The sequence below is a fragment of the Lissotriton vulgaris genome, chromosome 11, assembly GCF_964263255.1.
Source record: "Lissotriton vulgaris chromosome 11, aLisVul1.2, whole genome shotgun sequence".
NCBI classification, from domain to species: domain Eukaryota; kingdom Metazoa; phylum Chordata; class Amphibia; order Caudata; family Salamandridae; genus Lissotriton; species Lissotriton vulgaris.
The window spans coordinates 48,817,031-48,961,209 of NC_141699.1; positions in this window are offsets into that span (position 1 = coordinate 48,817,031).

Consider the following 144,179-nt stretch of genomic DNA (forward strand, 5'->3'; position numbering starts at 1 on the left):
CCTCATAGAAGTCCCTGAAGACTTCTAGGATGTCTTTGTTCGAGGTCTGGGATATGCCGTGTTTGTCTTTGATGGCTCCTATCGTGTGGTGTTTCTGCTTCCCTCTCAGGTAGGATGCTAGGTTTTTGCCCGCTTTGTTTGCGGTACATAGATTAATAGATTTATATTTATTGATCCAAATGCCTGCCCTCTCGCTCAGTATTCTGTTCAGTTCGTACTTTAATTTAGTCAGGTTTGTGAGTGTGTTCTTGTCCTCTATTCTGGCTATGTGGCTGTTCTCAAGTTTTTTAATTTCTTTCTCTAGGTCTGCAATTTTCTTATTCCTGTCTTTGTTCATCCTGCCCTTGACTGTCATGACTGTACCCCGGATGGTGGCCTTCAGGGCGTCCCATAGGACTTCCCTGTTTGTGTTTGGTTTGTCGTTCATTAGTAGGTATTCTTTTATCGCCTCCTCTATCTTGGCTTTCGCTGGGGCGTGTTGGAGCAGACTGTCATTGAATAGCCATCTGCGGGTTGGCTTGTCGTTGTGCTTGCCCGATAGTGTTAGGCTTATGTGTGAGTGGTCCGATACTGTTCTGGGTCCTATTTCTGTGTGGTCTATGAGGTGGGTATGTGTTTCTGACATTAGGATGTAATCTATTCGGCTATATTAGTTGTGTGGGTTGGAGTAGAATGTGTACTCCCTGGCATCTGGGTTACTCATGCGCCATGGGTCTCTTAGTCTTAGTTTGGAGCAGAGATTCTTAAGGATGTGGGGATTGCTTGTTGATTGGCTTGGTCTATATGGATGCTTATCAATTGCTGGGTCAAGGACTTGGTTCATATCTCCTGCGACGATCAGCAGATCTCCTAGCGGTAGTGAATACAGTTGTGCACCCACCCCCTCCCAGAAAGGTCTGTCATCACTGTTGGGTCCATATATGTTAGCTACATGGAATGTCTCCCCCGCTCTTCTGAGTGTCGTTATAAGCATTCTCCCTTGCGTGTCTGCTTGAGAGTCTACAACTTCTATTTTGGAGTTTTTGCTTACAATTGTTACTACCCCATTCTTCTTATTCTGTGCGGGTGAGCCCTGCACCTCACCTATCCAATTGGCCCCTATGCGGCTGATGTCTTCTGCTTGTAATCTCATTTCTTGGAGCACATATATGTCGCTCTTAAGTTTCCTAAGGTGTTCGAGCACTTTCCTCCTTTTCACCGGGCTATTCAGACCCTTGACGTTTAGGGACACTATTTTAATGTCAGACGCTATGCTACTCTGGTTGCTGTTTGTCATTTAAACTGCTCTGTTTTCCGCATTTGCAGTGGCCTTCCTCTGCGTCTTTTTGGTCTCTGAGTTGTGTGTGGGACCAACCCCCTTCTCCTGCGTGTACTGCTCCCCCATGTGAGTGTATAGAGAAAGATAAAGTATAGAGAAGATAGATGATAGATAGATGATAGTAAGTAGGCCCATGTATGTGCTCCCCGCTCCCCCTCTGTTCCTTCACTTCCTCTCCCCCACCCGTCCCTCCCGCCTCCCCCCTCCCTTACTTGCTGAGTGGGTGTGCGACGACAAAGTTCATTCGCTCCGCGTCTTTCCCTGAGGTAGAGTTAGTTTTCTTCCTTGGTGTAGCTTGATTTGGGGAGAAAATGAGACCAAGGACAGAGCAAGGCACCGTACTCTGCCACCGCTTGATTGTCTCGTTCCGATTGTGCCTTTGTTGACCTTGGGTTCATTGTTCTCGCTGCCGACTGCTAGCTGCTAGTCCTGGATCTGCAGTCGGGTTCTTCATTCTAGTTATAGTTCCTTTTATTTCCCGTCTTGGGTTTAATGAGGTAGATATGTTTTCTTGTGCATTTGGTGGTTTTGTTCCTTTTCTTTTTTTTTTTTCCTTGGCGTATATAGTGTTCCCTTATTCGGAGTGTGCGTTCTCATCCGGTGAGGCACTTCTTTTCGCCGCTCCTGGGCTTCTGTTATCCTCCATCTCTTCCACTGGTGGGCCTTGCAGGTATCTCCTTAGTTCCTCCGGGCATTCAAAAATCATTGTTTTCCACTTATCTGTTACTTTGAATCTGGCAGGGCCGACGAAGCTGAAGGTGGCGCCTCTTCTGCGCAGTCTCTCTCTGAGGGCCAGGAATCCTTTTCTTGACTCTACCGTTGGTTTGGAGTAGTCTTGGGTTAACACAATCTTGCTTCCTTCCCACCTCAGGTTCTGGTTTTTTCTAGCAAAGGCGAAGATGGCGTCTGTTTGGCTTAGTCTAAGCGGGTTGCATATTATTGCCCTCGGCCCCTTGCCTGTAGTTGGCTTCCCTGCCGGTATTCTGTATGCCTTTTGCACCTCGAACCTTCTGTCAAATGTGATGCCGGTGAGTTTGGGGATCATCTCCTCTAGCATTGCTGCGCATGATCCCGCCTTGTCTTCTGTCCCCTCCGGCACTCCCAGGATCCTTACGTTGCCTCTTCTTGCCCTGTCATCCTTCTCCGCTAGCTGTTTTTGCATGGCTTTCGTGACTTTCTGCAGATCAGCTATGGCTTTGTTGTTATCCCTTGTTTCGTCTTCCACTGCGCTTATTCTGCCCTCTGTCACTTCAATTCTTGTATTTGTTTTGTGAAGGTCCGCTCTTATAGCCGCCATCTCAAGCTGCATGTTCTCCACCTTGAGTTTTGTGTCTTTCCCCACTTCGATCCCTTCATTTACTCTCCGTAGGATCGTTTCTAGGGTGACTGTTTCGCCCTTATTGTTTTTCAGGGGGGATCCCTGGTTGTCTATCTTTGGCTTTTTTTGGTCCCCCACTGCCTTCCCTTCGTTGCCTGCCATTGTTCCAATGCCTCTCCTGGCTAGGATGTTGCCTAGCCGCCCTTCTGCTGGGATCGTCTTGGGTAGGGCTATTGCTTTTGACGCTGGCGCTGAAATACCTTGCGGTCTGTATCTGCTGAGTTCTCGGATGTGCCTCATTCTGGTCTTTGCCTTGAGTCCTGCCAGCATGTGCCTTGTGTAGCTCGCGCTTTTTTTTTTTTTTTTCCTATTGTGCCGCTTTGCCCCTTGGTGCGTTGGACCCCGTGCCCCTGATGTTGCCTATGCGTCTTTACATGGCGTGTTGGCCGGGAGCTCCGTGTTCCTCCTAGGTGCTTGCTCTCCTCTGAGTGGGGAGTGGTGCGCGCTGTTCTTTTAGTGACCTCATGAGGGTGCAGGGAGCTTCAGTTGCCCTTATTTCCTTTGCTTGCTGGACTGGGCTTGCTAGCCAGTCTGGTGCTGACTCAGCCCTTATGGCTGTTATGATTTCTGTGGTCCGATTATGGCTGTGCTGTTTGCAACTCGGCTCTTAATTCCGTTCCTGCACCCGTCTGCTGCTGCCTTGCAGCGCTGTGCCCTGTCGCCGCTCCTTCCGGGCTTGGTCACACTCACTCCGTCTGGCGTTGCTGGGCTCGCGCTGTGCTCGCGCTGGGCTCGCGCCTTCACCGCTTGCTCCCGCTTAGGGGTGGGCTCTTTGCTCTCTCCTCCGGTGCCGGATCCCGTGCGCTGCACTGTCCGTGAGGGAACTTCCGGTTGGGCTGTTCTCGCTCTCGCTTGTTCCGGTCCGGTCCCCTGTTTCCGCTTCCGCCTTCAGGTTGGCAAAGACTTCCTGTGATGGCGTCCTCGCTTGCAGCAACTTCCGGTTTGGCGCTCATTGCGATGAAAGCTCACCTCTTTTGCTTGCTTGGCAGGGGTGCCGAGTCGCCGGGTCTCTGGGCAGCCTCTTCTTTTTTGCAATGTGGTTCCTCACTGCATCCACCTCGATCGCCGGCACGGGAACCCTGCAGCTTCACGGATGGCAGGTACCGGGTGGCCGCGTTTCCTCATATGGGGCACCGCTTGTGATTGTTGAGGGAGCGCGATGTAGCGCCCGGTGCTTTTGGTGTCTCTTCTCTGCGTTCACCTCTGTACCTCCGCTTGTTGTTACAGCCTCAGGGCGCCATCTTGCACTACTTGTTGTTGCTGCCTTCTGAGGTGTGGGGGCCGTTTCTTCGTGTTGAGGCTTCTCTACCTTCTCGTTCCGTCCACTTCTTTTCAGCGCTGATCTTCCCCTGCCCGTTTTAGTGCTTTGTGACAGGATCTGGCTAGTTTGGCTGGTAGTTTTCCCTCAGGGATGCGGAGCTGAACGGACCTAGACGACCGTCCACATTGCCGTCCAAGCCACGCCTCTGCGCCACATCACTACTCAAACTATGCTAATTACTAATCGGCATATAACTTCACCCAATATTTGGCTAGAAGGACAACAGTTGGAAAGGGTGACAAGTTACAAATACTTGGGATATTACATCGATGATAAGCTCACCTTAAAGGCCCAGAAAACCTATTTAACTAATAGATCAACAGCACTAACATCTGCACTTAGCACTTTATCGAAAAAGCTAGAAGGTCCCTCTTTAAAACCCTTACTTACGGTGATAGCCAATAAAGCTCTTCCAACGCTAGCCTACAGTAGTGTAGCAATGAATGGCAAGGATTCTGTTCTCCTAAACAGTTTAATTACCAAAATTTACAAACGGGTATTACAATTGCCGAACTCTGCTTCACCAGCGCAAATTCGTCTAGAGTTTGGACTAAAGAATGAAAGCTTGGGACGGCTTTATTCATGCATAAAGGAGTGGTATCGGATTAAAAAGAGAGCAGCAGCTAATAATTTGAACAAATATCTATGGCAGGAATTAGAAACTCAAAAAAATCAGAAGCAAACAAATATCTGACTAGAGCATTGGAGATAACTTGCACCGCTAAAATTTGGGACAAAAACCTGCCATTTTCAGCATTCAAAATAGCACTAAATAAGGCCGCAAAATTTCACTCTTTGATTATCGAATATTTTTTCACACCGTTCACATTCTTTGATCCTGATCAATAGCTACAGATTATTAACCCCAGCGGCTTATTTGGATGCAACATACTCAATCTTTATAAAAAAAAAAGCTGATGGCATTGAGGTTCGGTAAATTTCCAACATTGGCCGACGAGCCTGCCTGGAAACATACAGAATCCGTCTCCTGCCGCCTCTGTGGGTATGAAAAAGAAGATCTTATTCATATAATATGTATCTGTAAACCGTTGACAATGGAGCGAAGGCGCTTTTTAAGGAACATATTCCTAGCAAGGAAACTACGTACTTGTAGGACTGCTGTAATTGGTTGTTTGGACGCAACGTCACCACAATCAAATTGCAAGACTGTAAAGTTCATGAGGACTTTCGAAAAACTTGTGAATGCAATGTAAATACTAAGTTTTTGTTTTATTTCTTTAATATTTTCAATTATTCGTTCAAATATAATTATTAGGTTTTAAATAGAAGACCAAACTCAATGATCAAAATTTTAATTTATGTGAAATGATAATGGAAATGTGTAGTATTTGTTCTTATTCACTGATCACATTTTAATTATGCGTAAGACCGATAAGAACATTTTGTTAAGGTTTTAATTAACTGAACAATAAAATATAAAGCACTCACCAAAGAGGGAATGAAAGAAGTAGCCGAGTGGATGAAGCACAGCCGGCTGAAACTGAACTCAGACAAAACAGAATTCCTCATCTTAGGCACCTCCCCCACCGCCTGGGATGACTCTTGGTGGCCGGAGGCCCTTGGAAAAGCACCCATCCCGACAGACCACGCACGGAACCTGGGCGTCATCCTGGACTCCTCACTCTCGATGACCAGACAAGTCAACGCCGTTTCATCATCATGCATCAACATTCTTCGCATGCTCAAAAAAACATTTCGATGGATGCCCACCGAAACTAGAAAAACGGTCACCCACGCACTGGTCACGAGCCGCCTGGACTACGGAAACACCCTATAAGCCGGTACCACCACAAAACTCCAGAAAAAACTCCAACGCATCCAGAATGCTTCAGCTAGGCTCATACTAGACATCCCGCATAAAGAACACATCTCTGGTCACCTGAAAAACCTCCACTGGCTCCCCGTAAATAAGAGGATTACTTTCCACCTCCTAACCCACGCACACAAAGCACTTTACGAACTTGGACCCAAATGCCTCAACACACGACTTTCCTTCTACACCCCCTCCCGTCAGCTACGATCCTCCAACAAAAGCCCTTGCCACTGTACCTCGCATCAACAAAACCACCATGGGAGGTAGATCCTTCTCCTACCTGGCAGCTAAAACTTGGAACTGACTTCCCACTCACCTTCGCCTTACTCAGAACCACCTAGCATTCAGAAAGCAACTTAAAACTTGGATATTCGACATGTAATTCCCCACCCTTCCTCAAGCGCCTTGAGACCCTATGGGTATGTAGCTATATAAATCTTTTGACTTGACTTGACTTGACTTGTCTGCACCTGTCAGCGACCCGACCCTGACCAGCGCTGGAAACTCTGGTCCTCTGACCTGCCAACGATACAGTTCTGCGGCCCCCACACACTCAACATCGGCAGGAATAACAACTGCAAGCTCTCCTCACCTCATGAAACCCACGGGCCCTTCACTCCCTCATCCTTGTTGAGACCCAGGACCCACCCCCACCCACCAGCAACAGCTTCACCGCAGCCCAAACCCTACAATGCATCCTCCTCAATGTCCACTCCCTCTGGGAGCTCCTTGACTGCACCTCTATTGACGTCACTTTTCTTACCGAAACCTGGACTAACGCCTCCACGCGGACCAGACATTAAAATTGCCATCCCGAAGGATGCAAAATCAACCGTCAGGAACACCCAAACCGCCCCGGAGGCACATCGCCATCACCCAAAAGGGCCAACCTCTGCCTGAGCACCTACATTAAGGGACCCACAGACCTAATAGAATACCTTCACATTAAGAATACAGTTCAACCTGTCCTCCACCCTCTGAGGCACCCTCATTTACAGCCCTCTGGACACCGTGCACCTTTCCATTAGGTATGAGCGGAAAATCCGTTCCGCTCGCAGATTTTGTGGATTTTCGGTAAATCCGCGAACTCCCGCGAATTTACTGAAAATCCGCGAGATCCGCGAGCTGCGGATTTTGGGGGCAAAAGTTCTAGCCTGTTGAACTTTTAACTATTTTAGGATGGTGCCGGCAAGCTGCCAGCGCCATCCTAAAATAGTTACTAAGTTAGCTTCAACAGGAAGCTAACTTAGTAGCTCGAGCACCTGCTTTATTTTATCTATTAGTGCTTTCTGATGAAGGTTATTTAGTAAATATTTTAGTATTCGGCTGGCACCTTGCCGGCGCCATCCTAAAATAGTTAGGATGATGTGTGTTTTGTCGAGGCTGGGTAGGTGTGCGCTCTCCCCATATCTATCGTCGAAAATTCCTATGATGCTTGATGGAGGCCTTTGCATAATTGACTTTCACTAGCTCAATCCCTGTGCAGTTCCTGTGACCACGAGCTTCTCTTATCCATGCCTGTCCTTTTATACACACAAGAGGCATGTGTACTCGCATATTAGCCCCGTCCGTTTGGCCCCTCCCCACACACTAGTGGTGTGTGCACTGTCTTCGCGCCCTTTACCCACTTGATGGACAGCTCACTCGAGGGACCCCGGCGCTCTTTGGTGTGATGGCAAAGTTAATCAGCCCCCCCAAAAATGTGTGTTTTGTCGAGGCTGGGTAGGTGTGCGCTCTCCCCATATCTATCGTTGAAAATTCCTATGATGCTTGATGGAGGCCTTTGCATAATTGACTTTCACTAGCTCAATCCCTGTGCAGTTCCTGTGACCACGAGCTTCTCTGATCCGTGCCTGTCCTTTTATGCACACAAGAGGCATGTGAACTCGCATATAAGCCTCGCCCGTTTGGCCCTGCCTCTCACACTAGCGATGTGCACCGTTTTCCCGCCCGGCCATTCCCCACACAATCCGCAAAATCCGCGAATCCGCAAATTTGTGGATTTTGCGGATCGCGAGTTCGCAAAATTCGAAAAATTCACGAATTGCGAATTCGCAAAATTTGCCCATCCCTACTTTCCATGACTCCATCACTAACATCATCACTCCACATGCCATTATCTCCGCCGACTACACTTTGCTGGGAGACCTTAACTTCCAACTCTACAACTGCCAAGACACCAACTCCACCTTCCTCCTGGAAAATCTTCACATCATCGGACTCAATCAGATGATACGAGGACCTATGCACTAAGCAGGACACACTCTTGACTCAATCTTCAGAGCAGGAAAATTCATCTTCATCAGCCACACTTCTGAACTTCCATGGATGGACCACCACTGCGTCCACTTCACCTTCGAAGCTAACATCTCCTGCAGACGCCCACCCCAGCTGTAACTGAAGAATTGGAACAAGATCTCCAATGACCAGCTTGCCGCCAAGCTCAGCTGCTCCGTTCCCACCACCTCAGACAATGACACCACTACCACTGACTGCACCCTACACAAATGGATCACTGACTGTGCCAACACCATCGCCCCCTCAAGAATTCCTCCAACCAGCTGGTTCTCCACCAAACCCTTGGAATCCAGCCAAACCTGGAGATGCCTCCAACCACCATAAACTCATCAGACACTCAAGAAAGAAAGCTCGCCAGGACAGAATCTTCACCAACGCAAACAACAGCAAAGAACTCTTTGGCATAATTAAAGAGTTTACCCAACCCAACAGTGAGTCCACCTTCATCTCAGCCTCCCAGGAACTCTGCAACAAACTCAGCGCCTTCTTCCATCACAAAATCAAGACCATCTACGACAACTTTGACGACAACAACCTCCATGTGGAGCCCACACCCACCCCTTCAGACACCACACAGCCAACACTGGACGGCTGGACCACCCACAGCATCGAAGACACCTAAAAACCATGAAGAAAACCCACTCCAGGCCTCCCATGGACACCTGCCCCCACTACAACTACAACAGAGCCATAGACCTCAACGCTCCTGAGCTACAAAGAATCATCAACCGCTCCTTAGAGACTGCCTCCTTCCGCGATGACTGGAAACACGCTGAGATCAACCCTCTCCTGAAAAAATTCTCAGCGAACCCCACCAACCTCAAGAACTTCAGACCAATCTTATTACTTCCGAAATCAGCAAAAGTCATTGAAAAAGCTGTCAACAGCCAACTAGCCTCCTTCATCGAAGAGCACAACATCCTCGACTCCTCCCTATCAAGCTTCAGGAACAACCACATCACCAAAACCAACCTCATTGCTGTGACAGGTGACATCAGCACCCTCCACCACAGAGGAGAGACTGTGGCCCTAATCCTCCTGGACGTCTCCGTGGCCTTTGACACATTCTCATCCAGCACCCTAGCCTGCAGACTCTATGAAGCAGGAGTCCGGAACAGAGCCCTCAACTGGGTTCGTTCATTCCTCTCCCACAGAACTCAGTGTGTCAGACTCCCTCCTTCCCTCTTGGAACTCACACTGACTACCTGCAGAGTCCCCCAAGGAACATCCATATGTCCCCTCTGTTCAATGTCTACATGGCCCCACTCGCAACCATCGTCAAATACATGGACTAAACATCATATCCTACACAGACGACACTCAACTCATCCTCTCCCAGACAAATGAACCAAACACCCTGAAGCACAACTTTCAAGAAGGAATGGATGTTGTCGCCGGGTAGATGTTTATGTTTCAAATTTGGAAAGCGCATGGCTGTCCGAAGGCTTACCAGCTCTAAATCTGGCCATTCGGTGCTTACAAGGAGAACAGCAGAGTTTTTAAGTGTTTTCTAAAAGAGGATTCATTTAGTAGGGTTCTGACTTCAAATGGGAGGGCATTACACATCCTTGGTACAAGATGGGCAAATGATCTGCCTCCCCACCTACCTCTTTTGGCTCTGGTTGTCCATAAGAGCTGTTGCTGGTCGGGGTGTACCTGGACATCAATTGTCTAAGTTTTAATGGGCTTTTTTATTGATGGCCCTATAGGCCCTACAGAGGGATTTGAATGTTTTTCTTGCTTCGATAGACAACCAGTATAACTGTTTCCGTGAATTTCTCATACATGAGGAATTTTTAATTTTTTGTGGTAGCATGAAATTAAAAGAGACTGAATTGCCATTTTTTTCAGGTGAACAGGGATCACCTCAATAATTTTTATGAACATTTTAAGAAGCGAGAAGCATATTCCTGACAATTTCCTAGACTGGGAGACAAAACCGATGTACTCATCTTAGGCCCACATCCCAAAGCCTGAAATGACACCTGGTGGGCCCCCACATACGGACCACGCATGCAACCTTGGAATCATCCTGGACTCCTAACTCAAAATCGACCACCAGATCAATGCAGTAGCCTCTTCTTGTTTTCACACCCTTTGTCTCCTATGAAAAACTTTCAACTGGATTCCCCTCAAACACAGAAAAACTGTCACCCACACCCTCATCAGCAACAGACTGGACTACGGCAATGAACACCATGCAGGGATTAACAAGAACCTCACTAGCAAACTCAAGAGCATCCAGAATGCCTCTGCCAGACTAGTCCTGAACCTACTGCACCACTGCAACCTCACCCAACACCTGCGGGCACTTCATTTGCTCCCTGTCAAGAAGGGAATCACTTTCAAGCTTCTGACCCATGCCCACAAAGCCTCCACAACAGCGGTCCCGCCTACATGAAAGACTGCCTCTCATTCCACGCACCCTAAAGACCTCTTGGCTCAGCCCAGCTTTCCCTTACAATGGTGCCATAGATTAAGAAGGCAAGAACAGGTGGCGTGGCCAAGCAAGATGGCTTAGCGGCTGTGATCCACTTCAGCTCTGGACCCTGAGACTGCAACAAATTGTTTCCAATGCACATAGCGGACTGAGCACCGTATGGCTGCATGCGATATTCCCTTGCACTGACCAGGATCACGACGGCATGTCCAGAAAGCAGCCCCATAAGCGGAGATCATCCCAGAAGTGGGACATATCAGGAGTCCGAGTACAATCCCAAAATGGTGCGTAAGTTTGCTACGAGCGGTGTTGCGCACAACTGAATGCCTACCACCAACGGGCACTTTTGGATGGGGATCCCTTAGCACAGCACACCACCCTGACCTGGCGACGCCACCAGCAACCTGCAGTTGCTCGTCACGGACCCTGGTTGGCACCACTAACCTGGAGGCCAGCTCGCACTTTGCGAGGCTGCAGCATGGAGACGAAAGGCCATGAGGAGCCAATTGGAGCATCTGTGAAGCAGGCGCCAGAGGCATCTACGGCACAGAGACAGTGAGCGCCAGCAGGGGGGCCTGCCTGTCTGATCGGTCCTCCATTCTCACTCCTTCCATCCAGCATGCAGCAGGCCTGGTGAAGGTTCATGCACATGAAGCCTGGCTCACCCTAAAATGGCACCCACACAGTGAAAAAAGGACATGCCTTGACACCAGCGGCAGTGGGAGAAATGAAGCAGGTAAGGAACTTTCCTCCCTTTGTTTCTCCTTTTCTATCTCCTTTTGCTGCCTTACATGGGAGAAAAGGCAGCCCATCGCCCCAGTACTGCTGTCCCACTCCCTCATCCGGTGGCTGACCCTAAGATGGCTCCCAGGGTTTAATGACAAGCAACAGGCCTGAATCTATGGATGGGAAACCAACGAGTGCAGGGATGGATTTTCGGCGACGCTGCTTAGAAGGGGTTTTCTTTGCATGTCAGGTGCTGTTCACCGTGCTGCTCCTATTCCGCCAAAGAAGGTGACAAACAAAGTCTCCTGTTACTTTGCCACTGCAGATAGGATCAACCCCCCTTCCAGAAAGACCAGGTGCAGACAATGGCCCTCACCAGGGAATACCTGGTCACTTCCCTCTGAGACTATAAAACATAACTGTGTCATGAACTTAAGCAAGATATGTGCATCTCCATGGACCAACTTAAAGCTGACCTAACGGAGAAGATGGCGGCACGCAGGCATGATGTGGATGCGGTGGGCATCAGGGTAGTGGTGGTGGCCGAACAGACGCAGGAGCTTGCAGCCCGCTCTACTAAATTACATGAAGACCAGCACACTCTCCATTCCCAGCAGCAACAAGTGCTCCTGATGCCGGAGGACTTGGAGAACAGAAACCAGAGGGAGAATGTACTCATCCGGGACCTGGAGGACGGTGCGAAAGGTCCAGGCTTGGAGGTGTTTGTGGTCAGCCTTTTCTTAGGAATCTTGGCGCCCCGGCAACTGAAGCAAAAAATCGACCCAGTCCATCGGGTGGGCACCCTGCAATGGGGGAGCGAAGGCAGACACAAGATGTCCTAGCAAAGATGCACTCCTTCAAAACAAGAGAAGCTATCTTAAGCACCGTAAGAAGAAAGAAGAGACCTCCGTCCAAGGATATAAATGCACGCTCTTCCAGGACTTGGCCCGTCCACTTTGGTATGCAGAAAGTCGTTTCAGCCTGTCACCTCAAAGCTACGCAAAGCCAACACACAGTATGGCTGGACATTTCTTTTTGGTCTGGCCTTTGAGCACAAGAATAAATCGCATCATATAACCGAGCTGAGTGAGGGACTGCACATCCTGGGCCTACCTGTGCCAGAAGACAACATGGGTGCAGGTCCTTCGACCGACTCAGGACAGCTCCAGAGGCAAACTCGGTCCTAGTAAACGGTTACGAAAAGCAGGCCAACACCAAAATGAAACTCTCTGGGTGATGATGAAGACAGTCTCACTGTATTTTACGGTGTGCAGCCGTGGAGTTCCACCGATGCGCTTCCAATAGCTGTGGTCCTGGTACAATGGACTAAACAAGATGCCACTCCAGAACAGTTGGTGTTAGCGGTCAACCGTCTAAGTCAACTCTGCTATTTTCAAATGTTCTCTATGTTCTTACCACATGGCAGTCGACGGTGGGGTCCTTGTCTGAACCGCCTAGAATTCCTTTATTCTTCTTCGTTTAAGGATCGAGCTGAGGGCCCGTTGGCTTCTCTGCATCATTTTCCTGGGGAATGTTGGGGAATTGTTTTTCAGGGGGGGTGGGTTCCTGGTGGTGGTGACGGGGTAGCGGTAGCGAGCAGCACATGGGGTGATCGCCTTTTGAGTCACGATGTTTCTAGGAGGTGGTGTCCTGACATTATGAGAACATCAGCCACAGCACAAGAGGGGGAGGTGAGTGAATGGGGGGTTCATTTTCTCTGATGGTCACAATAGCGTCCTGGAACATTAATGGCCTCAATTTGCCCCAAAAGTGCCCAAAAATGAGGAAACATCTCAACGGAGAAGTATGGAGAAGTGTGGCTCACGGTGTAGAGCAGGCAGACCCGGACGCTGAGGTCAGACCCGGGACCAGGGTTCAATTCCCGACGCGGCAGGGTCTTGAGCTCAAATGTCCACGGACTCGATAATTCTCGCTTCGGTGCCTGCTCTAATCATGGGTTCTCACTCTGCAACTCTGGGCATTAAGCTTGCTTAATCTCCACAACGGCCCCCTGCGGCGGGATGCCTGGCTTTCACCTTGGGGATGCCTTGTAGGGGCTGTCTCTCAGGGAAAAAAGCCAGGACGGGTTCCCAAGGCAAGCGCCGGGAAACCTCCGGGTAGCTGTGCGCTCAATAAATGCAATAATAATAATAATAATAACGACCACCAGTTTGAGGTTGTGGCCTTACAGGAAAAACACCTTAAAAAATCCAAAGAATGCGGCTATGCCACAAGGCTTACCCCCTCATCTACAGGTCTTCAGCTAACTCTAAACACAAAGGGGTGGCCTTGCTTTTTCGTAGCACAGCTAAGTTTCAGCCTGAGGCAATCAAAGCCGATCGGATGGGAGGGTCATCATGGTGAAGGGAAGGCTCTGGGGTACCCTCTGCACGTTCATATCCCTATATTCACTCAACACAGGACATTAGGTGTTCCTGACCACCATGTTAGATCTGATTAGTGGATTTGCTGAGGGCCCAGTGGTTTTACTAGGGAATTTTAACTTGACATGGCGCGAGACGCTGGACTGCTCTCACTCTCATAGGACGACACTCAGCAGCTTTACCAAAGCGGTTAAACAGAAAATGCCCACTCTGGGCCTCTGTGATGCTTGGCGTACACCCCACCCCACCTCTAAAGACTACACATACTTCTACCATGTGCACCTTTCTTATACAAGGATAGACTATATCTTTATTACTCAATCTCTTTTAGGCCCATTACAGGCAGCTCAGATATTACCACTCTCACTATCAGATCACAACTTTAGTTCCATTAGCCTAAAATGGGGGGGCCTAAATCAGGCACATCTAGGTGGTACTTCCTGATCTCGCTCACACGAGACAAGCTGTTGCGGGAGTAATTGAGATCCTCTATCACTGACTACTTTGCTCTTAACAACCCACAGGACACAATCCCCAGAACTCTTGGGATGCTTTCAAAGCAATACTCAGTGTAAATGCATGCAACCTAATGCAGTCCTGAACAAACAGAGGGCGAAAGAACGCACTGCTCTCGAGGAGGAATTAGAGGTAGTGCAGTGGAGAAAGCCCATAAGGAAACACCCACATGCCCGGTGCACTGACAGCTAACAGCGTATCGGGGCAAATTACGCTCCATTTATAATAATAGAGCAGCGTACTCACCGTTGAAGCTACAGCAGACATCCTATGCCTTTGGTGACAAAGTGGGGACCCACTTAGGACGTCAGCTGCAAGAATAGAGGGACGATCCCAAGGCTAATACTTTTGGCAGATTTTATGGGGAGCTCTATTCAGGCACTCCACCCAACATGAACCTACAGCAGCCATACCTTGATTCGGTGGACCTACCCCATCTCTCACCGGCCTGTGCAGAACCTCTGGCTGCACCCATTATGTCAGAGGAGGTCCGGCGGGCCATTACCGAACTTAAACTTCACAAAGCCCCGGGGCCTGATGGCCTAACAGTGCAGTTTTATAATTATTTTGCTTCTGAACTAACCCCTCAACTCACTGACCTGTTCAACTCGATAGCGACAGACTCTAAGGTCCCGCCTTCGAAGGCAGAAACAATCATATCTATTATTCCAAAACCTGGGAAAAATCCTCAGCACGGAGCGTCTTACAGACCCGATGAGAAACTTCATGCAGTGATTTTGGCCACAAGGCTAGAGGACCTGATGCCCACCATGATCAATCTGGCTTCATAAAGGGGGGACAGACGCACAACAACATTCGGTGCACTATACACCTCATTGAGAAGGTGTCCAAATTTAAACTTCCTACAATTCTATTTGGTCTCGATGCCGAAAAAGCCTTTGATAGGGTGGATTGGTCATTCCTTTTCCTCACTATGCAGAAGCATGGCTTTGGAGATAAGTTTCTCCATATGATCAGGGCCAACTATCACCTCCCGCAATCCCGGGTATTAGTTAATGGCTACATGTCACTCAATCTGCTTCATAAAGGGGGGACAGACGCACAACAACATTCGGCGCACTATACACCTCATTGAGAAGGTGTCCAAATTTAAACTTCCTACAATTCTAATTGGTCTCAATGCCGAAAAAGCCTTTGATAGGGTGAATTGGTCATTCCTCTTCCTCACTATTCAGAAGCATGGCTTTGGAGATAAGTTTCTCTATATGATCAGGGCCAACTATCACCTCCCGCAATCCCGGGTATTAGTTAATGGCTACATCTCACTCCCCTTTTTCCTTAGCAGGGGTACGCAGCAGGGCTGTCCACTTTCACCCCTCTTATTCGCCCTTAGTATCGAACCCCTGGCTATTAAATTCCAACTAATGGAGGGCATACATTTTGCGGGCACGAAACATAAAACATCCCTCTTTGCAGATGATATTCTGCTCATGGAACCTACCTCCTCACTTTGGGCGGTACAGGAGGCACTGAGGATCTTCGAACTTGGGGCTGGCTTCAAGGTTAATTTATCAAAATCCTCCATACTAAATCTTATACTCTCTGATGCTGAAGCCACAAGATTGAGGAGTCAGACATCGCTACAATGGGCCAAACACTCTCTTTTATACCCCGGGGTCCACCTCACTCCTAGAATTACAGATCTGTATGAGGCCCACTACCCCCCTCTGGTAACACACCTTCAACAAGATATTAAGTGCTGGCAGCCTTTATACATATCCTGGCTTGGATGGATACACGCTGTCAAGATTACAGTCCTTCCCAAGCTTCTATACTTATTCCAGGTGACAAAACAAATGATGGTAGTGGATTTTTTAAATTCTCGTAAGTTAAAAAGAGATGAGACAGACTATAAGAACAGGCGGGTGTTAACCTTCACCCGCAAGCTTGACAATATTCAAATGACCTCACAGAAAGAAAGTCAAGAATTAAGCGATCAGGCCAGTGGTATTTTGAACATTGAGTCTGACATTTCAAGCATAAGGAGCGACATAACTGAAGAGTCGAGTACAAGTATAACAACAGGGAAAGGCAGACAGGGTAATACTTCTAATTCTTTTTTATGGGAGGTGGAAAGATTTTGGAAAGGGAACAAAGTAGAGTTCAACAAGGGCCAAAACACCACAGTAAGACCCGAAGGTGTTACTACCGCTCAAACAGGAAAAGGAAGGGACGGTTACAACACCAGGTCCAAGACAATGAACAAATAGCTGGTCGGAACATTGAGGATACGTATGCTGTCACTAATGGTGAAGGCTGAATTCTATGCACAAATGAAATTTCGTTTGTAAATTAATCACAACATGTATTATGTTAGGATAAAATAAAGTTACTTTCTAAAGGATTTAATTTGTGTTCAGCGTCTGAACCTAATTTTGACTTCAGGCATGTAGATGTATTTAAATTTGTGCTAAATCTCAAACTAAAGAAGTTTTTGGCTCAAAATCCCAAGGTGACGCCTAATAGGGGTTTAGTTAACAGCAACCCTAGTGACAGAACTATAGAGGACCCGTATAACACACAGACACTACTTTCCATTGAAGAAGATGACCATGATGTTACATCAATACCTCAGATCTTAACAGATCTGGATATTCATACAGATTTAAGTACCAGTAGTAGCTTTATGCCCAAATCCATTTTCCTCCCTGCCTTGGGCAACGACAATGTAATGGAAGCTTTCCAACGTTTAGTTAATATGGATTTGTACGACTGGGAAGACGCTCTTATAAAGAAGAGACCTACAATGAAAGATAACCTAACTAGTGGAGAAAGGCAAACCCTCCAGAAATTGAGTCAGCTATCAGAACTAACTGTGAAGGAGGCAGACAAAGGTGGGAATCTGATCTTGATGGACACGAGAGACTACCTTATGGAAATTGACAGTTGGCGGACGCTGCATTACCCGGAAATCCTACTAGAGTGATTACCTACACAATGGCGACCAAATTGAAAGGATGGAGGGAACAAGGACTGACAGATGATCAGGAATGTAAATATCTTTTTGTCCCAAATCCTGTCTCACCATAAATTTACACACTCCTGAAAATTCATAAACCGGGAGGTTTTCCTCCTGGTAGACCGATTATTTTGGGTATAGGTTCCTCTACCAAGCATAATTCAAAATATATTGATACATTTCTTCAGCCCTTTGTTAAAAATCTACCTTCATTCATATTAGATTCAAAAGATCTGTTGAACCTATTACAGGACTTCACGTGGACTGATGAGTGTAGTTTTGTAACATTAGACATCAGTTCTATGTATAAATCTATCCCGACCCTAGAAGGTCTGGAAGCTGTCAAATACTACCTGTCCAAACGGGATGCTTCACTGTGGGCACAGACAACTATGCTAATAGAGATGATCACCTTGGTCTTAGAACACAATATATTTCTACACAACGGCTCTTGGTTTAAGGAACATCAAGGAGTTGCAATGGGTTCAAAATTTTCTCCGTCATATGCCAACCTGTTTGTGGCATGGCTTGAGAAATTTTATATTTTGTCCAGATGCCCAGATTACTTGATCAATCATGTTATATTTGGGGGTCTTTATGTAGACAACGTTTTGTTAATTTAGACAGGGAACAACTTACAACTTGAAGAATTTTGTACCTTCCTAAATTCAATTGAATGCAATAGCCGCTTCACACATCAGTATAACAAATTTCCTAGACGTTAAATTGTACATTAAAGAGAACTGTATACTGTCTGCCCTATACAGGAAAGTAACTGCATGCAATGCAGTAATTGGGGCAAAACGGACAATTGTGTACAAACGGGGTCAAACTCTGCGCAGCATGTTAAGTCCCAGTTTTTACAACCAGAAGAAAACAGATAGAGGTCAAAACTGGTTGGGTAGGGCACTAGAGGGTTTTCATAAATGTGGCCATTGTTTAGTCTGTCCATATTATTTGGATAAAATGAAGAGTTTCAGATACAATTCTATTACTGAATATAAAATTAAGTCCTTCATGAATTGCAAAAACAGATTCATGGTCTACTGTATAATATGTATCTGTAAAAAAATCTATGTGGGCAGTACAATTATACCAGCAAAAGAGCGAAATCAAGAACATATACGGGCCATCAGAAAAGGCAATGCAAGCTATCCTCTAGCTGTACACTTCAATGATAATCACGATTCGGCAGAATTGCCACTTCTGAATTTTCATGGGATAGAATCCCTGCTGGACAATCCCAGAGGGGTAGATAGGGTGCACTGCCTGCGCAAACTTGAAGCCTCATGGATATGTAAATTGAGAGTAGTGGAATATGGGCTAAATTTTGACAAGGAAATGTTTGTGTTTCTCAAGGATTTAGACTTTAACAATTGACATTGGTCAACTGGAAAGTTTACATGACATGGGCTGTCCTAATAGGATAGTCCATCGGAGTGGGTACTATAATATGTGTATAAGATAGGCTCAACCAAGGTTATGCTTTTGTTCTCACTGCTTTTTTATTTGTAATGTATTATGACTTGTTTCTAAGATTAACATCTCTGGGTGTCCTGCATTAGTGCCAAGTTCCTAGAAAAATATGTACTTTTCACAAACTTATTCTGATTGTATAATCGGCCCTATAGGATATTACTGTGTGAACTGGCCATGTGCTTTGTTAACATATTAATCATACTGTATTGACAGGATTGGTCCTAACTGCAAAGATGAGAAAAGTGATATATATTATAATTTCTATCTGGACCTATGTTGTCCATAGTCATGTTGTAACATTGTCAATATATTGTTTAAACTGCAAACTGATCAACATGTCATGGAAAGAACTATAAAACTTTATTGACTAATTTAGGTAAATCTGGAAAATATCCTATTCACACCCCGATATCATACTTTTCTGTTTTTTCTGAACGCTTCTTTCTCTCGACTAAATGCACAATAGCTACTCGTTGATTACGTGATATTAGAAGGCATGACTATAATGATGACTTGACCATAAACTCTATACACATGCATAGTATGCTGCAGCAATTAGTTAAATCACCCAGCTACAACCTTCACCTTCCTCCTACCGGAAACAACGATGTTCAGGTGCTCACTGATCATTACCTCAAATCAATGACCACTATAGTCAAGGAAGTTGCACTCCTTCATTTAAAGGGAGTCTCCTCCAAAATCTCTAAACCATGGTACGACGGTCTGCTTAACGATGACAGACGATTTATGAGATTAGCTGAACGTAATTGGAGATCTACCCCTTCAGTTTTTCACCTCAATGCACTTAAGAAAAAGAGAAACGCTTACTTCACGAAAATCAAACAATTGAAAGCAGTCTTCTTTAGCCTTCAACTTGACCAAGCAAAAAAACGACCAAAAAAACTCTTTGAACTAGTCAAATCGCAATCCATGGATGAACCACAATGTTTCCTGAACACATCCAACACCCTACCTTCCTGTCCAGAATTCTCTACCTTCTTCAATCTAAAAACAACCAACATCAAGAATGATCTACTCATTGATCTAATCCTATACTCTAGCCCCCTCAGCAAAACCCCCATCAAACTGAAAAACAATGCGTCCTCGTCATCCTTTGACACCTACACAGAAGATTCCATAGGCAAGATCCTGGGCACCCGGAAACCCTCCAATCACTTCTCAGACCCTCTACCTGCTAACCCTGTAAAGGATCTTATCCCATGGCTTCTACCATTCGACCAAAATCATTAACAGCTCTCTCCAACAAGGATGCATTTCCAGACTCCCTCAGAGTGTGACAAGAATCTCCCATACTCAAGAAACCCACAGCTGACCCTACTGACCTTGATAACTATCGCCCTATCACCAACATCCGTACCTTCGTCAAACTGTCAGAAAAATGTGTTCACCTCCAACTGACAAAACACATCGATCACTTTGACCTCCTCAACCGACACCAATCTGGCTTCCACGCAGGCCACAGCACAGAAACAGCCATGACTCACATTATTGATGACGCACTTCAAATTCTTGACCAAAATTGTACCTGCCTCCTCATCCTTCTCGACCTGTCTTCAGCATTCGACACGGTCAAACACGAGAACTTACTCGACCTGCTGAACACTGGAATGGGTCTTTCGAGAACAGTACTCAAATGGTTCACCTCCTTCGTCCACAATCGGACTCAGAAATTCAAAATCAATAACACTTTCTCCAGCCCTGCCCCAGTAACACTCGGTGTCCCGCAAGGATCAGCCTTATCCCCTACACTTTTCAATCTAGTCATGGAGCCACTCACCGAACTGCTTCATGCCTCTAATGTGCAATTCCACATGTATGCTGATGACACCCAACTCTACCCCAAACTACAATCCCCGGATGACATCAAACTTCTCAATTCAACTCTTAAGGAAACACAGTCATGGTTGGCAGAGAACCATCTCAAACTTAATGTTCTAAAAACGGAGTTCTTACTAATAGCTCCCCCCACCAAAAAATCCACACCTCTTTGGATTGGCTTAAACACCTCAATGCATTCAGCGTCCAACCCATCATTGTGGACTCTTCTTGGCTGTGGTGCCCCGTGTGAAAAAAGCCCCCATTGGAGGGCGTTCGTTCAGGCTGCTAGCTCCGCCGCTGTGGAACTCCCTACCTGTGACCCTGCGCTTTACTTCTAATTTGCTGGCGTTCAGGAAGGGCCTAAAGACCTGGCTTTTTGCCCGCTAGGGATTTCCTGTCCTAGTTCTTGAACTTAGGGAGCCTTTCTTTCTTTAACTTTCACTGTTATGTTTTGTTTGTTTTCTTTTCAGGCCATGAAACATAAAGCGCCGGAATACTCCTTGGAGTAGCCGTGCGCTATAAAAAAAAAAATCTTTAGGTATAACCCTGGACTCCAATCTCAATATGCAACAACATATCAGCAATGCAGCGAAGGGAACTAATTTCCAAATCAACACCTTGAGGAAGCTGAAACCCGTCCTCCCAGCCAACGACTTCCGAACTGCGGTCCAAGCGCTAGTTATCCCTCGGATTGATTATGGAAGCACCACAATCTGCGGCCTCCCCCTATCTACAACCGCACCACTAAGAGCCTCTACCAATGTTGCAGAAAGACTCATCACTGGATCAAAAAAATGCTCACACATCTCCTCCGACTTAAAATCTCTGAACTGATTACCCTATGAAGCCAGAATACACTTAATAATCGCGTGCATTAATCATAAGGTCCTACAACACAATTCGCCTAGTTACATCGCACAGAAATTGACAATCTCAGGAGGTTCAAGAACAACAAGAGGTACACAAACTCTCCTCCTGAAACCACAAAAATTCCACAAGACAAAAACATACAAATGCTCCTTCTCAGGGATGGCTCCCAGGATTTTGAATGCCCTCCCTCCATAAATAAGACTTATCTCATCCACTGCATCCTTCAAATAGGAAGTCAAATCGATCCTCCTGGCTAAAAAACTGTGTAAATAATATTTCACAGTTTCTCTTTCCCCTGTATTACATTGTTTTGGTTTTCTCATTCCATGTAAAGCGCTCTGATATCTGTAAGGATCTTGTTTGCGCTAAATAAAACCTTGAATATAAATGAATAAATAACTGACAGTGAGTGTGGGGCGCATTAGAATAGACTTGGGCGCTCTCTCTTATTATTGTGGAAAAACTGTCTGAAAAGGTAAACAGAGGATATAATGACAGACGTTCTAAAAAACTGTTACTATAGATTATATGCAATAAATATGCTGTGATTGTTCTGCTTTTTGCATTATGGCTGAGATACCCGCCACCCCCTCTCAACACAATCCCCAAATGAGGGAAACCGGAAACAGTTCTTGAAGTTTTTGGAAGTGGGAGGGAGTGACCCTCCCGGCCGTATTTATTAAAACAAAAAATTAAAACATTTAAACATTAATGTACAATTTCATACCACACTGCGATGTTTGGCTAACCTTAACAGATTCTCTAATACAGAGGTTCTCCTAGCCGATCTAACATCCTACAAAACATTTACTTGAAATATTGAAATTGTACATCCTAACGTTTAAGGGCCAACGGCAAGGTCGTAACCGGTGTCAAGATCCCTAACCAGACATACCCCGCCCACTTGGGAGGGGCGACAGCACTGAGGCGTACTCACGTGCAACTACTACAATTTCCCTTGTCTTGACGGGGGCACTTATCAACTCGACGCCAGTTAAAGGTCGTTCGAAGACTCGTGTGAGGTATCTAGAAGGTATCGTAGACCTCCCCCCAACCCCACACAACTTACCGCATCTGCCGTCGCAGATGTCACTGGCCCCGGGAAATTCCCCAGGAGGGGGCTGTAACCCCTCCTACACAGGAAGGGGCCTTGACCGCCTTTCCTCTTCTTCCGGCGACCCATCCTTAGAAGGGACCGCCTCCCCGTTGAGGGGCCAAAGGCCACCTCCCCCGAGCGCTCCCATCCGTGTTGGGTGACGCCCACTCATAGGGATCTTCCAATTAGTGCTCACCGATCATGACCTTACCGCCTACCGCCTGACCGAAATAAATACGACAAGTGCTAACTAAACGAAACTACATTGGCCACTATGACCGAAAACCTGTGTCTAAATGGACCTTAAATCCGACATTCTTTAATCATCAACTTGTAACATTATACCAATCTTTATTACACATCAAACATCAACATAACACCAAAACAACCTGAAAATGAAATAGATTAACTGATGAAATAGATTAACTGATCAACTTTATTAAAAACAACTAGCTGTCCTCAGGGGCTGGTGGGTGGGTCAAAATTGGCTCTTCGTTCCGTCTCGAGCTCACGTGCAGCGGGGAGGTGCAGCTTCAGAGCACAGGAACAAGAGGATGTCTTCTGGTCTTGCGTCTCTTTTTATCCATCTTCAGGGCGGGCGTAAACCCGCCCCTGCCTGCCCCGAGGGCGTGGCCGGCGGCGTCCGTGTCTAGGCCAGCCCACTCAAGGGCGGGAAAAAGCGCGCCCCGGCTACGCCGCTTCGGGCATACCAGCCGAGACGCGCCTCCCGCCCAAAAATGGCTTCCCGGGGGGATCGAGGCACTCTGCCATACGTTCGGGGGGACCGAGTGGTCGCCCCTTTCCATATGGCTGAGATACCCGCCACCCCCTCTCAACACAATCCCCAAATGAGGGAAACCGGAAACAGTTCTTGAAGTTTTTGGAAGTGGGAGGGAGTGACCCTCCCGGCCGTATTTATTAAAACAAAAAATTAAAACATTTAAACATTAATGTACAATTTCATACCACACTGCGATGTTTGGCTAACCTTAACAGATTCTCTAATACAGAGGTTCTCCTAGCCGATCTAACATCCTACAAAACATTTACTTGAAATATTGAAATTGTACATCCTAACGTTTAAGGGCCAACGGCAAGGTCGTAACCGGTGTCAAGATCCCTAACCAGATATACCCCGCCCACTTGGGAGGGGCGACAGCACTGAGGCGTACTCACGTGCAACTACTACAATTTCCCTTGTCTTGACGGGGGCACTTATCAACTCGACGCCAGTTAAACGTCGTTCGAAGACTCGTGTGAGGTATCTAGAAGGTATCGTAGAATCCCCCCAACCCCACACAACTTACCGCATCTGCCGTCGCAGATGTCACTGGCCCCGGGAAATTCCCCAGGAGGGGGCTGTAACCCCTCCTACACAGGAAGGGGCCTTGACCGCCTTTCCTCTTCTTCCGGCGACCCATTCTTAGAAGGGACCGCCTCCCTGTTGAGGGGCCAAAGGCCACCTCCCCCGAGCGCTCCCATCCGTGTTGGGTGACGCCCACTCATAGGGATCTTCCAATTAGTGCTCACCGATCATGACCTTACCGCCACAGGCCGGATAGTTGACCGGCTATCCGGACCCCCCAAAAAACTCCTACCTAAAGGTCATGTTTCAAAGATTTCAACCATGCTAAGAGGTCCCCTAAGAACAACTCATTCCCCACCCAAGACAAATGCACACCATCCCCCGAATACATCCTGTCATCATTAATACAGCTATGAGAAATAGAATGCAATGTCCTGGAACGGAACAACCTACTCACTTTATTGTTAAGCTTTCTAACAGAGTGATTCAAAGCAGGTATAGAGATAGCCCCCCGCCACACCTTTCGTGGAATCAAATGGGACCATGCAATTGTGCACCCCGGAACTCTCCTCGCCAACCAACTTACAGTGGAAAGCATTGCCTCCAGGAGTAGTCGTCTACCGATGGTGACCAAATCATTGCCCCCAACATGCACTATAACTATAGACGGCGGTGACCTTGTCCGCCCTAACAAACCCTCAAAAAATGTTTGAAACTGGTCAATACAGAGACCGCCCCTTCCGTAGAAGGACATCCTGTACCCGTATTCCCCAGCTACGTGAATCATGTCACCTGCTTTGAATACGTCTGCGGCACGCCTCACGTATGAGTGGCCCACGACCCACACCTCCTTTTTCACAGCCGGTGATGTCTGACCGCTGGCCCGGTGTAGGGTCGACTGCATAGTCCGCCCCGCCTCGTAGGCTTGCGTAACTGAAACCAAACAAAAAACAAGAAGCGTGAGTACAAAGTACATAATTACAGCTTCACAACATGTGCAACCGCACATATCTTTTATAACAATTGGAGGACCAACGCCCCATTCGTTTCACTTGCTCAACATCAAGACCCCTGGCTGTAGCTTCCGTAGCAGCCCCTATCCGAAAGGAATGGGTCCCAAATTCGCCCGGGTTCAAGCCCGCAGCGGCAACTGACATCGCAAGCACCCGCTGAAACTGAAATTTCGTCAGTGGGGTGGCGTCCGCGTGTCTTAACAAAGTCCCCCCCCATGATGCCACCCTTCGTGCTAGGTAATCCTCCAAACACTTTACCGGACATATGGAGGACCCAGGAATCCTGCGTACGACGACGCAGTCACCCATCCCATCTTGGTCAGTCTTAGACTTTACAAAGGAGACAGTCATCGTTTCTCCCCTGATCTGAACATGTTCCCGGCACAAACCCCCCGCCACATCCAGTTTGTTCCTTGCAACTAGTTCGCTTACTCGCATTGCTCCGTGAAACGCTAGCGTAAACGCGGCTCGGAACAGCACTGCCTCAAACTGAGATGAACATGTGGCAGGAAGTGTAGCCAACAACTGGGACAATCTATCCAAACCTATCGGGCGCCTTTCATCTACTCTGCGACCCTCAAGGCGTTGCCACCCACGCAGCGCTTTCTGTACAACGAAAGACACTGTTGGGTCCTGGATAGTGAGTTACAACGGGGTAGACCCTAAGAACTCCTTGACCTAGGTCAATTAAAGCAGGTACATATATAAAGGGTCGGAGTCTAATACAAACAAATAGGAAAAAATCTCAAAATGGCACTTATTTTCTCAGTGAAATACTTTCATATTATCATGGGCATCAATGTTGCTCAACAGACGAAAGAGATTCAATACATTCGGTGCATATTTATTTAGCACATCTTATGTTTATAAACTGCATGAATTTCAACCCAAAAGGTAGGTGATATTGCAATTAATGCATTGGCAATATAAGCTTAGAATCAACACATTTCTATGTTATTAAATCAACTCAAAAACATGTCAATGCGCTCAAGGTGCATAGAGAAAAAGGGTTAATTAGAAGGGATGGGTAAGTGGGGGTAAAGGTGGGGACCGGGTAAAGGTGGTGTGACTGAGTAAAAATCACAGTGAAAAATGAAAAAGCCTTTACAGCCTATATATAGATCTAAAGGTTTCAAAAACAATCTCAAACATAGGTTCCGTAGTTATCCATTATTTAGTCCTATGTTTGGAAATGTGAAGAGTAATGCTAGTCGACGTTTCGACCCCTGAAAGGTGCGGGTGATTCAGAACCTCAGGATGGGGTCTTCATCAGGACGTTGGATTGTGACAGGAGCGCCTATAAGTAATGTAAAAGCCATGAATGTATCTGGTAATCCTATATATTAATTAATGCACTCGAAATATGGTAAAACGTTACCTACTTCGCATGAGGCCCGTTTGGGCCTACAGCCTGGGGACCTTCCAAGGTTCCTTAGTAATGTGTGAGGTCTGTAATTAAGTAAAAGGCGGTATCAGTAAAGTGGGCTGATCCACCGGGGATGAAGCAGAGTAAAACTACATCCACAATGAAAAAAGGGGGGAAGAAACTTACTGGTAGCTTTTCTCAAAGTCGTTCTAACATGTGGGGTTCTGTCGTCCACTGGACCGGCCGGTCCGTGGTGGAACGCCGTGTGTCTCTGAAAATGAAGTAGGGTATCACACTAAGTTGTGGTAGTTAATCTGTATTAACGCGCCAAAATGTCACAGGGGTTTGTTTCATAGAGAGCGCGGTTATTATATAGAAAGCGCGGTTATTACAGACAGGGGCCATCTGTCTCTCAAAGAGCAAAAATGCTTTGCATGAATCAGCGTTAGCGTACCCAAAGTTATAGGGAAGGGGTGTCTGAGTCAGCGTTAGCGCACCCAAAATTTCAGGGAAAGGATGTCTGAAAACGCGCGGTTTTAAGCGTAAAGAGAAACGGAGAAAATCTCCATCAGTTAGGTGATGTTTGTTACGCGCGCTTCATTGAGGTTGAAGCCTAGAGTGTGGCTCACCTGATCGTAGCGCTAGTCTATCTCTTTCCTCTCCTCTGGCTGTCAGCAGTAAAGGGAGCCACCGCGAGGTGCCGGCGCTAAATGCTGCTAGGGGGCTCGCCCTGCTCTGACCAATCAGCTACAAGTTGCCCAGGGAGTGGGGAAAAAGAGTTGTTTTTCCATATTAAGGGGCTGTTTTAGACAAGGGATCGTGGTTACGTTGTATACCTATGACCCAGGAAAGGCGAGTGCAAAACAGACTCATATGTAACCCATTGTATGCCTGAACAGATTAAAAGCATAGTTTGCAAGCAAGATATCCACATGAAACACTAAGGGTGGCACGACTCGATGTCATCATTAAGGTGCGAGAGTGGTATACATTAATGTACAGGGTTAATAATGCAATCGATTGGTACTTCAGCAACACCCAAAACAGGCCATCAATTCATTTAGTGTACATATCGATTATAATGCATTTGCTCAAGTTGTAAGAGACCATTATATACACACATCTTTCTCTGATATTGATTGGCAAAGCGTGACACAGTGTACATGTCAATGAAATACTGTATGTGTATTCAAAAACAGTCATCTTTGCAGCCTACATTAAGCATTCTAGTCATTGGTTCAATCCGGATCTAAAAGGGCCATCTGGGAGAAGGTGGTTTCCAGTTCATTAAGGCCCCTTTGTACAGAGTCAAAAAATTGCATCCATTTGCATTCGCGCACATTAAGGATAGAGTTGAGATTGCCTCCCCGTGCGCCCAGTGTAATTTTCTCAATAACCACCCACTTGATTGATTCAGGTGTGTGTGAGTGCTCCTGGAAGTGTTCTACAAGGGGGGCTCCCACCGTTTTGCACCTGATCCTGCTGCAATGTTGTAGCACACGATTCTTAATCTTTTGTTTAGTCTGTCCTATATATATCATTCCGCAAGGGCAAAAGATAGCATAAATCACTCCCTCAGTGTTACAATTCGTGAAGGTTTTCAAGTGCACAGACAATCCATTGTGTGTTACTGTTCCAGTCTCTAGGCACAGTTGGCAGGCCTTACAACTTCCGCATTTGTGGTTTCCCAGGATGGCAGGAAGGTTCCACATTGATTGTATTGTGGGGGCCGTCGGGCTGTCTAGCATGGAGCGTACTACAGAGTCTCTGATGCTCTTTGCTTTTCTGAAAGCATGCAATGGTGGATTGGGCATCTGGAGAGTCTTTGATACAATGTTCCAGTACTTGTTCACTGTCCTGCGTACTGCATTGCTTTTGCAGCAGTAGGTGGTCACGCAGATCATTCTGTCATCCAACGGTTGGCGCGTCTTTGGTGTCAGCAAAGATTCTCTATCGCTAAACCATGCCCGTTTTCGCGCCCTCTTGACCAGCCTCATCGGGTATCCTCTTTCAATGAGTCGGAGGATCAATTCATCGGATTCATGGAAATAGTCATCTTTCTTCGTACAATTCCTCCGGATCCTGAGGAATTGTCCGAATGGTAGATTGTCCCGGAGGGCCCGGGTGTGGTGGCTAGAATATTGCAGTAAGGTATTTCTTTCTGTCGGTTTTCTGTACAGAGTGGTGAAAAGGATTCCCTCACTTTCCTTAATAGTTATATCTAGAAAGTCAATGGATTCATTATTACAGGTGCTGGTAAACTGGATATCACTTGATTGGGCATTGAGCCAGTGTGTAAAGGCCTCCAATTCTTCCTTGTTGCCTTCCCATATTATCAGTACATCGTCTATGTACCGACGGTACTCCAAAAATTTTTCACGGTATGGGTTATTAGGACAAAGGATCCTATGTTGTTCATACTCGTTCATGTAGAGTATTGCCAGATCTGGGGCAAAGGCCGCCCCCATAGCTACTCCTTTCATCTGCATGTAAAAATCATCTTGGAATAAGAAGAAGTTTTGAGTCATAGCGATTTCCAGTAAATCAGAGATGAATTCAGTTGGAACTTCTGCTGGTTGAGGACGGGATTCCAAAGCCCTTCGTATGGTTATCAAGGCTGGTTCTTGGGGGATGCTCGTGTATAAAGACACGATGTCCATGGTTACCAATAATTGTTTCTGTTTGTCAAATGGCCGTTGGTCTATCAGGTTTATCACCTGCATCGTGTCTCTTAAATAGGTGTCGGTTGCTTCTGCCAGAGGCTTCAGGAACACATCTATGTACTTACAGAGGGGTTCGAGAATGGACCCACATCCCGATATAATCGGTCTTCCCGGTGGTTTGGTGGGGTTCTTGTGAACTTTAGGTAGAACATAAATCGTTGGTATGCGTGGTTGGTCCACATTGAGGTAGGCATGTTCTTTCTCAGACAGGAAACCGGCTTCTTTTGCTTTTGTTGTTATAGCGACGATCTGTCGTCTGATCTCGTTGGTGGGGTTAGTTGTCAGGCGTCGATAGCTCACATTGTTTCTCAGTTGTGAGTATATCTCCTGTTTGTAGTCCTCTGTCCCCATAACGACAATTGCTCCGCCTTTATCCGCCGGCTTGATGACCAGCGATTTGTTGTTTTTGAGGCCCTCCAGCGCCGCCCTTTCATCCTTAGAGATGTTGTGTCTTATGTAGGGCCTTTCTTTCCACATCTTGAGTACGTCATTCATCACCAGGCTTTCGTACGTCAAAATACGGTGGTTAGTCATGGTAGTATAGGGTGTGAAGGTGGAGGGCGGCCGTAGTTGGGTGAATGATCTTGATTGGGTGAATGGTTTATCCAAGAAGTAGCCCCGTAGGCGGACCTTCCGGAAGAACCTGGTCAGTTCTGTCTTGATGGTGAAAAGATTCCCTTGGGAAGTTGGTACGAAAGAGAGGCCCTTGCTCAGGACTGCTGTCTCTGCTGGGGATAGTGTCTGCTGAGATAAATTCATGATGGGGCTGGGTCTGGTTACCAGCGGTAAGTCTTCCTTCGTGTGTTGATTTCCCCGTGGTTGGCTTGTTGGAATCTCACCTGCTTGCTGGTGTTGTTGTAGCCTTGCTGCCTCGAGTCGTCCCAGTTCTGATGGCCTTGGCCTCTGTTCGGTCGTCTGTTCCATCCACGGCCTCTCCCTCGGGGGGGTCTCCATGAGTCGTTCTCTAAAAAAGGTTGTTGTTGTCTGTTGGAGGGGTCTTGTGCTGGTTCGTACCATTGCTCTTGGTTTTGATAGTTGCTTGGTCCTGCCGTCTCGTTGTCACTTCCTCCACTGTACGAGGAGTCTGAAAAATTGGTGTATCTTCTTCCTCCTCGCTGTCCACCCCGATAACCTCCTCTGCCTCTATAGAAAAAACGCCCCTGAGTGTCTTGCTTGAAATAGTCCTCAGCTAAGTAGGGGTAAGTTTTTTTCTTGTTATAATATTGTATGTCCTTTGCTAATTTTTCCAGTTGCTTTTTCTGAGTTTCAACATCAAAGTCTTTCAATGTTTTATTGAGGCGATCAAAAGTATCCTTCGCACTCGCAAATGCTGAATGACTGGCAATCTCCTCCTTTAGTTCTGCAATTTCTTTGCTTAACTGTTCCACCTGGTTTCTTGCGGTCTCGACTCCTAGGACCATCCAGTGGCGGGAACAGTTATTCGCCACAAAACTGAATCCCTCCTTGAATTTTGGATCATCCACAAAGATTGCCGGCTCGTTGCGGACTTGCAATCCCGTGGGTATGACGTTTGCCCTAAGATATCCAGTGAGCAGGTGGCCATGTAGTTTGGTACGCACTAATTTCTTCTCGAGACGTTCGAGTTTATTGATTTTCTCATTGAGTGAGAAATCAACTGTGGTAGTGTTGGTTGAGAGAAAAGCTGAACCGGTGTCTTCCCCGATTAGTTCTCTAATGTGATCCTCAGTGTAAGAGAGGGTTTCAGATTGAAGCATGATAGAGCCCTCAATTGAAAATGATACATGAATGTCAGAAAATTAGTAGAAAGAAAAAACCCTCGCAAGACAGCTCTTGCACATAGAGTAGTGAGTTACAACGGGGTAGACCCTAAGAACTCCTTGACCTAGGTCAATTAAAGCAGGTACATATATAAAGGGTCGGAGTCTAATACAAACAAATAGGAAAAAATCTCAAAATGGCACTTATTTTCTCAGTGAAATACTTTCATATTATCATGGGCATCAATGTTGCTCAACAGACGAAAGAGATTCAATACATTCGGTGCATATTTATTTAGCACATCTTATGTTTATAAACTGCATGAATTTCAACCCAAAAGGTAGGTGATATTGCAATTAATGCATTGGCAATATAAGCTTAGAATCAACACATTTCTATGTTATTAAATCAACTCAAAAACATGTCAATGCGCTCAAGGTGCATAGAGAAAAAGGGTTAATTAGAAGGGATGGGTAAGTGGGGGTGAAGGTGGGGACCGGGTAAAGGTGGTGTGACTGAGTAAAAATCACAGTGAAAAATGAAAAAGCCTTTACAGCCTATATATAGATCTAAAGGTTCCAAAAACAATCTCAAACATAGGTTCCGTAGTTATCCATTATTTAGTCCTATGTTTGGAAACGTGAAGAGTAATGCTAGTCGACGTTTCGACCCCTGAAAGGTGCGGGTGATTCAGAACCTCAGGATGGGGTCTTCATCAGGACGTTGGATTGTGACAGGAGCGCCTATAAGTAATGTAAAAGCCATGAATGTATCTGGTAATCCTATATATTAATTAATGCACTCGAAATATGGTAAAACGTTACCTACTTCGCATGAGGCCCGTTTGGGCCTACAGCCTGGGGACCTTCCAAGGTTCCTTAGTAATGTGTGAGGTCTGTAATTAAGTAAAAGGCGGTATCAGTAAAGTGGGCTGATCCACCGGGGATGAAGCAGAGTAAAACTACATCCACAATGAAAAAAGGGGGGAAGAAACTTACTGGTAGCTTTTCTCAAAGTCGTTCTAACATGTGGGGTTCTGTCGTCCACTGGACCGGGGGACAGAGGACTACAAACAGGAGATATACTCACAACTGAGAAACAATGTGAGCTATCGACGCCTGACAACTAACCCCACCAACGAGATCAGACGACAGATCGTCGCTATAACAACAAAAGCAAAAGAAGCCGGTTTCCTGTCTGAGAAAGAACATGCCTACCTCAATGTGGACCAACCACGCATACCAACGATTTATGTTCTACCTAAAGTTCACAAGAACCCCACCAAACCACCGGGAAGACCGATTATATCGGGATGTGGGTCCATTCTCGAACCCCTCTGTAAGTACATAGATGTGTTCCTGAAGCCTCTGGCAGAAGCAACCGACACCTATTTAAGAGACACGATGCAGGTGATAAACCTGATAGACCAACGGCCATTTGACAAACAGAAACAATTATTGGTAACCATGGACATCGTGTCTTTATACACGAGCATCCCCCAAGAACCAGCCTTGATAACCATACGAAGGGCTTTGGAATCCCGTCCTCAACCAGCAGAAGTTCCAACTGAATTCATCTCTGATTTACTGGAAATCGCTATGACTCAAAACTTCTTCTTATTCCAAGATGATTTTTACATGCAGATGAAAGGAGTAGCTATGGGGGCGGCCTTTGCCCCAGATCTGGCAATACTCTACATGAACGAGTATGAACAACATAGGATCCTTTGTCCTAATAACCCATACCGTGAAAAAATTTTGGAGTACCGTCGGTACATAGACGATGTACTGATAATATGGGAAGGCAACAAGGAAGAATTGGAGGCCTTTACACACTGGCTCAATGCCCAATCAAGTGATATCCAGTTTACCAGCACCTGTAATAATGAATCCATTGACTTTCTAGATATAACTATTAAGGAAAGTGAGGGAATCCTTTTCACCACTCTGTACAGAAAACCGACAGAAAGAAATACCTTACTGCAATATTCTAGCCCCCACACCCGGGCCCTCCGGGACAATCTACCATTCGGACAATTCTTTAGGATCCGGAGGAATTGTACGAAGAAAGATGACTATTTCCATGAATCCGATGAATTGATCCTCCGACTCATTGAAAGAGGATACCCGATGAGGCTGGTCAAGAGGGCGCGAAAACGGGCATGGTTTAGCGATAGAGAATCTTTGCTGACACCAAAGACGCGCCAACCGTTGGATGACAGAATGATCTGCGTGACCACCTACTGCTGCAAAAGCAATGCAGTACGCAGGACAGTGAACAAGTACTGGAACATTGTATCAAAGACTCTCCAGATGCCCAATCCACCAATGCATGCTTTCAGAAAACCAAAGAGCATCAGAGACTCTGTAGTACGCTCCATGCTAGACAGCCCGACGGCCCCCACAATACAATCAATGTGGAACCTTCCTGCCATCCTGGGAAACCACAAATGCGGAAGTTGTAAGGCCTGCCAACTGTGCCTAGAGACTGGAACAGTAACACACAATGGATTGTCTGTGCCCTTGAAAACCTTCACGAATTGTAACACTGAGGGAGTGATTTATGCTATCTTTTGCCCTTGCGGAATGATATATATAGGACAGACTAAACAAAAGATTAAGAATCGTGTGCTACAACATTGCAGCAGGATCAGGTGCAAAACGGTGGGAGCCCCCCTTGTAGAACACTTCCAGGAGCACTCACACACACCTGAATCAATCAAGTGGGTGGTTATTGAGAAAATTACACTGGGCGCACGGGGAGGCAATCTCAACTCTATCCTTAATGTGTGCGAATGCAAATGGATGCAATTTTTTGACTCTGTACAAAGGGGCCTTAATGAACTGGAAACCACCTTCTCCCAGATGGCCCTTTTAGATCCGGATTGAACCAATGACTAGAATGCTTAATGTAGGCTGCAAAGATGACTGTTTTTGAATACACATACAGTATTTCATTGACATGTACACTGTGTCACGCTTTGCCAATCAATATCAGAGAAAGATGTGTGTATATAATGGTCTCTTACAACTTGAGCAAATGCATTATAATCGATATGTACACTAAATGAATTGATGGCCTGTTTTGGGTGTTGCTGAAGTACCAATCGATTGCATTATTAACCCTGTACATTATTGTATACCACTCTCGCACCTTAATGATGACATCGAGTCGTGCCACCCTTAGTGTTTCATGTGGATATCTTGCTTGCAAACTATGCTTTTAATCTGTTCAGGCATACAATGGGTTACATATGAGTCTGTTTTGCACTCGCCTTTCCTGGGTCATAGGTATACAACGTAACCACGATCCCTTGTCTAAAACAGCCCCTTAATATGGAAAAACAACTCTTTTTCCCCACTCCCTGGGCAACTTGTAGCTGATTGGTCAGAGCAGGGCGAGCCCCCTAGCAGCATTTAGCGCCGGCACCTCGCGGTGGCTCCCTTTACTGCTGACAGCCAGAGGAGAGGAAAGAGATAGACTAGCGCTACGATCAGGTGAGCCACACTCTAGGCTTCAACCTCAATGAAGCGCGCGTAACAAACATCACCTAACTGATGGAGATTTTCTCCGTTTCTCTTTACGCTTAAAACCGCGCGTTTTCAGACATCCTTTCCCTGAAATTTTGGGTGCGCTAACGCTGACTCAGACACCCCTTCCCTATAACTTTGGGTACGCTAACGCTGATTCATGCAAAGCATTTTTGCTCTTTGAGAGACAGATGGCCCCTGTCTGTAATAACCGCGCTTTCTATATAATAACCGCGCTCTCTATGAAACAAACCCCTGTGACATTTTGGCGCGTTAATACAGATTAACTACCACAACTTAGTGTGATACCCTACTTCATTTTCAGAGACACACGGCGTTCCACCACGGACCGGCCGGTCCAGTGGACGACAGAACCCCACATGTTAGAACGACTTTGAGAAAAGCTACCAGTAAGTTTCTTCCCCCCTTTTTTCATTGTGGATGTAGTTTTACTCTGCTTCATCCCCGGTGGATCAGCCCACTTTACTGATACCGCCTTTTACTTAATTACAGACCTCACACATTACTAAGGAACCTTGGAAGGTCCCCAGGCTGTAGGCCCAAACGGGCCTCATGCGAAGTAGGTAACGTTTTACCATATTTCGAGTGCATTAATTAATATATAGGATTACCAGATACATTCATGGCTTTTACATTACTTATAGGCGCTCCTGTCACAATCCAACGTCCTGATGAAGACCCCATCCTGAGGTTCTGAATCACCCGCACCTTTCAGGGGTCGAAACGTCGACTAGCATTACTCTTCACGTTTCCAAACATAGGACTAAATAATGGATAACTACGGAACCTATGTTTGAGATTGTTTTTGGAACCTTTAGATCTATATATAGGCTGTAAAGGCTTTTTCATTTTTCACTGTGATTTTTACTCAGTCACACCACCTTTACCCGGTCCCCACCTTCACCCCCACTTACCCATCCCTTCTAATTAACCCTTTTTCTCTATGCACCTTGAGCGCATTGACATGTTTTTGAGTTGATTTAATAACATAGAAATGTGTTGATTCTAAGCTTATATTGCCAATGCATTAATTGCAATATCACCTACCTTTTGGGTTGAAATTCATGCAGTTTATAAACATAAGATGTGCTAAATAAATATGCACCGAATGTATTGAATCTCTTTCGTCTGTTGAGCAACATTGATGCCCATGATAATATGAAAGTATTTCACTGAGAAAATAAGTGCCATTTTGAGATTTTTTCCTATTTGTTTGTATTAGACTCCGACCCTTTATATATGTACCTGTTGGGTCCTGGATAGCGTGTGCTCTGGCAACAAAGGAAATGGCAGCACGATGCCTCTGGGCCGTAGCCACCGATTTCCCAGCCCTACGTAAGGACATCAGGAAATTCACCACCCATTCCTCATGACCCCAAAGTTGCTCTCTATCACTCCCCAAAAAGGCTAAATAGGCCCGAAACGCCCCTTCATATGCCTTCCTCGTCCTTGGTGCTAGACTCTCTCCCATGAGGTGACGAAGTTCGGGGCACCGAGAGACCAGAGAGCTTCGGTAAAGGGTGCCGGCTCCGGGTCCGCTGAGGGAAGGAAACCCGAAAAAGCCTGCATTTGAAAACGAGACAGTGCGTCAGCTGCCTGATTCATCACCCCTGGCACATGTTTTGCTCTGAATAGCACGTTCAATTGCATACATAGTAACACAATTTCTTTAAGCAGTCTTAAGATCAGTTTACAACGTGCTGCCTGACTATTGATGCACTCGACCACGGTCATATTGTCTGACCAAAATATGACCGAGTGATTTTTGAACCCATCGGGCCATGTTCTCAAGGCCACCAAGATGGGAAACAGTTCGAGGAAAGCAATATTACTCGTCAGACCCCTCTCATGCCACCAAGTCGGCCATCTTTGTGCCGACCATTTTGTGCCGAAAATGGCGCCAAAACCTATGCTTCCCGCAGAATCTGTCCATAGCCCCAGCTCCTCAGAAGACACGGCTGGTTTATTCCAGACGATTCTACCATTGAAATCCGCCAAGAATGCTAACCAAATACGCATGTCCTGGCGGATCTCGGCCGATAGTCTCGTGCGATGATGGCCTTCTTTAAGGCCGACCATCGCTTGGGCAATTGAACGGGAAAAGGGGCGGGCCATTGGTATTACCCTCAGGGCAAAATTCAACTGTCCCACCACCTGCTGTAATTGTTGCAGCGTAACTTTTGATGCATTTATACACAGTTGCAGCGCAGCCTGAACTTCAACACTTTCTCGGCTGGCAAACGGAAACACCCCTCAATGGAGTCCAACTCGATCCCCAGAAACTCGAGGCAAGTCGTAGGACCCACTGTTTTTCCCGGCGCCAATGGCACACCGAACTGTTTCATCAACACACAAAATTCGGCCAAGGCCCGGCCACATTCAAGACCCCCGGCTGCCCCAAGAAATAAGAAATCATCAAGGTAGTGCATTACATCTTGGAAACCCGTTTTCTTTGTGAAAACCCATTGTAGAAAACTACTGAATTTCTCGAAATAAGCACAGGATATAGAACACCCCATTGGCATACACCTATCCATGTAATAACAACCCTGAAACATGAAACCTAGGAGACGCTGGTCGTCTGGGTGTACCGGGAGCAATCGGAACGCTGACTCGATATCTGATTTCGCCATCAGCGCCCCGGGCCCCAGGCGATTCAAAATGGCTACGGCCTCATCGAAGGATGCGTACCGCACCGAACACACTTCTGGATCGATTGCCTCATTTACGGAAAGACCTCGTGGAGCTGATAAATTATGAATTAGTCGGAACTCTCCAGGGTCTTTCTTGGGGACTACCCCTAAGGGAGAACAAACAAAATTCTGGACTGGGGGTAGACTAAACGGGCCAGCGACCCGACCTCGAGTCACCTCTTTTCGGATCTTATCCTGTACTACGGTTGTATGCTGCAAGACGGAAAGTTGGTTTTTACACTTATCCACACCCTGAAAGTCCCCTACCGGGATGCGGAAACCATACGAAAAACCGTTTCGCAGCACCCCAGCAGAAATACGATCCGGGTAATCACTGAGCCAAGGGATCATTGCCAGGGTATCAATGGGAGTGGGTAAAGGCGCCCCTCGGACTATATTAGACCTGTTTGGCACCTCCTCTCCCCCCGTTATCACCCGTTCTGGCTCTGCACGAGGTCTCAGGATGGGACGACCCACAACTACTACATTCATGTTTGAATTTACACGATCCCTGCGGTCTCGTACATTTTCCTCTGTTGTAATTAAAACAGAAACCCTTTCTTCCGGTATTGCCGGTAGGTTTCGAGTGATCGTCGGCCCCCGAACCTGATCGAAAGGGCGTCCCCGCATATTGTCGGGAGGATTCACCCACATTACTTCCTACCAACGGCATTTTTAACATCCCTGACTCCTTCATTTTATCCCAGGTCAAGGCATCATAACAATCCCAGGTTAAACTTTTATTATGCTCCTTTTCCTTTCTGAACATATTATCGTAACAAAACCAATGATTACCCTGGTGCGATGTCGAGTACCCCATGATTCGTGATTGGTAGATTGGGAACTCGGAAAGCAACTCAGGCCTACGTTCCCCCAGGATTGATGTAAAGATTCCCCAGGCATTGCCCCAATTGGCGATATTCTCATTCACTTTAAAGGCGGCCATTTTTTCGCGCCAAACACTCGGATGCATGAGGTCCTTCTGACTCTTTACATGCTCCACCTCATAATGATCAACAAGTAACGAAAAAATGTTCACATACTCCCCCGCCCAAATCTTCTCCTTAATTGCCAAAGGAACATGTTGCCCCAACTTTTCTCTCCGAGAGGGTGTTGACTCATCCCTCGCGATCGGCAATGGCCGCTTACCTGCACCTGACGCTGCCTCTGTGGTCGCAACCGTCCCTGGTGTCTTGTCCCCCACTGCAGCCGGCACGGGCACCTTGGCTGCTTCCCGTTTCTCACGCAATTGCTTAATCAGCTCCTGCGCTTCGACAGCCGTGGCGCCCTCGTTACCTTTTCCCAACCACGCTGCCAATTGTGCTGCCAACTCGGGCGGCATCTCATCCTCGGACACGGGGGTGATCGGATTCCCCTCCTCTGGCACGGGAGTTGGAGCCTCGAGCGGAGCACTGGGACCGGGGATCTCCTCTCCCGTTGCCCCCCTCCTGGGCCTCTTGTTTTTCCCTCCCGGGGCTGCTCCCGCCAAAGGACGTTTTGGACCCCTTTCCTCATTCTTGTCCACCCGCTTCTTTAGCTCGGACATCTCTTTCATGATAACACGCAGCATCTGGTCGGTATTCATGCGCTTTCCAACCTTCTTCGGCATTCTCCAACAAAGTAACTGAAAAACAAACAAGAACGATTAAAACGCTCAAAATTGGCTCTTCGTTCCGTCTCGAGCTCACGTGCAGCGGGGAGGTGCAGCTTCAGAGCACAGGAACAAGAGGATGTCTTCTGGTCTTGCGTCTCTTTTTATCCATCTTCAGGGCGGGCGTAAACCCGCCCCTGCCTGCCCCGAGGGCGTGGCCGGCGGCGTCCGTGTCTAGGCCAGCCCACTCAAGGGCGGGAAAAAGCGCGCCCCGGCTACGCCGCTTCGGGCATACCAGCCGAGACGCGCCTCCCGCCCAAAAATGGCTTCCCGGGGGGATCGAGGCACTCTGCCATACGTTCGGGGGGACCGAGTGGTCGCCCCTTTCCAATAGCTAAACAATATATTATAAAGGACTACCAAAATGGCGACAGGATCCAAACCTCTTAATACGCGCATGTTCCATTAAAAGTTTAATATAGCTTGACGCCAGGGAGACGCAGCCTTTTCTTTACTAGAGCTGGACGCGGGACGCGAAGAATTGACGGTCCATAACTCGGCTAAAATTACTATTACATGGTGAGCCACAAATGCGATATGGATGCCTTGAAATGAAGCGTGTTACTAGAAAGCCCGTGTTAGGACGGGTTGGAATACTTCGTACTGTGTTTATAGTGTCAATATTTTATATTGCAATGACCATACTCGACCCACGATGGAGAAGGGGTTGGAGCCCAAGTCTGGCATGTGACATATGCCATGATATATGACACATTTTGTGTCTATGTTGTTTGAGGTATAATTGTGTTATAAACCCTCTTAAGTGTTAGTGAAATATTTTTAAGATATATCTTCCATCTGGATTAAATAAAAAAAACATCATTTAAAAATCGATTTGCCTCAGTTGGGGTGTGAACCCTTGTCAAAAAACACTCATAGACCCTGTGAACTGCCCCTGTACCATCGGTTCTGAATTGATTTTCTCAGCCCAAAGCTTTTGTGTCTTTTAAAAAGGGTGATGTCCCTTTTCTCCTTCCATGCTGGTTTTTTTCCAGCATGTCACAAATCTACACTTGATTTTTGTTATTTATAAACAAAGAGCCCTTCCTTTCTACTTAGCCCATGCATTTAGTTTCCTTACACAACCATTCCCAAAGTCTCATTCCACAAATTAAGGGATTTATTTCATAGCAAACCTGGCCCCCCTTCCACATACCAGTGCATGTCACAAATCTCTGATATGCACTGGCTTGACTAGAAAGCACACAAACCTCACAGACACTGCTAGTGGTGAGTTACAAAAGGGAAACTTTCATTTGGTTAAAATAGAAAAAAAAAATTGAAAAGAATTTAAAAATAGTTTTTCCTCAGCTGGGGTTTGAACCCTTGTCAAAAACCACTCATAGACCCTGTGAACTGCCCCTGTTCCATCATTTCTGCATAGATTTTCTCTGCCCCAAGCCTTTGTGTCTTTCAAAAAAGTTGATGTCCCTTTTCTCTTTCCATGCTGGTTTTCTTCCAGCATTTCACAAATCTACACTTGATTTTGGTTATTTATAAACAAAGAGCCCTTCCTTTCTACTGGGCCCATATATTTAATTTTCTTACACAACCATTCCCAAAGTCTCATTCCACAAATTAAGGGATTTATTTCATAGCAAACCTGGCCCCCCTTCCACTTGCCTGTGCATGTCACAAATCTCTGACATGCACTGGCTTGACTAAAGTGCACACAAATCTCACAGATACTGCTAGGGGTGAGTTACAAAAGGGAAACTTTCATTTGGGTAAAATAGAAAAAAAAATTGAAAAGAATTTAAAAATTGTTTTTCCCCAGCTGGGGTTTGAACCCTTGTCAAAAATCACTCATAGACCCTGTGAACTGCCTCTGTACCATCTGCTCAGCATAGTTTTTCTCTGCCCCACAGCCTTTGAGTCTTTCAAAAAGGGTGATGTCCATTTTCTGTTTCCATGCTGTTTTTCTTCCAGCATGTCACAAATCTACAATGGATTTTCGTTATTTATAAACAAAGAGCCCTTCCTTTCTACTTAGCCCATGCATTAAGTTTTCTTACACAACCATTCCCAAAGTCTCATTCCACAAATTAAGGGATTTATTTCATAGCAACCCTGGCCCCCCTTCCACTTGCCTGTGCATGTCACAAATCTCTGACATGCACTGGCTTGACTAAAAAGCACACAAATCTCACAGACACTGCTAGGGGTGAGTTACAAAAGGGAAACTTTCATTTGGTTAAAATAGAAAAAAAATTGAAAAGAATTTAAAAATCGTTTTTCCCCAGCTGGTGTTTGAACCCATGTCAAAAAACTCTCATAGACCCTGTGAACTGCCCCTGTACCATCTGTTCTGCATAGATTTTCTCTGCCCAAAGCCTTTGTGTATTTCAAAAAAGGTAATGTCCCTTTTCTCTTTCCACGCTGGTTTTCTTCCAGCATGTCACAAATCTACACTTGATTTTCGTTATTTATAAACAAAGGGACCTTCCTTTCTACTTGGCCCATGCATTTAGTTTTCTTACACAACCATTCCCAAAGTCTCATTCCACAAATTAAGGGATTTATTTCATAGCAAACCTGGCCCCCCTTCCATGTGCCAGTGTATGCCAAACATCTCTGACATGCACTGGCTTGACTAAAAAGCACACAAATCTCACAGACACTGCTAGGGGTGATTTACAAAGGGAAACTTTCATTTGGGTAAAATAGAAAAAAATTGAAAAGAATTTAAAAATCGTTTTTCCCCAGCTGAGGTTTGAACCCTTGTCTAAAATCACTCATAGACCCTGTGAACTACCCCTGTACCACTGTTCAGCATAGTTTTTCTCTGCCCAAAGTATTTGTATCTTTCAAAAAATGTGATATCCATTTTCTGTTTCCATGCTGGTTTTCTTCCAGCATGTCACAAATCTACACTGGATTTTCGTTATTTATAAACAAAGAGCCCTTACTTTCTCCCATTCTGAAACTTGGCCAATGCATTTAGTTTTCTTACACAACCATTCCCAAAGGCTCATTCCACAAATTAAGGGATTTATTTCATGGCAAACCTGCCCCCCTTCCACGTGCCAGTGCATGTCACAAATCTTTGACATGCACTCGCTTGACTAAAAGCACTCAAATCTCACAGACAATGCTAGGGGTGATTTACAAAAGAGAATCTTTCATTTGCATAAAATAGGGAAAAAAAATTGAAAATAATTTAAAAATTGATTTTCACTAGCTGGGGGTTGAACCCTTATCAAAAAACACTCATTGACCCTTGTCAAAAACACACATAGACCCTGTGAACTGCCCCTGTACCCTTTGTTCTGCATAGATTTTCACTGCCGAAAGCCTTTGTGTATTTCAAAAAGGGTAATGTCCCTTTTCTGTTTCCATGCTGGTTTTCCTCCAGCATGTCACAAATCTACACTTGATTTTCGTTATTTATAAACAAAGAGCCCTTCCTTCCGCCCATTCTTGCACTTGGCCCATGCATTTAGTTTTCTTACACAACCATTCCCAAAGTCTCATTCCACAAATTAAGGGATTTATTTCATGGCAAACCTGCCCCCCCTTCCACGTGCCAGTGCATGTCACAAATCTCTGACATGCACTGGCTTGACCAAAAAGCACACAAATCTCACAGACACTGCTAGGGGTGATTTACAAAAGGGAATCTTTCATTTTGGTCAAATGGAGAAAGAAATTTGAGAAGAATTTAAAAATAGTTTTTCCTCAGCTGGGGTTTGAACCCTTGTCAAAGATCACTCATAGACCCTGTGAACTGCCCCTCTACCATCTGTTCTGCATAGTTTTTCTCTGCCCAAAGCCTTCGTGTCTTTCAAAAAGGGTGATGTCCCTTTTGTGTTTCCAGGCTGGTTTTCTTCCAGCATGTCACAAATCTACATTGGATTTTTGTTATTTATAAACAAAGAACCCTTACTTTCTCCCATTCTGGAACTTGGCCCATGCATTTAGCTTTCTTACACAACCATTCCCAAAGTCTCATTCCACAAATTAAGGGATTTATTTCATGGCAAACCTGCCCCCCCTTCCACATGCCAGTGCATGTCACAAATCTCTGACATGCACCGGCTTGACTAAAAAGCACATAAATCTCACAGACACTGCTAGGGTGATTCACAAAAGGGAATCTTTAATTTTGGTAAAATGGAGAAAGAAAATTGAAAAGAATTTAAAAATCGATTTTCCCCATTTGGTGTTTGAACCCTTGTCAAAAACCACTCATAGACCCTGTGAACTGCCCCTGTTCCATCATTTCTGCACAGATTTTCTCTGCCCCAAGCCTTTGTGTCTTTCAAAAAGGTTGATGTCCCTTTTCTCTTTCCATGCTGGTTTTCTTCCAGCATTTCACAAATCTACACTTGATTTTGGTTATTTATAAACAAAGAGCCCTTCCTTTCTACTGGGCCCATATATTTAATTTTCTTACACAACCATTCCCAAAGTCTCATTCCACAAATTAAGGGATTTATTTCATAGCAAACCTGGCCCCCCTTCCACTTGCCTGTGCATGTCACAAATCTCTGACATGCACTGGCTTGACTAAAGTGCACACAAATCTCACAGATACTGCTAGGGGTGAGTTACAAAAGGGAAACTTTCATTTGGGTAAAATAGAAAAAAAAATTGAAAAGAATTTAAAAATTGTTTTTCCCCAGCTGGGGTTTGAACCCTTGTCAAAAATCACTCATAGACCCTGTGAACTGCCTCTGTACCATCTGCTCAGCATAGTTTTTCTCTGCCCCACAGCCTTTGAGTCTTTCAAAAAGGGTGATGTCCATTTTCTGTTTCCATGCTGTTTTTCTTCCAGCATGTCACAAATCTACAATGGATTTTCGTTATTTATAAACAAAGAGCCCTTCCTTTCTACTTAGCCCATGCATTAAGTTTTCTTACACAACCATTCCCAAAGTCTCATTCCACAAATTAAGGGATTTATTTCATAGCAAACCTGGCCCCCCTTCCACTTGCCTGTGCATGTCACAAATCTCTGACATGCACTGGCTTGACTAAAAAGCACACAAATCTCACAGACACTGCTAGGGGTGAGTTACAAAAGGGAAACTTTCATTTGGTTAAAATAGAAAAAAAATTGAAAAGAATTTAAAAATCGTTTTTCCCCAGCTGGTGTTTGAACCCATGTCAAAAAACTCTCATAGACCCTGTGAACTGCCCCTGTACCATCTGTTCTGCATAGATTTTCTCTGCCCAAAGCCTTTGTGTATTTCAAAAAAGGTAATGTCCCTTTTCTCTTTCCACGCTGGTTTTCTTCCAGCATGTCACAAATATACACTTGATTTTCGTTATTTATAAACAAAGGGACCTTCCTTTCTACTTGGCCCATGCATTTAGTTTTCTTACACAACCATTCCCAAAGTCTCATTCCACAAATTAAGGGATTTATTTCATAGCAAACCTGGCCCCCCTTCCATGTGCCAGTGTATGCCAAACATCTCTGACATGCACTGGCTTGACTAAAAAGCACACAAATCTCACAGACACTGCTAGGGGTGATTTACAAAGGGAAACTTTCATTTGGGTAAAATAGAAAAAAATTGAAAAGAATTTAAAAATCGTTTTTCCCCAGCTGAGGTTTGAACCCTTGTCTAAAATCACTCATAGACCCTGTGAACTACCCCTGTACCACTGTTCAGCATAGTTTTTCTCTGCCCAAAGTATTTGTATCTTTCAAAAAATGTGATATCCATTTTCTGTTTCCATGCTGGTTTTCTTCCAGCATGTCACAAATCTACACTGGATTTTCGTTATTTATAAACAAAGAGCCCTTACTTTCTCCCATTCTGAAACTTGGCCAATGCATTTAGTTTTCTTACACAACCATTCCCAAAGGCTCATTCCACAAATTAAGGGATTTATTTCATGGCAAACCTGCCCCCCTTCCACGTGCCAGTGCATGTCACAAATCTTTGACATGCACTCGCTTGACTAAAAGCACTCAAATCTCACAGACAATGCTAGGGGTGATTTACAAAAGAGAATCTTTCATTTGCATAAAATAGGGAAAAAAAATTGAAAATAATTTAAAAATTGATTTTCACTAGCTGGGGGTTGAACCCTTATCAAAAAACACTCATTGACCCTTGTCAAAAACACACATAGACCCTGTGAACTGCCCCTGTACCCTTTGTTCTGCATAGATTTTCACTGCCGAAAGCCTTTGTGTATTTCAAAAAGGGTAATGTCCCTTTTCTGTTTCCATGCTGGTTTTCCTCCAGCATGTCACAAATCTACACTTGATTTTCGTTATTTATAAACAAAGAGCCCTTCCTTCCGCCCATTCTTGCACTTGGCCCATGCATTTAGTTTTCTTACACAACCATTCCCAAAGTCTCATTCCACAAATTAAGGGATTTATTTCATGGCAAACCTGCCCCCCCTTCCACGTGCCAGTGCATGTCACAAATCTCTGACATGCACTGGCTTGACCAAAAAGCACACAAATCTCACAGACACTGCTAGGGGTGATTTACAAAAGGGAATCTTTCATTTCGGTCAAATGGAGAAAGAAATTTGAGAAGAATTTAAAAATCGATTTTCCCCATTTGGGTTTGAACCCTTGTCAAAGATCACTCATAGACCCTGTGAACTGCCCCTCTACCATCTGTTCTGCATAGTTTTTCTCTGCCCAAAGCCTTCGTGTCTTTCAAAAAGGGTGATGTCCCTTTTGTGTTTCCAGGCTGGTTTTCTTCCAGCATGTCACAAATCTACATTGGATTTTTGTTATTTATAAACAAAGAACCCTTACTTTCTCCCATTCTGGAACTTGGCCCATGCATTTAGCTTTCTTACACAACCATTCCCAAAGTCTCATTCCACAAATTAAGGGATTTATTTCATGGCAAACCTGCCCCCCCTTCCACATGCCAGTGCATGTCACAAATCTCTGACATGCACCGGCTTGACTAAAAAGCACATAAATCTCACAGACACTGCTAGGGTGATTCACAAAAGGGAATCTTTAATTTTGGTAAAATGGAGAAAGAAAATTGAAAAGAATTTAAAAATCGATTTTCCCCATTTGGTGTTTGAACCCTTGTCAAAAACCACTCATAGACCCTGTGAACTGCCCCTGTTCCATCATTTCTGCACAGATTTTCTCTGCCCCAAGCCTTTGTGTCTTTCAAAAAGGTTGATGTCCCTTTTCTCTTTCCATGCTGGTTTTCTTCCAGCATTTCACAAATCTACACTTGATTTTGGTTATTTATAAACAAAGAGCCCTTCCTTTCTACTGGGCCCATATATTTAATTTTCTTACACAACCATTCCCAAAGTCTCATTCCACAAATTAAGGGATTTATTTCATAGCAAACCTGGCCCCCCTTCCACTTGCCTGTGCATGTCACAAATCTCTGACATGCACTGGCTTGACTAAAGTGCACACAAATCTCACAGATACTGCTAGGGGTGAGTTACAAAAGGGAAACTTTCATTTGGGTAAAATAGAAAAAAAAATTGAAAAGAATTTAAAAATTGTTTTTCCCCAGCTGGGGTTTGAACCCTTGTCAAAAATCACTCATAGACCCTGTGAACTGCCTCTGTACCATCTGCTCAGCATAGTTTTTCTCTGCCCCACAGCCTTTGAGTCTTTCAAAAAGGGTGATGTCCATTTTCTGTTTCCATGCTGTTTTTCTTCCAGCATGTCACAAATCTACAATGGATTTTCGTTATTTATAAACAAAGAGCCCTTCCTTTCTACTTAGCCCATGCATTAAGTTTTCTTACACAACCATTCCCAAAGTCTCATTCCACAAATTAAGGGATTTATTTCATAGCAAACCTGGCCCCCCTTCCACTTGCCTGTGCATGTCACAAATCTCTGACATGCACTGGCTTGACTAAAAAGCACACAAATCTCACAGACACTGCTAGGGGTGAGTTACAAAAGGGAAACTTTCATTTGGTTAAAATAGAAAAAAAATTGAAAAGAATTTAAAAATCGTTTTTCCCCAGCTGGTGTTTGAACCCATGTCAAAAAACTCTCATAGACCCTGTGAACTGCCCCTGTACCATCTGTTCTGCATAGATTTTCTCTGCCCAAAGCCTTTGTGTATTTCAAAAAAGGTAATGTCCCTTTTCTCTTTCCACGCTGGTTTTCTTCCAGCATGTCACAAATATACACTTGATTTTCGTTATTTATAAACAAAGGGACCTTCCTTTCTACTTGGCCCATGCATTTAGTTTTCTTACACAACCATTCCCAAAGTCTCATTCCACAAATTAAGGGATTTATTTCATAGCAAACCTGGCCCCCCTTCCATGTGCCAGTGTATGCCAAACATCTCTGACATGCACTGGCTTGACTAAAAAGCACACAAATCTCACAGACACTGCTAGGGGTGATTTACAAAGGGAAACTTTCATTTGGGTAAAATAGAAAAAAATTGAAAAGAATTTAAAAATCGTTTTTCCCCAGCTGAGGTTTGAACCCTTGTCTAAAATCACTCATAGACCCTGTGAACTACCCCTGTACCACTGTTCAGCATAGTTTTTCTCTGCCCAAAGTATTTGTATCTTTCAAAAAATGTGATATCCATTTTCTGTTTCCATGCTGGTTTTCTTCCAGCATGTCACAAATCTACACTGGATTTTCGTTATTTATAAACAAAGAGCCCTTACTTTCTCCCATTCTGAAACTTGGCCAATGCATTTAGTTTTCTTACACAACCATTCCCAAAGGCTCATTCCACAAATTAAGGGATTTATTTCATGGCAAACCTGCCCCCCTTCCACGTGCCAGTGCATGTCACAAATCTTTGACATGCACTCGCTTGACTAAAAGCACTCAAATCTCACAGACAATGCTAGGGGTGATTTACAAAAGAGAATCTTTCATTTGCATAAAATAGGGAAAAAAAATTGAAAATAATTTAAAAATTGATTTTCACTAGCTGGGGGTTGAACCCTTATCAAAAAACACTCATTGACCCTTGTCAAAAACACACATAGACCCTGTGAACTGCCCCTGTACCCTTTGTTCTGCATAGATTTTCACTGCCGAAAGCCTTTGTGTATTTCAAAAAGGGTAATGTCCCTTTTCTGTTTCCATGCTGGTTTTCCTCCAGCATGTCACAAATCTACACTTGATTTTCGTTATTTATAAACAAAGAGCCCTTCCTTCCGCCCATTCTTGCACTTGGCCCATGCATTTAGTTTTCTTACACAACCATTCCCAAAGTCTCATTCCACAAATTAAGGGATTTATTTCATGGCAAACCTGCCCCCCCTTCCACGTGCCAGTGCATGTCACAAATCTCTGACATGCACTGGCTTGACCAAAAAGCACACAAATCTCACAGACACTGCTAGGGGTGATTTACAAAAGGGAATCTTTCATTTCGGTCAAATGGAGAAAGAAATTTGAGAAGAATTTAAAAATCGATTTTCCCCATTTGGGTTTGAACCCTTGTCAAAGATCACTCATAGACCCTGTGAACTGCCCCTCTACCATCTGTTCTGCATAGTTTTTCTCTGCCCAAAGCCTTCGTGTCTTTCAAAAAGGGTGATGTCCCTTTTGTGTTTCCAGGCTGGTTTTCTTCCAGCATGTCACAAATCTACATTGGATTTTTGTTATTTATAAACAAAGAACCCTTACTTTCTCCCATTCTGGAACTTGGCCCATGCATTTAGCTTTCTTACACAACCATTCCCAAAGTCTCATTCCACAAATTAAGGGATTTATTTCATGGCAAACCTGCCCCCCCTTCCACATGCCAGTGCATGTCACAAATCTCTGACATGCACCGGCTTGACTAAAAAGCACATAAATCTCACAGACACTGCTAGGGTGATTCACAAAAGGGAATCTTTAATTTTGGTAAAATGGAGAAAGAAAATTGAAAAGAATTTAAAAATCGATTTTCCCCATTTGGTGTTTGAACCCTTGTCAAAAACCACTCATAGACCCTGTGAACTGCCCCTGTTCCATCATTTCTGCACAGATTTTCTCTGCCCCAAGCCTTTGTGTCTTTCAAAAAGGTTGATGTCCCTTTTCTCTTTCCATGCTGGTTTTCTTCCAGCATTTCACAAATCTACACTTGATTTTGGTTATTTATAAACAAAGAGCCCTTCCTTTCTACTGGGCCCATATATTTAATTTTCTTACACAACCATTCCCAAAGTCTCATTCCACAAATTAAGGGATTTATTTCATAGCAAACCTGGCCCCCCTTCCACTTGCCTGTGCATGTCACAAATCTCTGACATGCACTGGCTTGACTAAAGTGCACACAAATCTCACAGATACTGCTAGGGGTGAGTTACAAAAGGGAAACTTTCATTTGGGTAAAATAGAAAAAAAAATTGAAAAGAATTTAAAAATTGTTTTTCCCCAGCTGGGGTTTGAACCCTTGTCAAAAATCACTCATAGACCCTGTGAACTGCCTCTGTACCATCTGCTCAGCATAGTTTTTCTCTGCCCCACAGCCTTTGAGTCTTTCAAAAAGGGTGATGTCCATTTTCTGTTTCCATGCTGTTTTTCTTCCAGCATGTCACAAATCTACAATGGATTTTCGTTATTTATAAACAAAGAGCCCTTCCTTTCTACTTAGCCCATGCATTAAGTTTTCTTACACAACCATTCCCAAAGTCTCATTCCACAAATTAAGGGATTTATTTCATAGCAAACCTGGCCCCCCTTCCACTTGCCTGTGCATGTCACAAATCTCTGACATGCACTGGCTTGACTAAAAAGCACACAAATCTCACAGACACTGCTAGGGGTGAGTTACAAAAGGGAAACTTTCATTTGGTTAAAATAGAAAAAAAATTGAAAAGAATTTAAAAATCGTTTTTCCCCAGCTGGTGTTTGAACCCATGTCAAAAAACTCTCATAGACCCTGTGAACTGCCCCTGTACCATCTGTTCTGCATAGATTTTCTCTGCCCAAAGCCTTTGTGTATTTCAAAAAAGGTAATGTCCCTTTTCTCTTTCCACGCTGGTTTTCTTCCAGCATGTCACAAATATACACTTGATTTTCGTTATTTATAAACAAAGGGACCTTCCTTTCTACTTGGCCCATGCATTTAGTTTTCTTACACAACCATTCCCAAAGTCTCATTCCACAAATTAAGGGATTTATTTCATAGCAAACCTGGCCCCCCTTCCATGTGCCAGTGTATGCCAAACATCTCTGACATGCACTGGCTTGACTAAAAAGCACACAAATCTCACAGACACTGCTAGGGGTGATTTACAAAGGGAAACTTTCATTTGGGTAAAATAGAAAAAAATTGAAAAGAATTTAAAAATCGTTTTTCCCCAGCTGAGGTTTGAACCCTTGTCTAAAATCACTCATAGACCCTGTGAACTACCCCTGTACCACTGTTCAGCATAGTTTTTCTCTGCCCAAAGTATTTGTATCTTTCAAAAAATGTGATATCCATTTTCTGTTTCCATGCTGGTTTTCTTCCAGCATGTCACAAATCTACACTGGATTTTCGTTATTTATAAACAAAGAGCCCTTACTTTCTCCCATTCTGAAACTTGGCCAATGCATTTAGTTTTCTTACACAACCATTCCCAAAGGCTCATTCCACAAATTAAGGGATTTATTTCATGGCAAACCTGCCCCCCTTCCACGTGCCAGTGCATGTCACAAATCTTTGACATGCACTCGCTTGACTAAAAGCACTCAAATCTCACAGACAATGCTAGGGGTGATTTACAAAAGAGAATCTTTCATTTGCATAAAATAGGGAAAAAAAATTGAAAATAATTTAAAAATTGATTTTCACTAGCTGGGGGTTGAACCCTTATCAAAAAACACTCATTGACCCTTGTCAAAAACACACATAGACCCTGTGAACTGCCCCTGTACCCTTTGTTCTGCATAGATTTTCACTGCCGAAAGCCTTTGTGTATTTCAAAAAGGGTAATGTCCCTTTTCTGTTTCCATGCTGGTTTTCCTCCAGCATGTCACAAATCTACACTTGATTTTCGTTATTTATAAACAAAGAGCCCTTCCTTCCGCCCATTCTTGCACTTGGCCCATGCATTTAGTTTTCTTACACAACCATTCCCAAAGTCTCATTCCACAAATTAAGGGATTTATTTCATGGCAAACCTGCCCCCCCTTCCACGTGCCAGTGCATGTCACAAATCTCTGACATGCACTGGCTTGACCAAAAAGCACACAAATCTCACAGACACTGCTAGGGGTGATTTACAAAAGGGAATCTTTCATTTTGGTCAAATGGAGAAAGAAATTTGAGAAGAATTTAAAAATCGATTTTCCCCATTTGGGTTTGAACCCTTGTCATAAACCACTCATAGACCCTGTGAACTGCCCCTGTTCCATCTGTTCTGCATAGATTTTATCTGCCGAAAGCCTTTGTGTCTTTCAAAAACGGTGATGTCCCTTTTCTCTTTCCATGCTGGTTTTCTTCCAGCATGTCACAAATCTACACTTGATTTTCGTTATTTATAAACAAAGAGTCCTTCCTTTCTACTTGGCCCATATATTTAGTTTTCTTACACAACCATTCCCAACGTCTCATTCCACAAATTAAGGGATTTATTTCATGGCAAACTTGGCCCCCCCTTCCACGTGCCAGTGCATGTCACACATCTCTGACATGCACTGGCTTGACTAAAAAGCACACAAATCTCACAGACACTGCTAGGGTTGATTTACAAAAGGGAATTTTTCATTTGGGTAAAATGGAAAAAAAATTGAAAAGAATTTAAAAATCGATTTTCCCCAGCTGAGGTTTGAACCCTTGTCAAAATACACTCATAGACCCTGTGAACTGCCCATGTACCATCTGTTCTGAATAGATTTTCTCTGCCCAAAGCCTTTGTGTCTTTCATAAAGGGTGATGTCCCTTTTCTCTTTCCATGCTGGTTTTCTTCCAGAATGTCACAAATCTACACTTGATTTTTTTTATTTATAAACAAAGAGCCCTTCCTTTCTACTTAGCCCATGCATTTAGTTTTCTTACACAACCATTCCCAAAGTCTCATTCCACAAATTAAGGGATTTATTTCATAGCAAACCTGGCCCCCCCTTCCACTTGCCTGTGCATGTCACAAATCTCTGACATGCACTGGCTTGACTAAAAAGCACACAAATCTCACAGACACTGCTAGGGGTGAGTTACAAAAGGGAAACTTTCATTTGGTTAAAAAAGAAAAAAACATTGAAAAGAATTTAAAAATCGTTTTTCCCCAGCTGGGGTTTGAACCCTTGTCAAAAATCGCTCATAGACCCTGTGAACTGCCCCTCTACCATCTGTTCTGCATAGTTTTTCTCTGCCCAAAGCCTTTGTGTCTTTCAAAAAGGGTGATGTCCCTTTTCTGTTTCCAGGCTGGTTTTCTTCCAGCATGTCACAAATCTACACTGGATTTTCGTTATTTATAAACAAAGAACCCTTACTTTCTCCCATTCCGGAACTTGGCCCATGCATTTAGCTTTCTTAAACAACCATTCCCAAAGTCTCATTCCACAAATTAAGGGATTTATTTCATAGCAAACCTGGCCCCCCCCTTCCACATGCCAGTGCATGTCACAAATCTCTGACATGCACTGGCTTGACTAAAGTGCACACAAATCTCACAGACACTGCTAGGGGTGAGTTACAAAAGGGAAACTTTCATTTGGGTAAAATAGAAAAAAAAATGAAAAGAATTTAAAAATTGTTTTTCCCCATCTGGGGTTTGAACCCTTGTCAAAAATCACTCATGGACCCTGTGAACTGCCCCTGTATCATCTGTCCAGCATAGTTTTTCTCTGCCCAAAGCCTTTGTGTCTTTCAAAAAGGGCGATGTCCATTTTCTGTTTCCATGCTGGTTTTCTTCCAGCATGTCACAAATCTACACTGGATTTTCGTTATTTATAAACAAAGAGCCCTTCCTTTCTCCCATTCTGGAACTTGCCCTATGCATTTAGTTTTCTTACACAACCATTCTCAAAGTCTCATTCCACAAATAAGGGATTTATTTCATGGCAAACCTGCCCCCCCTTCCATGTGCCAGTGCATGTCACAAATCTCTGACATGCACTGGCTTGACTAAAAAGCACACAAATCTCACAGACACTGCTGGGGGGGATTTACAAAAGGGAATCTTTCATTTCGGTAAAATTGAGAAAGAAAATTGAAAAGAATTTAAAAACTCGATTTTCCCCATTTGGGGTTTGAACCCTTGTCAAAAACCACTCCTTGACCCTGTGAACTGCCCCTGTACCATCTGTTCTGAATAGATTTTCGCTACCCAAAGCCTTTGTGTCTTTCAAAAAGGGTGATGTCCCTTTTCTCTTTATATGCTGGTTTTCTTCCAGCATGTCACACATCTACACTTGATTTTTGTTATTTATAAATAAAGAGCCCTTCCTTTCTACTTAGCCCATGCATTTAGTTTTCTTACACAACCATTCCCAAAGTCTCATTCCACAAATTAAGGGATTTATTTCATAGCAAACCTGGCCCCCCCTTCCACTTGCCTGTGCATGTCACAAATCTCTGACATGCACTGGCTTGACTAAAAAGCACACAAATCTCACAGACACTGCTAGGGGTGATTTACAAAAAGGGAATCTTTCATTTGGGTAAAATGGAAAAAAAAATTCAAAGAATTTAAAAATCTATTTTCCCCATTCCCCATTGAACCCTTGTCAAAAAACACTCATAGACCCTGTGAACTGCCCCTGTACCATCTGTTCCGCATAGATTTTCTCTGCCCAAAGCCTTTGTGTATTTCAAAAATGGTAATGTCCCTTTTCTCTTTCCACGCTGGTTTTCTTCCAGCATGTCACAAACCTACACTTGATTTTCGTTATTTATAAACAAAGAGACCTTCCTTTCTACTTGGCCCATCCATTTAGTTTTCTTACACAACCATTCCCAAAGTCTCATTCCACAAATTAAGGGATTTATTTCATAGCAAACCTGGCCCCCCTTCCATGTGCCAGTGCATGTCACATATCTCTGACATGCACTGGCTTGACTTAAGTGCACACAAATCTCACAGACACTGCTAGGGGTGATTTACAAAGGGAAACTTTCATTTGGGTAAAATAGAAAAAAATTGAAAAGAATTTAAAAATTGTTTTTCCCCAGCTGGCGTTTGAACCCTTGTGTAAAATCACTCATAGACCCTGTGAACTGCCCCTGTACCATCTGTTCAGCATAGTGTTTCTCTGCCCAAAGCCTTTGTGTCTTTCAAAAAGTGTGATATCCATTTTCTGTTTCCATGCTGGTTTTCTTCTAGCATGTCACAAATCTACACTGGATTTTCGTTATTTATAAACAAAAAGCCCTTCCTTTCTCCCATTCTGGAACTTGGCCCATGCATTTAGTTTTCTTACACAAACATTCTCAAAGCCTCATTCCTCATTCCACAAATTAAGGGATTTATTCCATTGCAAACCTGGCCCCCCCTTCCATATGCCAGTGCATGTCACAAATCTCTGACATGCACTGGCTTGACTAAAAAGCACACAAATCTCACAGACACTGCTAGGGGTGATTTACAAAAAGGGAATCTTGGGGGGGCGGAGCTAGCCGGCGTCGATGGCGGACGTGTGAGCTTTCGGCTCTCCGCTTAAGCCCCTTAAAAATCCTGCAAAACTATCCTGCTTAATGCCGAATTGACTGGGTTCGGTACCTGGTGACCCCCGGTGGACCCCCTGACCCGGTTGAGTGACCCGGAACACCGGTGGCTGTGGGTAACGACCTGCACGAGATTGGCGATGGAGAGAGTCGCGGACCAGGCCTGAAGCCGCGACCTGCCCTGCTGAGCTGGCCGCACGACGTCACCTGACGTGCGGACCTGTCGCCCGGAGGAGCCGGAGAGCGCAGCACGCAGAGACTGGGACGATTCGCATGCCTGCCAAGGCTCACTCGAAAAACCTGACGCAGGGACAATAAGCCTGCAGAGACACTTTCATTAGTACGCCAGTCGAGACCAGACGCTGTGCTGGGTGGTTAGCGCAAACCGACACAAGGGGCACCCCGGAGGTTACTTCTGCGACGCAGCCGCCATTTTAGGCTTGCCAGTGCCGCCGTGGCTGGGACTGAGAAGTGTGCGGTACTCTACACTTGCGGCACTGTCTGGACAATTGCAGGGTGAGATCCGCACTGGTGCCGGACCCTCACCATGGGGAAAAACGATGCGAGGCAAGCGAAACTTTCATTTGACCGCCGGAAGACGAGGGGGCCGGAGTCACAGGCAGCAGAGGCCTCCCCGAAAGGCGCCGCAGCGGCCTCGACCCCTGCGGACCTCAGAGAGTTGCTGGCGGCGATGGAGAAAGGAATCCAGAACAGTATAGAAGCGGTGGGCTCCAAGATCGACGATTTATCGTACCGCATGGACCGCATGGCGGAACGTGTGGACAAACATGCTGAGCGTCTCGACATGGCAGAAAGACGCCTCACGGAAGCAGAGGAGGCACAGACAGAGTGGGACAAAGACCGCCGACAATTCGGCAGGCTGCTCCAAGTGATCCGTGATAAGGCCGAGGACTTGGAAGCGCGCTCCCGCAGATCGAACATTCGCATAACGGGAGTGGCGGAATCAACTCAAACGGGCAAGATGGAGCTCTACGTGGAACGCCTGCTGAAAACGCTACTTGGGGAGGAGGCCTTCTCCCCAATGTTCATAGTGGAGAGAGCGCATCACACTTTGGGCCCTCAACCCCAACCTGGTCTGCCTCCTCGACCCATCATTGCCAAGCTCCTAAACTACAGGGATAGAGACACGGCTCTGCGGCTAGCTCGGGAGAAAGGACAACTGCAGTTGGAAGGTATGAAGATATCATTGTACCCCGACTTCACGGCCAAAGTACAGGAGGAACGCCGCCAGTTCATACCGCACAAGAAGCAGCTGCGCGAGCTGGGCCTAGACTATGCGATGCTGTACCCGGCCAAATTGAGGATTAACACCGGCGGGAAATCGTACTTCTTCACGGACCCGAAGGAACTGCAGAAATCATTGAAAACTTGGGCCAAAGAACGCAAGGAACACCGACAGCGGCATGGAGAGGACTTGGAGGAGTCGTCAACGATGGAGGAACAAGACTGAGGCATCGCACCTGCTTTATTTTCAGTAGTAGTGTGTTTGTTGGATGAGATACTGTGGATGCACTCTGAGACTCCCTGTTGTGGGCAGTGGCCTGGACTCGACTAGAGACAATGGCTGAGAGACGGGTGGAAGCTCGTCACGTCGACTCGTACCGCCTTGTTGTTACTGAACCGATTCACGACTGCTGGTGAGGTGTTCACAATGTTATGCTCAGGGACGGGTTGGGAGGCGGGGGGGGGGAACCGAGTGAATTCAGTTTGAGGCATTGCAACACGGGGGGCTGAGCGGGGGGACGGAACGGAAGAGAAGAGAACTTTTGCACCTCTGGTGGTTATTACGCAGTTTCGGCACGCTTTGCCCCTGTGCTTTCGGCTGAGACACTCCCTAGGGAGTTGGGACTAGTATTGCCCGCTACTTTGGGGCATTTGAGTTGATGGGGAATTGTGGGGGGTGCTGTCTGGCCGGGTTGGGGGTGGTCAGCTGTGGGTGGGGCGGGGTCAGGGGGGAGGGTGGTTGGGAGAAAGTTGAGGGGTTTGCTGTCCGGGGATTGAAGGGCCTGTGGTTTGCTATGAATGTCTGGCGAATGGAGTGCGCGAGTGAGCGGGGTGACTGTCTGCCTGCCTTGTGTGATGATGTGCTGTTTGGGGGTCCAATACCTCCCGAAGGAGTCAATATGGCGTGCTATGATTCAGGATGTCTGCTACTGTAGTGACTGAGCACCCGCAGCCGATACGCGCGCTGTCCCTGCTAACCTGGAACGTGCGAGGGCTGAATGACCACCGTAAGCTACGAAAGGTGATGAGCTTCCTAAATAGGCACCAAGTGGATGTAGCTCTGCTGCAAGAGACACACCTGCCTGTCCACAGTAAGATGTTACAGGTCAGAGGGTTGGCAGGGAATATAGCGGTAGCGGGTTTCACCTTACACGCCCGCGGTGTAATCACCTGGGTCAACCCTACCTCGAGACTGAAACTTACCCCTCTATCTGTGGACACCGAGGGTAGATATGTAGTGGCTAAGTGCACGGGGAGGGGGTTGGACCTGCTCCTGGTGAATGTTTATGGCCCCAACCATGACAGCCCGGAGTTCTACACAGCACTGTCAGCTACCTGTAGGTCACACACATACACCAAAATGTTATGGGGGGGAGACTTCAACTTCGTGTTTGACCCCGACAGGGACCGCTCGGCGGGCCCTGTTAGGAGACCAGTTGCGTCTGCTGTCTACATGAGAGCGGAAATGACGAAGCTGGACCTGGTGGATGTTTGGCGGGAGAAGCACCCTACACAGGGCGGTTACACGCACTACTCCGCATACCACAACATACATACTAGGATAGACTACTGGCTCGCCTCCTCCTCGGTACTGGGTGGCATCAGCTCGTGTACAGTTCTCCCACGCACGTTATCGGACCACTCCCCGGTCTTGCTCAGTCTCTCCACTGCTAGGAAGGGGATCCCGCCATACACTTGGCGTTTCCCGCCCTATGCGCTCCTTGATGACGCCTTCCGCGGGGAGCTAGCGGAAGACATAGAACGGTTTTTCGCCACCAATATTAACTCCGTAGATAGCTTCTTCACCGTGTGGGAGGCCTTCAAGGTCTATATTAGGGGGATGGCCATGTCCAAACACTCAAGTGTCCTACGCTCCATTAGAAGGGATCTCTCTACACTCGAGACCAAGATCGCGGCCCTGGAGAAGGAACAACTGGCGGACCCGGAGGGGGAGGCGGGAAGAGACCTAGCGCCCATGTTAGCGGAATATCACGCGCTTGCGGATAGGGAAGTTCTCTATATGGGAAAGTATGCCACGGCTCGGGCTTATGGAGAGGGGGAGAGGCCGGGGGCCCTGCTGGCGCGTATGGCCAAGGGGTCCCGTAAACCGTTGGTGGTAGATGAATTGCAAACTCCAGAGGGAGTCCGAGCAGTTGAGGAGGACCAAATATTGGAGACGTTCCGCCGATATTACTCGGACCTGTACCGTTCCAGGGCGGGGGGTGTGGATACCGAGATAGATGATTATTTAGATTACATCACGATGCCGTTCCTTAAGAATTCAGACAGGGAATTCCTGATGGCCCCCTTTCATGAGGATGAGATACTGGATGCACTGAGTGGCATGCGTTCGGGGAGCGCCCCGGGCTCTGACGGTCTCACGGCAGGCTTTTACAAAGCCTTCAAGGACCTCTTACTCCCACATTTGCTCGCCCTCTTTGACACAGTCTGCGAAGAGGGCGAAATGCCGACCTCAATGCGGGAAGCGTTGCTGGTAACGATCCCGAAACCAGGGAAGCCCCCGGACCAATGTGGGTCGTACCGCCCGCTCAGCTTGCTGAACGTGGACGCGAAGCTCTACGCGAAGGTCCTAGCAAACAGGCTCGCGCTGCTGGTCCCGGACCTAGTGGCGCCGGAACAATCGGGCTTTGTACCTAGCCGGAACCTAACCTATAATATCCGCACGGTGCTGGGGACGATACAACATGTGAAGCAGGATAACCCCGCCTTGGCGATATTCTTGGATATGGAGAAGGCGTTCGACTCTGTCGAATGGCCGTTCATGATCAGGGTCCTACGCAAACTGGGGCTGGGCGAGCCGTTTCTTCAGAGAATAGGGGCTCTTTATCATCACCCTTCAGCCCGCCTGCGTCTCGGCGACAGGGTCTCGGCGCCGATACATATAGGTAGAGGCACCCGACAGGGATGCCCCTTGTCCCCCCTGTTATATGCATTGGTGGCTGAGCCACTAGCGTGTGCCATGCGGGTATATCATAGCCTGGAGGGTGTCAGCTTCCCCACATACAAGATTGGCATCTCCACTTATGCAGATGACACCTTACTGTACGTCCGGGACCCGGCCGCTAATCTAGCACCGATACTCAGGGAGGTGGTCCGCTTTGGGGCGCTGTCGGGACTCAAAGTGAACTGGGATAAGTCCATTGCTTTCCCCCTGACCCCAGTCACGCGGCCGTTTGAGATGGAGTATCCCCTACAGTGGACGGACGACTCAGTGAGATACCTGGGCATCCGCCTCCACACGGACCCAGAGATCCTGATCCGCGATAACTATGGGGTTGCGTTTACCAAGCTCGAGGATGATGTGGACGCCTGGATTAAGCTCCCCCTCTCCTTGATGGGAAGGATTGCCCTTATGAAGATGGTGGTACTCCCCCGGTTTCTCTTCCTCTTTGTTAATATACCGGTGGTTTTGTCGAAATCCTTCTTTACGCGCTTAAACCAAGTCCTGATTAAGCTCGCCTGGGGCGGTAAGCAACCTCGTGTTAAGTGGACGACACTGATGCTCCCATGTGAAATGGGGGGCCTGGGGGCTCCGGACCTGGAGCGCTACTACCGAGTGGCACAGGCGACCCACTTACACTCCTGGATCCATGGAGATGCCCGCATTCCGCATCTCATACTGGAGAAACTATTCGCTGACCCACTTCCCCTTCCCGCCACGATTTGTCTCCCAACAGACCGCGCAGTTGGGCGAATGGACTCACTTAAGGCAACGAACCATGCGTGGCAAGCACTGCTGAGAGAAAGGGGATGTCCCTTACTGTACTCCCCGCAGATGCCGGTAGCCTGGGCCCTGTGGTTGGACCCGCTCAATGAGAGGGGGGTGACAGAGGCCTTGAAGGCCCTGGGCGTGCACACAATGGAGGACTTGTTCTTGGACGGAGCGCTGAAAACCTGGGAACAACTCCCCCCTGTCGCCCCGGCTCCGTCACTACTGCAGAAGTTTCAGTACCACAGGATACGATCGGCCTGCAGAGTAATACTGGGCCCCGCGCTACAGGAGCCTGCAGAGGTCCCGGAACTGACGTACATCATTAGGACAAAAACTCCGGCCAAATTGATCTCTGCGGTCCACAGGCTTGGGCCTTCATTTCAGGCCTTACCTACTTCGGCCCCGAGGGCGGCGTGGGAAGCGGATCTCCAAATCCCCATTGACGATGCTATGTGGCGCTACTGCTGCGCCAACACTCGCAGAGTCTCGCTTAATGGCAGACACCGCTTGGTGCACTTCAAATTTCTGCAGAGAGTATACTATACACCGGAGCGGCTACACCGCTACGGCCTACGGGGCTCCCCGGAGTGCGAGCGCTGCGGGACCGGGTCCGCTGATTTCCTTCATTTGGCCTGGCTGTGCCCGGGAGTGAGTGCGTTCTGGGAGGAGGTCTTCGCGGAGTTGGGACAGATTATAGGGGAACCGCTGTTGAGATCCCCATCGCTCGCGCTACTGGGCTTCTCCAAGCCGTTGGCTCCTGCGCTGCGCTGATTAGTAGACGTAGCGTTGCTACTGGCCAGAAGAGTGGTGGCTGCGTGCTGGATGCGCGGTCCTCTCCCCACCAAGACGAGATGGCTCAGGGATCTCCAATACTGTTGCACACAGACGGAATTGTACAGCGAGCTGCTGCCACCCAAGAGTAGACCGAAGTCCTTCTGGGGGCTCTACGAGGAGTACCAACAAAAGGGGGAGGTGGACGACAGTGACATATCGGAGGACGTGGACCCTCAGGAAGAGGGGTTAGATACTGCTATGGAACGGAGGCAATTACCGCAGGGGGGGCTTTAGTGTTCCTTTGGAGGGAGGTGGGTACAGGAAAAGTGTAGGCGGGTGACGGGGACGAGGGGTTTGGTGTGTCATGGCTTAGGGGACAGGGCTAGCGGGGGACGGGTGCAGAACATACACGGTATGTACACGACATCACGCACACAGGAAGCGGCACTAGGACTCCTTCACGGTACGAAATAGCAAACGGGGTGGGCCTGGGGGGTGTTTGGGGGGCGTTTGGGTTAGTTTTTCCCTTTTCTACTTTTGCTTTCCTGCCCTTTCCTGGTTCATGAAAGACAGTACTAATATGCCAACATTTATTGACTGTCGACTGTCTTGATACCACGCTGGGGACCAACGGTGCACGATCACATTGTTCTTGATTAAGTTATGACATAGAGTCACGCCGCTGGGCCTCCGGGATGCCAGCACAAAGGCTGTGTATTAGGTGCAGCAAATCTGCTCTTGGAACTTATGTTAATTTTGATGCACTGTACAGTCGAACTGCAATGACATTTGTATTCTGACAGTTGGCAACGTTCGCAATAAAGGTCTTTTTTCAAAAAAAAAAAAAAAAAACAAAGGGAATCTTTCATTTGGGTAAAATGGAAAAAAAATTCAAAGAATTTAAAAATCGATTTTCCCCAGCTGGGGTTTGAACCCTTGTCAAAAAAAAATCATAGACCCTGTGAACTGCCCCGGTACCATCTGTTCTGCATAGATTTTCTCTGCCCAAAGTCTTTGTGTATTTCAAAAATGGTAATGTCCCTTTTCTCTTTCCACGCTGGTTTTCTTCCAGCATGTCACAAATCTACACTTGATTTTCGTTAGTTATAAAAAAAGATACCTTCCTTTCTACTTGGCCCATGCATTTAGGTTTCTTACACAACCATTCCTAAAGTCTCATTCCACAAATTAAGGGATTTATTTCATAGCAAACCTGCCCCCCCTTCCACGTGCCAGTGCATGTCACAAATCTCTGACATGCACTGGCTTGACTTAAGTGCACACAAATCTCACAGACACTGCTAGAGGTGATTTACAAAGGGAAACTTTCATTTGGGTAAAATAGAAAAAAATTGAAAAGAATTTAAAAATCGTTTTTCCCCAGCTGGGGTTTGAACCCTTGTCAAAAATCGCTCATAGACCCTGTGAACTGCCCCTCTACCATCTGTTCTGCATAGTTGTTCTCTGCCCAAAGCGTTTGTGTCTTTTAAAAAGTATGATATCCATTTTCTGTTTCCATGCTGGTTTTCTTCCAGCATGTCACAAATCTACACTGGATTTTCGTTATTTATAAACAAAAAGCCCTTCCTTTCCCCCATTTTTGAACTTGGCCCATGCATTTGTGGAGAAGTGTGGCTCAGGGGTTAGAGGCGGCAGACCCGGAAGCTGAGATCTGCCCTGGACCAGGGTTCAATTCCCTGCCCCAACAGGGGTTGGGCTCAATAATTCCACGGACTCGATAATTCTCACTCCGGTGCCTACTCGACTCACGGGTTCACACTCTGCGACTCTGGGCAATAGCTTGCTTAATCTCCACAACGGCCCCTCGCGGCGGGATGCCTGGCTTTCACCTTGTGGATACCCTGCCGGGGTATCTCACAGGGGAATACCAGGACGGGTTCCCTAAGCAAGCGCATAGATGCCTGCGATGTGGGCAATTTGCGCTATATAAATACATGTACATTTACATTTACACATTTACATTTAGTTTTCTTACACAACCATTCTCAAGTCTCATTCCACAAATTAAGGGATTTATTTCATGGCAAACCTGGCCCCCCCTTCCATATGCCAGTGCATGTCACAAATCTCTGACATGCACTGGCTTGACTAAAAAGCACACAAATCTCACAGACACTGCTAGTGGTGATTTACAAAAGAGAATCTTTCATTTTGGTAAAATGGAGAAAGAAAATTGAAAAGAATTTAAAAATCGATTTTCCCCATTTAGGGTTCGAACCCTTGTCATAAACCACTCATAGACCCTGTGAACTGCCCCTGTTCCATCTGTTCTGCATAGATTTTCTCTGCCGAAAGCCTTTGTGTCTTTCAAAAAGGGTGATGTCCCTTTTCTCTTTCCATGCCGGTTTTCTTCCGGCATGTCACAAATCTACACTTGATTTTCGTTATTTATAAACAAAGATCCCTTCCTTTCTACTTGGCCCATATATTTAGTTTTCTTACACAACCATTCCCAACGTCTCATTCCACAAATAAAGGGATTTATTTCATGGCAAACCTGGCCCCCCTTCCACGTGCCAGTGCATGTCACAAATCTCCGACATGCACTGGCTTGAATAAAAAGCACACAAATCTCACAGACACTGCTAGGGGTGATTTACAAAAAGGGAATCTTTTATTTGGTTAAATGGAAAAAACAATTGAAAAGAATTTAAAAATCGTTTTTCACCAGCTGGGGTTGAACCATTGTCAAAAAACACTCATAGACCATGTGAACTGCCCCTGTGCCATCTGTTCTGCGTAGATTTTCTTTGCCCACAGCCTTTGTGTCTTTCAAAATGGGTGAGTACCTTTTCTTTTTCCATGCTGGTTTTCTTCCAGCATGTCACAAATCTACACTTGATTTTCGTTATTTATAAACAAAGAGCCCTTCCTTCCTCCCATTCTGGCACTTGGCCCATGCATTTACTTTTCTTACACCACCATTACCAAAGTCTCATTCCACAAATTAAGGGATTTATTTCATGGCAAACCTGCCCCCCCTTTCATGTGCCTGTGCATGTCACAAATCTCTGATATGCCCTGGCTTGACTAAAAAGCACACAAATCTCACAGACACTGCTAGGGGTGATTTACAAAAGGGAATCTTTCATTTGGGTAAAATGGAGAAATACAATTAAAAAGAATTAAAAAATTGATTTTCCCCATTTGGGGTTTGAACCCTTGTCAAAAACCACTCATAGACCCTGTGAACTGCTCCTGTTCCATCTGTTCTGCACAGATTTTCTCTGCCCAAAGCCTTTGTATCTTTCAAAAAGTGTGATATCCCTTTTCTCTTTCCATGCTGGTTTTTTTCCAGCATGTCACAAATCTACACTTGATTTTTGTTATTTAAAAACAAAGAACCCTTACTTTCTCCCATTCTGGAACTTGGCCCATGCATTTAGCTTTCTTACACAACCATTCCCAAAGTCTCACTCCACAAATTAAGGGATTTATTTAATGGCAAACCTGCCCCCCCTTTCATGTGCCTGTGCATGTCACAAATCTCTGACATGCACTGGCTTGACTAAAAAGCACACAAATCTCACAGACACTACTAGGGGTGATTTACAAAAGAGAATCTTTCATTTGGATAAAATGGAGAAAGAAAATTGAAAAGAATTAAAAAATCGATTTTCCCAATTTGGGGTTTGAACCCTTGTCAAAAAAACATTCATAGACCTTGTGAACTGCCCCTGTACCATCTGTTCCGCATCATTTTCTCTGCCTAAAGCCTTTGTGTCTTTCAAAAAGGGTGATGTCCCTTTTCCCTTTCCATGCTGGTTTTCTTCCAGCATGTCACAAATCTACACTTGATTTTCGTTATTTATAAACAAAGAGCCCTTCCTTTCTACTTGGCCCATGCATTTAGTTTTCTTACACAACCATTACCAAAGTCCCATTCCACAAATTAAGGGATTTATTTTATAGCAAACCTGCCCCCCCCCCTTTCATGTGCCTGTGCATGTCACACATCTATGACATACACTGGCTTGACTAAAAAGCACACAAATCTCACAGACACTGCTAGGGGTGATTTACAAAAGGGAAACTTTCATTTGGGTAAAATAGAAAAAAAATTGAAAATACTTTAAAAATCGTTTTTCCCCAGCTGAGGTTTAAACGCTTGTCAAAAAACACTCATAGACCCTGTGAACTGCCCCTGTACCATCTGTTCTGCATATTCTTTTCTGCCCAAAGCCTTTGTGTCTTTCAAAAAGGGTGATGTCCCTTTTCTGTTTCCATGCTGGTTTTCTTCGAGCATGTCACAAATCTACACTTGATTTTCGTTATTTATAAACAAAGAGCCATTCCTTTCTCCCATTCTGGCACTTGGCCAATGCATTTACTTTTCTTACACCGCCATTACCAAAGTCTCATTCCACAAATTAAGGGATGTATTTCATGGCAAACCTGCCCCCCTTTCCTTGTGCCAGTGCATGTCACAAATCTCTGACATGCACTGGCTTGTCTAAAAAGCACACAAATCTCAAAGGCACAGGTAGGGGTGATTTACAAAAGGGAATCTTTCATTTGGGTAAAATGGAAAAAAAATTGAAAAGAATTTAAAAATCGATTTTCCCCAGCTGGGATTTGAACCCTTGTCAAAAAACACTCATAGACCCTGTGACCTGCCCCTGTACCATTTGTTCTGCATAGATTTTCTCTGCCCAAAGCCTTTGTGTATTTCAAAAATGGTAATGTCCCTTTTCTATTTCCATGCTGGTTTTTTTCCAGCATGTCACAAGTCTACACTTGATTTTCGTTATTTATAAACAAAGAACCCTTACTTTCTCCCATTCTGGAACTTGGACATCCATTTAGCTTTCTTACACAACCATTCCCAAAGTCTCACTCCACAAATTAAGTGATTTATTTAATGGCAAACCTGCCCCCCCCCTTTCATGTGCCAGTGCATGTCATAAATCTCTGACATGCACTGGCTTGACTAAAAAGCACACAAATCTCACAGACACTGCTAGGGGTGATGTACAAAAGAGAATCTTTCATTTGGGTAAAATGGAGAAAGAAAATTGAAAAGAATTTAAAAATCGTTTTTCACCAGCTGGGGTTGAACCATTGTCAAAAAACACTCATAGACCCTGTGAACTGCGCCTGTACCTATTGTTCTGCGTAGATTTTCTTTGCCCACAGCCTTTGTGTCTTTCAAAATGGGTGATGTACCTTTTCTTTTTCCATGCTGGTTTTCTTCGAGCATGTCACAAATCTACACTTGATTTTCGTTATTTATAAACAAAGAGCCCTTCCTTTCTCCCATTCTGGCACTTGGCCCATGCATTTACTTTTCTTACACCACCATTACCAAAGTCTCATTCCACAAATTAAGGGATTTATTTCATGGCAAACCTGGCCCCCCCTTCCATGTGCCAGTGCATGTCACAAATCTCTGATATGCACTGGCTTGACTAAAAAGCACACAAATCTCACAGACACTGCTAGGGGTGATTTACAAAAGGGAATCTTTCATTTGGGTAAAATGGAGAAATAAAATTAAAAAGAATTAAAAAATCGATTTTCCCCATTTTCGGGTTTGAACCCTTGTCAAAAACCACTCATAGACCCTGTGAACTGCCCCTGTTCCATCTGTTCTGCACAGATTTTCTCTGCCCAAAGCCTTTGTATCTTTCAAAAAGTGTGATATCCCTTTTCCTTTTCCATGCTGGTTTTTTTCCAGCATGTCACAAATCTACACTTGATTTTCGTTATTTATAAACAAAGAACCCTTACTTTCTCCCATTCTGGAACTTGGCCCATGCATTTAGCTTTCTTACACAACCATTCCCAAAGTCTCACTCCACAAATTAAGGGATTTATTTAATGGCAAACCTGCCCCCCCTTCCACGTGCCAGTGCATGTCACAAATCTCTGACATGCACTGGCTTGACTAAAAAGCACACAAATCTCACAGACACTACTAGGGGTGATTTACAAAAGAGAATCTTTCATTTGGATAAAATGGAGAAAGAAAATTGAAAAGAATTAAAAAATCGATTTTCCCAATTTGGGGTTTGAACCCTTGTCAAAAAAACACTCATAGACCCTGTGAACTGCCCCTGTACCATCTGTTCCGCATCATTTTCTCTGCCTAAAGCCTTTGTGTCTTTCCAAAAGGGTGATGTCCCTTTTCTCTTTCCATGCTGGTTTTCTTCCAGCATGTCACAAATCTACACTTGATTTTCGGTATTTATAAACATAGAGCCCTTCCTTTCTACTTGGCCCATGCATTTAGTTTTCTTACACAACCATTCCCAAAGTCCCATTCCACAAATTAAGGGATTCATTTTATAGCACACCTGCCCCCCCCTTTCATGTGCCTGTGCATGTCACACATCTATGACATACACTGGCTTGACTAAAAAGCACACAAATCTCACAGACACTGCTAGGGGTGATTTACAAAAGGGAAACTTTCATTTGGGTAAAATAGAAAAAAAATTGAAAATACTTTAAAAATCGTTTTTCCCCAGCTGAGGTTTAAACCCTTGTCAAAAAACACTCATAGACCCTGTGAACTGCCCCTGTACCATCTGTTCTGCATATTCTTTTCTGCCCAAAGCCTTTGTGTCTTTCAAAAAGGGTGATGTCCCTTTTCTGTTTCCATGCTGGTTTTCTTCCAGCATGTCACAAATCTACACTTGATTTTCGTTATTTATAAACAAAGAGCCATTCCTTTCCCCCATTCTGGCACTTGGCCAATGCATTTACTTTTCTTACACCGCCATTACCAAAGTCTCATTCCACAAATTAAGGGATGTATTTCATGGCAAACCTGCCCCCCTTTCCTTGTGCCAGTGCATGTCACAAATCTCTGACATGCACTGGCTTGTCTAAAAAGCACACAAATCTCAAAGACACAGGTAGGGGTGATTTACAAAAGGGAATCTTTCATTTGGGTAAAATGGAAAAAAAATTGAAAAGAATTTAAAAATCGATTTTCCCCACCTGGGATTTGAACCCTTGTCAAAAAACACTCACAGACCCTGTGACCTGCCCCTGTACCATCTGTTCTGCATAGATTTTCTCTGCCCAAAGCCTTTGTGTATTTCAAAAATGGTAATGTCCCTTTTCTATTGCCATGCTGGTTTTTTTCCAGCATGTCACAAGTCTACACTTGATTTTCGTTATTTATAAACAAAGAACCCTTACTTTCTCCCATTCTGGAACTTGGACATGCATTTAGCTTTCTTACACAACCATTCCCAAAGTCTCACTCCACAAATTAAGGGATTTATTTAATGGCAAACCTGCCCCCCCTTCCACATGCCAGTGCATGTCATAAATCTCTGACATGCACTGGCTTGACTAAAAAGCACACAAATCTCACAGACACTGCTAGGGGTGATTTACAAAAGAGAATCTTTCATTTGGGTAAAATGGAGAAAGAAAATTGAAAAGAATTTAAAAATCGTTTTTCACCAGCTGGGGTTGAACCATTGTCAAAAAACACTCATAGACCCTGTGAACTGCGCCTGTACCTATTGTTCTGCGTAGATTTTCTTTGCCCACAGCCTTTGTGTCTTTCAAAATGGGTGATGTACCTTTTCTTTTTCCATGCTGGTTTTCTTCCAGCATGTCACAAATCTACACTTGATTTTCGTTATTTATAAACAAAGAACCCTTACTTTCTCCCATTCTGGAACTTGGCCCATGCATTTAGCTTTCTTACACAACCATTCCCAAAGTCTCACTCCACAAATTAAGGGATTTATTTAATGGCAAACCTGCCCCCCCCCCTTCCACGTGCCAGTGCATGTCACAAATCTCTGATATGCACTGGCTTGACTAAAAAGCACACAAATCTCACAGACACTGCTAGGGGTGATTTACAAAAGGGAATCTTTCATTTGGGTAAAATGGAGAAATAACATTAAAAAGAATTAAAAAATCGATTTTCCCCATTTGGGGTTTGAACCCTTGTCAAAAACCACTCATAGACCCTGTGAACTGCCCCTTTTCCATCTGTTCTGCACAGATTTTCTCTGCCCAAAGCCTTTGTATCTTTCAAAAAGTGTGATATCCCTTTTCTTTTTCCATGCCGGTTTTTTTCCAGCATGTCACAAATCTACACTTGATTTTCGTTATTTATAAACAAAGAACCCTTACTTTCTCCCATTCTGGAACTTGGCCCATGCATTTAGCTTTCTTACACAACCATTCCCAAAGTCTCACTCCACAAATTAAGGGATTTATTTAATGGCAAACCCGCCCCCCCCCTTCCACGTGCCAGTGCATGTCACAAATCTCTGACATGCACTGGCTTGACTAAAAAGGACACAAATCTCACAGACACTGCTAGGGGTGATTTACAAAAGAGAATCTTTCATTTGGATAAAATGGAGAAAGAAAATTGAAAAGAATTAAAAAATCGATTTTCCCAATTTGGGTTTTGAACCCTTGTCAAAAAAACACTCATAGACCCTGTGAACTGCCCCTGTACCAACTGTTCCGCATCATTTTCTCTGCCTAAAGCCTTTGTGTCTTTCAAAAAGGGTGATGTCCCTTTTCTCTTTCCATGCTGGTTTTCTTCCAGCATGTCACAAATCTACACTTGATTTTCGGTATTTATAAACATAGAGCCCTTCCTTTCTACTTGGCCCATGCATTTAGTTTTCTTACACAACCATTCCCAAAGTCCCATTCCACAAATTAAGGGATTTATTTTATAGCAAACCTGCCCCCCCCTTTCATGTGCCTGTGCATGTCACACATCTATGACATACACTGGCTTGACTAAAAAGCACACAAATCTCACAGACACTTCTAGGGGTGAGTTACAAAAGGGAAACTTTCATTTGGGTGAAATAGAAAAAAAATTGAAAATACTTTAAAAATCGTTTTTCCCCAGCTGAGGTTTAAACCCTTGTCAAAAAACACTCATAGACCCTGTGAACTGCCCCTGTACCAACTGTTCCGCATCATTTTCTCTGCCTAAAGCCTTTGTGTCTTTCAAAAAGGGTGATGTTCCTTTTCTGTTTCCACGCTGGTTTTCTTCCAGCAGGTCACAAATCTACACTTGATTTTCGTTATTTATAAACAAAGAACCCTTACTTTCTCCCATTCTGGAACTTGGCCCATGCATTTAGCTTTCTTACACAACCATTCCCAAAGTCTCATTCCACAAATAAAGGGATTTATTTCAGGCAAACCTGCCCCCCCTTCCATGTGCCAGTGCATGTCACAAATCTCTGACATGCACTGGCTTGACTAAAAAGCACACAAATCTCACAGACACTGCTAGGGGTGATTTACAAAAGGGAATCTTTCATTTGGGTAAAATGGAAACATAATTGAAAAGAATTTAAAAATCGATTTTCCCCAGCTGGAGTTGGAACCATTGTCAAAAAACACTCATAGACCCTGTGAACTGCCCCTGTACCATCTGTTCTGTATAGATTTTCTCTGCCCAAAGCCTTTGTGTATTTCAAAAAGGGTAATGTCCCTTTTCTTTTTCCATGCTGGTTTTCTTCCAGCATGTCACAAATTTACATTTGATTTTCGTTATTTATAAACAAAGAACCCTCACTTTCTCCCATTCTGGAACTTGGTCCATGCATTTAGCTTTCTTACACAACCATTACCAAAGTCTCATTCCACAAATTAAGGGATTTATTTCATGGCAAACCTGTCCCCCCTTCCACGTGCCAGTGCATGTCACAAATCTCTGACATGCACTGGCTTGACTAAAAAGGACACAAATCTCACAGACACTGCTAGGGTGAGTTACAAAAGGGAATCTTTCATTTGGGTAAAATAGAAAAAAAATTGAAAAGAATTTAAAAATCGTTTTTTCCCAGCTGGGGTTTGAACCCTTGTGAAAAATCACTCATAGACCCTGTGAACTGCCCCTGTACCATCTGTTCTGCGTAGTTTTTCTCTGCCCAAAGCCTTTCTGGCTTTCAAAAAGGGTGATGTCCGTTTCTATTTCCATGCTGGTTTTCTTCCAGCATGTCACAAATCTACACTGGATTTTCGTTATTTATAAACAAAGAACCCTTACTTTCTCCCATTCTGGAACTTGGTCCATGAATTTAGCTTTCTTACACAACCATTACCAAAGTCTTATTCCACAAATTAAGAGATTTATTTCATGGCAAACCTGGCCCCCCTTCCACGTGCCAGTGCATGTCAAAAATGTCTGACATGCACTGGCTTTACTAAAAAGCACACAAATCTCACGGACACTGCTAGGGGTGATTTACAAAAGGGAATCTTTCATTTGGGTAAAATAGAAAAAAACATTGAAAATAATTTAAAAATCGATTTTCCCCATTTGGGGTTTGAACCCTTGTCAAAAACCACTCATAGACCCTGTGAACTGACCCTGTACCATCTGTTCTGCATAGATTTTCCCTGCCCAAAGCCTTTGTGTCTTTCAAAAAGGGTGATGTCCCTTTTCTTTTTCCATGTTGGTTTTCTACTAGCATGTCACAAATCTACACTTGATTTTCGTTATTTATAAACAAAGAGCCCTTCCTTTCTACTTGGCCCATGCATTTAGTTTTCTTACACAACCATTCCCAAAGTCTCATTCCACAAATTAAGGGATTTATTTCATAGCAAACCTGGCCGCCCTTCCACGTGCCAGTGCATGTCACAAATCTGTGTCATGCACTGGCTTGACTAAAAAGCACACAAATCTCACAGACACTGCTAGGGGTGAGTTACAAAAGGGAATCTTTCATTTGGGTAAAATAGAAAAAAATTGAAAAGAATTTAAAAATCGTTTTTTCCCAGCTGTGGTTTGAACCCTTGTCAAAAATCACTCATAGACCCTGTGAACTGCCCCTGTACCATCTGTTCAGCATAGTTTTTCTCTGCCCAAAGCCTTTCTGGCTATCAAAAAGGGTGATGTGCATTTTCTGTTTCCATGCTGATTTTCTTCCAGCATGTCACACATCTACACTTGATTTTCGTTATTTATAAACAAATAACCCTTCCTTTCTCCCATTCTGGAACTTGGTTCATGCATTTAGCTTTCTTACACAACCATTCCCAAAGTCTCATTCTACAAATTAAGGGATTTATTTCATGGCAAACCTGGCCCCCCCTTCCACGTGCCAGGGCATGTCACAAATCTCTGACATGCACTGGCTTGACTAAAATGCACACCAATCTCAAAGACACTGCTAGGGGTGATTTACAAAAGGGAATCTTTCATTTGGGTAAAATGGAGAAAGAAAATTGAAAATAATTTAAAAATCGTTTTTTCCCAGCTGGGGTTTGAACCCTTGTCAAAAATCACTCAAAGACCCTGTGAACTGCCCCTGTACCATCTGTTCTGAATAGTTTTTCTCTACCCAAAGCCTTTGTGTCTTACAAAAAGGGTGATGTCCCTTTTCTGTTTCCATGCTGGTTTTCTTCCAGCATGTCACAAATCTACACTGGATTTTCGTTATTTATAAACAAAGAGCCCTTCCTTCCTCCATTCTGGCACTTGGCCCATGCATTTAGTTTTCTTATACAACCATCCCCAAACTCTCATTCCACAAATTAAGGGATATCTTTCATAGCCCCTCTTTCACATGCCACATCATATAAAAAATGTCTGACGTGCACTGGCTAGACTAAAAATGCCACAAATCTCCCGAGACACTATTTTGGGGTATTTAAAAAAGGAACATCTTTCATTTTGGTAAAGTAGAAAAATTAAGGGAAATATTAAAAAAACCAATTTCTCCTGGTGAGGTTAGAACCCTTGTAAAAACATATGCTTTTCTCTCGGTAATGACCAGTGCACGATATATAACCATGATTAAGTATACTACACACAATCGTTTTTACACCACACTTTTCCTTCTTCCCATGTGCCACAGCATGTCACACATTTTGTACATGGATTGGCATTACTTAGGGGGCTCTTTAGAGCCAATGAACAAGATCACCACACTGCAGTGAGGCTCTGATAGCCCAGGACCGTGAACTGCCAGAATCCTCCTTCCTAAAGTGGCGAAAACTGCCTTTAAACACGTTATGCCCAACGTGGCTCACCAGGGAGCTGATGAGAAGTGTGCGGACTCGCTGACACCGTCTAAGTGATTACTCGCAGCGCATCCCTGTTTTGCAGCCTCAGCTGTTCAGGATGGCGGCTATGTGATTGAGCTAACCGGGTCTGTATTGCCTTGCCCTGCTGCATGGAATTGCTGCAGAGAGACCCCGGCTGTACCACCACCAGGAACCAGGAGCTAGCCAACGCAGGCAGAGCTACACTACGGGGAGAGGGTCACCCGCTGAGTTAGATCGGGACCAGCTGAGTTAGGCTTGCTCCGACGCCAAGGCTGAGCCAGGCTGAGCCCACGCTGCTTCCCCTGAGCTACCTTGGGCCTCGGCTGAGGTGAATGGCCACTTTAATATGAGTTGCGAGATTGCTGATGCGGCTTGCTCCCCGATCCTGCTTTGCACACTCACCTTGGGCCTGAAAGGGGCAAGAGGATAACCCTTTTACAGACGCGCTGCTAGAAGGATGCTGATAGACCTATGCGACCTGTACAGCACCGGGAGTTGGCACATGGAATGGTGCGGCCTTGATCCTTGGGCACAGAGCAGCCTTGCTGCCTTGTAACACTCGGTAAGACAGGCTGAAGTGGACATTACCTGCAAAATCTCAAGCAAGACACGCTGCTTTTTGTGGGCCGGGCCCTCTTCAGCAACATAAGAATCAGGGCGGAGGGTGAAGAGTTGGGCCGTGGCAGCGCCAGGGCTCACATAAATACCTGCATGTAAGAGGGCGGGTCTGATAAACAGGCGTGGAGGCGGTAATGGAGGTTTAAAGGAAACAGGTTTATTGAATACAAAGGATGAGGTGACGGGATTTGGTAGGGAGTCTTCAAACTTGTCCTCTTCTTCTTCTTCGAGGTCCCCGGGGAGGTGTTAGGCGATGAAAGGGCTCAGGTGGTTTTCGACAGATCTTCAGGACGTGGTGGCTTGCCCCAGTGGCTCACAAGAGAAGGGAAATAAAGGAGGGTATCGTGAGAACTCTAAATAAAGTTCCTGGAACAGGAGTAAGACCTTCACCACACCTTTCGTGTCTAGGGTCTATAAAAATGAACGGGGTAACGTGAGGGGAAGGGGAAAATTGGGATAAGTCAGAATAGGGGAAGTTACGGATACTTGCAGAAGTTTTATAGTGTCTAGGAGGGTTGAAAGTGCTCATACATAGGAACATTCACAAGGTCTGGGCAAGTGTCGACAAGAGTGCACAGTGTCGATAGAAGTAAATGCCGTCAAGAATAAATTTAACGTCATGCATTTAAATACCCCGTGTGGATACTTGTAGTTTGGCTTTTACTCAATTGCACAATACCCTTAACAAACAAAGGCCATGAACGTTCAATCTCCCTCCCTGTATCTTCTTCCTCCCGCTTCCCGATACAATTCCCTCGAGTCGGTATTACTCACCAACCCTGCTGTAACTCTTCCTAGAGTCACGGCCGCTCTCCAGCATCCACCGGACACCACTAGTCCTCGCACCAGCTGTCGTCTTCGACGTCCTGTTCGGGGCTGGACTGGGTCTCCTTGGGTCCCGCGTCTTCGGTCTCCTTCTCTCCAGTCCTTTCTCCGTCTTCGGCGCGGACGACCGTTGTCTCCACCCTTGCCTCTTTGTAGCGTTCCGTCATTCGTCCTGCCATACCGTATCTGGGTTGTTTCTCCTCCTCTTCCGGGTTACGGTATTCATCGCTTCTGTCTTCCTGAGGAGAGACAGCAAAAGATCGTGGGTGTTGCAGTCCGCTTTTAGGCCAAGGCACGGTACGATTATCCTCTAGAACGGTCACTTCCTCACACTGCAAAAAGGCACAAACTGGCCTGTATAACCGCCCGAAGGCATAAACTGGCGCCTGTTGACCTGAGTGGGATCTCCACATCCTGAGGGACAAGCAGAGTTAGCCGCAGCATCCTGATCTTCCTGAGAGGCATACCGTGCCTGCCCATACTACGTAGAGGGGAAAATCATGGGTCCAACGGATGGCAAACAGGCCAAATTCCAACTCCCGGCCTGGAAAAGCACTACTACCCCACAAGATACAGATATAAAAGAACTTCTCCTCATGATGTGCCAAAGCCGCACTTCTATTGAGTCCAAAATGGACACCATGAATATGCACATGGACTACATTACACAAACGTTGGAGAAGCATGATGGCCGCATTACCAAAATGGAACAGCTGATATCCACCCTCAAAAACTCTTCCTCTGACTGCTGTGAACATCTCCAAGAGATTGATAAACTGTTAAAAATTATTGCTGCAAAGACTGAAGACTTGGAGGGGCGGTGACTTAGGAACAACATGCCTATAGTGGTGATCTAGGAGTCTACCACAACTGGCTGCATGGTAGACTGTGTAGAATGACTGTTGCCTGGGATCTTTGGCGCGGAGGCAATCTTCAGAGTTCTAGTGGTGGAGAGAGCTCATCGCTCACTTGCAGCCAGACCTCCATGGGGCGCGCCTCTGTGGCTCATACTGGTGCGGTTACTCAATTACTAAGACCTCAACACAGTGCTGAGACTAGCAAGGGAAAAGCAAGAACTGGTTTACGAAGTGAACAAGCACTCAATCTACCCAGACTTCAGCACGACAGTACAAGAAGCGTGCAGGAAGTTCCTACCGGTCAAGCGGAATCTCCAGCAAACTAACATACAGTACTTAATGCTCTACCCCACCAGACTGCGAATCACCTACCATGGGATGACACACATCTTTAACAAGACGATCACCCATAACTCGGGATGGTGATCCTGGCTCCCGACGGACGCTACCTGCTCCTGAAGAAGACTAAGGCCAGGTCATTGTATGGAATTGGTCACCTGCATCACTGGTAGGACTATGCATTCCTTGTTTCATTGCTAATTGGTTTGAAAATATGCGACGACCCTGGGGGAATGGCTAAGCACGGACCCTGATGGAGCCTGCATTGGTGGTACTGCCAGGACTAATGAAATCGCCGAGCAATAACGACTTCCCGGGCATCCTCACTCCTGCGAGGTGCGCTGACAGACTCTCTGGTGCTTTCCACCAGTGGGAATTCCCTGAATGATGTAGTATGTTGAAGTTATGTTACTAATTTACTCATATGTTAGTATACTGATTTTACCAGTCTTAGCTCTTACACCTCTTGCTTGTTACTAAATTGTCATTAATGAGTCTATTCTCCTGGAGGTGCCAACATCTATCCTTGCACAACACTTCAGGCAGAAGACATAATGGGGGGGTTGGGAGGGATACTATTTATCTACAGGTTTGGGCTGCAGGTATGGGTGGGGGGCAGTCTTACTTTTGATACACACAGCTGTGCTGCACAGATTAATACTGAGAACATACAATTACAAAAGCATAGAGAACGATCCACACAAACTCACCATGGCAGAACACATTGATCCCTCCGGTCCCAGAGAGGACAAGACAGATGTAGCGGAACCTAGAGCAGACAAGACGCACGTGTACACTTCCTGAGATGGAACATTTGAGGAGTTCAAGGCCCTCACAAATGCAGACAGGTCCTAGGATACTTAGAAAGACACCAAGTACAGGTGGCTATGTTTCAATAAACACACTTGGACCGTAAAGCAGCACCCACCTTTGGAAAGAAATGAGAAGCACACAGCTGCTTCTCCTCCTACTCAACATATGCTAGAGGCACAGCAATCCTCATCAAAGATAGCATAAGATACTGCCCTCTAGGGACACCACAAGATACACAGGGCAGATTCATCGTGATGTGGGGCAGATTAGAGGGACACACAGTAACCCTTGTTAGTTGCTACACCCCCAACATTGATGATGCCAGCTACTTTGACATGGTATGGGGTCGCATATTAGCAATAGGTTCCACTTTCATTATATGGGGAGGTGATTTCAACTTAGCACTAGACTCTCTTTCCGATTGCTCACATGGCACCTCATCCTCACATCCGCAGGCAACCAAACACCTCACGGGCATCATGACAGATCACCAGCTATTTGACCACTGGAGGTGCCTCCATCCAACATGAGGGGAGGGCACCTTCTATTCTAGCGTTATCTCCAGCTGGTCCTGAATAGACCTATGGTTACTATCAAAGGGACTTAACACTTGGATCCAGGCTGTGACACACTCAGCGCAAACCTCCCTAGACCATTCCCCCCTGCTCATGAGACTAAAGCCGCCGGACAATGAATCTCCATATCGTTCCTGGAGACTCCAGCCCACAACCTTGCTAGATAGAGCCTTATGTGAAGAAATACAGCAGGAAATTCTTCAATTCTTCCAACCCCGTCCAGTGCTCTCCCTGTGGCAGACAGCTTAGTCCTGTGATAAGTAGGTCCGGGGAGTAGGAAATCTTGGCGTCTACCCGACTTAGGTATCTAGCCCAGCAGCGCACCACCACCCCGGTTTCCATTGTGTTTTCTTATGCATTCCTAAGCACCCGTAGCAGGATCATCGCTAGGGCTGTGGCATCCGGTACACCCGGGTACCGTTTCCTCTCTGGAGTACGTTTCGCCAACAGCTATTGGATCAGCCAGCACAACTGGCCACCTATATAATATCAGTCAGGGACGGCTAGGCCTCCCTCCATCCTAGGATGCTTGATTCCTGTCCAGGGAAAACATGGCTTAGCAGTTCGAGCTGGACTGTTCCCATGAGGCACAGGGTCAAGACTGATTTGCATATGGCCATGTCTGAACTGGGGTGGTGTGATGAGCAAAATAACAATGGATTAAACACAGATCTGTGACTGGGGGTGAATGTTTTGCCATTGTGCGAAATTCTGTCCAACAATTGTTGTTTTTACATTTGTTCCTCCACTGTGGAGCGCTGCAAGGAGGTAAACAATACTCTTCTGCGTTCCGCTCCGCAGATAAATGACGTGATCAGTGAGTCAAGGTCTTTGAATATTCCTCTTGGGATCCACACCGGGAGATCCCCGAAGTAATACAATAGTCACGGGAGTGCTCCTTTATTGAAGACGCTCCCTTTTCAAAACTGGTTGTATGGTCTTCCAGGCGCGTCAGAGCTCAGCTCCCACCTTCATTACCTCTCTGATAAGGGAGTATATCCCTGCCAGAGAGCTTCGTTCATCATCCCGATCACTTTTGCAGGTACCCCGCTACAAGCGCAAAAAGTGGGGAGGGGCCAACGTCTCATTTTTGGTACCCTCTTTTTGGAACTCCCTCCCCGATCACCTACGGTTGGCCAAGCACTACCCTCTTTTCCGTAAAGACCTCAAAACTTTCTTATTCAATCAGGCCTTCCCTCTGTAAACTGTCCTCATTGTTTCCTTTCATTGTACCAGCATCTATTGCCTCTCCTCTGCTATTTTAGCCTCCATAGCGCCAAGAAACTGCATGGTGAATGTAGCGCTTTATAAGTATTTTAAATTCAAATTCAATTTCAAATTCAAATTCAGTGCTACCATCTTTAATATTGCTACCTGTCCAGTTACAGATAACCGCAGCTTTCCCCAGAATTCCATCACAGACTTCACTGATCTTATCACTCTACCCACGTTACCCTCTAGTAACTCTGATGAGCTGTGATATATTTTGACTCCAAGGTACCTCAGGCAGCTGGGCTCCCATTTCAATTTTTCTAGTTCAGTGAGAAGTGGCAAAAGGGCAGTTTGCATCATAGGATATAAGCTGGATTTCCACCAGTTAACTTTGAGGCCAGATATGGTACCGAACCTGGCTAGCATGCCCAGCGCCCCTCTCAATTCACCTGCTGTGTCACTGAGAAACAGCAATAGGTTGTCTGCATACAGGGCTATGAAATGTTGTACCACTCCTGTCCCCAGGCCCTTATAGTCCTGCTCACTCCTTGCCCTGCACTCCAGGGGCACCCCTGCCTCATACCCCTCTCCACCCCCTGTCTGGCTTAAAAGGTCCTCCCTGTGTGCACCTGGGCCGTGGGGGATGTGCACAGTAGTCGCACCCATGCCAGAAAGCTTCCTCTCAGTCCCATCCATATTGGTCAGTACTTCGCAGAGGTGGGCCACTCAAGGCTATGAAAGGCCGAGACGCCTACGGGCATTTGTTCGCGCTCTATAAATGTCAAAAATAAATTCTCTATTTCTCCCGTGAGCACCGCCACTTCCTCCCTGTCGTACTCGTAGGAGCCCATGACAGCTAGGAGTAGTCTGATATTTATGGCCGTATTCCACCCCGTGATAAACCCTGCTTGGTCTGCATGGACCAATTTGGGTATGTGGAGGAGAAGGAGCATTGCCAAGACTTAGGTTAGGATTTTGTAATCCATGTTTAGCAGGGATAAAGGTTTAGAGGCTGTATAGTTCTGTGGCTCTTTCCCTGGATGAGGTACTGGAATTATGAGGGCCTCACTAGTGCTCTCTGGCAGTATGCCTGCTTCCCAAGCCTCTTGGTACACTGTGACCAGTTGGGGGGCCAGCTCCTCCACATAGGTTGCATTGAATTCCGTTGATAGGCCGTCCGTGCCCAGGGTCTTATTCCTTGCCATGCCCTTGATGGTGGCTCGTACCTCCTGCTGTGTAATGTCCGCTCCTAGCTCTTCTGCCTCCTCAGGGTTCAGCCTCATCATCTGCAGGCCTACGAGGTATTCCCTTTCCTACGCATGTTCACCTTCTTGCAATCTTCTGCATAGCTTTACATAGTAGTGGCCAAAGACCTCATTAATCTTCGCTTGCATATAGGGCAACCACACCAGAAGTGATCCCGATTTGTCCTGCTCTGCATGGGTGCTCTGTAGATAGTTTTTATAGTCGAAGCATCTAAGTCTCTCTGTCTTGCCACCTTCTCCTTGGCCTCTAAAACTGCATGCTGAAGGCCAGAGTGTTCTGGTCTTGTCCATTCCAGTCCCCTAAGGGTTGTCTCTGCTCCCTCTACTTCTCCCAGTATAACGCGCCTAACCCCGGGGGTACGTGTTATACATTAGCCCCCCAGGACCACCTTAAAAGCGCCCCACTCTGCATTCGGCGAAGAGGCCATCCCCGCATTGGCCTCAAAGTAGTGCGCTATCTCCCCCCTAAACTCCTCTCAGAAGACCTGGTCTTCCAGGGTGTCCAGGCGGAGCCTCCATGTGGGGAACGTTGATACAGGCTGCCTTCATCTCAGGGACAGGACCAACATGGCGTTGGATTTCTGCTGCACATAACAAAGTGTTGTGTCACGCATGTGCCTCATGCACCGCAGAGAAATAGGAGTAGTCTCTATCTTGAGGGTGTAAGGTCCTCGAGGCATCTATCCGTCCCCAACTCTGTCTCCAGGTGGTGAACGCATGCAAGATGTGCGCTGCATGGGAATTTCACAGTTGAGGGTGAAATCTATCTAGGAGCGTGTTGTCCACACTATTAAAGTCGCCTCCTACTAGGGTATTGCCCATCAGATATTGCATCAGGCAGTAATTCAGTCTGGCGAAGAAGGCTGGTTGTTCTGCAATGGGGTGTATATGCTAATTATACTTATTTCTCAGTCCTCTAATCGCCCTTCTTACGTCTGAGAGTGCCACACTCCGTGCCTCTGAGTCACTGGACCCTTTCTCCGAGCCAGAATGTGCTGCAGTCTCTCTGCTCCTAGGGAGTGCTGGGCTTCTCCCTGTACCACTGATCAATGCCACCATGTGGATCGCGTTTCAGCACGCAAGCTATGCCTCTTCTTGTGTGGGGGCTAGAGTCTTTCTCAAGGCTCGCCGGCCTCGGGTGCTGTTCTCTCCCGGTAGGATCCTCTCTGTCTTTGTACCTCCCGGTAAAAATCTGGGAAGTGGTCCCTGTCCCTGTAATGGAGGAGCTACGCTATCACCACCCGCGGTGCCACTCCTGGTACAGGTGGTTTCGCAGGGACTCCATGCCCCCTACTCCAGGACGGAGAAGCTCGATAGGCCATCTGGTGCTACTCCCTCTTGCAGCCATCTTTCCCGGTAGTCTATCATGTTGCGGCCTTCTATTTTTTCAGTTAGACCTATGTTTCTAAGGTTGCTTCCTCGCAAAGTATTCGGCTTGGAATTCCAATGTGAAAGCGCCGCTAATCGTTGCTTCATTATGACTATGTCCGGCAGAGTCTCGGATAATTGGCCATCGTTTGTCTTAACGCGATCTGCCAACATTTTGTGATCTTATCTGAGCAGGTCCAAATCTAGACCCAGCAAGTCGATTTTGGTGGCCAAGTGCTCGCTAGAGGAGGTGATGGCCTGTAGAATGTCCTGCAGCGAATGATCTCCAGAGATTTCTGCCTGTGGTTGGCTCTCCCCCTCTCCATTGATTTTTCGGTTGGGGCCTCTTATGTGTCCTTTTTTTGGGGAATCTTCCCCATCGTGTCCTCTTGAGCTGCGGTGCTTCTAGTGCAGCGTTTGCTCCAAGGACGCTCCAGGTAGTCCGGGTTGCACGTTGGTTCTCTTCTTCTGGGGAGCGCTCTACGTTCTGTTATGTAGTCTGACTCACACTTAGGCTAGTCACATCTGTTTATGCCTAATGTTCCCGCCACTCTTCACCAGGCCTTTCCAGTGCACTTTATGTTTTCAGTATGGGCCTGAGTCCTCTCTCCTCAATGTCTGCCAAGGGTCGTCAGATAATGCCATGTTCTGGCCTTGCGCACCATTTCGCACTGTTCAGGTTATCACTTGCACCACCTCAAGCGGGCAAGCACTCTAGTTAGCTTGCCCGCTTCACTTGTGTCACCCTTCTTCCCCACCTGGGGGGGCTCTGTGTTCTACCGGCGTGATCCCTGAGGTCACGTGCCTTGGGGGGTTCTCTCCCTTGTTTTGCATATTTAGTCCCTGGCATAGGTGAGCACTAGGACCGCTCACCAACCCTGTCAATGCCGCTAGGCCCAATCCGCTATAGTAGGCCACCTTGTTGGTATGGCTGATCGTCTGCCCTTCTCCCCATGTCTCAATGCTTGAGTTGCTGCTTGCTGCTTACTTGGGGAGGCCTGCCGCTTCTCTGGACTCTCATTTACAGTTGCCTCTGCTAGGGCTCTGGGTGCAGTTCTAGGTGCGCTTCTAGGAGCCTCGCAGGGGCTCACTTCCATAACATCTTCGGGCCCCCCAGTCTCCAGGATGCTCAGGCCCCTCTGAAGCATGGTCCTGATCCCTTGTCTCTGCCGCTCTCACATGGCTTCTCTGTGCCTCCCTTTCTTTCGAGCGCCCACCAAAGTCTCGAGGGCCACCCACACTGGCTCTGTCGCACTGAAGGAGAGAGGAGGCCTCCTCTGCCTCTGTCCAGGCTGTTCGCCGACGACCCTGCTGCTCACATCCATACCGCTGCAGTCCGCTCACCTCCTGGGGACCAGCTCCACGTTCCCCAGGATTTGCCCTGATCGCTCTCCCCAGTGATTATCAAGCTCTGTGCTCAGGCCTACCACATGGGATCCCTAGCAGTTCTGCGTCCACCACCGCTCCACTCCTCTGGTGCAGCTCTGAGGAATCTCCAGGCCCTGTTCCAGGGCTTGAAGTGGGACAAAAGGGAACACTCTAGGTCTCTGTATACTACCGCTTGGTTAGTGCAGTCGGCTGGGTTTTCCGCAACATCTTCATGGGCACTGCCATCTAGGCTCACCTCCCGGCTATGGTTAGATTTTGTTATTCCCCTGTTTTAGGTCTTTGGGACGGGTTTCTCCGTCTCCAACACCCACCTCACCCTCTGTAGGATTATGAGGGCGCGCTGCAGAAGCTTTCCTGTTCAGGGGGTCAGGATGGCGTTCGATGGCGGCTGGCTGACAGGAGCTTGCACGCTGTGCTGTTCACTTCATCAGCGCCAAGCCACACCACTCTGGGGAAATTCGATTTTTATTTTTTTTTTCATTTTTTCTATTTTACCCAAATGAAAGATGCACTTTTGTAAATCACTACTAGCAGTGTCTGTGAGATTTGTGTCCTTTTTAGGGCTCGCCAGCGAGACCTATTGTTGTTGTTTTGGCTCCTGGACTCTGATAGCAAATCGGTGTAGCCGCGACTGGCTCATTCTAATTATAGAAACAGCCCAGGAAATCATCGAATTAGAAAAGGAGGAGATAGATAAACTGGAGGTGGCACTTAAACAGTCCCCCACCCTCGAAGATGCTAAAAAGAAATTAGAGGAGATCAACCTTGATGCAGATGGATACAAAGATTATCCATTTAACAAAAAACTAAACAAATTTAAAAAGGATGTAGATAAATATACTATAGAAGGAGTGTATCCGTATACCCGGAAGGACTACTTTACCAGCAAAAACGAATCTAGATGGGAAAGACCATACCAACAGAAACTTGTCTACTCCAGAAATAATAATAAAAGAATCACCTTCTCAGAGTCCTCAGGATCAAGTGGGGAAGATGAACCTGAAAGATTACAAGATGGCAGGGCGGGTTCCAATTACGAACGCGAACCTTTTTTAGACAGGCGCCCAAATCGTGGGCAGAGAAACTTCAGGGGATACAATCGCCCAGACAACCAGAGAAAGCATCAACCTCAAAACAGCTCAAGGGAGTATATAGCCACCAGGAGCACTCAGTATTGGAGGTAGGAGAGTTTCCTATTATAAATCTCTCTAAGAAGATTCTCAGTAATATAGAACAGGCAGTCCTTCAAAAAGGTTTTAGTTTTGCTCCTACTAATACACCATCCAAATTTAGTATAGAAAGCGACCTTAAGTTATTTTTTAGAAAAATACGTCTCAAACGGTTCTTTGAAAACCGAGATTACAACCCCCCCCTGAGCGTAACAGGGCTCAAACCAAAATCAACCTTCTTTCCTAGTATACATCAGGTTGATAAAAATGTGGAAGTATTTGAGAGAGTCGTGGAAGTTGAAATCAAAAACCTGATGTCTAAACAAATGTTAAGCCACAACAATTCCTCAAAAGAACAGAGAAATGCCCTGACCAACCTGCAGAACAATGTGAATCTAACTATCAAACCCGCCGACAAGGGTGGGGGCGTTGTCATCTTTGATACAGATAAATACAACTCAAAGATAAGAGAACTTCTCAGTGTGAAGGAGCATTATACTAAATCTAAATTTCAGGAGCTTAGTAAATTAAAAAGTGAGGTCGCCCACCTTTTGAGGGAGGGTAGAGACAGGGAGGCCATTAGCGAGAGCGAATACAACTTTTTACTCAACCAAAACCCAGTTACCCCTGCCATGTATGGACTCCCAAAGATCCATAAGGATCTTGTGGATCCACCGATGAGACCCATAATCAGTGGATTAGGTTCGATCCTGGAACCGCTAAGTCGGTATGTGGATTTTTTCTTGCAGCCCATCGTGAAGAAACAAAGATCCTATTTGAAGGATACCTTGCACGCAATTTCAGTGTTCGAGGGTAGAGGCTTCAATAGGGTGACCCAGTTTCTTGTCACCCTAGATATTGAAGCCCTCTATACAAACATCCCTCAAGATGACACCATCAAGGTTATATCCTCTATCCTTGATACAGAGGATCTGAAAGGAGGGGAAAGTAATTTTATCATGTCATGCATTCACCTCAACTTAAAAAGGAACTTTTTTATATTCGAGAATGACTTGTTCCTGCAGATCTAGGGGACCAGCATGGGGGCCACATGTGCCCCCAGTCTGGCCTGTTTGTATGTAGGCAACTTCGAAATAAAACACATTTTTAATGAGGTGGCACCCTTTTTTGAGAACATTTCCTGCTGGCACCGCTACATAGACGATATCATCTTTATTTGGAGCGGTGCCAGTGAGGAACTACAATGTTTTCTAGAGTGGTTGAACCTAGGCGACCCAAACCTTAGATTCACAGGTCACCAAAGCAATTCCAGAGTCGAATTCCTAGATATAGTGATTAAGGATGAAGATGGCACTTTAAAAGTTGAATTGTTCACCAAGCCAACTGATAAAAACACACTCCTCCACTATTCCAGCAATCACCCGAAGGCACAGAGAGACAATGTGCCCTTCGGAGAGTTTTTGAGACTCAGAAGAAACTGCTCGAACCTGGAAGATTTTTATAAACATTCAGAGAACACTAAAAGAAAGCTGAAAGAAAGAGGCTATCCCCATAAATTAATAAAACATTCTTTCAAGCGAGCCCGCTTTTATGACCGGGACAGCCTTTTAGATCAGAATAAAACCAGAACTAAAAACGATCTTGACCGGATAGTCTTTGTGACTCAGTTTTCGCAAGCCAGTAATCAGATTAAGAACATCATTAACAGAAATTGGCGCATTCTTAATTTCAACAGCGACAACCAACTCAACAAACCGCTGTTTTCTTTTAGAAGAAACAAAACTCTGCGCAACTGCCTTGTACACACCTATAAATTACCTGTGGAATCACAACAAACCCTAACTGGTGGTCTGGCCGCAGGCAATTACAAGTGTGGAACTTGTTCCATCTGCCCACACTGTATATCAGGACCTTCCCTTGACTATAATGGAAAATCCCTTATCCCAAAAACGTTCAACAATTGCAGAAGCCAAAATGTTGTCTATTTGTTGATTTGCCCATGTAACCTTGCTTATGTGGGTGAAACCAGTAGAGAACTCAGAGTTAGAGTTCTCGAGCACAAATCAGCAATCCGAACCAACAAATGTAATGCTCCCCTCACGGAACATTACAGACAGCACAACCACTCCTGTGAGGATGTGCGTTGGTTCATCTTGGAGAAAATTAGAACTACAAGGCTCGGAGGCGACATAGATAAATTAAGAAAAATGAGAGAACAATTTTACTTCTGTCACCTTAATACTATTGACAAAGGACTCAATACTAGGGAGGACTGGACTAAATGCATCTAAAACCTTTTCTGAAAATAACCAACTACCCGACAATCGGTCCCGCTCCACCCTGTTCTATGGAAAAGTCCTGAAATCTGACCAAGCACACATATGACTCGTCTAGCTGGGTTCATTTGTCCCCTCTAATCTAGTCTTATCCATAGAATAGAGTAGATTTACTAATCTGTCCCATCTCCAGTTTCATAAAAAAGTCTTATACACCACATATAAAAATGTTTCCCCGATAGGTTATCCCTTTAGAATAAATTCAAAAAGATTCCAACTCTTGAACATACAAGATAAAACATAGTACAGGACCCCTGCCCAGTTGCCTCTCAACCATGATCAAACCTATTCATTCTGGGACATTTGTTTTCCCTGCTTCAATTTCCCAAGCCTAAATACATTTGTTTCCAAACGTCTTTCTTAACCGATAACTATGGGGTTAAGATGAGACAGTACACAGTTCCCTTGCATTTTTTCATGGGAGGTTAACATAACGTGTGTTCTTAAACCATTAACCTCTAACCAGTAAATTAATACACACTGCATGTATCTATATGGAGTTAGATTCTGTTAACCGTTTTTGGTCAGATTATATAAAAAAAAGAAATAACATAGGAAACCGTTACCTTGCTTCACTAAATAGAGACACATTTTTTTTTGCAGCCTAATATAACTATTAGGTGTCTTCTACTAATAGAAAATATGTATTCCGTCCCGCATTTTGACATTTAAAGATGAATCAGGACACTCCACGAGCATATAGCTCAGTAGTTAAAAACAACAACTTAGCCTAAAATATTCCGTCCCGCACTTCGACATTTAAAGATGAATCAGGACACTCCACGAGCATATAGCTCGGTAGTTAAAAACAACAACTTAGCCTAAAACATGACAGAATCATTTTATTATTATAAATCTCAGAAGGAGCTGTAAACAAAAGGTGCACTTTGACCACGGTTTGTAATAAATATGTCTTTACCGAAGGCCATCAACACCAGCGTTTTTATCCAATCAAACAGAGGCATTTCGAGCTCTGTTATGCTATTCTGACAGCCTGTTCCCTTTACTTTCATTGGTCAACTACTTAACCAATGAAGAACACCAGCGTTTTCATCCAATCAAACAGAGGCATTTCAAGCTCTGTTATGCTATTCTGACAGCCTGTTCCCTTTACTTTCATTGGTCAACTACTTAACCAATGAAGAACACCAGCGTTTTCATCCAATTAAACAGAGGCATTTCGAGCCCTGTTATGCTAATCTTATAGCTTGTTCCCTTAAGTTCCCATTGGTCAACAACTCAACCAATGAAGAACGAAGGCATAGGTTATAACCAAGGCAAGCCGCTCTCTGGCTCACATTGGAGAACTAGGACCAGAGAAGCGTGCAGCCGCCAGCAGACGTAGAGGTAAGCACTTGGGGCAGAGGTTTCCACGTTAAACTTTACTGCTTAATTCAGTATCCTTGAGGATGCTCACTAAAACGCCCTCTTTGTTTTCCTTTTCTATCGGTATCTTGTCTTTGATAGGGAACAAAGACTCACGCTACTGGGGCAAGACTTATGCGCCTCTGGTCTAACGCAGCGCATTTGAAAATTAAAACGCTGTGCAAAAAAATTAATTTGACGGTACACTGCCATCCAACCTAACAGGTATGATACCAGAGTCTGCACTAGGGATAAGTTAGGAACTATAGAAAGTAGTTTTGGGTATAATAAATTCATTTCATGATTACAGATCGCAGGTACTCTGAACCACAAGGCCAGAATAAAAGCTATTATACAAGGAATCATTTTTGTGTCCAGACCTGAATCACCTTACCATAAACTTTCAACACGTTACGGATAAGGTAAATTCAAATCTAATATTTATAATTCAAGTATCAATACAGGTTATGTTAATCGTTACATAGTAATAATGGAATACATTCTCTCTTGTACATTACTATGTAATTTACCCATCAGGGACAATTACAAAGACAAAGCCCGAACGTTGCTCTAAGACACTCTCGGACCAATCAACCACGCCACCATAGAGGAAGATCATTCTTACCATACAGATCGGTCTCTCATACCAAAGAGGTAAAATCCTAAGCAAATTCTAGTTTTTGGCATATGAAAGTTATCCCTCTGCATCATCGTTAAACAAATAGAAATTAATGTGCCTTTGATGCTTTAAACAGTGCATCTAAGCAATTAGATCTAGGTAACAATAACCTTTTGAGATATAGTCGATTTATTCAATATGGAACAACAAATTCTGATTACCAGATGGGCTAAGTCAAGAGATAGGCAATAAACAGCACTATAGATTAGATTCTAGTAGCTTTCCCTGTCCCTTTGGACCCTGAGAAACTGGCCCTAGATGTGCATGTAACAGCTATTCCTTCACCACATAGGCAAGATACCCTTATGTGCCAATACAGGATATATGTGAATTAAAAGCTGTGTTGGATAAGAACTTGCTTAATCCACTCTGAAACTCAGTACCCAGAGCAACACTGTGCATATGATATGATATGTGTGTTAAATCTGAATAAGCACAATGTGTTAAAATTGTTTAGCCCCGTATGACATTATGAAATTCTGTACCTAGACATGTACTGTATGTATCTTTAGTTAAATAACATGAATAACAGTTTCTATGTAAACGTAAACAAGTTAAAGTTAACAACAAGTACACTGCTATGTAATTAATTGCACTGTGTATCCATTTTTTAGGACCATATGTACACCACGACAGAAATTGATTTTTTGTCTTGATAAAGGTGGATAGAATTCCAAAAGACCACCGAAACGCGTCGACGCCTTAATACAGTGTGATTCGTGGCTCAAACATCGTTGTTGATACAGTATTACCACATATGTACATTACGTTGTCCCAAAAGAGCATCAGAACACACGCCTTGTATTGTACAAATCATATGTCTTACTGTTTTTCTGTCTGTTCCTAGCAATATTGCAGGTCAATATTGTTTATGTACTTTTTTTTATAATTCCTATTTTAACCTGTGTTAAGCAGTTTATTATATTTTCTGCTTTTTTAACTTTACTGTATACAATAAATTTTGCTAAACTTTTTTACTCCAGATCTAATTGGCATAGTTCCTTACAATTTTTTTTTCTCATTTATAGTGTTTATGTATATGACTTTGTTCAAGGGAATTGCTTTTTTATACTGGTTGGCTCCCAAGGTAGACAGATAGGTGCACGCTGCGATTTGGGTTTGTGGCCGTGCTTATCAGACGTGCACAGACAGCCCCTGCTTCCACTTGGCTCGCATGCAATAATGGCGCGCACACACACACTCACACCCAGCCCCTCTGCACACAGACACACGCATGCGCCCCCCCCGTGCTTACCTCGAGTCATCGGCTCTGTTTGTTTTCTAAACGCTTTCATTAATTGCAAGCAACCTTACCCCACCCTGCACATGCCGCTTTTAAAAACCCTGTCCTTACGCTCCTGGTTGGGCCCTACCTCAGTTGTTGCTCAGTTGGCAGCCGGCAGCTTCACAATCTCCACAGCCCACTCACAGCCGCCTCTGCCTCACCTTTTTGGCATGGTGCTGCAGCAGTCATCCCCAGACAAGTCCCAGTTCGAGGCTAGGCTTCTCAATCACGTCGCATCACCATTACCCAGCGTGGCCGGACAGCCAATGTGCACTCTCACAACGTGTCTTTGAGCTTGGGCCCAGACAGCGATGTGCACGCTCACCGCGTGCCTACAACGTACGCATGCTGCGCTTTAACTTTCCCCTGTCATTACAATGCAAACATTATAGCAAAGTCTGGAGGCTGTAAACAGAGATGACTGACCCGCGCCGGGAGCCCTTCGTCAGTCTTCTGCCACCCAGGTGGGTATTGTGGACGATGAGGTGAAGGGACAGGACGGACAAGTGCTAGAAAAGCAGCTTCAGGTCTTCGTGACGTGTGCTCCACCCTCACTGGAACACGAGGTGGATTAAAGACACCAGGGTCTGCTGCAGCAGCTCGAGGCACCCCAGCGCCAGATCCACATAGGCTTGTTTGAGTGTGGCTTATAGATGTAAATGTGCTATGTAAGCAAATGGTCTGCTTTCTGTGATTTGTAAGGACAGTGTGGATAGCATTCTGTTCCGTCATTGAAATGCTATCGGCTGCTGTCATCTCCAAGTTCAGCAGACTCCTCTCTTGAAAGGTCTCTTTCTAATGACATTCCTGAACAAGAACCGGTGTGAAAGCCCTTAAACATGTTCAGCTTATTTAAAAACGACGGAGGGTTGCATCTTCATTGTGGCGCCTCAGAATGTGTGCCTGTTAACTAAGAGTAAAGCAGTGTTCAAGTGCTAGTGTGCGCACGCAGCCAACTTTCAGGTCGTTATAGGTTTTTTCAAACCAAGAGCAGTTATTGCTTGGTATGTGGAAACATACAAACATAATACATACTGGGCAGAAATACTGTGCTGTTGCCACGGCTGCGGAGGGACGTCAGTAGCAAAGAGTCATTAATCCTGAAGGTGTTGAATACAAGATAATGCGATTTTTTTTCAACCGTGCTGGCAATTATGAAATATTTTATTTGCAGAACTCACAAGGAGTCCTAGATGAGGTCATACATGAACAACCATTTGCAGTTGGCCACAGTTGGCCACAAATCTTTGAGATGCATGTGCTACCAAGAAACCAATACTTTGTTCTTCATAAGAAAGACGCATTGATTTGTCCCTCATTCTGTACCTGTGCTGCTTTGTGTGTGTGTGTGTGTGTGTTTTTAATGTAATTAGCCTATTTGAGATAAATCTTTTTCGTTGTGATCATTAGCATTGGTTCCGTTATATAGAGGTTTGCTAATTGTTTGACATCGACCTGAAAGAGACAAACCAATGTCTTTTAATATTTATTTATTTGTAGTATTTATATAGCGCAGACCCAGCCACACGGGCAACAAAGCGTTTTACATATAACTGGAAAGAGAACTGTTTACTATCTCTCTGCTGAACTTTAAATGAGAAGGCTCCACTGAATAGGCGGTTGGTCTTCCACATCATGTAAGTGGATATCGTTTCCCTTGCTTTTGAGTGGCTCCTGTAGTATTCTTTCTCAAGGATAGTTTCAAAGCATCACACATGGCCAATAAGCTCAGTCGAGCCCCCCATACAATAATGATTCATCATTACTTCTGTCTTTGAAGAGTCTGGCTGAACGATGTTATTGCAGTTCAGCATTCAAACACTAAGCCATGACAAGCTTGTGCGATGGCTACATATTTTTTGATTTCTTATTGCAAGCATATGCAGCACAAGCATTGACATAGCCAATAGGTCTTGCCTTTGGGATCTTATATGTGGACTACTGTTAACATGTAGGCAGTAGCGCTCGTGAAAAGCACAGCGCTCTTAAAACAAGCATTCGCAGTGCAATAGGTGTCACATTCATGCAAGTTTGAGCTATTGGCATTGTAAATGACAATGCCTTTTATCTATGTTTCGCTCTGTAAAACATAAATAAAAGGCATTGTCATTTACAATACCAATAGCTCAAACTTGCTTGAATGCGAGACCTATTGTATTACAAATGCTTTTTATTCAAGCCAGTGCATGTCAGAGATTTGTGACATGCACTGACACGAAGGGGGGGTCAGGTTTGCTATGAAATAAATCCCTTGATTTGTGGAATGAGACTTTGGGAATGGTTGTGTAAGAAAACTAAATGCATGGGCCAAGTGCCAGAATGGGAGGAAGGAAGGGTTCTTTGTTTATAAATAACGAAAATCAAGTGTAGATTTGTGACATGCTGGAGGAAAACCAGCATGGAAACAGAAAAAGGGACATCAAGACACCAAGGCTTTGGGCTGAGAAAAACTATGTAGAACAGATGGTACAGGGGCAGTTCACAGGGTCTATGAGTGTTGAGCAGGGTTTAAACCCCAGCTGGGGAAAAATGATTTTTAAATTCTTTTCAATGTTGTTTTCTATTTTATCCAAATGAAAGATTCCCTTTGGTAAATCACCCCTAGCAGTGTCTGTGAGATTTGTGTGCTTTATAGTCAAGCCAGTGCATGTCAGAGATTTATGACATGCACGGGCACGTGGAAGGGGGGCCAGGTTTGCCATGAAATAAATCCCCTAATTTGTGGAATGAGACTTTGGGAATGGTTCTGTAAGAAAACTAAATGCATGGGCCAAGTGCCAGAATAGGAGGAAGGAAGGGTTCTTTGTTTATGAATAACGAAAATCAAGTGTAGATTTGTGACATGCTGGAAGAAAACCAGCATGGAAAGAGAAAAGGGACATCACCCTTTTTGAAAGACACAAAGGTTTTGGGCAGAGAAAATCTATGCAGAACAGTTGGGACAGGGGCAGTTCACAGGGTCCATGAGTGTTTTTGACCAGGGTTCAAACCCCAGCTGGGGAAAATCGATTTTTAAATTCTTTTCAATTTTTTTTCCATTTTACCCAAAGAAAAGATTCCCTTTTGTAGATCACCTAGCAGTGTATGTGAGATTTTTGTGCTTTTTAGTCAAGCCAGTGCATGTCAAAGATTTGTGACATGCACTGAATGAAATGAAATGAATGAAATGAAATGAAATGAAACGGGATTTCTATACCGCATGGCTGCCCGGGAGCGTCCCAGCACTGGGATTGCATTGACAACTGAGAGGAGAAGCAGAGGGGTAGAAGAGGGGTCAGGGTTATTGCGGAAAAAGGTGAGTCTTAAGTAGCTTCCGGAATTTCATGTGGTTAGGTTCGGCGCGTAGCTGGGTTGGCAAGTCGTTCCATAGAGTTGCAGCTGTCACCAAAAAGTGAAGCCCTCCAGTGTGGGCCTTCTTGACTCTGTGGACAGTAGCCAGGTTACCTTGGGAGGAACGCAGGGACCTGTTAGGTTTATATGGGTAGAGCATGGTCTTAAGCATCGGGGCCCTTGGTTTTGCAAAGCTCTGTGGGTAGTACATAGGGCCTTGAATTTGACCCTTTCACGGATCGGAAGCCAATGGAGTGCACTGGCACGTGGAAGGAGGGGGGGCAGGTTTGCCATGAAATAAATCCCTTAATTTGTGGAATGAGACTTTAGGAATGGTTGTGTAAGAATACTAAATGCATGGGCCAAGTGCCAGAATGGGAGGAAGGAAGGGCTCTTTGTCTCTAAATAACGAAAATGAAGTGTAGATTTGTGACATGCTGGAAGAAAACCAGCATGGAAAAAGAAAAGGGACATCACACTTTTTGAAAGACACAAAAGCTTTGGGCTGAGAAAATCAATGCAGAACAGATGGTACAGGGGCAGTTCACAGGGTCTATGAGTGTTTTTGACCAGGGTTCAAACCCCAACTGGGGAGAGTATATTTTTATATTGTTTTTCTTTTTTTAAACAATTTATTTATTTTAGCAGAGTGAAAGATAGTCATTTGGAAATCCTCAACTGATAATCATAAAAGACTGTGTAAAAAATCTGCAGCATATGTCACATCAGCTGTGGCATATGCCACATGACAGAATGACACGTTGTCGTAATTTGACAATGACTGGGTTAGCGTTAAGCTTTGCTACACGTTATTTCCCTTATCTTGGCCTTACTTGAAAACGCCATTTTGTATGTTACGGCGGCCATTTTGGAGAACGGGCTGCCTCGTGGTCAACGTGCCCTTTAGTCCTTTGTCCGTGCCACTGACCACTTGAGTTTGCCCAGCAACAGACTATTTTTAGTAACGGTCAAGCCCGCACATGCGCAGTTCCGATTGACCGCCAAACTGACCAGTGGTGTTGTAACCCCTCCCATGAGTTGGCTGTGTTCCAAAAATGACCATATATGTACCTAAAACTCTGTAACCATGTACCGCGAGGCACGGGAACGTAATTTGCAAACGACCGGTCAATTTCCTATTCGACGTCCGCTTTATCCTGTTCTTACTAATGAAGTTGATGATTTTTCATTATTAGATCGATCTCCGCCTCCGTATGTTCAGCCTACGGCTCCGGAAGAGGACTCTGGTGATGATGGCCGGGATAGTGCAAGTATTAGGTTATCTGCTAATAGAGCCACGGAATTGCGTAGTTTCGCTAGGAAACTAAATCTGAATAACATAACTTTGTCAGAACTTAATGCTGAACGGAATAAGTGGTCAGAACGTGAACAGATGTGTTTTTTAAGTACTTTTGCAGACAAAGTTGTTGCCCAATTTCGTAAAAATTCAGAGGAATTAGAATCTCAGGATATATCAGTTCATCATGATAATATGCGTAAAGGTTTATTTGATATTTCAGATGCGGATACCTTTTTTCTACTATTGGTCCAGCTACGGGATGAGGCGTCGAGATTGCGGGAAGCACGAAAAAGCATCAGAGAAATCTGCGCCGGGGTCGACGGAGCAATCCAAAGAGTGTTCTATCTTTGGAGCAGATAAGAGTTCTAAAGTGCATGTTATGCCTATGCGTGAAGCTGCACCTTTGTATGTTCCCCCTAAAGGGCAAGGTACAGATGATGATAAAACGTCCGTAGATGCAAAAGGGTATTTTATATATAATTGGGTGTATACGCCTTGGAATAGAGCGGATGTTATGGCATTGAAAAACGCTTTACCCGATCCCCGTAAAAATCCGGCAGCTTTTTATGAAGGAGTGGAGGGGGCTATTTCTTCTTGTGTTATGACGCTCGTTGATATAGATCTTTTCTTTGGATTAATTCTCCCCCCTGATATGTGGAGAGCGATTCGTAAGTTTGATGATCAAGCAATGTTTGGGGCAACTTGGAAAGATATAAGCCAAGCTGATTTAGACAGGGAGCCCGCATGCAAACCTTGTCAGTTGATTTTAGATCTTCCAACAGCTATTTTGAATAAATTAAAAACGCTTGTTCCCCCTAAAAAGATTGATTGGACTATGTTAGCATCATGTAAACAGAAACAGAATGAATCGGTTTCTGACTTTTCCACACGTTTTGAAGAAGCGTTTCATGATTACAGTGGACAATCGTTAACAGATGATACGGGTAGGCATCTTTTTGTCGACAAGTATGTGGCTAATCTCCTACCGGAGATTGCGAAGCGATTGAAAACAAGTGAAAGTTCCTGGACCACGGCGACCCCTGCGTCTTTGTTGACTATGGCACAGTATTATGAGCGGCAAAAATTAGAGGCTAAGGAAAGTGTAGATAAGAAGGCGAAGGAGTTGAAGACAAAGGTGATGTTGGCACAGGTTTGTGGTACGCAATCTAGAAGGAATGACAGAGGCAGACGAGGAGGGTGTACTGCGTCGTATGGCCGTCACGATATTGCTGAGGATCAATGCGCGTATTGTGAAGAGTTTGGGCATTGGGCTGAAGATTGTCCGGTGCTTCGTGAGCAACGTAGTCAGCGTGGTCGGGGTGGTGGAAGGTCACGGAACAGTTATTCGGGAGCGAGAGGTGGTGGAGGTGATCGTGGTAGGTTTGAGGCGAGGGGTCATGGTCAGGACGAACGAAACACTTTTGATCGGCGCAATCAGTATCAGATATCGGAGGGTGAGAACGTGGAAAGTCAGGATTATGTGCATGCATAGGACTGCGTAGGATGGGGTGTGGAATCGGTTGAAGTGCCAGTAGATCAAAGAGGTCCATATGTATCAGCGGGCATTTTGCGTTCTACTGATCAGTTTTTAGTTGACACAGGAGCTACTCGTAGTGCTCTGTCTAAAAACTTGGTTCCAAGGGCTCCCCTGTCTGGCGAAACGATTACATGTATAGGATTCGATGGCACACCCTCTCCAAGCCCAATTTTTGTTTTTTGTCCATTTTTGCTGTCACCCCATACTCCAGATAACATTATGGGCATTGATTTGCTCAAATATTTTCGAGCAACGATACGCTGCGCTCCGGAAGGAGTGCGGGTTATTTTGAATGACAATTACCCAGATTCAGGCAGACTTTGTACCATGCAGGAAATTGAAGCATTAGCCTCTCTCCCACACACATTATGGGCGACATCAGATACGGATGTGGGACAGATACTCATCCCACCTATTTAAATTACTGTTAAGGAGGAAGTATCTTTGCCACATGTACCGCAGTATAGGATATCCAGAGAAGGTAAAATTGCCTTGACGCACATCGTTCAGGATTTGATTATGGCAGGAGTAGTGGAGGAAGTTCCTTACAATGTCTGTAACAGCCCTATTCTTCCGATCCTTAAGAAAGACACTGATGACAAAGTTTATCGATTTATTATTGATTTGAGAGAAATTAACAAAATTGTCATTCCCCAGTACCCGGTGGTGTCTGACATCACAACATTACTTACTTTGGTCCCCCCCACTGCAATGACTTTTTCTGTTATTGACCTTAAAAATGCGTTCTTTTCCATTCCCATTCATCCTGACAGCAGATACCTATTTGGCTTCACGTTAAATAATATATCGTAAAGATTTTGTTGTGTTCCTCAAGGTTACACAGAGAGCCCTTGCATTTATAGCCAGGCTTTAAAAAGACAGCTTGATTCATTTGAATTGCAATCTGGAGTAGCCCTTATTCAATATGTTGATGACCTCCTATTGGCTGCAGATACCTATGCACAATGTGAGGAAAGTAATCAATCAATCAATCAATCACAGACATTTATAGAGCGCACTACTTACCCGGAGGGTCTCAAGGCGCTTGGGGTGGGGGGAGTGCTGCTACTGCTTGAATAGCCAGGTCTTGAGCTTCTTCCTGAAGGAGAGGTGGTCTTGGGTCAGGCGCAGGTCGGTCAGGAGGGAGTTCCAGGTCTTGGCGGCCAGGTAGGGGAAGGACCTTCCTCCTGTTGTCGTTCTTCGGATGCGGGGGACGGTGGCAGGGGCGTGGCTGGCTGATCGGAGATGTCGTTTGGGAGCGTAGAAGTTGATGCGGTTGTTGAGGTAGCTCGGGCCTTCATCGTGTTTGGAAAAAGGTAGGGCCGATGACCTTTTTCAGAGTTGCCCGGCGTTAACCACCTCTATACCCACTCAAGTTACCAAACAAAGAGGCAGGCGCTGGAGACTGGAAGGCAGGAAACAGAAGTTTTATTCCGACGGAGCAGAACACATCAAATCAGACAACAGGGTATCTTCTCGAGGTGCTCTAACCGCATCTCTGAGGCCTGGCCTCTTATACACAGGTTTATGATCTTTATTACAGTTTATTGCATGTGGCACAGTCTTGCAAAATGCTTTGAAGTATGAAAGGACATCCTCGGAATCCCCGCTTCAGGCCCGTTCCCACACACATTTGCAGTTGTAGTCCCCACCCCGGTCACAACAAGTGATGATTGTCGCGCAGCTGGACATTCCGCCGATTCACGGAATGTATGTGGTTGATCGGATCTCATGGGGTGGGGGCTTTGATCAACTCGTGGATCCTTTAATGGGAGAGGCTTCCTACTGTATGGGGGGCAATAAACAGCATCCGCAGGGCCAGGTGGCGGCCTGGGAACGAGTAAGACAAACAGGCACAGAGGAAAGGGGGGTTTTATCAAAGGACCCGGGATCATGAAAGGAATGAAGAAAGGTGTTGAGCTGGGAACAGGATGGGGTTCCGAGGCAGAGTTGCGCTGAAGAGGGGTTTATGGCCCAAGGCATGTAGAGTGGGGGCTGTCAGCGCACGGGGGATGCTTGCGAGGTTAGGAGAGAGTGAGAGAGACGCGCTGGCTGTCGGCGATGGGCAGAGAGGCCATGGTATTTAAAATGGCTGCCGCTTACGCGCACAAATAGGCTCGAAAAGGGGGCAAGATGGCGCCGATAATGTTGACACTGCAGTCTAGGTTTTAACAGTCCTCCCTTTTCAACATATCTAGCCAGCTTGTCTACTCCAGGTCTATCTGCATTAAATTCCTAACCTCAACATCATATAGTGCTCCCATGCGTTCCTTTCCAAAGTCCACAGTCTTAGGGCAGATACAATTTGCACATAATGAACATAGAGGCGGCAGGCATTGAATTCCTAAGCAGAACCCACATATTACAACCACAGGAATCAGGATAATGGTAAACAGTCTCCAGCCCCAGTTCTTAATGGTATTCCAAAACCATCCACCAAGCGACCATTCTTCCTGCTCCTGGTGGACTTCTGAGGACAGTCTGTGGAGATGTTCGATGGCCTTGTACACTGAGGGTGAATTGTCCGGTATATATGTACAGCAGCTGGACCCAATAATGCGGCACGCTTCACCACGGTCCGCTAGAACCACATCTAGAACAAGGCGGTTCTGGAGTGCCACCAGGCAGACCGCTTGAAGCTCGGCTGTGTTGTTTGCAAGGATACCAGCTGTGATGTTCATTGTTGTCTCGACTGCCTGAGTAAGATGTCGGATGGCACGGCTGTTTGCCATCGGGCCCCAGAGTGGAACAAGTCCCTTCATAGCATCGAGGAACTGTGCTCCTGTTGAGTCGGCTTGTTCAATGTCCTTGGCTCGTTTTTGTCTATGGTGATTCGCTGGAGCCACATAGGTCGGAGGAAGGATGAAGGAGATAAAACAAGTGCCCCCCCAGCCTTTGGGGAGCCAGGTGTAAGCCCTTATGCCGCAAACGAAGTACATGTTTGGAGAGGATACAAAGGAAGGTGGATCGGTAGAATCCAGAGTTCTGGTGAAGCGGCAAGCACTGCGGCCCACCAGCTGTGTCCCAAGCCCTTCTATGCACATGTGGCCTGTGACGTTGATGACAGATAGAGCCACAGTCAGAGTGGCAGCTGTTCGTTTCCGTAGGTAGGAGAAGGTGGGTCTGGTTGGATTGTTGAACACCTGCATTTCAATTCGTTCTTTAGCAGGGATGTCCAGGTGGATAGAGTCGTTGGAGGTCTGCGGGCAGAAATGTGTCTTTGTTTTGTTTCGCCAGACCTCGTGAAAGAAATGCGTCATGGTTTTGCTGGAGGTGGCATTGTCCTTATAGCTCTCTTGCAGGAGGATCAGCCAAGCAAGGCAGGAGCCGTGAATTGAGAAGGGTGAAGGGATGAAAGGTATCGAATGTCCAGTGGCGTGGGGTAGCAACCCACAGATCCAGAAGTTAGTGGCTTTGGTGGCAAGATTGTGCTGGTGCAGCAGCTGCACAAAGGAGTTATTCCAAAACTCCTTTCGCCTTTCTCTGAGTTGAGGAGAGAGCGAGATCAAATAATGTTCCTTCATGGTGGTAGGCTGTGCAGTGGTCAGGAATGTTTCATGAGCAGGTGCATTTTCTTCTACAATCCAGAGCGTGGTCATGAAGAGAAGGCAGAAGAGGATTGTGATAAAAAGTGCAATTGTCTTTGAACTGTGGATTCTGTCTGTCTTTGGGTTTCTGTAGCGAATTTTTGGATGTCCGGTTGCTTCCATCACCTTCTTATCGGGCGCTTCTATCACCTTCTTATCGGGCGCTTCCATCACCTTCAAAGGAGCTCGGTAGCGGGCAGAACCAAAGACCTTGTCTGGCTTTCTCTCCTGACAGCCCTTTTTATGTTAGGCCACCGATCTGAGAATTATGACTTAGTCAATGGTCTGCTTAGCCGAAACTCTCTCCTTTCGTCGCAGGTTATACCCTTCTTTGGATGGCACGGTAGGGTCAGGAATCTTTGCAAGTTCAAGTGTCTCTGTGTCTGGATAGCAATTCAGCGATGGTCGGTCTTTGTTCAGGAGCTCTTCCTGGGTGGTCACGTCTTCGGTTGTCATCAGAGTCGGGGGAATCCTTTTACAATGGTGTGCATGCACCCAGGTCCGCTTTCCTTCCACTCGAAGAGCTGTTCGGGTGGCGAGTAGGACTTGCCAGGGGCCCGTCCACCGGGGTTCCAGACTCTTGGCACGCTGGAAGTTCTTGATCAGGATGTAATCCCCGGGTTGCAGGTTGTGTCCGGGACCCCTGGAAGCGTCAGGGATGGCATGCACCACCTGGTGGTGAATGACAGACAGAGTTTCAGTCAATTTATACAAGTAATCAGACATTAGGACGTCCGGGACGTCATGAATGGAAGTCGGTTTTGGTGCAGACCAGACGCTCATGGGTCGGCCAAAAAACGACCTCGTAAGGTGTCAAGTGGTGTTTGGTGGGGGTGGAACGCATCAATAGCAATGCCAGTGGGAGAGCGTCTGGCCATTTCAGTCCCGTGGTAGCCACTATCTTGGATAGTTTTAGTTTTAGTGTGGCATTGTGTCGCTCAACAAGTCCAGCAGACTGGGGGTGGAAGACTGGTGGAACTTCTGTTTGATACCCAGCCCCTTTAAGATGAGCTGGATGACTTCGGCTACGAAGTGGGGGCCATTGTCGCTCCATAAAATTCGACAAAGGCCGTAGCGAGGGAAGAATTATTTTAACAGGACTTTTGCAGTGGCCATAGCAGTGTTATCACGGGTTAGGTATGCTTCCACCCATTTGCTAAATGCGCACACGACGACAAGTACGTATTTCAGGCCTTGGCATCTGTCTAGTTGGATGTAGTCCATCTGCAGGACTTCAAACGGGTGATTGGGAACCCCAAACCCTCCCCGGGGTACCACAGTTCCTTTCCCGGGGTTATGTTGCAGGCATATCAAGCATTGTTGGACCAGACGTTTGGCGGAGTCTGTGATTTTGTCATTGTGCCAAACTCTGGAGACAAGTTCAATCATGGGGGCTGATCCTATGTGAGCAGGGGAGTGTGCCATAGTCAGTATGGGAATCAGGTATGAGTCAGGTAGCAACCATTTGTTCGTGTCCTTTGTCCGCCAGCAGCCTTTATCGTCTTTTAGTCCCACCCGTGCCCATTCAGTCAATTCGTGTTGTGTGCTAGCCATTTGAATGTCCCTAATAGTGTCCCTAGCGTCGGTCCATTTCTCTGCTTGTGACCTGGTCACGTACATGCGTGTCGTCGTCCTATTTTCAGCTGTGGTTCGAGCAGTGACATCGGCTAGTGCATTTCCCTGTCCAATAATGTCTGTCACGTTCTTGTGTGCCTGGCATTTGATAACCGCAGCGCCGAACACCTTCACTTCCAGATCCACACCGATCCCAAGACCACTCTCAGAGGCACCCTCCTCTACCGACCTCCAGGATCCCGTGCACAATTCAGCGACGACATCACCGACTTTATCACCCCACACGCCCTCCCCTCCGAGGATTACATTCTACTGGGAGACCTCAACTTTCTCCTCGAAAAGAGCAATGGCAGCAACGCCACCACCCTTCTGGACAATCTCGCCAACCTCGGACTCAAACAAATTGTCACTACCCCCACCCACATCGCAGGTCACACACTTGACCCTATCTTCACCTCCAGCAAACATGTCTCCTTCAGTCACACCACCACTCTCCATTGGATGGACCACAGCTGCGTTCACTTTATCTACAATAAGATCACAACTCACAACCACCCTCAACCTTCTCTCCGAAGAAACTGGAACAAAATCACCATCGACCAGATCTCCTCATTGCTCCTTCAGAACCCCCCTGTCCACTCCTCAAACCCCAAACAAGCAGCCATCAACCTCACCCAATGGCTTTCAAACAGCGCTGACATCCTAGCACCATTGAAAAAACATCAAACCAAACTAGGCAGCAAAAACGCCTCCTGGTTCAACGATGATCTTAAGAAATCGAAGAAACTCTGTCGCTCCCTCGAGAAGGCCTGGAAAAAAGACCCAAACACCAGCACGAGGGACGCCTTCAAAAAAGCCACCCGCATACACCACCAACTAATCCGTTCTGCCAAAAAAGCCGCATTCAAAGACCGACTAGATAACAACGCCCACAACAGCAAGGAATTATTCAACATCGTCAAAGAATTTACCAACCCCTCAGCCAACTCCAACGACATCACCCCCTCTCAAACCCTCTGCGACTCCCTAGCTTCCTTCTTCCACAACAAAATCACAGACATCCACAACAGCTTCGACAACCAACCCGGAGACCAACCCACCCAACCTTCTGCCGTACCTTTACCCCCCTTGAACATTCTTAACAACTGGAACCCAATCTCCACTGAGGACACCATCCGCCTGATGAACTCCATCCCCCACAGACCCATGCCCCCACCACATCTTCAACAAGGCAGACTCCATCATAGCACCACACCTCAGAGACGTCATCAACTGCTCCCTCAACTCCGCCACCTTCCCGGAAAGCTGGAAACACGCCGAACTTAGCGCTCTTCTGAAAAAACCCACAGCTGATCCCACCGAACTCAAAAACTACCGCCCCATCTCGCTCCTTCCATTCCCAGCCAAAGTCATCGAGAAAGCTGTCAACAACCAGCTCGCCGCCTTCCTCGAATCCAACAAATCCCTCGACCCTTCACAGTCCGGCTTCCGAGCCAAACACAGCACGGAGACCGCCCTCATCGCAGCAACAGACGACATTCGAACTCTACTGGACAATGGAGACACAGTCGCCCTCATCCCCTCATCTTCCTTGACCTCTCCGCAGCCTTCGACACAGTCTGCCATAGCACCCTTCTACAGCGCCTCAGAAACATCGGAATCTAAGGAAAAGCACTGGAATGGATCACTTCTTTCCTCACCGGAAGAACACAGAGAGTCCGCCTCCCACCGTTCAAGTCAGAGGCCTCTGAAGTCATTTGCGGCGTACCACAAGGATCCTCACTCAGCCCCACCCTCTTCAATGTGTACATGAGCCTCCTCGTGGCCATCGCATGCCAACACAACCTCAACATCATCTCCTACGCTGATGACACTCAACTTATCCTCTCACTCACCAAAAACCCTAACACCGCCAAAACCAACTTACATGAAGGAATGAAAGAAGTCTCCGAGTTGATGAAGCACAGCCGTCTAAAACTGAACTCAGACAAAACAGAAGTCCTTATCCTAGGCACCTCTCCCTCCGCCTGGGACGACTCTTGGTGGCCAGAGGCCCTAGGAAAAGCACCCATCCCGACAGACAACGCGCGTAACCTGGGTGTCATCCTCGACTCCTCACTCTCAATGACCAGACAAGTCAACGCCGTTTCATCATCCTGCTTTAACATTCTCCGCATGCTCAAAAAAACATTTCGCTGGATCCCCACCGAAACCAGAAAAACGGTCACCCATGCTCTGGTTATAAGCCGCCTGGACTACGGAAACACCCTTTACGCCGGTACCACCGCCAAACTTCAGAAAAAACTTCAACGCATCCAGAACGCATCAGCCAGACTCATACTAGACATCCCGCGCAAAGACCACATTTCTGGCCACCAGAAAAACCTCCACTGGCTTCCCGTCAATAAGAGGATAACATTCCGCCTCCTAACCCACGCACACAAAGCACTTTACGAACTTGGACCCGAATGCCTCAACACACGACTTTCCTTCTACACCCCCCCTCGCCAGCTACGCTCATCCAACCTAGCCCTTGCCGCGGTCCCTCGCATCAACAAAACCACCATGGGAGGAAGATCCTTCTCCTACCTGGCAGCTAAAACCTGGAACTCACTTCCCATTCACCTTCGCCACACTCAGAACCACCTAGTATTCAGAAAGCAACTTAAAACCTGGATATTCGACATGTAATTCCCCTCCCATCCTCAAGCGCCTTGAGACCCTCTGGGTATGTAGCGCGCTATATAAATTCCTACTTGACTTGACTTGACTTGACTTGACTTTTGGGGAGAAGGACAGCTTCGATCAGGGCGGAGACTAAATCTCCATGTAAGATGGGGGTGCCGTGCGAGGTCAAGAATCCCCTTTCCTTCCAAAGGAGCCCAAAATGGTGAACCACCCCGAAGGCATACTGGCTGTCGGTGTAAATGTTCGCTGTGGTTCCTGCTGCTAGGATGCATGCTCGTGTCAGGGCAATCAGTTCTGCTGCCTGTGCAGATCGTTGCATGATGCAGGCTGTCTCGACTACAGTTCGGGCCGTGGTGACTGCATAGGCAGCTGAAGTGGTGCCATCGGGGAGTTTGATGCAAGAGCCGTCCCCCCACAGCTCTCCGTCAGGGTCAGGAAAAGCCGTGTCTCTGAGGTCAACCCTACTTCTAGTCTGTTCGTCCGTGAGGGTCACACAGTCATGTACAGGGGGCACATTGGGATCGTTCTCCGGTAGAAGTAACAAAGTTGCCGGGTTCAGTGTAGTGCATCTTTTTAGGGTGATGTGGGGTGCGAGCAAAGTCAGTTCGTATCCAGTCAGTCGTGCACTCGTCAGGTGTTGCGTCTTAGTTTGGTTCAGGAGGGTGTCAACTGCATGGGGTACTTCTACCGTGAGGGAATTCGAGAGCACGATCACCTCACTCTGTCAGATAGAGATAGCAGCAGCAGCTACAGCTCGAAGGCAGGCAGGTAAGGCTCTGGCTACGGGGTCAAGAGTGGCAGAGAAGTAAGCGCATGGTTGTTGCTTCGGGCCAATGGGCTGGGTCAAGACAGATAAAGCACACCCCTCCCTTTTGTGAGTGTAGAGGGAGAAGGGCTTCGTGTAATCGGGGGTACCTAGGACAGGGGCTGAACAAAGGGCATCTCGCAGCTCTATGAAGGAGGATTGGCATTCAGTGGTCCAAGGGAGGGGGAAGGGGACATCTTTAGCTAGCAGAAAGAGCAGCGGTTTCACAATGAGGCTGAAGTTTGGCAACCACTGCCGAGAGAAGGAGGTGAGGCCTAGTAGGGAGTGGACCTGTTTCTGAGTCTTAGGGACAGGGGTTTCAAGAATGGTTTGGATCCGGTCGGGGGTAAGTTTCCTTCCGTCTTTGGACAGAAAGTGGCCTAAGTAAGTGACCTGGGGTTGGCAGAATTGCAACTTCTTTTTGGAGACCTTGTGGCCATTTTCCGCAAGGAAGTGCAGGAGTTGAATGGTGGCTGTGACTGCTAGTGGAGTGGTGTCGGCCGCCAAAATGATGTCATCGACGTATTGTATCAACACCACTCCATCGGGTAACTGGACCTCATCCAGTTGTCTCTTGAGGGCCTGACTGTAGATGCTGGGGCTTTCTGTGTAGCCTTGGGGTGCTCGACAGAATCTATATGAGCGGGCTTTTAGGGTGAAGCCGAAGAGATATCGGCTGTCTGGGTGGATGGGGATAGAGAAAAATGCGTTTTTGAGGTCAATGACAGTGAAGGTGGTGGCAGTAGAAGGAATCAAAGTCAGGATAGTGGTGATGTCTGAGACCACGGGGTACTGGGGTACAACCACTTTGTTGATCTCTCGAAGGTCAATGATGAAGCGGTATGCTTTCTCATCTCCCTCTCCTTGTTTCTTGATGATGGGCAAGATAGGGCTGTTGCAAACGTTGCTAACCACTTCCTCTACCACTCCTGCGTCTATCAGCGACTGAATAATCTTTACCAATGCCTTCTCGCCCTCGGGCGATATCCGATATTGTGGAGGTTTTGGGAGTATTGCGTCCGGTCGAACAGTGATGTGCACTGGGTCAATCATCATGCGTCCTACGTCCAAATCTGTCTTGGCCCACAGATACGGAGGCAGAGTGTCAAGCAGGGACGTGTCAGCGTCATTGATAGAAAACATGTGTCGGAAAGGGCAATGTCTAAGCAGAATGGGGTTGTCGTACAGGAAAACTCTAAACTCCGTCTTGGGAACATCTAATAGTCGCTCGGAAATGCTTCAGTAAGTCAAGTCCCATAATGTCGTCAGGAGTATTGGCGGAAAGCAAAAACGTTGTGTCAGTGATATTGTCCTCTAAGTCGAAGGGGATCAGAGTGGACAAAGGGTTAGTGGAGGGCGTTCCATCGAAACCTATCGATCTCACAAGTGAGCCAGAAAAGGGTGCCCTTGGAATCAGTTGTTTAGATAACGCACTACGTGTCGCGCCAGTGTCTACCAGAAATGGAGACTTTGTACCCAGGACCTTAGCAGTGACATAAGGACCTTGCTGGTAAACATAGAGCTCGACTGGATCCCTCCCTTGCCCTTGGCAGTCCTATGCGAAGTTGTGGGCATCGTCGCAGTCAGACTGCTGGTACTGATTCTGTCTGGGTCGGTCAAATGTATTTGGTCTGTTGGATTTATCGTTAGTCGTGTCATCTGCGGGCCCTCGTTGCTGTCCTATTTCTCGGTCCACCCGCTAGGTCCTTGGGGTCCCTATTCCTGATCATCTCCAACAGGACAGGGCACTGGGATTTCCAATGGCCGAATCCTTTGCAGAAGGCACACTGGTCCTCGCTAATGTCTGTACGTTCAATGTGGGGTGTTGAGGTGCGGTCTTTAGGAGGTGCGTTCCTAGGGACATTTGTCTGGTAGTTTCCTTTGTATTGCTCTCGTCCTATAGTCACCCCTTGCAATTGTGCAATCATCACCCTCTCTTTTAAGTCTTTCTTCTTTTTCTCTGTTGCTCTATCGTTTTCATTTTCCAGGTGTTCGTAATATTGGGCCATCTGAAGGATAGCCGCAGGTTTGGAGGCCGCCCAACTACTCTCACTGGCCTGCAGTTTCTGAGAGACCTCCGGCGACAAACCCTTAACATAATTCTGGACAAACAGATGGTGTCCGGTTGCGGTGGTCATGTCCTGGCCGCTGTAATCGGAGAACACCAATTCAAACCGGGAGAAGTAGTCCGATACATCTTCCTGGGGTTTCTGATGACAAGCCGTTACTATCGACCAGTCCACTTTCTTTTCTGGGATCAGGGTTTTCAATTTCTGTACAATTTTGTCTGGGAGGTCTAAAATGGATTTCAAAGGCTTCTGTCCAGGTTCTCGTTGTCTATCTATGCCATCGAGTTATGACCAGGTATGTCCGAACAGCTCGAGGTGGTCGACTTTCCGGATTTGCTTCCACACATCAGCTGGTAGACATAACCCGAAAAACAAGTCGATGTCAGCCAGGGTCATAATCGTTGAACCTAGGGCTGTACCTAATTCAGTATAGAAGGCAGTGGGGTTTTTACGTAAATCAGGCAGAGATTTCCGGAACGTCAGAATATCTTGCCGATCCCATGGCTGGTAGACCCAGTTGTACACTACCCTCCCTCTTGCATCTTGGTGGTTGACGTCATCGTGTATTCCTAGACCTCGTGGAGGAACCCAGTAGGGGGCAGCCTCTCTTATTGGCATCATGGTGCTAGCTCGCTCAGTTCGTGGTTCGGTTGCTACGGGTGTCGTGGGTTTAGCTTCCGATTCCTGTTCAGTGAGGTGGCGGAAAACCTCAAGCGTGCGCGTAAGGAGGTCCGGCACATCACACTCTCCCTCATCCCCGATATCGACCTTCCTATACAGAGTAGTTAGGCTCTCGGGACCTTTGTCTCGATATCGGTCCTCATACGCATTCAAGACATGATAACACAGTCGTACGGCAAAATGTCGTCTGTGACTCCCTGCATATGAGTTGAACATATCCGTGATGTGCTCTTCACTTTCCTTTCTTTCTACCAGTGTCCTCACTATCTTCTCAATCCCTGCTCGCTCATCCTTGCTTAATCTGTTTGTTCTTGCGGAATCAGCCTTTCGGGTCTCTGGGTCATCTAACACTGTCGCTTGTGCTGTATCTAGTACAAGGGGTTCGGCCGGCGCGGAGGCCATAGGGATAGAAGCTCTGGTACCACTCTCGTCTGTGCTTGGGGATAGCGGGTGTTGTGCTAAGGTTTGGGAAGGGGCATATGGAGGGGGCATGTAGATGATCGGAGGACCTAACAAAAGATCATCGTTGGCTCGCTGTTTCAAGGGCAATTCAGGATAGAGCGTAGAGGGCGTTCTAACTGGACACTGGCTTGATGTTTCTACCTCTAGTTTCTGTTTGGCTTCTTCTCTTTCCTTAATCTCTTCTTCTAATTTCTTAGCAGCTAGGTGGGCTGCCTTTCGCAGCTCTTTTCCCAACCTACTCTCATTTCTCTTTTTACGCTGTTCGGTTTCTTTGCGCCACATGCCGAGACTATCAAGCATAGTGGGCGTTGTCTTGTGTTTCCCAAGGGCTGTTTCTAGCGAGCTTATTTTATCCTCGTCGAAGGATCCTATCAGTGGCAACTGACTTTCCCGATCCTTTTTCGTATATTTATGCCACAGCTTGCTATAAACTATAGCGATCAATCCATGCTTCATAAACAAGTCCTTATTAGGGGTGCCTTCCAGTGGAGACGGATGGTTCATCTCTAATAAGCGGTCCGGGCTAAACAGGCTACCAATCAGTGGGGAGAAGATAGGCATGACGGATTACAACGGGGACAAAAGTCTGCACTACCTATCTTATCACTGCGTGCAAAGACTAGACAGAATATTTCTATTCTTCATTATTTGCAAGCAGAGAATACCTCAAAAGAACCAATATCGAACAGTCAATGTTCGGTCAATCAAACAATCAATGGGGAGAATAAGTAGGCACGACGGGTTACAACGGGGACAAAAGTCTGCGTTACCTACCCTTTCACTACCTACAAAGAGAGAACCTGTTCTTCCCTGTTTGCAGACAGAGAATCTCCAGAAAACAATCCGCGAACAACAGTTCGGGCCAAACAATCAATCAGTGGGGGAGGAAGATAGGCACGAAGGATTACAACGGGGACAAAAGTCTGCGTTACCTATCCTTCATTGCTTGCAAAGAGAGAGCCTGTTGTTTCTCCGTTTGCAGACAGTGAATCTCCAAACGAACCAACAAAAGAGTAATACTAGTATTATCCAAATCAAACAATCATTTCGCAATTTGTCGTGTTTACACGACCTTACCCGGACCGCATGGACAGTTTCTTGTCTTCCGAATCCAGCGCCCGATCGTCCTCTATTCTTCGTGATCTTCGCGGCACTCCTGATGGTTCCCAGTCAGGACCGTAGATCACTCGAGAGAGGACTGTTCAGAACCAGTGAAGTTTGGATGATCGGCTGTCAGACGAGGGTCTATCGGACAGGAGCTCTCCCAATCGTTGCAGTCGTTAACTCTGTTGTCAGGACCTCTCCCACTGGATCCACGAGTCGCTGATGGGCTCTACGTTGGGCGCCAATTGTGGAAAAAGGTAGTGCTGATGACCTTTTTCAGAGTTGCCCGGCGTTAACCACCTCTATACCCACTCAAGTTACCAAACAAAGAGGCAGGCGCTGGAGACTGGAAGGCAGGAAACAGAAGTTTTATTCCAACGGAGCAGAACACATCAAATCAGACAACAGGGTATCTTCTCGAGGTGCTCTAACTGCATTTCTGAGGCCTGGCCTCTTATACACAGGTTTATGATCTTTATTACAGTTTATTGCATGTGGCACAGTCTTGCAAAATGCTTTAAAGTATGAAAGGACATCCTCGGAATCCCCGCTTCAGGCCCGTTCCCACACACATTTGCAGTTGAAGTCCCCACCCCGGTCACAACAGGTGATGATTGTCGCGCAGCTGGACATTCCGCCAATTCACGGAATGTATGTGGTTGATCGGATCTCATGGGGTGGGGGCTTTGATCAACTCGTGGATCCTTTGATGGGAGAGGCTTCCTACTGTATGGGGGGGCAATAAACAGCATCTGCAGGGCCAGGTGGCGGCCTGGGAACGAGTAAGACAAACGGGCACAGAGGAAAGGGGGGTTTTATCAAAGGACCCGGGATCATGAAAGGAATGAAGGGAGGTGTTGAGCTGGGAACAGGATGGGGTTCTGAGGCAGAGTTGCGCTGAAGAGGGGTTTATGGCCCAATGCATGTGGGAGTGGGGGCTGTCAGCGCGCGGGGGATGCTTGCGAGGTTAGGAGAGAGAGAGAGAGTCGTGCTGGCTGTAGGAGAGTAGGGTCTGCTATCCTATGGTCACCCCAAAATTTTTGCTTTTTGCTTCACTGGTTTCTGACTTAATGTGGCTGTGGGCCTGCTAATCAGACCCACAGCCTGCTGTTCTCTCTCTAAATTACTGCCAATGCACTTTAGGTGCATTACGAATTGGAACTGGTTCACCTTATGAGCCCCTGTATTAGTGCACCATAGGTGCCCAGGGCATAGGTGTATCCAAGGCCTACCAGGGGCTGCAGCATGTATTGTGCCACCCCTGGCCTGGCCTCCATATTTGACACAACTGGCTGATCACTCAGCTGGGGTAAGTCGGTGTAACCACCTCTTACTTAGGTACAGTATGTCTGTGCCTAACCCTAAACTGGACACATATGTTCATTTCAGCCACTCCTATGGAAGGCCTCATCAATCCTGGAGGCAGAGTGCTTGGAAATATGTGAGATGGTGCTCTAGCATGAGCTGAGCCTGTCTGCAGCTGTCGGGAACCTCTCCCTAAGCTGTTCCGGGATATTGCCATACCATATACTCTTAAGTGCATTATAATCCTCGCGGTTATTTGCTATCTTTGGTTTGGCTTTATCAAAACATGTCGAGTAAGGTGTCATACGAATTGGAATACTATCCCCTCGCCAATTCTGGCGACGGGGATAGCATTCCACCCTTCTAGAGGGACACGACATGTGTGTAGCCTTAACCCCGGTTAAAGTTAAACAGAGCCTCAGCATCACAAAAGGGATGCTGCCACCACAGACACGAGTCTGGCCTCCTGCTGCTAACCGAAACTCGGCAGATGGTGGCCTGGACAAAGGGTTTCCTGCCTTGGGAGGTGCGAGCACCACCCCAGACAGGATTTTGTGTATTGGGTAGGACAGGGCTGAATAGAATCAGACATGCCCGGGGCACACAAGGTGTCCCCGTGCATAGGCCAGTCCAAACCGGTTCTGGGGCCTTCCAGCCCCAGTCCTGGCGAGGAGCTGGACAAAGGAAAGGGGGTGTAGCCGCCCCCCTTCCTGGTTCCTCCCAGAGGAGGGACCTAGTAGGTGATCCACCCCTCAGATTGGGAATAAGAGCGGGAGCAGTGCCATTGCACGGCAGATCATCCTGAAATCAACTTTAAACAAGAAGAAGACTGGACTTCGACATTCTGCTGCACAGAAGACTGAAGAGAATCTCCCTTGTGGCCTAGGAGTGGCCACCCTGTGAACATAGGTACCAACCAGCAACTCGACGTCTGCTTTGCCGCCGCCTCCCGCCGGAGACCGAGCCCAGAGCCCGACAAGAACCAGAATCCCAGACCTCTCCGAGCCCGATCCACAGTCCCTGCAAAGAAGGGACCAGTGGAGGCACCGAGTGACGTGGGACCGGACCTCTTGAAAGACACTCGAAAAGCTGACTGCGCAGCTTCTGAGGCTTCCTCGACGTTGTGCTTTGGGGATTAAGAACCCCTACCACCGAGCAGCCCTTGCACCGAAGAGCAGCCCTCCAGCATCTCCACGATCTGCGTGGGGCTCTTTTGCATTGTGCCACTCGACGCGCCATCCCGGCCACTAGCCACGTGGTCAGCGGCCATCTTGGCGACGAACCCGAAGATTTACACAGCAGGTCTGGTTGCTCCAGACCTACCCAAGCTCCTGTGAAAAGGAGCACCCGCTCTGACCTTGCTGGTCCGAGTGAACAGCATCTTTCAACTTCTGCTTGGCTTGCATTTGCCAAAGCCTGTTTGCTCCGATCAGGTCGCCGACACCGCCGACAGCGAGAAGCCTACGTGGGACAGCTCGTGACCGACTCCTGGACGTCCTCGCCCCTGGGTATCCACGTGGCTGCAGAAAGAAGCTACCCGACAACGCCTGTTTGCACCCGACATCGCCTGGTTCCAATCTGGTTCCACGGTAGTCACTGGCTAGTGACTTTGAACACTGTCCCCTCTGCTTTCAGGTCTTCACATCTTCAGATCCACCATTGGATCCACCGGAACTCTTCTCATCGAGCCGCCTGCAGCATCTTCAGCTCCAAGCACCATCGACCGGCGTGACGAAAGCCGACACTACTTCGACCCTGTGCACCCGCTTCCTGTGGGTGAGGTAACTCAGCTCCGCCAGTGCTCCTGCATTGGTACACATCTCAAGGGCCTGTGTCTTAAGTTTTAACTCCGTAGGTCCAACGGAAGGTTCCTAACTTTCTAACTTTGTACTTTTTACGCACCATAGACTTTACATTGGAAAGTGCGTGCACTTTGAACACTGCACCCGAGTCCCGTGGGCCTCTCCCGACTTAGTCACAGCTAGTCTCGAATAGCTCCAGCGATTCCCAAGGCCCTAGGCCTCTTCACTTTCCTCCTGGTATCTCTTATACCACTTTCTTAGTATATGGTTTAGGTGGCCCCTAGGGCTCATCCATATTGTGCAACTTTTGTGTATTTTAAACTGTCTTGTGATTTAACGCTTGTGCTTCTGTGCTCATAAAGAGTCCAGGGGATTTTATAGTTAATAAATCAATATATATTTTCAATATATATCTGTGTGGTGTCCCTTTCATTTGGTATTCAAGGGGGTTGTGTATGGTATAACAGCTGGCTTCACATGCCTTTCAGAGTTTAGCCTAACACTGCTTTGTCCACGTTACCACTAGGATAACTGGTCTACAAGGTTGAATTACAACCATCACCATAAGGGTTGCTTGGCATGGTACAAAGTGATCACTAAGAATTAGTGAGCATTATATACCAGGCCAACTTCTCACATTGGTGAGCAGCGGATTGGGATCTGAGCTTGCTGTTGTTTTACCATTACAATATTTGAGATTATCATTTGAAAGATCATACAGGTACCTGCTAGGTACATATAAAACAAGACTAGTATACATAAGTTCTACTGAACTTAGTTGTTGTAGAGCAAAGGGAGTAGCACACCCTAGCTACAACTACTAGATAGGTTTAGTAGGTAAACACCAGTGTAGGTAGATTGCAACACATCCACCCACACTAGAGCAATGTCTGGAGCAGAGGGGTCCAGTGGACTTACTCCTGTTGAGAGTGACCCTCCAAGGGCACCATCCAAATTTGCTATTTTTTCCTTTAAGGAATTAAGACAGCTTTGTGTCTTAAGGGGTCTGAAGACAGGGCCTTCCCCTACTACAGACCACCTAAGAGAGCTCTTAGACCAGTCTGAGACTCTAAAGCCCTCTAAGGCAAACCCCACAGGGGATGCTGATGGAGGCCATCCTTCAGAGGATGACACTGTAGACACCCCTGCCCCTATCATCCTGGTAGATGAGGAAGCCTCCACCACTAGAGCTCCTCAGGTAGATGTAGAGGAAGAGGAAGAGGAGGAGGAGGTGGAAAGCAGTGAGTCAGATGATGACAGAGATAGTCAGGTGCTGGTCAGTAGACTGAACCAGGCTAACTTAAGCCAACTTGGGAATGAATCTGGTAACAACCCATTCAGACCCCCAGGTGGACTTAACCAGGGGCATAGGAGGAGGAGGAATCACTCGGTGAATCCAATACCTCCCATGTCTCTAGAGGCTCTCATGGTCACTCCAGAAGGGAGTTGACTAGCCCTCAGAGAAGGGAACATGAGACCAAATTGAGAGAATCTCAAATTAGAGAGGCTGAATTGAGAGTCCAGAGACAAGAGTTAGAGATTGCCCTGGCCCAAGAGAAACTTGCTAGAGCAAGACAGCCTAGAGAGAGTGGGGTAATAGAACCCACTGGTGGCAGCAATATCCACAAGGATAAAGACAGGTCTTTTGATAACAGAAACCTGAGTAAGATTGTGCCCCCCTACAAAGCTGGGGATGATATCCATAAATGGATTACTGCAATGGAGTGAGCCTGCAGAGTACAGCAGATTCCTCAGGAGCAGTGGGCAGCAATCTTGTGGCTCTCCTTTGAAGGTAGAGGCCGAGACAGACTCCTCACAGTTAGTGATGGGGATTCTAGAAACTACCTGGTCCTGAAGAGTGCTCTGATTGATGGGTTAGGCTTAACCACTGAACAGTACAGGTTAATGTTCAGAGATACCTAGAAGACACAGACTCAGGACTGGTCTGAATTTGTTGAGTGTGCCACTAAGGCTCTGGAGGGATGGTTGCTGGGAAGCAAGGTTACAGACTATGAAGGATTGTATAATTTGCTGATGAGAGAACAAATTTTAAATAATTGTCAGAACCAGCAGTTGCATCAACATTTGGTTGACTCAGATTTGACCTCTCCCCAAGAATTGGGAAAGAGGGCAGATAAATGGGTAAGAACCAGAGTTAAGCAAAAGAACCAGAACCAGAACCAGGGTGGTGACCAGAAGAAAACAGACCAGAAGGGTGGGGAGCAGAAAGCTAAAGACCAGAAGTCTTCAACAGGGCCCCAAACTGAGACAGAGGGTGGGTCCCAAACTTCCAAGAAGAAGAAGAAAGAAGGTCAGAAGAAACCCTGGTGTAAAACTTGTAAGAACACCTCTCACTGGACAAGTGAGTGTAAAAAGGGTGGAGCCCCCAGCACTGCAGCCCCTAAGGCACCTGCACCCACTAGTACAGTTAGCAGTGCTGGTCCTCAAGCCAAGGGATTAGTGGGTATCACTTTGGGAACTGAAGGAGATTCTGACCTAGTCAGAACCCTTACACAGGCTGTTCTGGTTTGTGAAGGGGACATAGATTTGACCCCTGACATAAGTCCCAGTAACCTGGGCAAATACAGACAGACACCTTTGATCAACAATAAAGTGGCTCAAGCTTACAGGGACACATGTGCCAGTGTCACTATGGTGACACCTAACTTTGTGGACCCTGGACAATACATGCCAGGCGATGATTACCTGGTGACCAATGCCAGCAATGTCACTACTACACATAGTGTGGCACTTGTTAACTTTTCCTGGGGAGGGGTAACTGGCCTAAAGAACGTTGTGGTTAGTGCTGATCTCCCAGTAGAATGTTTGTTGGGCAATGACCTGGAGAACTCTCTATGGTCAGAAGTTGAGTACAGGACTCATGCAGAGATGTTAGGGATATCATCACATGTCCTTGCTGTGACCAGGTCACAGGCCAAAAAGTGCCTCTCTGAACCTCAGGTCTTGGATCCTGGAACAATGGACCAAGTACCTTCCAAGAAGAAGAACAGGAGGGTTAAGGCTGCGCCTTCCCAACTGCCTACAAGTGAGGATCAGGCTTCACAGGAAACTGATCTTGAGACCCCTGAAGGAACTGTCTCTGAAGAACTTGAACCTGATCAGGTTGAGTTTCTGGGGACAGGGGGACCTTCTAGGGCAGACTTGGGGCAGGCTCAGTTAACCTGTCCTTCTCTTGAACCCCTCAGACAGCAGGCTGCTGCTGAGGCTGCTGGGAATGCTCAAGGTGCCCATAAAGTATATTGGGACGATGGACTCCTTTATTCAGAGGCTAGAGACCCCAAGCCTGGTGCTACCAGGAGGTTGGTTATACCTCTGCAATTTAGGGGCTTCCTACTCACCTTGGCCCATGATATTCCTTTAGCAGGACACCTAGGCCAGAACAAGACTTGGGACAGGCTTGTCCCTCACTTTCACTGGCCTCACATGTCTGAAGACACCAAGGAGTTTTGTTGCTCCTGTGAAACCTGCCAAGCCAGTGGTAAAGCAGGTGGAACAACAAAGGCCCCCCTGATACCACTACCTGTGGTGGGGGTTCCCTTTGAAAGAGTGGGGATTGATATTGTTGGTCCAATGGATCCCCCTATAGCATCTGGGCACAGATTCATACTGGTGGTAGTGGATCATGCCACCAGGTACCCAGAGGCAATTCCACTTAGGACCACAACAGCTCCTGTTGTGGCCAGGGCCTTACTTGGAGTTTTCTCCAGAGTGGGGTTTCCTAAGGAGGTAATATCAGATAGAGATGCAAACTTCATGTCTGGATATTTGACAGCTATGTGGAAGGAATGTGGTGTCAACTACAAGTTCACCACTCCTTATCACCCACAATGCAATGGGCTTGTTGAGAGATTTAACAAGACCCTAAAGGGCATGATTAAAGGATTACCTGAGAAGCTCAGGCGAAGATGGGACATCCTACTGCCCTGCCTTTTGTTCGCTTACAGAGAGGTCCCTCAAAAGGGGGTTGGCTTCAGCCCCTTTGAATTGTTGTTTGGGCACCCTGTAAGAGGACCCCTGTGTCTAGTGAAGGAAGGATGGGAGTTACCTCTCAAAAAGCCTAAGCAAGACATAGTGGACTATGTACTTGGTCTCCGCTCCAGGATGGCAGAGTACATGGAAAAGGCATCCAAAAACCTTGAGGCTAGCCAAGAATTACAAAAAGCTTGGCATGACCAAAAGGGTGTCCTTGTTGAGTTTCAGCCTGGACAGAAGGTATGGGTGTTGGAGCCAGTGGCCCCAGCAGCACTCCAGGACAAATGGTCTGGACCCCATACAATTCTGGAAAAGAAGGGAGAGGTTACCTACTTGGTGGACCTAGGAACTCCCAGGAGCCCCCACAGGGTGCTCCATGTAAACAGATTGAAGGCATATGTCAGCAGGGCAGACATGGGCTTGCTCATGGCTACAGATGAGGGACAGGAGGAAGAGAGTGACCCTCTCCCAGACCTGCTCACTCAGAACCCTGAGGATGGCTCAGTTGATGGTGTGGCCTTAGGTGGCAGCCTCACTGAACATCAGCAACATGACTGCAGACAAGTTCTACAGGCATATGTTCTCATTGACACCCAGTCAGACTAACTGGTGTACACATGTGGTGGACACTGGTGACAGTCTTCCTGTAAAGAGCAAAATTTACAGGCAACCTGACCACGTCAGGGACTGTATAAAGACTGAGGTGCAAAAGATGCTGGAATTAGGTGTCATTGAGCCTTCAGAGAGCCCCTGGGCTAGCCCAGTGGTTCTGGTCCCCAAACCTCACACCAAAGATGGCAAGAGAGAGATGAGGTTCTGTGTGGATTACAGAGGACTCAATGCTGTCACCAGGACAGATGCACACCCTATTCCAAGGGCAGATGAGCTCATTGACAAGTTGGCTTCTGCCAAATATTTGAGCACATTTGACTTGACAGCTGGCTACTGGCAAATCAGTTAGCTGAGGAGTCTAAAGCCAAGACAGCATTTTCTACCCCTAGTGGGCATTATCAGTTTGTGGTGATGCCCTTTGGTTTGAAAAATGCACCTGCCACCTTCCAAAGGTTGGTGAATCAAGTCCTCACTGGATTGGATGACTTTTGTGCAGCTTATCTGGACGATATTGCTGTCTTTAGCTCCACCTGGGAGGATCACCTGGTCCACCTGAAGGAAGTGCTTGAGGCTCTGCAAAAGGCAGGCCTCACTATCAAGGCAACAAAGTGCCAGATAGGGCAGAGTAAGGTTGTATACCTGGGCCACCTTGTAGGTGGAGGCCAAGTTCAACCACTGGAGAGTAAGATCCAGACCATCAAGGACTGGTCCCCTCCAACTACCCAGACTCAGGTCAGAGCTTTCTTGGGCCTGACTGGGTACTACAGGAAGTTTGTTAAGAACTATGGGTCCATTGTGACTCCTCTTAATGATCTGACATCTAAGAAGATGCCCAAAAAGGTTCAGTGGACAGAAATCTGTCAAAAGGCATTTGATGACCTGAAGAAGGCCATGTGCTCTGCACCTATCCTGAAGAGTCCTGACTACTCAAGAGAGTTCATTGTCCAAACAGATGCTTCTGAGTTGGGAGTGGGAGCAGTGCTTTCACAGCTTAATGTAGATGGCCAGGACCAGCCCATTGCTTTCATTAGCAGAAGGCTGACCCCCAGAGAGAAACGTTGGTCAGCTATAGAGAGGGAGGCCTTTGCTGTGGTGTGGGCCCTGAAGAAGTTGAGGCCATACTTATTTGGTACTCACTTCAAGATTCAGACCGACCATAAGCCCCTCCAATGGCTTAATCAGATGAAGGGTGAAAACCCCAAACTACTCAGGTAGTCCATTTCCCTACAGGGGATGGACTTTACAGTGGAGCACCGCCCAGGGACTGACCATGGCAACGCAGATGGTCTCTCCAGGTACTTCCACTTAGAACATGAAGACACAACTGGTCAAGGTTAGTCTAATGTCCCTGCGTTTGGGGGGGGGTTATGTAGGAGAGTAGGGTCTGCTATCCTATGGTCACCCCAAATTTTTGCTTTTTGCTTCACTGGTTTCTGACTTAATGTGGCTGTGGGCCTGCTAATCAGACCCACAGCCTGCTGTTCTCTCTCTAAATTACTGCCAATGCACTTTAGGTGCATTACGAATTGGAACTGGTTCACCTTATGAGCCCCTGTGCACCCTAGGTGCCCAGGGCATAGGTGTATCCAAGGCCTACCAGGGGCTGCAGCATGTATTGTGCCACCCCTGGCCTGGCCTCCATATTTGACACAACTGGCTGATCACTCAGCTGGGGTAAGTCGGTGTAACCACCTCTTACTTAGGTACAGTATGTCTGTGCCTAACCCTAAACTGGACACATATGTTCCTATCAGCCACTCCTATGGAAGGCCTCATCAATCCTGGAGGCAGAGTGCTTGGAAATATGTGAGATGGTGCTCTAGCATGAGCTGAGCCTGTCTGCAGCTGTCGGGAACCACTCCCTAAGCTGTTCCGGGATATTGCCATACCATATACTCTTAAGTGCATTATAATCCTCGCGGTTATTTGCTATCTTTGGTTTGGCTTTATCAAAACATGTCGAGTAAGGTGTCATACGAATTGGAATACTATCCCCTCGCCAATTCTGGCGACGGGGGTAGCATTCCACCCTTCTAGAGGGACACGACATGTGTGTAGCCTTAACCCCGGTTTAAGTTAAACAGAGCCTCAGCATCACAAAATGGATGCTGCCACCACAGACACGAGTCTGGCCTCCTGCTGCTGACCGAAACTCGGCAGATGGTGGCCTGGACAAAGGGTTTCCTGCCTTGGGAGGTGCGAGCACCACCCCAGACAGGATTTTGTGTATTGGGTAGGACAGGGCTGAATAGAATCAGACATGCCCGGGGCACACAAGGTGTCCCCGTGCACAGGCAAGTCAAAACCGGTTCTGGGGCCTTCCAGCCCCAGTCCTGGCGAGGAGCTGGACAAAGGAAAGGGGGTGTAGCCGCCCCCCTTCCTGGTTCCTCCCAGAGGAGGGACCTAGTAGGTGATCCACCCCTCAGATTGGGAATAAGAGCGGGAGCAGTGCCATTGCATGGCAGATCATCCTGAAATCAACTTTAAACAAGAAGAAGACTGGACTTCGACATTCTGCTGCACAGAAGACTGAAGAGAATCTCCCTTGTGGCCTAGGAGTGGCCACCCTGTGAACACAGGTACCAACCAGCAACTCTACGTCTGCTTTGCCGCCACCTCCCGCCGGAGACCGAGCCCAGAGCCCGACAAGAACCAGACTCCCAGACCTTTCCGAGCCCGATCCACAGTCCCTGCAAAGAAGGGACCCGTGGAGGCACCGAGTGACGTGGGACCGGACCTCTTGAAAGACACTCGAAAAGCTGACTGCGCAGCTTCTGAGGCATCCTCGACGTTGTGCTTTGGGGATTGAGAACCCTTACCACCGAGCAGCCCTTGCACCGAAGAGCAGCCCTCCAGCATCTCCACGATCTGCGTGGGGCCCTTTTGCATTGTGCCACTCGACGCGCCATCCCGGCCACTAGCCACGTGGTCAGCGGCCATCTTGGCGACGAACCCGAAGATTTACACAGCAGGTCTGGTTGCTCAAGACCTACCCAAGCTCCTGTGAAAAGGAGCACCCGCTCTGACCTTGCTGGTCCGAGTGAACAGCATCTTTCAACTTCTGCGTGGCTTGCATTTGCCAAGGCCTGTTTGCTCCTATCAGGTCGCCGACACCGCCGACAGCGAGAAGCCTACGTGGGACAGCTCGTGACCGACTCCTGGACGTCCTCGACCCCGGGTATCCACGTGGCTGCAGAAAGAAGCTACCCGACAACGCCTGTTTGCACCCGACATCGCCTGGTTCCAATCTGGTTCCACGGTAGTCACTGGCTAGTGACTTTGAACACTGTCCCCTCTGCTTTCAGGTATTCACATCTTCAGATCCACCCTTGGATCCACCGGAACTCTTCTCATCGAGCCGCCTGCAGCATCTTCAGCTCCAAGCACCATCGACCGGCGTGACGAAACCCGACACTACTTCGACCCTGTGCACCCGCTTCCTGTGGGTGAGGTAACTCAGCTCCGCCAGTGCTCCTGCATTGGTACACATCTCAAGGGCCTGTGTCTTAAGTTTTAACTCCGTAGGTCCCTCGGAAGGTTCCTAACTTTCTAACTTTGTACTTTTTACGCACCATAGACTTTACATTGGAAAGTGCGTGCACTTTGAACACTGCACCCGAGTCCCGTGGGCCTCTCCCGACTTAGTCACAGCTAGTCTCGAATAGCTCCAGCGATTCCCAAGGCCCTAGGCCTCTTCACTTTCCTCCTGGTATCTCTTATACCACTTTCTTAGTATATGGTTTACAGAGTCAAAAGAGCAGTAGTCCTTGAAGATATAGACCAGACCGATACCGCACTGCAACAATATGTAGATTTTAACTTGGGTTTGTTTTCTTTTGTGGGAGCTGCTCTAGACAGTAGGAAAATACGACGACTAACTCGTGTGGTTGAAGCTGTTGCCAATGATACTGCTTTTGGATTGGGGAATATAACTGAAGAACTTCAAATATCTAGAATGGTAACGCTTCAGAACCGGATGGTTCTAGATGTAGTTCTAGCCGATCGAGGGGGGGCATGCCGAATTATCGGAAGTAGTTGCTGTGCTTACGTGCCAGACAATTCCCCATCTGTATATGATGCCATATCCAAATTGCATAAAATTGCTGCTGAAATACATCCGGACAATGGTACATGGACCTTTTCGGGGTGGTTCTGGTCAATGCTTAGTACATGGGGCTGGAAGCTACTGAAGATCTTATGTATAATAATTGGGATATTATTCTTCTTATGCTTATGTATACAATGTGGCCCTGCATTATGTTCTATGTGTTTATCAGCTTGTATTCCATCTAGGCGAGCTTTTGCCCAAAATGAATTAATGCTTCATAAAGAAGTGGCCCAGATTATGTCTATCGATATAGAAGGTGAGTATCCTGATTATGTCCATTATGAGGTAGCTTCAGCTAAATGCTAAAAGGGTCGTCTGTCGTAATTTGACAATGACTGGGTTAGCGTTAAGCTTTGCTACACGTTATTTCCCTTATCTTGGCCTTACTTGAAAACGCCATTTTGTATGTTACGGCGGCCATTTTGGAGAACGGGCTGCCTCGTGGTCAACGTGCCCTTTAGTCCTTTGTCCGTGGCACTGACCACTTGAGTTTGCCCAGCAACAGACTATTTTTAGTAACGGTCAAGCCCGCACATGCGCAGTTCCGATTGACCAGTCATCACTTAGGAATGTTCAGCCAAACTAACCAGTGGTGTTGTAACCCCTCCCATGAGTTGGCTGTGTTCCAAAAATGACCATATATGTACCTAAAACTCTGTAACCATGTACCGCCTACCTTTTTTATGTTTGTAAACTGTATAAAAGAAGGATTCGCACCGATGTTCGGTGTGATACTTCTTGCATTGCCGAAGGGTGCTGTAGGAATGTACCACCACCCCATGGGGTCTTAATAAACTTGTCTTTTACATTTTCTAGTTTCCGTGCCAACAGTTCTTACGGTGTAGTGGGTATTCTGCGGAGTATGTAGGCCTGGAGAACCCAATACCACAACGTGTCACATGCCAGGAATGGGCTCCAACCCTGGAAAATTTCTGGTGCACTTGTAGCTGCTTACTATTTGGACATATCGAATATTGGGAAAGGGGCACAAGCTAAAACCCTTTTGTACTTCAGGTGAGCATACTATGCGGTAACGAATATCGGTGACCCCGTCTTTTGACATAATCCACTATAGCAATAAGGATTGTGCATAAGCACTTAGGGTTGTTGTTTGCCCACATCCATGTCTGATATACATACATATATATTTATTTATCTTTTCAGCCTCATGACTTATGCATTCACAACGTATATACTAGTTGCAGGCAGCTTAGTCGTTCATTTCTATCAAACGCACTTCGGAAGCTTTTTACTGCAAAATTTTGTGTAAGTGAAGGCATGTGGAGACCTGATATGCTAAGTTCTTACCATTAGGCGAAACGGAAAGCTAAAGTAGGGAGAACTATATTGGATGTTTACGTTTTTTTTAACATATGGCGAGGACATAAAGATTGATTAAATATACCATACTGAACCGCCCTTTATGTTATCAAATACAAGCGATTCAAGTATATAGTGGACTATTAAGGAAGTACTTTGTGGTTGTGAAAAATTATGATGTTTTAATTATTAATTCTAGAATGAGTATGTATTAGGGGTTCTCCTGTAAATAGGCTAACCTGTGATTACTGGACAAACGTTTCTAATTAGTAGAATTTGTGAGCACTTCTTTTAGGTGAATTAATACACATATTGGTATGTCTTATAGTACCGTTGTGCACTTGACCACTCGTCAGGGACCTTGAAGAATGTCGCTGAAATCTTGCATAACCTCAAGAACATAGGAGGATCATGGGCGTGTGAAAGACCTTTAGACACAGATACTGAAGGTATTTAACCACCATGGGTGGCTCTTGATAGGTTAGAACTTCAAGGGATTGATGGCTCGTCTTTATTCTTGTTCACTTTTTCTATCAAATCAGGCTCAATAAGGATGCGTGCACTATCTTCAGCCTGCATGTATTAAAACTACTTTTTTATAAACGGAGGTGTTTTGAGATTTTCTCTACTATGCTCTATTACTGTGCTTTGGACCTCTACCAAATCCTGTTGTAATGGGATACAATATTTTAATTGAGCACCTAGAGGAATGTGTGGCTGCAAGTCTTTCCTAAATATGAAGAAATTTAAATTTTGCTATATTGTTTTGTTAACAACCTTGAAAAAGTCGCAAAGGGCGATGAAACGCATGTCGGCTGTACCACTGCTGTAACAATCTGGCAACAGTGGTGAAGAACTGTGTGCTGAACAAAGTGTTACATTATTTCCTATTCTTTTTGTATTAAATAACTTTCCCTGACTGTGATTAGTCAGCAATACTTGTTAATGTTGTGCTCTGTCATTGTTTTGACTTATTCCAGGTGCTCCCCATTGCTTTGGACTGCGATCTTCTGCTGCGCCTGCGCTCGCTCGTCACTAACTTCATCTGGCAGGGGGGAATGAGCGTCTTCCCTTCCATGTGCTGTGGCGGGCAAGAACAGAAGGGGGTGGCGCTGTCAGACTTTGCACTATAATACCAGGTGGCCCAACTGCAGGTGGTGGTAGAATGGTCTGTGAGAAAATATGATAAACACTGGCTCCATATGGACAGATCAATTACGGGACAATCGATTTGGATTCTTCTGTGGAAGCCGAGGGAAGACAGGCCTGCAAATGCATATCTAATCACCCCCACATGCACCACACTCACAGCTTGGGATCAAATCACAAAGAGGCAGGGTTGGACCTCTTTCCCCTATTCTTTCACCCAAATACACTTCAACCCAGCCTTCCTGCCTGCACTGCGAGAGGGTCCCTTTGATTGTTGGAGGGTGGGGAGTTGCCTAAAACTATCGGACCTCTTTCACAGCTTCAACATCTTGACATTTGAGAGCTGCAAAAGAGACTTCCAGATCGCACACACCGAGCACTATCACTACCTCGAGCTTAAGCACTGGGCCTCGCTACCTGGCATAATGGAAGCTGCTACCAGGGAACTTATTGTCATGGAGAGAATGGTACAAAGAGCAGGATCCATGAAAAGGGCAATCTCCTCCCTATACACTATGCTACTCACCACCATGCACGCTACTCACGAGCAGTACATGTCCTTTTGGGAAAAGGTGCTAGGAAGAGATTTCTCAGATGGTGAATGGAAGCACATTTGCAGAGACATTCCACACACAACCACTCAGTTGCTTTACGGGAGGCACACTACAAGACACTATTAGACTGGTACATGTACCACGCTAAACTCAAGCGCATCTTCCCCGACACTTCAGATCTCTGCTGGCGAGGCTGTGGTTTGCAGGGGGACTTCCGTCACATTTGGTGGGACTGCCCCAGTATTCAGACAGTTTGGGAGGAGGTCCTTTTACACATTAAAGATATACTAGGGTACCCTAACCCAACTATCACAATGTGGGCCCGCCTGGGGTGCTGAAACTCATGGTAGCGGATCTCTGGAAGAAGAGGGACATACCAGATATATATAGCTCTGGCATGTGGAGAATTCTCATTATGGAACGTCTTCCCAAAATCTTCAGGGACAGGTATAAAAGCTTCAAACCTAAATGGGGCCCATTGGTGACATATCTGTCTCGCAGGCTGCCCTCGGTGGTGTGCCCTCCCTTTCTCGGGACTATGCATCTCTTTCAATATTGATGGCTCCCTTTTTTCGCTGACTACCAATATTAGCACACTATGAAGGGCTGTGACCTTTACCCTGCTGCACTACCTCAAAAATAACTCTATGGACCACTTTCTTAGCTAGGGTATACCTCTACCATCAGGCAAGAAGAGAAGGGAGAGTTAGGGGGAGTTGTGTCTTGTATCATGTTTTCAGGGACCAGATTTAATGCTGGTACAAAAGGGGGTGGTGACGGACAGAGCATCTGAACCAATCAAACACTCACACCCAGTCAACAAATCTGAGTTTAATCCATCACCGTTGTTTATCCCACTCTGCCACCCCAGTTCAGACATGGCCATATGCAAATCAGTCTGACCCTGTGCCTCATGGGAACAGTCCAGCCCAAACTGCCAAGCCAATCCTTCCCTGGACCGGAAAAAAGCTTCCTAGGACTGGTTTCTGGCATTACAGCCGTAAACCAGCCAGGCTTACTTGAATCCAGTGGCAAAGTGAGCAAGGGACTCACGTCTGAGCATACCCTGTCAACTTATGGCGAACAAAGCGGTACAAAAGGGGGTGGTGATGGACAGAGCATGTCTGAACTGGGGTGGCAGAGTGGGCTAAAGAACGGTGATGGATTAAACCAAGATCTGTTGACTGGGTGTGAGTGTTTGATTGGTTCAGATGCTCCGTTCATCACCACCCCTTTTTGTACTGCATTGTTCAACAAAAGTTGGCAGGGTATGCACAGACGTGAGTCCATTGCTCACCTTGCCACTGGATTCAAGCAAGCCTTGCTGAAGACAGCTGTAATGCCAGAAACCGGTCCTAGGAAGCTTGTCTCTGGTCCAGGGAAGGCATGGCTTGGCAGTTCGGGCTGGACTGTTCCCATAAGGCACAGGGTGAGACTGATTTGCATATGTCCATGTCTGAACTGCGGTGGCAGAGTGGCCTAAAGAACGGAGATGGATTAAACCCAGATCTCTTGACTGGGTGTGAGTGTTTGATTGGTTCTGATGTCCTGTCCATCACCACCCCCATTTGTACTGCTTTGTTTGCCATAAGTTGGCAGGGTATGCTGAGGCGTGAGTCCCTTACTCCCTTTGCCACTGGACTCAAGCAATCCTGGCTGAAGACAGCTTTAATGCAAGAAAGCGGTCCTAGGAAGCTTGTTTCTGGTCCAGGGAAAGCATGGCTTGGCAGTTCGGGCTGGACTGTTCCCATGAGGCACAGGGGCAGACTAATTTGCATATGGCCATGTCTGAACTGGGGTGGCAGAATGGGCTAAAGAACGGTGATGGATTAAACCCAGATCTGTTGACTGGGTGTGAGTGTTGGATTGGTTCAGATGTTCTGTCCATTACCATCCCCTTTTGTACCACTTTGTTCCCCATAATTTGGCATGGTATGCTCAGACGTGAGTCCCTTGCTCACTTTGCCACTGGATTCAAGCAAGCCTGGCTGAAGACGGCTGTAATGCCTGAAACCGTTCCTAGGAAACTTGTTCCTGATCCAGGGAAGGCATGGCTTGGCAGTTCAGGCTGGACTTTTCCCATGAAGCACAGGGTCAGACTGATTTGCATATGGCCATGTCTGAACTGGGGTGGCAGAGTGGGCTAAAGAACGGTGATGGATTACCATTGGTGCCACTTTAAACATCTCTGTCCCAAATCATTTAATATCCACATTATGCAAACCCAGGTATTTTTCAATACCTCTCTCCCCAGCATATTTTTAACCCCTGAAAAACATAGCTGTGACCAATAATCCATACTGTAAGCATCTAGAAGGAATGTAAGCAAGGAATCAAAAGATGTCTGTAGCTGATTAAGTCAGTTTGTATTTTGAGCGGTATCTAAAATGGTGGACAGAATGCAGATTTAGAAAAAGCAGATGAGTCATTGGACAGGGTTGCGTATTAGCCCCGTTGCTCTTTTCAATCTTTCTTGCAGACCTACCTTCTTTTCTGATGACTGACAGAGGTGCAAGCCCAAAAGTAAATGGAAAACAGTTGGCTTGCCTTCTGTACGCAGACAATCCATTGATCTTGGATCAGACAGAATTGGGTCTGCAAAGGACGCTGAATGCGTTCAGTTCTTACTGCACAACCAAACGTCTCACAGTGAATATGGACAAAACAAAAATTCTGTGTTTTGGGAAGAGAAACAAAAAAGTTCAATTGGATCTTGGGGCAAAAGAAATTAGAGATAGTCAACAAGTATAAATATCTCGGAATTTGGTTCGACAAATCTTTAAAATGGGGCACGCACCTGGAAGCCCAGAAAGTAAAAGTCTTAAATGCAATTTGCGGGTTGAAAAAATGTTAATCACAACTATGGCACCATGTCCCATAGACCATTGTTGAAGGCTTATAATGCAATGATATACCCACAACTGCAGTATGGTTTTGGAGATCTTATGCCTAGCAGGGAAAGGTTCCTGGGACAGCGAGGAAGGGAAATGTCCAAAGGCATTGTTGTCATTGCCTAGCTCTTCAATGATACAGGCAATTAGACAAGAGCTAGACATGACCGCATGGAATGTCCAGGTGCAAGTTAGCCTAATTAGATTCTGGAAAAGGCTAGGAACAGGTGAAGAATCAAAAGTGGCAAAATGGTTTATGAAGGAGATCCAGATGAGTGAATTAAAGTGGGTGAAAGTAGCAAGAAAGTTACTATACACCATTTGTGATAAATTAAAGGCGACTATTGATCCAGAGTCCCTGCATATCGATGAATCAAAAAGTGAACTTAAAGCCTTAGGGAAGGAATTATATAAACTGAAGGCATGGAGTATTTGAAAAATAAAGAGTCTGTGCAATTTTTGATAAATAGCTGGATGGGAGAGTAGTGGTACCCTTATTAAGACTTTTTACCAAACCCATGACTTAAAATGGAATTACTAAGGGTAAGAATTGGCATCAATCCTGTTTGTTGAAAGAATAAATTGAAAAGAGAACTGATGTATCCAGATGGTAGATGCACATGCAGGATTGGTATGAAATGTAATTACTTACATATTTTAATGGACTGTCAAAAATTGCTAGACCAGCGAAAAATGTTTTTACGGCCGGTTTTCTTAAAATATGTTACCAGGTCTGTTGTGCAAGCAATTGAGCTCCTTACAGACATGCATTATCTTGACATTACAATAGCTGTGACAAAGTTTGTTCAGGCTGTTAAAAGGTTGTTTTGGAAGAGGGATCTGAAGGATAGACTAAGTAAGAAGAATTGGGATTTTAAGCTTATCTATTAATGATTTTAAAAATAAGATTTGACTATATTGGATCAAATAGTCTATCCCGAGTGTGTCAATTCTACTGGTTGAAGCATTTTTAACAAACTAGGAGGGCCTCTATAAAAATATGAGCCATAATGGAATAAGAGGCTGCTTCTTTTTTAAAGAATTTGTGTATTTTTAAAATAAGCACAGTGTATGTTTTATATGGTTTATAGATATATGGTCTAAATAAACCTTCCTTTTTGACTTTTGAGATAAGTCATTGGATGTTTTTAAACATTTTGCAGTTTACTTTGCAAAACAAGTATCTTTGTGATTGGTTATGGAGGAAAGTTTCAAAGTTACAATAGACTGTCAGTCAGTCAGTCAAAATACTTTTATTCAATTTTAAGAAAAAATCATAAAAAGACATTTCATGCAAAAAATTTCTAAATATATTTACAAGTTACTTCAGCTACGATCATGTTTAAAAAAGATTAAAATACATATACAAAGGCATTACAATACATCCTTAAAAAAGCAGTTGAATAAGGAAATATCTGCAACAGCAGAAGGCAGTACAAAATAGACAATATGATCTATAGTAAAAGGAAATCATTGAATACTGTCGATGGATACATGTTTATCTTTGATGCGCACTGCTGCGGCCAAGAAACTTCCCATACAGAATATTATACGAATGGTACTCATAGACTGTAAATAAAGGAGTGCTGGTTTAACTTGTTTAAACCCTGCCTCCCTTAAAATTGGGAGCAAGTAATTCTTTCGGGGCACAGAGAACAGTGTGCAAAACAAGACAAAGTGCGTGGTATCCTGAATTGAGTGGTTGTCACAAGAGCAAGGGGGGGGGGCTGAGTCTGGCTTGGCCCAGGTTGGGTAATTTCCCAGTTGGTAAGGAATTAGGTTTAATCTAAATTTTGTCAAGCGGTACCTATGGAAAGGTCTTGTGACTATACTAAATAAGGTTCCATGGCAATAGAGAATTTTGTTAAATAATGCGACCTCACCGAGGGCTTCTGAAGTTCTTTTTCCTCTTGGTTAGATCTTGCCAGGGACAATAAATGCCTCTTGATCAGAACTACATCCTTATTTCTTATACATTGAGGGGATTCAAAAAGTTCCAGTCTTCCTAGCCGGTGAAAAGACTTCCTCAGATAGTCCAACCAAGGGATCTTTTTGTGGTTCTCCAGTGACATAACATCCTTCATAATAGAGTGGTTCAGGGTTACCTCCGTGTTAAGCCACATCTTTAGCCAATAGGTCAGCGGAGTCAGGTTAAGCCTGTCAGTTATATAATCCATACCCACCTCCGAGTGGATGGAGTAAGTTGGGGTTGATCGGGGGACTGACAGTAAGGAGCGTAAGAACCTGTTTTCGGCTCTCTGAATAGGTTCCAAATGTGCATACCCCAAATTGGGGCACCATACATGGCAATTGACAAACATTTTGAGCTGTAAACCTTCAGTAGGGCCTCCATTGGCCTGGCCCCCAATCTTTTGGAAAAGGCCATGAGGGCTGCCAATGACCTAGTCACCAATAGGCTTTTTGCCCTAACCTGTGGGCTTCACGACCCCCTCTCGTCGAAGAGCACCCCCAGGTAGGAAAGAACTGCCGTTCTGGAGACCTCCTGGCCCTTACATCTGAAGGTTTTAATCATACTTTTACCTCTATGTGCATCTACTATCATTGTGTCCGATTTGCCCGCATTAACCTTCATATATAGATCATCCATGACGGTACCTAATGCATCAAGCAAACTCTGCAGGGCGTTACCAGTGCTGGCAATAAGGACTGCATCGTCCGCGTATAGGAGTGCGGGGATCTTAGCTTCTCCTACACGCGGGACGTCGTCCCCATGTCTTTTCCAGGCACTTCCCCAGGCCATTGATGTAGATGGTGAACAAAAGGGGGGCTAATATGTAGCCCTGCCATTCCCCACGCCTGGACTTAGAATGGGCACTGCATCTTCCCTCCCTGGTGACCCTAACCTTAGCAGACAGATCCTGATGTAAAGAGGCCATGAATCTGACCAGGGCCCCGTCTATCCGAATCTTCAGTAACATGGCCCAGAGCTTAGATCTGTTCACCAAATCAAAAGTCGAGGAGAGGTCCATAAATGCTAGCAATAAGGACCCCTCCTTGGCGACCGTATATTTGGCGATCAGAAAATGTAAGTTGGAACACTGTTCCACTGTGCCCCTCTTTTCCCTGAATTCATATTGTATTTCGGCTAGCCCACCGCATTTCTCTACACTCTCCCTCAACTTGGTTAACAAGACTCTGCCTAAGATTTTAACAGCAGAGTCCAGGAGAGATATGGGCCTACAACAGCCTGGATCATCCCGGTTACCTTTCTTAAAGATTGGGACGATGATGGAGGTTGCCCAGGAAGATGGATAAAAGCTGCTGGTGGCCGCATTAAATACATTGGTCAGAATGCCTGCCCAAATACCCGGCGAAAATCTATAAAAATCTGCCGGCACCCCATCGGGGCCAGGTGCTTTGTTCTTTGAAGTTTCATGGATGGCTTTTTCCACTTCTCCTTTGTTGAAGCTCAGGGGGATAATCTCTTGGGCGGCAGATGGGCTGAGGGTACTATCCGTGCACTCGCCACCATATACTGCACTAAAGTGACTGATCCATTTTTCATCCGGAATCACACAGTCCATATCTGAGTTGGGTGTATCCGTTAAAAAGGGATGATTTATTATGTTCCAAAATTCTTTACTGTCTCTTAAAATATCTACATTCAATAGGTTATCCCAGGCTATTTTCTTGATCGTCTCTTTCCTGAATTTGATGGCCAACTTATATTGCTTCCTAAGATGAGCTATATTCCTCTTGTCCCTTGGAAGTTGCTTTAAAGCAAGCATCAACGATCTGTGAGCTTTGGAGCAACTTGCATCGAAGCAGCGATGGAGTTTGCTGGTTCCCATCCTCGTGCTGGCTGAAAGGTCCGTCACGATTTGGTTGCAAATTGCTTCAAAGGCCCCCTTAATTTCATTGGCCAGGGACGTAGTGTTTTGGCAGACCTCTAGGTGGCTATTGATTTAGTTAGAAGCTCTGCATGAAAAGTGTTGGGCACCACATTAGCCCACTTGGACCTTCTTCCCTGGTCCACTGGACGTACTGTGGTGTGGGCCTCTTGTGGTTGAGGCTTAGGTCCCATATGCTGCCCCCAGGCTACCTCCGGTACTACCGGATTGTGGTTGCTATTTAAAGACAGCAGCGTGTTATATGACGTTACCCTATTCAGGATCGCTGGGGTCATAAATATGTAGTCAATAATAGACCCCGGGATAGTACCTTTATAGGTATGGGATCTAATAGTGCCTTCGGGTGAGTTAGGTTCATGGAAATCATGGTAAGCCAAAAGATCTTCTAACTCAACCCCCTCAGTAGAGTGTTCAAAATGTGGGCCTACTGGCCCTGCAGGGTCAGCCCCAATCGTTAAGCCGCAAGGACCGTTGCACGGATGAATATTAAAATCTCCTAAAAGGATAATTTCATGACTAAAACGTGTGTTTTGACTGACAGAAACTAAAAAGGAATCTAGACTGGCAATATTATTATTTCCAGTGTCCTTATTCATTGTATTATAAAAATTAATATAAAAGGTACTCATAGAAGGGGAAACTAACCTTTCGACTATTAACAGATTTGGGCAGGGATTATTGACCAGTTTCAAGGAGCCTTTGAGTTTTAGGGAAAAAAGGGTTATAAGACCTCCCCTAACTCTACCTGAACTACTTGGGGATGCAGCACCAACGAAGCTGGTAAAGCCGTCCAGCCAAAAACTATCTGCTGTATCCCAAGTCTCCTGCAGGGCAATAACTTCGTATCCACGGACCATACCCACCCAGTCCTCATTTGTAACCTTACTTTTGATACCTGCGACATTCCAACTAATGAGTTTGCATACCATAGCCTCCCCCCGCTCACCAGATCCTGTTGGGAGGGGCCGCCCAGGAACTAGTGGTCAATCGACATCCTCCATACCCTCCAAGCCCTCCTGACCTGATAGGGGTGCAAAGCTGTTACTGATGACTATCCGGCTGGCTGATGGTACAACACCCACCCCTTGGACTGGCAATGACAGTGATATTGATTCTGAACTTTGAACATGGCTTTGGGAGGAACTTGTGATGGTGCCCACAAGTACCCAGTATCCAGTATGAATGGAATTAGAGAGCGTTATCCTCCTTGTCCTTAGGTCTTCCGGGCCACGAGTATCTGTGCCCCTAAGATTAGGATTCCTATATAGATTTTATACCTGTTCCCCTCCCAGTAAACAACTCCTAGCCCTGACGAAGGTGTGGCCCCACTGGCCAGTCACCGAAACGCGCGTCGGCTTGCGTTTCCAGGAATACGGCATACTGTCCTATATTCATCAGGACTCCTTTATATGTCATCTGCCTCCTGGAATAACATTCTGATTTATGCAACAAATTTACCATCTTTGTGTTGCACACACCAGGACTATATGAATGAATGAAAGTTGAATGAAAGAATACTAGGTTGAGTGAATTGGAATAAGTAAGCTTGAGAGTATGAATGCAGTGTGGTATGTTACTGGGTAGGTTATGTCATAGGATGAATTTTCCTCTTTTTTATCTCTCCCCTTACCATGTATGTTGTTAATGTTCTAAATGTAATGTGGATTTAAACAATGCAATCTATTTTTGTACCTTTTGCTACATTAATTCAAAGAAGACAAAAAATAAAAATATATATATATTCTAAAAAATCTTCTTTGAGTATATTTGGATTGACCCGTTCCTTGTTATGTGCAATGCTGGCTCTTAGATAAATCACCCCGTATATATTGTTTGGATCCAATTTCTGGGACCACTATATCATAAGGCAGGGTTGCTTTCTTTTGTTCTATTCTCAGTTTCTTCCCCCCTACAGCCTGCCCACATCCTTAAAACCCATTGGGGAACCCCCTTCTTTCACTAGGTGCCCACAGTGGTACCTGCCCTTGGACGTGAGATCAGGGTTGAGCTCTTGGTGCAATGACGGTGTCCAGCATAGACTCTCTTCAGAGGAGGATAAAAGAACCCCAGTGGTAAAGGTCTCACATGATCTTTAACGGTTATGGCAGAACCGTCCCAGAAATGTTTATCTGCTACATTGGTCCTGTTAAAATGTATTACCACACAGTCCCCCTTAGTGATTTTGGGTGTTTTCCCAACCCACCCCACCCTCCCTGTGAAAATAAGCGAGTCTGAGGGGTCCTACCCACTGGAAGAATCAGCACACCAAGTTTTTGCTTTATGAATAAGGTTTGTGGTGGATTCAAGTTCACCCTCTTTGAGCGGTGGTACTCCTATAAACACTGCCACCAAGAGGGCAGCGGCCGGAGGTAAGTTTGAATTGAATTCGCTTGGTAGTAGTTTCCTGTTTGGGGACATGGCTGATAACAATCGTGGGGGGGCACTAGATGTAAGACCCGCTTACTTGCAGGTGTGACGACTTGGGGGCACTGCCCTCTGGGTGCTATGCCCTCTCCCACCTGGGGCGGGACTGTGGAGCTGAGACTTGCCCCTCCTGATGCACCAAGAACTTGGGGCGGCATACCCCTTTTAAGCAGCTCCGTAGACGGAGGGTGGGAGGTAATGATTTTGTCCAACTGAGCACATTTCTTAAGGAGATCAGACAGGCATGAGTTTAATGTATCAACAATGTCTTTTGCGATCCCTACTAACAATGGCTCAATTCTGGCAACAAAAAGAGCCTCCAGTTTGTCCCCAAGGGGCTCCAGTGGTTTAGTGCCTATGCCTGCCACTTTGGGTGTTTTTCCTCTAACCCCCTTTGATGGTTGGGCTGCCTGTTGTCGGGGCTGCGATGGCTCAACAGGAGTGCTGGACTTTGAGGGGGGGGTTCGCACTCCGACTCACCCACCAGCAGGTGTGCCCCAGGAGCATCATGGTAGATGAAGTCTCTTAATAGCGTGTGCGCTATTGTGATGAAAGTGTGTCGTAGCAAGGTTGCAGCACCAACTCTGGACACCGGTGTTTCGGAATTGTTGTTCCTCGTCAGCAGAGTGTAGGTTTTTCGGGGGTTAGCTGTGGAGGCTGCCAAGTGTTCTCAGGTATGTACCTCTCAGGTGCGGGTGCGAGATCCGAGCTCGTCAGCTCTAGCTCGAGGGAGCCAATCAACTTTGAGGGGGGGTTCGCACTCCGACTCACCCACCAGCAGGTGTGCCCCAGGAGCATCATGGTAGATGCAGTCTCTTAATAGCGTGTGCGCTATTGCGATGAAAGTGTGTCGTAGCAAGGTTGCAGCACCAACTCTGGACACCGGTGTTTCGGAATTGTTGTTCCTCGTCAGCAGAGTGTAGGTTTTTCGGGGGTTAGCTGTGCAGGCTGCCAAGTGTTCTCAGGTATGTACCTATCAGGCGCGGGTGCGAGATCCGAGCTAGTCAGCTCTAGCTCGAGGGAGCCAATCAACTTTGAGGGGGGGGTTCGCACTCCGACTCACCCACCAGCAGGTGTGCCCCAGGAGCATCATGGTAGATGCAGTCTCTTAATAGCGTGTGCGCTATTGCGATGAAAGTGTGTCGTAGCAAGGTTGCAGCACGAACTCTGGACACCGGTGTTTCGGAATTGTTGTTCTTCGTCAGCAGAGTGTAGGTTTTTCGGGGGTTAGCTGTGCAGGCTGCCAAGTGTTCTCAGGTATGTACCTCTCAGGCGCGGGAGCGAGATCGGAGCTCGTCAGCTCTAGCTCGAGGGAGCCAATCAACTTTGAGGGGGGGGTTCGCACTCCGACTCACCCACCATCAGGTGTGCCCCAGGAGCATCATGGTAGATGCAGTCTCTTAATAGCGTGTGCGCTATTGCGAGGAAAGTGTGTCGTAGCAAGGTTGCAGCACCAAAAACCCGAAAAACCTACACTCTGCTGATGAGGAACAACAATTCCGAAACACCGGTGTCCAGAGTTGGTGCTGCAACCTTGCTACAACACACTTTCATCGCAATAGCGCACACGCTATCAAGAGACTGCATCTACCATCTACCATGATGCTCCTGGGGCACACCTGCTGGTGGGTGAGTCGGAGTGCGAACCCCCCCTCAAAGTTGATTGGCTCCCTCGAGCTAGAGCTGATGAGCTCGGATCTCGCACCCGCGCCTGAGAGGTACATACCTGAGAACACTTGGCAGCCTGCACAGCTAACCCCCGAAAAACCTACACTCTGCTGACGAGGAACAACAATTCCGAAACACCGGTGTCCAGAGTTGGTGCTGCAACCTTGCTAGGACACACTTTCATCGCAATAGCGCACACGCTATCAAGAGACTGCATCTACCATGATGCTCCTGGGGCACACCTGCTGGTGGGTGAGTCGGAGTGCGAACCCCCCCCTGAAAGTTGATTGGCTCCCTCGAGCTAGAGCTGACGAGCTCGGATCTCGCACCCGCGCCTGAGAGGTACATACCTGAGAACACTTGGCAGCCTGCACAGCTAACCCCCGAAAAACCTACACTCTGCTGACGAGGAACAACAATTCCGAAACACCGGTGTCCAGAGTTGGTGCTGCAACCTTGCTATGACACACTTTCATCGCAATAGCGCACACGCTATCAAGAGACTGCATCTACCATGATGCTCCTGGGGCACACCTGCTGGTGGGTGAGTCGGAGTGCGAACCCCCCCCTCAAAGTTGATTGGCTCCCTCGAGCTAGAGCTGACAAGCTCGGATCTCGCACCCGCGCCTGAGAGGTACATACCTGAGAACACTTGGCAGCCTGCACAGCTAACCCCCAAAAAACCTACACTCTGCTGACGAGGAACAACAATTCTGAAACACCGGTGTCCAGAGTTGGTGCTGCAACCTTGCTACGACACACTTTCATCGCAATAGCGCACACGCTATCAAGAGACTGCATCTACCATGATGCTCCTGGGGCCCACCTGCTGGTGGGTGAGTCGGAGTGCGAACCCCCCCCTCAAAGTTGATAGGCTACCTCGAGCTAGAGCTGACGAGCTGGGATCTCGCACCCGCGCCTGAGAGGTACATACCTGAGAACACTTGGCAGCCTGCACAGCTAACCCCCGAAAAACCTACACTCTGCTGACGAGGAACAACAATTCCAAAACACCGGTGTCCAGAGTTGGTGCTGCAACCTTGCTACGACACACTTTCATCGCAATAGCGCACACGCTATCAAGAGACTGCATCTACCATGATGCTCCTGGGGCACACCTGCTGGTGGGTGAGTTGGAGTGCGAACCCCCCCCTCAAAGTTGATTGGCTCCCTCGAGCTAGAGCTGACGAGCTCGGATCTCGCACCCGCGCCTGAGAGGTACATACCTGAGAACACTTGGCAGCCTGCACAGCTAACCCCCGAAAAACCTAGACTCTGCTGACGAGGAACAACAATTCCGAAACACCGGTGTCCAGAGTTGTTGCTGCAACCTTGCTAGGACACACTTTCATCGCAATAGCGCACACGCTATCAAGAGACTGCATCTACCATGATGCTCCTGGGGCACACCTGCTGGTGGGTGAGTCGGAGTGCGAACCCCCCCTCAAAGTTGATTGGCTCCCTCGAGCTAGAGCTGACGAGCTCGGATCTCGCACCCGCGCCTGAGAGGTACATACCTGAGAACACTTGGCAGCCTGCACAGCTAACCCCTGAAAAACCTACACTCTGCTGACGAGGAACAACAATTCCGAAACACCGGTGTCCAGAGTTGGTGCTGCAACCTTGCTACGACACACTTTCATCGCAATAGCGCACACGCTATCAAGAGGCTGCATCTACCATAATGCTCCTGGGGCACACCTGCTGGTGGGTGAGTCGGAGTGCGAACCCCCCCTCAAAGTTGATTGGCTCCCTCGAGCTAGAGCTGACGAGCTCGGATCTCGCACCCGCGCCTGAGAGGTACATACCTGAGAACACTTGGCAGCCTGCACAGCTAACCCCCGAAAAACCTATACTCTGCTGACGAGGAACAACAATTCCGAACACCGGTGTCCAGAGTTGGTGCTGCAACCTTGCTACGACACACTTTCATCGCAATAGCGCACACGCTATCAAGAGACTGCATCTACCATGATGCTCCTGGGGCACACCTGCTGGTGGGTGAGTCGGAGTGCGAACCCCCCCCTCAAAGGAGTGCTGGACTTGGTTGCTGTTGTTGCCAGGGGAGCGGAATTAGTATTGATAATTACCACAGGATCCAGAGGTATAGGGGGAGCCACTGACGTTGCGCCCACTGGACTGATGGGATGCATCTTGGGAGTTTGAGACTCCACTACCACAGGCGGTGTCAGACCCAGTTCTTGTTCAGAGCTAGCAATTTCTTTAGTAAGGGCCCCCACCACAGATGAAAGATATGACATTATGGACTTAGAGTGTCTGGGCATTTTAGCGTTTTTTTCCTCATCTTCACAAGTCAGTGTTTTCTTGCGCTTACCCATTGCCCCTGGATGAAATGATGTTAAGGGGTAGCCCCGCCCCGCCTCCTTCTGCCTCGGACTGCCAAAGACTGCCTCGCCCTTGTCCCGGGCTTCTCCTGGGCAGCTCCCGCATGCGACTCGCGGAGCGAGTGAGGAATGCAAGCTATGAAGCGCCTCCGGGCGTGCTGTTGATGCCTGAGGTGTGCGCCGGGCCCAGGGCTGATAGGTAATGTAGTTCCCGGGTGGGAACTACCACCGTTTCCCTCATGGATCTCCCGGTCTGCGAGGCCGTTCACCTCACGGTGCTGGACTCGGTGTTGCAGTGTGCTGCCCCTGCCACGGGCTGTGCAAGGCAAGTTGGCTTTCCCCAGAGCTCGTCGGGGACGTGAGCTATGAAGCGCTTCCGGGCGCGCTGTTGATGCCTGAGGTGTGCACCAGGCCTGGGGCTGCTGGGTAATGTAGTTCCCGGGTGGGAACTACCGCCGTTTCCCTCACGGCTCTCCCGGTCTGCGAGGCCGTTCACCTCACGGCGCTGGACTCAGTGTTGCAGCGTGCTGCCCCTGCCGCGGGCTGTGCAAGGCAAGTTGGCTTCCCCCAGAGCTCGTCGGGGACGTGAGCTATGAAGTGCCTCCGGGTGCGCTGTTGATGCCTGAGGTGTGCACCGGGCCCAGGGCTGCTGGGTAATGTAGTTCCCGGGTGGGAACTACCGCGGTTTCCCTCACGGCTCTCCCGGTCTGCGAGGCCGTTAAGCATGGGCGGAAAATCCGTTCCGCTCGCGGATTTTCGGTAAATTCGTAATCCGCGAACTCTCGCAAATTTACCGAAAATCCGCAAATTCGCACGCAGCGGATTTTTTTTTTTTGGTGATACAATATTGCGGCGTGCGGCGTTCACTTACCGTCATTCAGCGTTTACCGAGTTGTTTTTCTCGATATTTTGCGAGTGCTGCGCCATTTTGGATCTTGCTGCGGGATCCCGTGGGAGATTGGCGACGCATCGCGAGAGTTCGCAATTGCGAACATGTAGGTGCGGCGGGCAGCAACAATCTCGCACTCGCGAAATTACAAAATTTGCAATTCTGCACAAGAAATCCACTAGCAAGCAGCATAGACCTTCTGAAAATGATGATTTTTTATCAGAATAACTCCTCAGGTTGACATTTGCCTGCACTTTTTTATTTGAGGCCTTTTGACTTTCTTTGGATCACTTTTGGATTAGAAATCAACTTTCACAAGTAAGTTTGTTTGGGGCATTACCGTTGCTGTTCTGCAGAAAAACGAGTTTTGCAAAACTGAAAGCACTCAGCAGGTGCAAAAGTTCACTCATTATTAGTAACCATTCCCTGTAGTAATTCCTGACTGGGGCCCCTCCAGAGTTCAGTTGCTAGTTGCAACAATTCAATAACCCTGCTCTGACCCTCACAGCAAGCTCATACAATAGGTACAAGTAGGCCACAAAGGTCCTGGAAAAAAAAATTTGCACTGCAACAGAAAGCAAATTACAGATAAGGAAGCAGGTGCCAGACTGGAATTTTAAAACAGTGACACATTATTAAATCAACCCCAAATGAATGTATGTCAGTTGAAGCAGGGCAGGTTTGCTTGCTTTCCCCCCCATAATCTACAGTGATGAACCAGAGGGTGGCATCGATGTACCAGAGGGTGGCATGGGTAAAACAGGGTGGCAGTGGTGAAACAGAGGGTGCTTTGAACCTGTGATGATGAACCAGACGTAGAAACAACATAGTCGCGACTGTTACGAGCCGACAAGTAAGTTCGCAATTGCGAACTGGTACAAAACCCTTGCGACCTGGCAGAAACCCTTGCGAACACAAAAAAAAATCCGCAAATTCGCGAGAATTCACGGATTTTGCAGATTGCGAGTTCGCAAATACGCAAATTCGCGAACGCCAGATTCCCAAAATTCGCCCATGCTTAGAGGCCGTTCACCTCACGGCGCTGGACTCAGTGTTGCAGCTTGCTGCCCCTGCCACGGGCTGTGCAAGGCAAGTTGGCTTCCCCCAGAGCTCGTTGGGGACGCAAGCTATGAAGCGCCTCCGGGCGCGCTGTTGATGCCTGAGGTGTGCACTGGGCCAGGGGCTGCTGGGTAATGTAGTTCCCGGGTGGGAACTACCGCAGTTTCCCTCACGGCTCTCCCGGTCTGCGAAGCCGTTCACCTCACGGCGCTGGACTCAGTGTTGTAACATGCTGCCCCTGCCACGGGCTGTGCAAGGCAAGTTGGCTTAGATAGCCTGGATAGAATAATATTTTGCCATAGTGAACCACTCCTGGTATAATGCATTTAGACACTGGTGTGCTATATTGAAAAATATAGCTACTTTTGACCTACTGGTACAGTTAAATTTTGCAAAAATGGTCACTATGGAAACAAAGGTGAAGCACTGTGGGGGAAAGGTTTAAATTAAAACGTCATTTTAAAATATAAAAAGAAGTGTTATATATATGATATATGTTTGGAAGTTACGTTTTTCCAAATCAGTACTATGTTTGGAAGAGATTAGTTGTTAAAAAAATAATAGTAGTAGCTCATTCATAAACTTTATTTTGGTCATTACAACCATTAAAGTGCAAATGCATACAGTACAAAGAACACAGGTTACAGATGCATACCAGATTTTTTTAACAACAATTTAAAATAATTTCAGGTTCATTGATTAGTTTAAAACCTACTTTACAAAATAAAATTTCTTGAGAGGCGCCTTAGATTCAGACAACAAGAGCCATTGTAGCAAAGGAAATAGGCAGCCTGACCAGCAATATTTAAGGCGGGCTCTATAACCAAAACTAAAATGCAGTTTAGCAATTTTAATAAAGAGCTAAAATTCAATAGCAATAATTCTTCAATAAAAGGTACAACAATTAAATTTTTGTAGTAGTAAATGAGTATTTTAACTCCAGTAAGGGTTTGCAGCTCTGTTGCAATGTGACACAGGGGGTTGCACTGGTCACTGCTGCGGAGCTCCAGCAAGTCACATAAGAAGATTGAGCATGGTTAGTATAACTAGCCAATAAGAAGTGGTTATACATTTTGGAAAAATGAAAGCAATATTTTTTGATGTATTACTAACATTCATTTCTGCAGAAAATGAGAGGGAACATTTGCCATTACAAGTTCTTTCTTATTGAGAGTAGTACATTACTTTATTCTGTGGAAAATACAATTATTTTAGAATTTTTGATATTTTCATACTCTACAACAGGATTTCAGAGGTGAGTTACAAATATGTAAGTTTTGTGATGTATATTGTACAAGTGCTTCACGGATTGTAATTACATTTTTAACTTTGAGATGAAGTATTTATAAAAGCTGAGAATCATTAGAGAAATTGGTTTTCTGACTTATTCCAGACACCCCAACAGGGTTTGTTCACCTGTAGACCAGCTCGCTCTCAGCGCCACTATGAAGCCCTCTTACCAAGGAGCAAATAGTGTTTAGCTGCTATTGAACATGACAGCCTTGTCCCCTCAGTGAATGTGAAAACAGTACAGTACTTTGTAGTAACTGAGTCTAGATGTTTATTTGTAGATAGATACAGGTCATCCAGTTCAATCCAACATAAGACCCCACCAGAAGCAGCCAGTATGCTGCTCAGCACTTCTCAACTGACATCTCTGGCTCCCAACATTCTGTAACACATCATTGGATGAACATTCCACTGGCAGAACAAGAGATTGCAAGAATAACATCAAAGCCAGGACATAACATATCCCCTTTCCTTCCATATAAAAACAATGAAAAAAAGAAAGAGAAAGAAAGCCAAGATAGAGGAAAGACAAAGAGTAAATCAGCAACATCACAAAGCAATGAGAGAAAATAGCAACCAAAAGAAGATGCAAAAGTAAAAGTGAAGAAAAGAGAAGAAAGACAAAAGGTAAGAATGCCATCATCCCTTCTATCACAACAGAAACTAAAAGAGAAAACATCATTGACTACCTCAAAATACACTTGCTGGCCAGGCATGTATAAAAAAAGACCAGTCGTACCAGACACTAACAGATAGAAGGCGAAGAAAACCTCCAATAGACAAAAGAACACCACAGTAAGAGAAAAAACAGAGAAGAACAAAGAAGAATAGATTCCAGTATCCACAGATGACACAAATAAAACATGTCAAAAGGAAAACTGGGCTGTAATATGAAATAGTGAGACAATTAAAAAGAATCACACATAATTCCCATGAATTAAACCTCAATATAATAATTGATGACGTTAAATACCAATTGGAAGCTGTAAAGAAAACACAATAAGTTTGGGAAAAAAACCAATTGGTATTCAGGCCAAATACCCTGTGAAGGTAATATTGTAATAAACAGGTGGTGAACGGGTGCACACTGTGCTCTAAAGTGATGAGATCACACCCAATTAACACACCATGTTAAAATAGTGTGCCCTGTAAAACGAAACACACTAAGTAGGGTAAAACTAAAACTGTTGAGCACTAAATGGGAATGTAACCCATGTGAGACACCTCATGGAGAGGCAAATGTGCACCGTGGAGATGGGAATGTAACCCATGTGAGACACCACATGTAGAGGCAAACATGATGTGCACTGTAGAGATAGGAATGTAACCCATGTGAGACACCTCATGAAGAGGTCAGTGTTGTGCACCAGTAGAAGGACAAGAACCCTTGCAATACAGCTTGTGTGGAGGTAAGGACAATGTGCACTATAATAAATAGTCTAAACCCTTGCGAGACACCTCATGTTAAGGTACAGATTGTGCACTATGTGATAGGACTAAAACACAAGTTAAAAAGAGCTAATAGTTCTCCTGCAGGAGACGCACTTGATGGGAAATACATGCTACGCTCTTAATAGGTGGGGGTACACCCTAGCGGCACATGCAGGCTTTACATCCGGATCAAGGGGAGTGGGTATCCTGTTACGACGCAACTTCCCAAACACTATTGATCATACAGAGGTGGACCCCCTAGGCTGCTTTGTCGCAATCTCAGGGAAATGGGAGGGCCACCGGCTTACTCTGGTGGCAGCCTACATTCCGCCGAGCCTCCAAACACAGTCACATCAAGACCTGGGGAAACTGCTTCTGTCACTTCCTGAGGGACAACTCCTGGTGGGGGTGTGACTTTAACGCAGTGGTATCAGGGGATCTGGACAGACACCCGGCCAGGGAAATTGATATAGGACAACGGTGGCTCCCCAACCTTATGGATGCGTGTGGTCTAGTTGATCTTTGGTGTCTCAAACACCCAACTCAGGAACAATATACCTTCTTCTCTGGCCCGCATCACACTTTCTCCCAAATAGACTACTTGTTTGCACCGATGTACCAGGATGTAACGATCAACGAGGTCACCCATTTGGCACTAGGTATCTCGGACCACTCTCCACTATGGTCGCACATGACTGTATGTGGCCACAAGGTGGGTTGTGTGGCACCAATCAATGCTTTGTACATTAAAGGAGAGGACACGAGAAAGAAACTGATGGTAATTGAGAACTATTTCAAGGAAAATGAAGGCTCGGTGGATTCGCCATCAGTACTGTGGGAAGCTTTCAAGACGGTACTGAGGAGTGAGGCCCTGTCGGTCATACCAGGTAACAGCAAGGAACGAGAAGCCCAGACTGTAGCAGTAGAGACAGAACTCCTAGCTCTTGAATACGCAGCTGAGCGCAGACCCAGATGCGATACACCGCCTCCAACTCAAAACAGTAGAGTATAAGGCCCTTGTCACAGGTGCAGCCAAAACCATGGCCCGTAATAGGGAGGGCAGATTGAATGACCAAGGGGACAAAGCGGGCCAACTCATAGCCTAGCTAGACAAAAAACAAGTGTAGAAGGTGGTAGCCGAACTCAAAACAGAGTAAGGGACCGTTGCAACAGAACCGCGTGAGATAGTGAAGGAGTTTGCAGCTCACTACCGCAGGGTCTATACTTAAAAGTCGGAGCGATCGGAGGAGGAGTCGATGGCTTTCCTGAGCAGCATTACTCTCCCCTTCTTAACGGCTGAACAGCGGGAGACTCTTGAGGCACCATTAGGGACAGAGGAATTGACACAAGCCATTCATGATCTACGCTCTGGGAAAGCCCTCGGGCATAACGGCCTGCCAGTGGAACTGTACAAGCTCAAACCTGGCAGCCTAGGAGCACCCCTTCAGCGGATGTTTGCAGACAGCAGTGCGCAGGGAGTATTACTGGTAGACCAATGAACGGCCATGATTGTTGCTATTCCAAAAGAAGGAAAACCCAAAGACGCCTGTACCTCTACAGGCCGATCTTGTTGCTCAATGCTGAGCCTAAAATCCTAGCCATAGTACTGGCCAATAGACTTGCACGCCTTGCACGCACTGGTGAATCCAGACCAATCGGGCTTTATGCCACACCGCAACACAACACTTAATCTGTGCCGTCTGCACGGAGTGCTGGGTAGCTGCCATCAGCTGCACGAAGACGGAGTAGTAGTGTCATTGGATGCGGCAATGGTATCCGATACCTTGGAGTGGCAGTATATGTGGGCTGTTCTGCGAACGCTAGGATTTGGCCCGGAATTTGTGAGCTGGGTGCGTCTTTTATGTACAGAACCGCGGGCGCAAGTAGTAGTCAATAATAAGGTCTCAGGCGTCTTTGAGTTGGAACGGGGGACTCAACAGGGGTGCCCCTCTTGCCCTTGCTTTTTGCCCTTTCTCTGGATTCGCTCGCGGCCTGGATTCGGCAAACGACTTCCCTGGCAGGGATATGATGGGCAGCAGGTTGGGAGGACAGAATATCGCTCTACGCGGATGACATCCTCCTCTATCTTACTAAACCGGATGAATCCAAATTTGGCAAATATTCCGGTTACAGTATTAACTGGGATAAATCCCTTCTCTATGTCCTACAGGGGGACACCCCCCACTTCTCTGAGGATGCCCGATCCAAATAGCTGAAGAGGGCTTCACATACTTTTTTATCATTCAGTACCGGACCCTCAGATATGAAAGGAACCTTCTGTGGCCCCTATAGCGGCTCCAGAGGGACTCGGCCACATGAAACACCCTCCCTTCGTCCCTGCTGGGACGGGCAGAGCTGTTCAAAATGATGACGCTGCCAAGATTCCTTTATGCCCTCCAAAATTACCCAGACTTGGTGCCCCAGAGATGCTTTGCTGCTATTGAGACAACTCAGCGGGACCTCCTCTGGACTGGCCTGCCCAGTATACTGCTGCAAAAACTGACACAGGGCTGGTTTGACGGGGGTTTAGAACTTCCCGATATTAGGAAATATTATTAGCGGCGCACCTCTCGGTCATCAACCAGGGCACGTACTGTGCGGGGAATGACCCGGGATATGAGATGGATAGGTGGCTCCTGCCTGGGGGCAACTATGAAGTTGCCCTTTACTCACGGCCAGGTAGATATGGTCTCACGGGCCCCACCAAACACTTGGTCCAACTCTGGCACATCTCGCAGAAGAAACTGGGGTGGGCAGGGAAACTTACCCTAGCAACATCACTCTGGGCCTTAGAACGAATCAGCTCTCTTCGACGAACCAAAGGGTTTTGGAACTGGGACCTGATTGGGATTTTGCAAGTTAAAGATCTGTAGGGCCCGACTGGGGTAATATCATTTGACACTTTGAAGCAGACATATGACCTGGCCAAGACAGACCACTTTTGCTACTTGCAAGTCAGACATGCACTTCAGACTAACATCCCCCCGGGGACCCCACCCCCACAGTCCTCACCTCTGGAGGACAGGCTGCTGGATGGCCACCTCCCGGAGAAAGCCATCTCCCTAACGTACAAGAAACTCATAAACCCCACTCCAGACCTGCTAAGGGCCCTACTGAATAGTGGGAGGCGGATGGACTCGTAATTGATGACGAGGAGTGGAGTGAAGCACTGGCATCCCCCGGAGAGATAGCGATAGCTGCCAAACTACCCCTTATCCAATTGAAAATCCGGCACTGAGTTTATGTCTGGTACGAGGTTGGTTCTGATGGGCCGTAGTGAGGATGGGCTCTGCAGCAGAGGGTGTGGGGAGCTTAACACCTTCCTGCACATAATATGGGAATATCAGGAGATACAGGCCTACTGGTCCCAGGTGTTTCACTGTATGAGTGAGGTGTGGGGAATGGAGCTGCGACCTGAGGCAAAGAGGTGTCTCCTCAATATATGGGAGCCCTCGGACCTTTCACCTAAAGGGAAACTGTGGGTCACACTAGGTCTAGCACCTAATCTTGGCTCCTGAAAAAAGGATATGGACTGGAGCATGATCCAGGAGAAGACAGTGTATGTGGCTCAAAGGTGCCCGCGGAAATGGATGGCGATATGGTCTAAATGGAACGAATATAGAGGGAATATTTGTGAACCTCCCTGTATTGCACATGACGAAGAGCTGACTGATTTGTACACATGGTAACTACTATTTATCCTGAATTTTGAATGTGACCTTGATGAAGCTGTAACCCTGATGATTCTCTAAAGTATCTGTGTGTTCTCTGCATGCCTGGACATGACCCATGTGTTTGCTTTAACTTGAGCTTGATTTTTGCAAATAAAAAGAGTTTAAAAAAATAAAAAAAAATAGAGATAATAAATGTGACAATGTGCAAGGCACCACATGGTGAGGTAAAAATTGTGCACTGTGTGGTAAGTTAAAAATTGTTTACTGTGTGACTGCACTAAAACTCTAGCTAAAAGGAGATAATAAACACCGCTAACTGGTGTAGTGTAGTTCCTATATTCCCAATAGGCTCTGCGCATTGGAATAACATATACTATAGTTTAGACGTAGGACTGAGGTCGACTAGGTCTCTATCGTATATATTAGACTTAATTGTGAGTGCCAGCTAGCTCAGAGGTCACTAGAAACTTTCTTGAATTTACAAGAAGGGATTAGTTTCTGACAACCGCATAAACATGACAACTTTGTTTCCCAAGAATAAGAAATCAATCTCTAGAGTCGCGTAAACAATAGATAGGTATTTCACTCAGTCAATTGGGCATGCTTCGTTTCACCAGAGGTGTTTGAGAAAATAGAGAGACGGGCGTTTTCAATAAAAAGTATTTATTGAACAGTCTTCGTTCTCAAGCATAAGAAATGTACTGCTACAATTGTAATACTGGTTATAAAGTACAAGGCATATAATATGAAGAGTATTATAAAACA